The sequence below is a fragment of the Emydura macquarii genome, unplaced genomic scaffold (genome assembly GCF_026122565.2).
Source record: "Emydura macquarii macquarii isolate MOO-44397 ecotype Brisbane River unplaced genomic scaffold, CSIRO-AGI_Emac_v2 contig_2205, whole genome shotgun sequence".
In the NCBI taxonomy this organism is placed as follows: domain Eukaryota; kingdom Metazoa; phylum Chordata; order Testudines; family Chelidae; genus Emydura; species Emydura macquarii.
Window position 1 is genome coordinate 26,614,664 of NW_027132342.1, and position 120,711 is coordinate 26,735,374.

At 40.0% G+C, this 120,711-nt stretch overlaps 2 protein-coding genes across 9 annotated transcripts; both read left to right on the forward strand.

Moving 5' to 3' along the window:
- Positions 1 to 10,922: 10,922 nt before the first annotated feature.
- Positions 10,923 to 77,523, forward strand: TMCC3 (transmembrane and coiled-coil domain family 3). Of its 3 annotated transcripts, none has more exons than XM_067559806.1 (4): positions 10,923 to 11,084; positions 66,931 to 67,847; positions 69,597 to 69,732; positions 71,558 to 77,523. In XM_067559806.1, the coding sequence occupies exons 1-4, from the start codon at positions 11,007 to 11,009 to the stop codon at positions 71,858 to 71,860; spliced, it is 1,434 nt and encodes a 477-aa protein (XP_067415907.1). In that variant the 5' UTR covers positions 10,923 to 11,006; the 3' UTR covers positions 71,861 to 77,523. The 3 variants fall into 3 exon arrangements, with proteins under 3 accessions (XP_067415907.1, XP_067415908.1, XP_067415909.1); XM_067559807.1 differs by lacking the exon at positions 10,923 to 11,084 and adding an exon at positions 57,574 to 57,593 and having other exon boundaries at positions 71,558 to 77,522; XM_067559808.1 differs by lacking the exon at positions 10,923 to 11,084 and adding an exon at positions 59,018 to 59,040 and having other exon boundaries at positions 71,558 to 77,522.
- Positions 77,524 to 83,077: 5,554 nt separating this feature from the next.
- Positions 83,078 to 114,678, forward strand: CEP83 (centrosomal protein 83). 6 transcript variants are annotated; one of them, XM_067559812.1, is made up of 18 exons: positions 83,084 to 83,689; positions 85,934 to 86,032; positions 87,063 to 87,111; positions 88,315 to 88,581; positions 89,157 to 89,307; positions 92,129 to 92,221; positions 92,420 to 92,551; positions 94,130 to 94,381; positions 95,916 to 96,047; positions 102,293 to 102,407; positions 104,405 to 104,549; positions 104,699 to 104,848; positions 105,630 to 105,705; positions 107,761 to 107,918; positions 108,836 to 108,965; positions 110,061 to 110,164; positions 112,188 to 112,365; positions 113,741 to 114,678. In XM_067559812.1, exons 4-18 carry the CDS (start codon positions 88,430 to 88,432, stop codon positions 113,927 to 113,929), a joined length of 2,157 nt encoding a protein of 718 aa, XP_067415913.1. In that variant the 5' UTR covers positions 83,084 to 83,689; positions 85,934 to 86,032; positions 87,063 to 87,111; positions 88,315 to 88,429; the 3' UTR covers positions 113,930 to 114,678. The 6 variants fall into 6 exon arrangements, 5 of the variants coding, with proteins under 5 accessions (XP_067415916.1, XP_067415913.1, XP_067415911.1 ...); XM_067559810.1 differs by lacking the exon at positions 85,934 to 86,032; XM_067559813.1 differs by lacking the exon at positions 88,315 to 88,581 and having other exon boundaries at positions 83,086 to 83,689.
- The last annotated feature ends 6,033 nt before the right edge of the window (positions 114,679 to 120,711 follow it).

Sequence of the window (120,711 nt, forward strand, 5' to 3'; positions counted from 1 at the left end):
TTGTGCACCTCTGCTGTAAAGGTGGTAACCGTACCCACACTAGATCTGACATCTGTCATATCACGGCTTTATATACTCAGCCCTTCTTCCAACATATGGCTCACATTAGTCAGTAAATATGGAATCCTGTGGAAAATTGAGTGTTGGGGTACTTATTAAAATTCAGAAGTTAGGGGGTACTTGCTACTTAAAAGGTTGAGAAACACTGAGATAGACAATGGGCACTAAGGGCTCAGACACTTGTGTACACAGAAATAGCTGGAAAACACAGAAAGGGATTCTTAATCCAAAAAAAGTATCAATTTCTCTGAGTGAACATTCCAAAGCAGCAAAGCAATCAGTAAACTTCAGTCTGGTTTCATGGCAGCCGGACTGTGCACTAGTAATCAGAGTATCTTATTTCCAGTGGGTGTAAAAAGCTTGCACATTGGCAGACACAAACTGGGAATGCCGCTAAAACAGCATGCGCATGGATAACTTGATTTATGGCTTATTACAACAATCAGAAACTCTTCCCCCCACCCCCCTTTTTGTCCTATGACTATAAGGATGTTAACGGGCCACTTCACTATGAATGGTCCCTTAGACTATATGTTAACTACTTATGCTAAACTATCTGTTCAATTTTGTATTTAGCTGTGACACTCTGAATACCTTTCCCAAACTCGAGGAAGAACTCTGGGTAGCTCAAAAGTTTCTCACCAAGAGAAGTTGGTCGAATAAAAAATATTACTTCACCCTCTTTGTCTCTGTGAGTCCTCTGTCATTCTGCTGAGCCCCATTTCCTGTCTGACTAGAAGTGGCACTGATAGGCTCTTTCACATAAACTTTTTGCTGGAGATGGTTGCTATCAGGGGTGACCTTTTGGGAAAAGGCTTCTGAGTGCATGTTAAAACTCATATGAATACTCAGTACACTGTGTAGGGAACAAAAGTTTCCATTGTGGGAGGAAAGGAGCCTTTTGCCTTTCCAGTGATGCTTTCTGCTTCTGCCAATACTATATATTGGCTGGATACTGTGCGTAATATTTCTTCTGCCAATAACGAAGTATTGCATATAATAGCACTTTCATCCATTGGTCTCAAAGTAGGTGCCACTGTCCCCACTTTACAGGCAGGATAATGGAAACAGAGAGACATTAAGTGATTTGCCCAAGGTCAAACGGTAGGTCAGCTGAAGAGGTGGGAACAGAACCAATCTGATTCCCAGTCCACTCCCTATTCACTGGATCACCATGCCTTCCATTTATATAAAGTAAGGATTCCTTTTGTCAGGGAGAATCTTCTGCTGCCCTTCCAGCTTTTTTGTGCTCCAGAGGCAAGGCAAAGCAGACAGAGAGGGGGCTAAAAATCTGCCCTTTTGTGTATAGAGATATAGAATATGGGTTCCCATCTATATGCCTTAATATCCTTTTAATTTCTACAAACATCCTGCATGTCATTTGTAAATCCTGCCCCTATTCCCAATTCACTTATTTTTCAAAGTTCACTTCTTGAATAGGGAAGAAAAGCAATGGAAGTGTTCGGAGTTATGAATTGTGGATAGTGCCAGTACTGTATTGACATGGGAGAAAACTCTGGAAAATGATGGATTGATAGGGTACCTTTGAAAACAATAAGTCAGTCATTGAATGCTTATGAGAAATTTGACCTTTAAAAATGACATGATGGATGGCTAAGATCATTTCAGATTGTTTTCTAATAAACATAAACCATACAACTGAATTTTATAAAGGAGTTGGTAAAAACTATAGGAAGATAAGAGAATTTATCTACTAGTCACCAGTGGTATATAAGCCACTTCTAATCTAACTTCATATTCTTTAAGTGATGTTGCCAATATCAGGACAAAAATGGACACATAGATTTAAACTGTATATGAATATATATACTGAGAAATCAAGTGTGGTTTTTTGAGAATAATGCAGAGATAACATTTCATGGGACTGTGGGAAGTTCTGTGTTGTTCATTTAACTGCTGCATTAGAGAGTTGTGTCTCTACTTTAGAGATAGGGACAAGGCATTGGAGGGGCAGGGGGTTGGAGGGTTGGTTTTGGATTTTTCGTCTGTACTTAGCCAAGAAAAAGTAAATGTGTTAAGTGAGTATACTGTAGGATAATGGAGTCTATGTGTTTATGCTACAGCCCGTGGAGGATGTGGTAGTACATGTGTGAGAGTAAATCAGGGAGACAGAAGAAAGAGCAGCAATAGATTGGCTAGAACCTTAAATGGAACTATAATAAGCAACCTCTAGACTTGCTTACATTATGAAAGTATAATCTGGAACTCTCCTCCTCCTTCCGTCTTCTTTGAAATGGAGGTGATGAAAAGACCTATTTAGTACAGCTGATTGGTAATCATGCCTTTAATACAGTTTCTAGGTCCTGTGGAGCTAAACATATTATTCTGTCTCCTCATAATCCCCTTTACCAGAAACACTGCTTGCTTTGTGCATGCATCATTCCACCAGTGAACACTGCCTTCAGCAGGGGTTGTCAATAGGAGGACCGCAGGCCAAATCCAGGCCACCAGACGCTTTTGAACAGATCCCAAAATCTTTGTACTTACTTATTATTCTCATTATTGTTGTTATTTTCTCTGGAGTCTGGACCTTGACTATATCTTGACCAAGAAATTTGGACCTTGACAAGAAATAATTGACTAACCCTGGCAGCATGCACGTATTATTTATTATTTGTATGGTGTTGCTCTGTGGACTCCCTCTTTTGTGTAGGGTGTTGTAGGATCCATCATTTTGTGGCCTCTTAAAACTTTTGCATGAACTAGGAAAATAACAAATAGTTGTTAAATAGTCTGACACTTGAAGCTTTCTTCATGTCTCTTCTCCAACTACTTATCTCCCAAACACTTACTTAGCTGTATTTGGGAAGGGTATAAGGTACTGCACACTTCTGAGGAAATGAAGGGGACCAGAGAATGTGGAAGCTCCTTCCTTGATTCTGTAAATTCTATAGTCTGCTTCAGAATTGCATGGTTGTGGACTTTGCTATGAAAATCTGGGAACTAACGCTTCTTCCATTCTTTACTGTCCCATTATTATTTTATTTATTTGTATTATCATAGTGCTTTGGAGTCCCAGATATGGACCAGGACCCCATTGTGTGAAGCACTGTGCAAACAAAGAACAAAAAGACAGTCCCTGACCCAAAGATCTTTGTCCTCAGACCCTAAACCAACCCCTTCAAAATGCTTTGGATAAATGAACCTTACTTCTATATCTATGCCGAGGAGCTGAAGAAAGCCAGCCCTCATTTTAGAGCATCTATCCAACAGCCTTCCTACTTCAACTACTGCCTTTGTCTTACAGCTACATAAAAGCTGTTGGGTAGAATGACAGATAAGTTCTTATGTACAGGTATACCTCATTATTTTGCTTATATGAATAAATCTCTGTGGCAAATTGTGCTCCCCTTACACTAGTAGACCCATTGACTACTGGATTTAGCTCTATATTTGGAGATAACTGAAAAAATGGAGTTGTTAGAGTAACAGAAGTAAAACCTACTAAAGGAGTGAGTTCTAGTTCTCTTTTCTTTTTATTTGAGACTCAAAATATATCCTAATACTTTACTACATGAAAACTAACTAGTCTCTTGTATCATGTAATTAACCCTCAACAGTTAATGCTATTTCATTCACAGTGCTACTTACTGAATGTAAAATTTAGCAAACAAAATATAAATTATGATGGGAATCTTTTTAAATGGGCAATAAATAAATCACTCAAGGGTGTGCAGTGTAATGAGATATATATGTACACAGACCTCAGGAGTGCTATTCCCTGAAGCTTAAGAACAAAAGTGGTGTAATTCCAACACCATGAAGTGCATTCACATGTTTCTCATGAGAACTGAACATGATAAGTGAAATCCTGCTCTTATTCCTACAGTGTGAATCTGAAACAACTCCAGATTTACACTAGTGTAACTTGGAGCAGAATTTGGTCCCTGGGCTGTTTCATTATTGCACTTGAGGGGAGAGGGGAGCAGGGCGGAATTGTAAATGTCTCCTGTAACATAAATGAGTAACTCTAAAAATGCTTTTATTTCTACTTTGCTCTTTTTGTTAAAAGTTATTAGTTTAAATGTATTCATCTAACAGGGTATTCAGAACACTTCTGGACTAGACATGCTAAACTGAAACGTCACGGTAAAGCACATTTTCCCTGAATGCTCGCATAATGCTCGCAGATTTAATCTGACTTCCATTTTCTATGATATTTAGAGATTTACCTCCATACTGGTAATGTACAGCACTGTTAAACAAGAAAAATATCAATGCAAGTTGGGTGCCTAACTCTCTTAGTCTCCTTTGAAAATCTATGCCATGTTTATTTTGTAGATTTGTGAGAATCTCTCAAGCAGGTGTTATGTTAAAAGGTATGGCTCCTGAGTGTTCATTCCCTCAGAAGCACCTAGCATTGGCCACTGTTGGAAGACAGGATTCTGGGTTAGATGGATCATTGGTCTGACCCAGTATGGCCGTTCTTATGTTCTTGTGTAAAATCATGAATCAGGCCCTCAAAATCATGAGATCGTAAAAAAAAAAAAAAAATGTCAGTTCTTTTTATTGTCTTTAGCGTTCATGGCTTTAGGTTTTTTCCGCAACTGTGAGGGCTGAAAACTTACTATTTTTTTAAAAATTATTTTAGTGGAAGTTGAAATTGTCACATAATCACTTGCCTTGAGGAGTTGGAGCTCTCAGAAAATATACAAATATATACAAATATAGTGAGAGTTGACAACATGGGGAATGTGTTGTTCTTACCTTAGCCCAGTGTGCCCACTGCAGAAATTACCACACAGTACTCTTTTTGAGGGAGACACAGAGGACAAAACAGTAGCTGAGCAAGAGTTAGGGTATCTCTACACTGTGGAGACTACACCAGCATAGCTATGGCACCAGAGCTATTCTGGCATAACCCCATAGTGTAGAAGCAGCCTACACTGATGGAAAGGGTTTTTCCGATGTAGTGGGGACTACATCTCCCCAAGCGACAGTAGCTATGGGCTGCTGTACACTAGAAAATTACATTGATTTAGCTACATTGCTCAAGTGTGAAAAAAACACACCGCTGAGCTACATAGTTAAACCGACCTAATGCCTGGGGTAGACATTGCCAGTTTGACGGAAGAGTTCTACTGTCAACCTAGCTACCACCTCTTGGGGAGGTGGATTAACTACATTGATGAGGTGTCACTGTAGTGAGTGTATACACTGAAGTGCTACAGTAGCACAGCTGTTTTAGAACATAAGAACACCCATAAGGGGTCAGACCAATGGTCCATCTAGCCCAATATCCTGCCTTCCATCTGTCTAATGCAGTGGTGGGCAACCTGCAGCCCATCAGTCTTCTGAGTGCAGCCCATGAGATATTTTGTTAAAAGTTGCTCACACACATGAAAGAATCATACAAGAAGTGCACTGATTTGACAATTTGTCGAATTTTTGGCAATTATTATTTTTTTAATTTGAATGTTATATTATTGTAATTTTGTAATTAATATTAATTACATAATCTACTGATAATTTTGATTAATTTAACTAAATTCCTTAATTTAATTTAATTCACACATACAGTATTTATTTTTTAATATGGCAACACTGCATGAGCCAGGCTTCCGGCTTGTCTACTAAGCACGGCAGTGTGCTACTGCCAGTGGTCGTGAGAGGTTGTGCTTACCTATATTACTTTTGCCAGTAATCTGCCCTTAATTTTATCACGGATCGCTTTGTGTTTAAGTGGCGTGATAGAGACAGAGGAGAATCAAGTGCAAGATCGAAAGGTATAGAGGAAGATGTAGCCGTAGCAGCTGTAGCCAAAAAGAGGAAAATAGGCGACGAAGGCAGAACAGTAAAAGAGAGCTGGGAGCTTGTTTATTTTGTTATTGAACAGAAAGGGAAGCCATTTTGCTTAATTTGCAACAAGGTGATATCAGTTCCCAAAAAATACAATGTTCAGAGACGTTATGAAATATGCCATTACTCTCATGGAGCGAATTTTCAGGTAGGTTCTCCCTAACGTGCTTGACATCTTTCAAATCTGAAGGAACCTATGAAAACACAGAAACAAGTAGTTAGGCGAGCATTAAATGAGAGTGATGCAGTGACTTTGGCTAGTTTTCATACTGCTTGGTTACTTGCAAAAAATGGAAAGCCATTCTCAGATTGCGAATTAGTGAAACAATGCTTTATCGAATCCTCAGATGTTTTATCTGATGGATTTAAAAACCAAGAGGAATTATCATGTGTTAAATGTCTGCAACTCAGCAGGCATACTGTGAGTCGCAGAGTGAACGACATAGCTGTTGATCTGGAAAAGCAGCTTTTCAGAATTATACGTTCAAGCAAGGCCATCACTATAGCGTTGGATGAATGCAAAGATATTAATGACATTGCTCAGCTCTGCATCTGGGTTCGCTGTGTTGACAGTTATCTAAACGTGATAGAAGAATTTTTAAATCTCTTGGGAGTACACGGGTGAGCACAGGGCTGTTTTTTTCAAGGCATTTACTGATTTTTTCAAAGAACATGGGTTACCTTTGGAAAAAATTGTGTCAGTTACAACAGATGGGTGCCCCCCTATGACAGGAACATACAATGGATTTGTAGCTTTGTTGAAAGCTTGTGTACCTGACATATTTGGTGGGCCTTGCATAATACACCAAGAAGTGCTCTATGCTAAACTTGGCAAGGGAGACCAGACTGAAAGCTGTAATGGACAAAGTGATACAGATTGTTGATTTCATACACGCTCACCCCCTGCATCACTGTTAGTTTATGGAACTTTTGGACCAAATTGAAACAGAATTTGGAGATCTTGTCATGCACACTGAAGTGCGCTGGCTAAGCCATGGTAAAGTACTGGACTGCTTCCTGGCACTTCTACCGACTATCAAGTAGTTTCTTGCTCAGAAATCTCAAATGTACCCAGAGTCAGAAGATGAAAACTGGATTTTGGATGTCTTTTCTCACCGACATCACTGGTTACCTGAACACGTCGAACGAGTCATTGCAGGGGAAAAATCGCCTCTTGCCCACACTAATTGTTAGTGTCAGAAAATTCATGCTACAGCTGCAGTTGATGTCCACTCAGTTACCGTCATGTGACTTCACTCACTTCCCAAATTTGAAAAAAATGCTGGACAAATGCTCTGATCAAGGAAATGAAGAATATGATCCATCAGTTCATATGGAAGTGCTGTCTACACTGGCAGAGCGTTTTAAGAACCGCTTCTCTTCTCTCCGTGAACTGAAGCCCTTCCTCTCGTTGCTCTCAAATCCATTTGAATTTGATTTGAGCCAATCTGTCATGATATGTCAAAGGCTTGGAATTGATAAAAAGGAAGTTTGAGGAGGAATTACTTCACGTTCGTGCCCTGGATGAAGATGAAATTAACCAGCTGAAGAGAGAAGGTATACGAGAACTTTGGAAGAATATCCGTGGGCAAGTTCTAAGGCATTGCATTGCAAAGCTGATGTCAATCTTTGGCTCAATATATACATGTGAGCAGACATTTTCTGCTATGGGACATATCAAATGCAAGAAGCACAACAGACTAACGGATGGAAACCTCAGTGATGAATTGTGATGCGCCTGCACATCCCTGACTCCTAATCTAAGAAAGCTTGTGGAGGACAGATCCAACCAGACGTCGCATGGAGTATGATGTATTGTAAGGAAAGTGTAAATAAGTATTTCTTTTGTCTTTACTATTTGAAGTTGATGACAATTCTATTAATATATGAATGAATAAACATTTTCTATAACTCGTTATGAAATATTCAGCCTATATTAAATGTATTTAAACTTATTCCTGGGGTCATGGTTAATGCACATGCCTGATTTCAATCTGGCGGCCCACTGAGATAAAGGAGGGCTACTCATGCGGCCCACTCACAAGCCTAGGTTGCCTATCACTGGTCTAATGACACCTCAGTCTGGGACAGTTCCTCAAATTTGTCACCTACAAAGAATGGCTCAGGTGTAGGAATCTCCCTCACATTCTCTGCAGTGAAGACCAATAAAAATAATTAATTTAGCTTATCTACAATGGCCTTGTCTTTCTTGAAGGATGGTCTTATAATTAAGGCACTGGAGTGGAAGGCAGGAGAATGGAGTTCTATTCCTGGATTTGATGAGAACTCCCTGTGTGACCTTGGGCTGCCATACTTTATCTTCCCCATCTATAAAATGGGCATGAACATACTTCTCATCCTCACAAAGGCATTGTGAGGGTAAATGCACTAATTGTTTGTGGGACAATCAAATAGTAAAGGTGATGAGCATCACAGAAAGACCTCTAGATAATTAAATCAATCAATAAAGGTCATTCTTTCAATTTATCTTTCTCTATTTTCGAAGTCATGTACTCCAACATGACACTGTTATGGTGCGTTACAAGGAAGAGTTCTTTATAATTAACCAATTTCACATATGCTTCCATAGTAATTACAAATTTATGCAAGTACAGAGGAACTCTCCCATATCTTAATTATTTATAGCTATAAACATAGGGGTTAGACAGGAAATCAAAATAGTTTTTAATGAAATTGTTTAAAATACTGAAGAGCACTGGTAACAATCAGATATTTTTCTCACTCATTTGCTTAATTCTGTTTCATGCTAGCTATTAAATTATATTTTTGTCAATACAAAAGTGAAAAAGCCAACACCCTTTAATTAATAGCTCTAGGGAGAGAATTTTAGCTGGGAATATAAGCATATAACATAACTTAAAAGGAAAAGTGGAATAAGCTGCACAACTGCATATACTCACTTTAAGGCATAATTAAATAAGGGCTTTGTTCAGGTTAACTTTATCACAGTACTTTGCATGTTTACAACATGGGGCTAAATTTTGCTCTCACTGTGCAACCTCAATATAATCAAATGGGTTTCATGTGTGAATTCCGGGCCCCGCTGAAGTCACTGGGAGTTTTGCTATTGACTTCAGTGGGACCAGGATTTCACCCCACATATGTAGCAGAAAGCAGAACTTGGCCCACAGGAATTTGGACCTAGTTGATTCCCTTGATCCTAATAGTTCTCTTTCCTGTGTTGGTACGTATAAAGAGAGCAAATCTGGCATGAAATTTGTTGCAAGACAAGAATCATAGAACCCCATTACCCCCTTTTTACAGTCACTTCTCAGCATATAACTGCTCTTTAAAGAGGTCTCGGGAGCTTTTAACAGATTGTTCTGCTACATTGAAGGGCTGAAATGTTCAGAAACAATAGCAACACAATAGTGGGATTTACTGAAGAGATAGAAAATAAACATCCTAATCTTTTTTGTGCGGGAAATTATGTTGGATAAAAATAATTCATGACCTTCCTTTAAATGGAGACAGATTTTTGGGCATATCCTGCTATCAATCCACACACACAACTGCCCACTGAAACTGTCTCCTGTAAGTATGAGCAGAGTCATATCTGGCAGTATAAGAAATCTGATTTATGGGAAGTGAATGTCATAGGGCACAGTTCTCTCTCATTTCATATTTTGTAGCTCAAAGAAACACATGACCATAACATCAGCTTACATAACGTCAGCAAACTCATCACATTAGCTATCTGTCAGTCATCTTGTACCGAGACTACGTAAAGCGATAGATATATACCACTGCAATTTCATATTTGACTTCCTTCAAAACTCATAGGTGAGTATTATCTGGTCCTTGTGACTTATTACTTTATCAATTTGTTCCAAAACCTCTTCTATTGATACTTCAATCTGGGACACTTCCTCAGATTTGTCATCTAAAAAAAGAATGGCTTAGGTATGGGAATCTCCCTCACATTCTCTGCAGCGAAGACTGTTGCAAAGACTTCATTTAGCATCTCCAGAACGGCCTTGTCTTCAAGTATCCCTTTAGCACCGTGGTCATTCAATGGCCCCACTGATTATTTGGCAGGCTTCCCTGCTTCTGATGTAATTTTTAAAAATGTACTTTTAGGTTTTGATTCTTTTACTACTTGCTCTTTGAATTCTTTTTTGGCCTGCCTAATTATTCTGCAGTGATAACGTTTCTAGTGTGGATATATCCATATTGATGGAAGCATTGGACATAGGTGGATATTTAGGCCTTGTCTACACTAGAAAATTAGGTTGGTATAACTATCTTACTCTGGGGTGTGAAAAATCCACACCTCTGAGTGACACAGTTAAGCTGACCTAACCCCTGCTGTAGACAGCGCTAGGTCAACAGGAGAATTAATTGTCCCATTAACCTAGCTATGCCTCTTGGGGAGGTGGAGTACCTACTGGATGGGAGAACCCCACCCATTGGTGTAGGTAGTGTCTACATTGAAGCAGGCTGTGTTCAGTGTAGACAAGCCCTTAGCAGTGGGAGGGCGGAAAAGCTAGCACAACAAGTCCTGCCTAGCCAGTGCTTCTCCCCCAGAAGCACTAAATGGACCCACAGAGTTAAAATGTTTTACAGGCAAAACAAGGCAGTTTTGGGATCTCCTTCCAGGCTGGTTGGAAAGACTCAAATGAAACTGGGGGAGCAGGGAAAGGGCCCTTGCCCCTGCCCGACAAGGCTACACTAGCCTTCCAGAAACGGGATTTGGGGCCTCTTTTGTTTTCTCCTTTGTCCAAACTACTCTCTTTCCCCTCAGCAGCGCCCTGCCCCCGGCCTGCAGCCTCCATCGCACCGGCGCTGGGAATCCCTGGGCTGGGCTGCGGGACAGGTTTGCCCAGGGCGCGGCCCCAGCTCCCTCGGCAGCTCCAGGCGGGGGCGCCGCGCGGCTGCCAAAGGGTTAAAGGTGTCATGGGCGGGCGGCGGGGGGGAAGCAGGCGCTGCCGGGGGCGTGTCCGCCTTTCGCGCACCGGGCTGCAGCCGAGGGAGGCGCGCGCGGGGAGCGCAGCAAAGCCGGGCAGGCTCCGCTCGGCTCCGCTCCCCTCCTCGGGCGCGGGTGCAGCTGCTCCCGGGGGATTGGCTGCTAGGGCGGCGCGGCCGCACGCGGGCTCGGGGGCACCATGCCTGGCAGCGACACCGGCCTGGCTGTGGACAGGACTTACTCGGACCCGGAGAGGCACCAGCGCGCCAAGACCCGGGTAATAATTGTCCCCCTCGCCGCGCAGCCCGTCGGTCTCAGGTGCCCACCTGCGGCGCGGGGCTCTCCCGTAGCTGGGGCTGCACAAGTTCCTGAGCCCCCGTCGCCTGCCCGAGGCGCTGGGTTGGATCCCCCCGAGCGCAGAGCGGTGTTTAAAAGGCGCCTGTCACGCCACCCTGGGGGATCCAAACCCAAATGTTTCGTCCTTGCCCATGTTATCTCAGAGGTTCGCCCTTCCTGCCCTGCAGCAGCCGCTAGCTGCCTGGCCAGAGACCGCACCTGCCCCGCCGCTCCGTGCGCTGAGCGGTGGGACTGGCTCGTCGTGGAGATGCTGTTGCTAAAAGTTCATGGCAGCGTTTGAGGCTATGGCCGAGGGAATTCCTCGGCGGGGCTTGACCCGCTTCCAGTCCAAAGGTAACCCAACGGCTTGTTTTGTTCCCGCTGGTGATTACAAGCCGCCGCAGTTGTGAGAATTACAGCTGGATTTGCCTTCAGTGAGGGCAACAAGTTGAGGCAATGTGTCCAGCTGTCATGTGACAGCAGCCCCATTCCCACTGCATGTCTGCCTAGAGTGTAAGCGGTGTCGGTATGATCTGTACTTCTCCAAAAAAATTTCAAAATCTGACTTCAAAGAGAAACTGCTGAGTTAGAAATGATCTGCAAACTTGACACATTCAAACTGGGTTTAAACAGGGATTTGGAATGGCTCTCTCAGTACAAGAAGTAATTTGCTCTGATCACCTATTCTCACCTCCTACTCAATGGTTGTCATTAAGCCTCAAGGACAGGGCTTTTATCCACCTACCCCATTGTTATGTATGTCTTGGATATTCATATGTTGCCTCCTATATATGTTACCTATTTGCTGTATCATTTCTACCTACTGCATCTGAGAAAGTGAGCTTCAGCTCACGAAAGCTTATGCCTGCTGAAATTAAATTTGTTAGTCTTTAAAGTGCTACAGAACGCTCGTTGTTTTTGCTGTATGCAGATTAACACGGCTACCCCCCTGGAACTCTTCGATATGATCCTTGAATTCAGATGTGCTTTTCGAAGCATGCTCTCAGGTGAAACTAGGACCAAAACTTAGGGTCTCTCTTTTTAAAATAAATCTCACAAAATACATATTTCTATTTTTTTTGTTAACCTAAAGGAAAACTTTTAATAAACTTTCCCATTGTGTTCATAACTCAAACATTATATCGTTGCTGTGTTGTGTAAGAAACTGAAAATGAATGACTATTGACAGACTTTAGAAGCTGAAGATCAAGATAAATTCATTAAAGAAACTAGCACAAGCTGAGTGTAATGGAAAACAAATACAGAAAGTTAACAGAAAACTAGCTGTTTAATTCTTTGAATATTATTAACTGTTCACGCTTAGACACCCTTGGCGTGTCTCTGTCAGAAACTTCTTAGGGTAATACAAGCAAAGGCTCTTTTCATTTTATTTTATTTTAAATCTCCCTTAAAGATCTGTAGAGCAAATAATTTTTTTTTCAGTAGGATGCAATTATTATGCCATACACTAAAATTACTTCTCAGAGGTTTGGAACATGTTATGTATATACTATAGATTCCATGATGTACAACTTCATTGAGGCAATTTTTCTCATGGTGCAGTGGCAGGTTAGATTTGTTTTCTTTAATTATTTTGCATCTTTTTAATAGACTGTATGATACCTGTATGTACATCCACCTGTTATGTTATGTTTATAATATGTGTGTCATTATTTGTATAAATACGGTATGGATGGGGCAAATGGATTGGCTAGTTTGTGACAAATTTCAAATCACCAGCTACGTGTTTGGTTTAAGCAGCTGAAGTCTTCTCTGTATCTATGACTCTGGTTAAGCAAAAGAAAGCAAAACTGCTCTTCATTGCAGTGTAATTTGCTCTTGCTGGCTCTGGCTGTCGGCAAAAATAGCTGTTCTGCTTTCTCTCTTCTAGTGAGACAAGATATTTAGTGCTTTAAAATAAATGAGCTTCACAGCTTGAAGCACTTGGATTATTTATCTGTGAAGGAAGACTGGCTTCCTTTCCCTACATAGAATTCTAGTCTTTCTTTCCACCCCTCCCATCCCATTAAATAGAACTGCTAGACAAGAGATGGTGTGCTTCAGATTGTTTCTGCATAATGAAATGTTTTAAATTAAGTAACCTCATTCACTGTGGCTTTTACTGTTGGCATGCTATCAGCATAGCATGACCTTTACACTATAAGTTTGACACACATTATAGATAAAGCAGCAGTATTTGTCTACTTCTTTGTATAGAGTTGAGCAAATTACTTTTATACCCCCTAATTCTTCTCTTCTTTCTGAAAGATAAACATGCTATATAGTTTAGTGTGATGCCAGAAGAAAACTTATGTATTATTTTTGATGATTCTTGGTTTATTTATTTGAGAATTAAACTGAAGATCCAGTAGATTGACTTAAGAGCTGTAACAAAGCAGCATGACTAATTTTCAGTACTGCTAACTCCAGATATTCTAAAATAATGAGATTTCTTTTTTAAAGAAAATACTGGTTCCTTTTTATTTTTGTTCTGATGGGTCAAACACCAGGGTTCATGTTGTAAAGCTTTTCTCTGCAACCATGAGGACTAGAAACTGCATTTTTTTTAAAATGCAAGCTGAGGTACTTATTTAATCACATGACTCCAGGAGCTGAGGCTTTAAGAAAAATGCCCAATATAAACAGAATTGTGATAAAATCGCAAGAGTTGGAAAAATGGAGTCTTTTCAAGGTGTCTTCCCTTTCCTTATTAGTCAAAGACATGCAACGCTTTAGGGTCCTGCAGAACGTATTTGATTGACCAGGTAGCATCAGCATCAAGAAATTCTGTTTACTAAGAGACTTCTCCCCATCCTCCACAGTGAGGAAGTGGTCAAACGAATCCATGCATTCATCACTTCAGTGGTGGATTGCTTTAATTCTGGGGGTGAAGTGATGTTGGCACTTCAAATTGCACAGAATTCAGCAGCTCATCTTCCCAACAGGAAGAGCTACTATGAGGAAGTCATCCCTGACTTTGAACTCCACACCCTCCTGTGGCTGCTTTCTACTACACTTCTGTAGCTAATTCAAGGCCTTGGTTAAGACCAAGGCACCTCAACAACTGCATTTCCATCAGTAATCCACCAAACTAACTGTAGTCTTTTGGAACAATGGAGTTAACAAAAGATAGGCAATGAAGTACCAAGGAAGTTTATGCTAACTAAGAGTTTCATTGCTTCCACAATGTGCTTCAAGATCACCCCCCGCCTCTTTTTGGGGAGGGGGAAGGGATATTTAAAGCATAACCAAATAGGACTTGCCCTACTCAATCTCATCAATGGTCCCTATAATCACGTGTCCTGTCTGACTGAACAGTAGTAGATGCTTCAGAAGAAGGTTCAGGAAACCCTAATTATATTTCCTGCCCATAAGAAAAGTGGGGGGTTTTTCTTAATCCCCATCAGTTAGTGGCTGGTTTATAACCTGAAGGATGAGTTTATCCCTTTATAAAAAATAACTAATATAACTGTGAATGTTCTCGTTACTTGTATAAATGTCATGTGATTACAACAATTCCTTTTCTTGGTTCAGTCTAGTCAGAAAGTCTCCTTTTTGCATGATTAGAAGAGGTAAACCACCTTCGCTGCAACCATTCATAATTTTTGTATTCCTCTCTCCTGATCCACATCTCCTCTATAAACAGAACCCTCTCAGTCTTTTTATCTCTCCTCATATGGAGTCTTTTCTGGCCTCTAATCACTTTCGTCACCTGTCTCTAGATCACCTGTCTCTCTGTTATATCTTTCCTTTTAATCTCTAGGGGGATTGGAGGAAAAAACATGGAGACCTAAAAAGATTGGAAACATGGGGAAAATGCAACAATATAAGATTCAGCTCAGAAAAATGCAAGCTAATGCTGCGGGGACTAATAAACTAAGTTTCTGTACTAGGCTTGGAGATAGGACTAGTAATACAATGTCTGATGTGAAGGTAGAGGGAGAAAACTGTTTTACAGCTCAGTATTTATTTTAAAATGTTTGCTGTGCCTCAGTAGATTTCTAGCTTTTGCCCCGATCCTGCAAAGTGATCTTTGCAAATAGATTCTTGTGCCCACACAGATTTTGGGGATGGGTTACAGGCCACTGTTTCTCCCCTTCCATTACACCTAGGAAAATGACAGCAAAATGTAAATGGAGATGGGGACCAGAGTTCTTTTCAAAATTTGAATGGATTTTTGACTGAGAATCTTTTGAACCTGGGTAAACATTTATGGGAACTTCACTTTGGGACTGTGCCAGAAAATTTTTCACCGCTCTAGTCAAAACTGTAATGTCTCATTCCTGCTGCTGTGCCCCTGTTGGATCCTTGTGGCTGTGCCCATTGTTTGCATGATCAAGGTTTAAGTTAACAATATTTTAAACATAGTAAAAAGATGTATGCGTGCATGCGCACACACGCACATTTTAAGTTATTTGGTTTGATCCTCTTGGTTTAGTTGGTTTGGGTAACTTTTAGAAGAATACTTAATTGGCAGCCTTGCAAAAGGACAATTACTCTGGCAGTATGCAGACAGTGAAGGCTCACTACCTCACTTATTCGTTATTGTTGTCTTCATGCAGAAGATTTAGACCAAGTGCCAGCTGATGCACGGCCTTGTATGCTAGGGGGTGAGGCTATACAGTTAAGTTCTTTCAGGAGACGTTGATTTGATTTCTAATACTGCTGGTCAGGTTATAAATCAAATGGACACTGCCAGATAGCAAGTTTTAGCATCTTGACACAATAGGCAAATGTGCTGCAATCCAGACCTGACCTCAGTGTGGGGAGATGAAGGGGGATTGTAATTGGAGGGAGATCTTAGATTCATTCTACCATACGATTCCGAAGTACTGATGCTTTTGGACTGGAAATGTAGGGGTATGTTCAGATAAAGTAATTTGTAACTTCCATTAGTGTTGTTAATGGGAGTTGTGTGACCATTAAGAGACTATGTCCCCTAGTGTTACTATTATGATAACTAATATTAAAATTCTCTGTTCTTCCCTTAGTACAGGAAAGCTAGGAAGTTAATACTCAAACCAAAAGTTAATACTCAAACCAAGGCACTGACATAGTGGACCTAGGGTGCTGGCTCATGGCTAAGTGACTGATTTTAGGACTGGATTTACAGTCTTGTAGGATATACCATGTTTCCAAGTTCCCATTTTTCATGCTTGCTCCGTGAGCCAGGACTCTTCCCTGGTGGCTCTATTTTATGCTTCAGAATCTTTGTTTTCAATTGGAAGGAAAAAAGGTCTCTAGCCACTATGGCTATGAAGAATCCCTGCAATTGTGAATCATGATGCAGTGATATCTGACAGTCTGCAGGAAGCTGGAGCAGTACCTCTGGGGTGAATTGCCCCATCCATAGCACTGGGGTACTAGTTTTGAAGCCACCCTAATCGTGGTACTTTAAATTGTAACATTAACTATTTCACTACTTTTCAGAGCATGCAAGAGAGAGGTGCATGAGATGGAGATCTATCCAATCTGAGTGGGATCTTATTTTGGTATTGCAAATGGGTGAAGTTTAGTTTGTGGATAGAACTTGGGCGAGTACCCCACTTTTATCTTCCTCTGTGACTCCTTAATGGGGTACATGCATCTTGGTGGATTGAGTATAGGATTTTGAGTAGGCTTGGCAGAATTCAGTTATTTTATAATTCTGGCTGGTAACATCGATGTTTATTTGTAAGCATTTTTTTTCAGTTTTATCTAATCATAGTTGTTCAAAATTATGGGTTTTTAAGCATTTTTAATTTTTTTATCAATTTGAATTTTCATAGTTGAGGGAAACTATGGCAGGGCAGATAATGAGGGATGTCAGACAATAATTATTGAATGACAGTAGATGTTGAGATTAAAAAAGTTAAAGCTTTATAACCATTAAAATACAAATTGTAATCCTCACATGTCAAAATATACGAAGTAAATATCCTTACATCAAACCCTAATACATTCCCAAGTACCATTTTTTTACTTTGTGTATCGGTAAAATTTTTATGATCATCAATGGAAATATTTTTTTCATTGTTGTATGTATGAAGAAATTGATGTAAGTACAAAGTATTATTTATATTATTATGTAAGTGACTAAAAATAACTAAGGACCTGATCCAATACACAATTAAATCAATGGCAGTCTCTTCATTTACTTTTTTGGTCTCTGGAGCAGATGCTAAATGAATTAGAACAGAATTATGGAAAACATATATATTTATTTTTAAAGTAGACTATAGTTGTTGTATAATAGATGTCTCAGATCTATTCTTGTAAAGTTTTATCTAGTTAAGTGCAAGGGTCGATGTTAAACTTTTTTAAAGGAATGATCTTGTGTCAGACTTAGTCCAAAATGCATGTGGTGTTTTTTAAAAAATGATTTCAATTTCGTTATCAATCAAAGATGGTGTTAATAATGCAGACAAAGAAATGTGTGGGTCTGTTTGTTTTTAATTGACATACTCCTATGAAAGTGTAGACCCTTTTAATTGCTGACTAAGGACTGGGTCTACCAAACACTATGTAAATGTTTGTCTTTACTCATGTCATGTAGTCCCATTGAAATTAATTACTGTGCATTTCATTAAAATTACATACATAAGGATTTGCAGGACTGGACCCTAAAACAGTAAGTAAGGGAAGCTTTCAGGTGATTAGCAAGTCTCTCTCATTCAAGAGGACAATTCACATAGACTGAAAGTGAATTATAGCCTGTAGATGACATTTTAAAGACGAGTATGTTGACTTCCGTGTGTTAAACTTAGACTCAGAAGTCATTGCATTTTTTTGTAAGCACTACAGTTTATTTAGGTTTGGGATTCAAACAAACCTTCAGGGAAGAATTGACACACCTGAGATTAATCTTACTTCCTTTTTTAAAAAAAAAAATACAGATTTATTTAAACACCTAACAAGAGATTACAGGGGAAATGAGGTAGTAATTTTTCAGTATCTCTGATTGTTTTTTTTAAATTTATAGTGAATTTGTAAGTGTGCATCTAATATCTAAGTATCAGAAATTGATCTGAGGGAAAAAGTCATAGGGGTTGGCCAAGATGACTAATATTTCTGGATTTGCAGCATTAACTTCTCTATTTCTATTCTAAATTGTGTGACATTTCATACAAAAGCTAGGAGGTAGTGCTTAATGTAAAATATACTGTCATATAGCAGTGTCTGGTCATGTGAGTGCCACAAAGTTCAAACACTTTAAAGTCAGAACTGGCACTAACATTTTCTATTTCAGTTCTGTCTATCTTGGTAGCCTGCAGTACCTAAAAATATACCTAGGACAACTAAAGATTCATTATTTTTCTCACTTGGTGGGAGATGGGGCTTATTTCTCTTTTGACTTAAATCAATGGGAGGTCAGGCTATGCTAAGTAAGAATTCCAGGGTCCATTAAACATGTGCCAGATTACCGCAGTTACAATAGACAAGAAGTTTTGGTTTAAAATTGCGGATGGCCAAGAGGAAAGAATTGAAGATCTGGAGCTGCTTAGTAATGAACTTGACCCCATTCTAAAAGGGCTCAAAAATTGAATGAACTAGGGTTTTAAAGAGGTATAGATGGTAGCAGTCCTTAAAGTAGCGTATGCTATGAAGAAATCATAAAACTTTATTTGCAATGAATTATGAAGGTTCTGGAGAGGGGTAACTTGAGTCCCACATGCAGTGTTTTAGCTCTATGTATCATCTGAGACCTCAAGCCTCTTTGTGACTCCTGGATAACAATGAACAAAATAATAAAATTGCCAAATTAACCATGGGGTGGGAAAGTACACATTGATGTAAGACTCTTTAGCTGCTCTTTGTTTTTGGAGTTGGACTAGCCTGCAGTACAAACAGAAGAAACAAATTATTGTATATCTGTTTGAGCAAGACTAATCAAATCCATTGAAATGTTAAGCAGTAAGATATACGTCACATAAATCTAATAACTGTAGTAGCAGTTTAATTTTTTCAGGTGAGTTTTTAGAACAGCTCTATTTGCCAAACTCTTTCTTCCTCCACTTGGGGTTTTTCTACCCCGTTGACTAGAAATTTGCAGTATCTTGTAATGGAAGAGGAAAGACACTTATATGGCTGGCCTTTCAATTCTACTGTCAGCCTGCTAGAAAAGGCCCAACTGGATTTCCAGGTCCATATATTTTACTCTTTCTTAACCCACTTCTTAACAAGAGTTGTTGCAGTCAGTAGTGCTTCAAAGCAAGTGTGGAAAATGGGGACCTGGATACAGTTAGGCTTATTGTGTCAGGCTGAAAGTTCAGTCTTAAGGCCAGACATAGAAGTGTCTCTTTGTTTCACTTTCTGACCACACACACAGGCTTTGCAAATAGAAGAATAAAATTGTAATACCTGCTACCTCTACAGTTACTGAGGTTTATATGATGTAAATGTTATTGCTTAATATGTTAACTAGCTCGTTATTGTGACTTGTACAGTCATACTAGGAGTTTCAGTTTTGATCTTAGTGGAGGCTGCATTAGATTTCTTGTTGGTTCATGTCAGGATTGTCCTTAGCTTTCTCTGCCACACCTGCAAAATATTTTGTCACTTGCTTCCTGAATGCACCAAAGCTCACTTTCTGTGCAACATTTTCCTCTTAAAAAAAATGACTGACTCTTGTCCACCATGACCCCACACCTCACTGTGCATTAATGTGAACAATTTCCATTTTTTCATAAATGATAGGAGTAACCATGTGCCCCTAATCACCCCCTCCATAGGAGCTGCCAGCCTCCTGTTGTGGTGAAGTGGATAGCAGACTGTGTGAGGCCAAGTGCACTTTAGATTGCCATCAGGTCTATCATACAGTATTGCAGGGGCACGCACAGGGAGTGGGGTGGGGGGAAGCAGGGGTATGGACACCCCCCCCACACACAGTAATTGTCAAGGGCACAGAACTCCTTGGCCGTGGGGCCAGGGCAGGGAGAGCGAGCTCCGGCCATGGGGCCAGGGCACAGAACATGCCCCTCCAAAAGGGGTCAAATTTAAATTACCGCGCACCACCCTGCAATAATGTTGTTGCCATACCCTCCATGAAGGCCAGCAGGCAGTACCCCTCTCAAACCAGTCCTTTCCTCTCATGTAGTCAGATACACGTGGAGTAGCACTTCTGTGAGTGGTGGTCATGCAAGCAGCACCACAAGCAGATATCTGCATGTGTTATTGGCAGTGTTGCTTGTCCACACTAGAATAGTAAGTACTTTGCTAATGTGATTTCAAGTAGCATTTCCTGCAGAATATTTAAACTGTATTCACCTGTCTTCTTTTCCTCCCCATTCCTTTCTTTACATTTAGACTCATGGGGCAGAGCAATGATATGGGTAAAGCAGAGAGGAGAAGGGCTTTCATTCTGGCCTTATGGGGCTGGCTGCAAAACAAAACTGACTCTTGTGCAAAGTTGTGGAACCCTCTATTGCTCATCACAAAGAGGCAGCCAGTTAGGAGCTCTGCCTAGCTCAGAGTCAGGAAGAGCCCACTCAGCCACCCAACACTTTGTTGTACTATCTGACTTAAGTAGGGGGCATTACTCTGCTGATAGATACTCAGCTCCTCTTACCTTGTCTGGCAGGTTTTTCTAGTACAGAACTTCAGTTAAATATTAGGTAGAGTTGCATGAAATACATGAGTTTGTCACTAAATCTGATGCTTCAAAAATTTCAAGAGGAGGCCCTGGTCCACTCATTTTACTATTTTTCTGCCTCAAAATTTTTTCTGCTGCTGAAATCTGAATGTCGTCATCTTCTACACCTAATTTTCCAGACAGACCTGGGTTTAAACAGAAGTGTATGCTGGAGAAGGAGAGGGCCCATTGTGATGTGGAGAGTGACCAAGGGGTTGCAGTGCTTGTATAACAACCTTGCTGAGGTTTGACTCACTGCCTTAATTGTTTATTGACCAAAGTTCCAGTATCTTGAGACCAGTCAGTTTCACTTTGACGCTGGTATCTGGTTATTTCAGTCAGTTTCTGTAGCTGACTTGTCCAGAGGCGACAACAAATTCTGTGCGTCATTGAGACACACCATTCAGTTTTTGCTCATTTTGTGTTCTGGGATTAAATAATCCTTCTGGGAGGCTGAAAGAGTGCAGTGAGTCTTCACCATTCAAGCACAAAAGCTTTGTGTTGAAAGAAAGCTTGGAAAGTGTTTATTATTTATGCAGCACTGTTAGTGTCCATGCATTAACAGATTTTAAAAGACAGGTCACTGACTAAAGGAGCTATGCTCTCAACTAGACACAACACAGCAGCACAACTATAGCATGGTGCAGGGGACAAAGTTTACAATGCTGACAGATCATGATGCATGTTCCTTGTTTACATATCTTGGTAGTTCCATTTTGTTTTATATGTAAAAGTGTGTAGACAGTGTCCAGAATTGACAGCAAGGGTGGAAGTCAATTTTTTTTTTGAGTGTCTTTCCACCTTTTTTAATATACAAGAAAGTCATACACCTTGCATGTACACCGTATTAAGAGATTAAACTTCAGCACATTGAACCAGCAGTGGGCACATGGTTTATGGATTCCTGATCTTCATTAAAGAGATTGCATTGGTTTTCAATACACAGAGCATTAGAGAGGGTTTCAGAAGTCCCAACACACAGTTCTAGACCTTCACAGTGGTGTCAGGAAGGCTGCTTGAGAGAACTCATCACTTTAGTCATGCAAATTCTGATCTTCCAATCGAAAGATGCTGTTGCATGCTCATTTTTGGGTAATTTTATATAGTCTTTATGTTGTACTCTTGGTCTCATCCAGACCAATCCTTATACAGTAAGAATAGATAAGTGTTGCTGAAAGCCTCTCTTCAGCTCAGATTTGTCAGTGCACTCAAATTTTTAATATCTTCCTTTCAAAATATGCTCTGTAATCTGCAGGGAGTAATTGCTGCAACTACTCCTGAACAGGCACATTCACATTAAATATAGATTTGGGATGAGGGAAGGAGACTCATTCTGCCCTTCACCTTCAATGTTTGGCTCAATTAAAGGTTCATGATTTGTTAAAATCTGGAAGTTAGTTCTCAAATTTTATGAGATAGCTAATATTTTTGTGTCCGCTTTCTACATGGTGGCTTGTAACTTTCTATGGCAATACTTAATGAACTTTAGCACACATTCCTACTGCTAGAGAGAGATGCATGTTCTTCCTCTCCCCCTACGCATGTTACTCTTGCAGTGGGAGAACACAAAGGTCAATTGATGTTATACTATTTCCAAACGCTCCAGTCATATCAACGTATTTTTAAAATGCTAAAATAAGAACCATAAAAGTTTAACTAAGAAATTTGGTCAGATCATGAAGTTAAATATAATGGTAAGAATGAAGAAAAAAGTGGGGTTGTGTGTAAATAAGTACAGTATGTTCCATTTTTGTACCTCGTCTTTTGACACACTCTGTATCAAATCTTTTAAATAGCTTTTTGTATCTATAGACTGCCCACTACAAGCACGCAACTCAATTTGTTACACAGTACTGGACTAAATTCTGCTATTGCTAACGTCCCATGCAAACTCATTAACTTTTGGAGTAACAGTTACACAATATTTATTGTTAAAAGAAATTCTGTCTCTTGTTACATCCCATGTGCTCAGTTAACTTTGGGAATTGTGGTGTCCGCACAAAAAGATCAGGCAGAATTTCTTCCACAACAGTAGAAAGAGTGTTAATAACTGCTTCCAAATGTCTGACTATGTTGCTGTATGCTATTATGTAGTGACAAATACTCTGTTTGGGATGTTAATATACTGGTGACTAAGAGACTGGCTAGACAGACAAAGATATACTCTGTTCTAAAGGATATTTGGTATGAAATGTAAACAGCAAGAATTGAGATTCCAAGTAGCTTAGTCATATCTTAATACACAAATCATCATATCAGGTGCGTTTCGATGTTGCAGATGGCATATGATTATTAAATCTGACAATATTTGTATTTGAGAGAGGTTTTTAAAATTCATCTTATTCAAGTGTATCTTTGTTACTTTATGAAAATATATATAAGTATACCAGCAAAAAATGAAAGTAATTTAATTTCATGTATTAATTACTCCCTACTAATTTGACAGATTTTACTTTTATATCCGTAGTTCCTGGTATTGTCCATGGCTCTGTTTAATATACTATGGATTCAGTACCCAATGCTCTGGAATTTTTTCTCTGCTGATTAAAAAGGAGGGGCTTCAGTCTCTGCTATGATTCTGTCTCTTGGGGCAGGTCTATTTGCGGTTCTTATCTTGGCAGTAATAAAAGGATTATTTAGGGGTCATTTATATTCATAACTGTTCAAAGTGTTTGCAGTCTAATATCTCTTTCCAAACAAAGAAATTAGCAGTATCATGGCAGGGGCTTTTGTATTTTTTTTTCCTGTTTTTTTGAAGATTGAAAGTATGCATCATACTATTACTAACACCTACTCCATCTCTCCCTGAAAACCTGAGTAATCTTTTTACTTTGAACTCCACCTTTTTATCCTTTTAAAAAGAGAGAATATGGCTTGCGATGATAGCTTTGTAGACCCCTCATGGGTTATGTGGAATTTTAAATATTGGATAAAGTCTGTAAAAACTCTTTTGTAGTGTTTTTATCTAAAAAGCAAATCATAATTAGTGAGGTGGAAATATTGCATTGTTCCGGTATTTAAGGAGATTTGAATAGAATTCTGACTGCCAATTTATTCTCCTTATCGTGGACTTTCTTTTTTTCTTTTTGGAAGTCAATTTCTTTGTGCATATTTATGCATAATTCTGGCAGAATCGTAATGATCTGTTTGTAGGTAATATAAAGATCTGTTTACTGTGGTCCATTCTTTATGCAGTATAACTTTAGATGGGATAAACTTTATATTAGGTTTAAAGCTTGGCATACATGGAAGCCAAGTATTGCAATTAGCATCATGGCTCAAAAACTGTGCTACACAAAAGGTGATCCAATCAATATGCGTCATGTAAAAAGTTAGCTTGAGTTTAAGGCTATTGCTGCTAATAGTAGCAAGTATTGATTTGGATGAGTCTATGAAGGGAGTAGGAGGAAAAGATAAGGACACCATTTCAGTGTCAGATGTGTGGCGAGGGTGGCCTGTTCTGCCCCTCCGTGGGTCCTGCGCTCTTTTCGGCTACGCTGATGGTATGGCTGGGTGGGAGCGGGGGGGCGGCGGCAGTCCCACCCTCTACCCTGGGCTCTGACCCAGGGACCCTGTGAGGAGTAGCCTCAAACCGCTTAGTCCATGAGAGCTACTACCTTCCGTGGGTTGCCTGTCCTTGGCCCCACTGCTTGTGGTCCACTGCCTGGAACCGGCATGAGGGTTTCCCCCCCCCCTCATGGCGGGATTCTCTGTCCCTGTGATCCTCCCCTGTTTGGGTGAGGTCACCCCACCTTAACTCTGTTGTCTGAGCTGCCAGTTCTCCTTCAGGCTTCTGTGCCTATAACCCTTGGCCCTGCCCAGACAGGCTTCTACTTAACTCCTGTATCTTCCGTATTGTAATGGCAATCGCTCTAAGCTCTGTAGCAGAGCTGTTCTGCTCCTCCTCTCAACCCCCTTTCAGCTGCCCCTATCTGCCTGACAGGGAGGCTTTTAACTGCTGGGGTGAGCTCCTTAATTGGCCTCAGCTGGCCTAATTGGCCTGGAGTAACCCCAGCTGAATCACACAGGGAACAAGGATTTGTTGATCCTGAGACTAATATATATACCCTCCAATACTCTCCTATAGCCATCAGGTCTGGCCCTGTCACAGGTGACTTACTCTATTCTTGTATTTTTTAAATTTGATTTTTATTATAAAGGAAATGTATTATGTTCTCCAATCACATTTAATTTGATATTCTTTTTCAGTACTGCGTACAACTCTCTTTCCCATTCCCATCTCCCTTTCCTGTCCTCTTGGGAAAAGGAGCATGTGCAGAACAGACACATGACTAGTGGTGGGTGTGTTGTGTTGTAGGAAGTTATACTGACCTTTAGGTCAAAATTTTCCCCTTTCTCTTTCTTTCTTTTGTAGCTGTGTTGTATCAAACAGCTGGAGCGATTTAAAGTTAATTTAATCTTGATAAAAGATCTGCTTCCAAACCCTGATGAAATAAAAAGTCTGTATGTTTGTAGCAATTTCTACAATTTTTTTTTCCATTTCTGAGAGCTTGCACAGAAATTTTTGCTGAGTAACTTCACTTTTTTTCCCTAGGGAGAGAAGAAGTTGGAAAATAAGGTTTGAGGGGCATGGAGATCAGGAAGATAACATTAATTGTCATTAATGGTGGTAGTTTGCAGCCAAACAAGGAATTTCATTGCAGTGTTAGTTCAGAGCAGTTGCCTCTAACTACCAAATTAATATGACTAATAAAAGGCAACTACTGCAAAATCAAAACTTCATTAATAGGGCTTTTCTTCTTTTGAAAACTGTATTGCAATGGCTGGATGTGCATATTGCTGTGTGTGACCCAATATGTTCAGTCAGAAGGTTCTTGTGCTGCAACTTCAAAATTGCCTACAAAAATTATAGTTCTGGCAATGCTGTTTATATGGTAACAAAAGACTCATGGTATCATTCCATTATAAATTGTTCATGGCTTACTAAACTGCAGTGTAAAAGGTTGTATATAACTCATAAACTCCTCTAACTTGCACTGTAGAAATGTGACTTGGAGGGCAATTCCTTCCAATCCTGTGTAAGGTTTCATGAAAGCATGATATGTTTCAGACTCTTCAGGCAGTTTTATACAACCTTCAGCCCCACAGATGCCCCAACAGCTCCCCAGATGGGTGTTTTCTCATCCACCTGAAGTGGTGCTAATGCACCCCAAAGGCTTTGCTCCTGTCAGTTACTATGGGAGCTAAACTCACAAAAGCCTTCCAGGTTGCATTCGCACTGGCAAGCTACAGAAAATAAATAGAAGATCCAAACAGGAAATTGACCGCAGTTCTGTTTGGAGGAGGAGTTGGAACAGGACTTCTGGATGGGAAAATAGGAGCAAAACTTTGGAAGGAGAGTAAGAAGTATCAGTGTCTTGAGTATAATTTAATTATCCCAGATGCTGGCTTGCTCTCACAGGCTGTATTCAGTTGATGGGTTGATCCCTCATGATGTCCTCTGTTCTTCTTCAGAACTAAGTTCAGAATACACCATACAACATCCCTCAGACTTTTTAGATTGTTTCTCTCCTGGAGCTCTATAACCATTCACTTAGAACTCAAGTACATGTTAAAAGCTCATTTTGGACTGTGGGAGTTCACACATCTCTCTTTTTCTCTTTTATTGTTAAAGATATTTGGAAACAGCTCAATTATCTTAATATTTGATAGAATGTTCAACTATTGACATTCTCAAAATTTGCAATGGGGAATGCTAGGATACGAGTACACTGGGTAAGATCCTTCTAGTATGACTGTCTCCAGTAAAATGGCTAACAATATTGGCATTTTAAATGGCCAAAATTGTTTTACAAAATGATACAACTGTAGGAAAATCACACGTCTCCATGCTGTTGTTAAACTGACCGCAAATTCCAAGGCAATAGTGAATGAGTTCATATTGTGGAATTATCAATTTACTATTTTTTCAATTGAAGTCTAGATTCTACGGAACACATGACATACTTATGTGCCTAACCTCCATATTCTTGCAACTCACATATTCTTCACTCAAATAGATTGTTTCCAGCTCATAGTGCAGAATAGTAATCTCTGTTTGAGTTGTTAATTACATAGCTGTACATTTAGCAGTGTGTAAACCTCAATTTTATTTAATGGTATCACAGATAGAAATACATCAGCTGAGGTGCCTCCTGTTAGATGGATACTGATGATATCGTCAAGATTTATTGAGAATGCCCTATGATGGGAGGATGTTGCTTGAGTTTATAGCTTGTAGGCTCAGATAATTAACCACAGATTATAGTGGGGCGTTTAATTTTTAGCAAATTCATACTTAGGTGTTCTTGGCCATAGTGCATACTACTTTGAGTGTTAGATCACAATGCTACAGAAGATTTTTCACAAAAAAGTTCCAGGAGCATCCAGTCTGAAAAATGTACTTGGTTTACCATCTAGAGTTTGTGGTTTCTGGCAAAGATCTGGAGATATTTATGGAAAACATGCACAATAACACAAGTTCCTTGTATAGTAGTAGTAATCACTGATAATTCAGTAATAAATAATAATTACATAACATGTGATGTCTGACTATTTTGATGTGTGCATACTGTATCACTAAAATGATAGGATGGGGGCCAAGTTAGACTATTAGCTTCATTTTAACCTTTTCGGTGACAAATTTAAAAGAAGAAAAGAATTAAAAATAATGTTTTTATAGAACTATTCTCTTTTTTCCTAATCTGTGGATGAATTAGGACTCACGAAACTGACCAGAGTTGCAAATATATATTTTACATTATTTTTTTTTAAGGAAACTCCGACATTTTGTATCTGCTTTCTGAATTCCATTCCCCAGAATATTTTATACTTATTTTGTTTTTTCTCTAATATTTTCTTCATTCAACAGAGGCATTTCATTTTGTTTCTGACAGCATTTTAAAAAAATATTCTGGTATTTGATTAGATAGCATGGTAGGTTCATGCTTCTGTATATGGACATGCTTGAGGATACAAATGAAAGGTAATTTATGAACTCAGTCAAGTATTTGGAAATTTTTCCATACCACTTAATTGCCACTCAGTTGAGTAGAACTATTTTTGCTGAGGCGACTCAGGACGCTACTGCTGAAGCTCTGGATTGGGGTGTCTGTGAAGAGCTAAGTGAGTTTTTTAGAATGGTTGGTTCTAGTTCTAGTGCATGCCATTGATATTTCACCCTCAAGACCACTGAAGGAAGAAAATCATAACATTCATAAAAAATTAAATGAATGTTGCCTTTTTGAAGTGGACTGTTACATACTATATTATCAAGTGTTAAGTGCCTGTATTAGGAGAATTTTACAAAAAAAATTCTCCATCTTTAATAACAGTATAGGTGTTAGCAAAATTGGCTCCAAAGCCTTTTTTCAGCACCAAAATAAAACTGGACGCATCAAACCTTAGGCCTAAAAGCTATGACTGTGTATATAAATCGTAAGTTCTGATATAGCAATCCCAACTCAGATCTTTACTGTTATCCTCTGTAACATCTCAAGTAATGGACATATGATGGATGTTAAGCAGGAATATTCAGTAGAATAAATCAGCAAAGTGTCTAAACTGGTTCAAAGAAGTATTTTTACTGTTCCTTGTTTAGATGATGAAGTGCTTTCATTGGTAAGCTAATACTTCTGGTATAATTTTAAATATCAAATGTTTAGTCATAACCCCCAGTGATGTCACAAATGACAGGTTAATGTTTTTAAGTTAGGGAATGCATACAAAACCAGCCTGACGTTGGCAGCCTATCGTTACTTATTTCTGAACTAGCACAAATAAAATTGTGCTCTTTACAGAACTGAAAATATTTCTCTTCAGCTTTGTGGAGTTTGTTTATATATCTGTTTAGGAGTAGCTGAAAGATACTGCTTGAGTTGCAGTTCAGGCTGAGCCACACGTTAAAAAAGGTGAAAACGATAAGGTTTTTTAAAAACAAGATTCTGTGCACCTACGCACTTCCAGTGCTATTATGTGCTATTATGAATAGGAGTTATGCCTGTCAGTTTTAATGTGGTGATGGAAATGTCCTGAAATACGATGGCAATGGGTTTGCTATTTCCCCCTCTAGTCACTGGTCTACGTAAAGCATAAGTCTACATATTCTAGCATTTGTTCCTTTAGCTCAAGTGGAAGAGGTCTGTTCTGTGGGTGTGAAGGGTCCTAAGGTTCAATCCTCAATGACTACCCATGTTGTGAAAATTGGGCCGTACTTGCATGATCACATGCTATATCATGCATATGCAGTAGAAGCATGGTTCTGGTTGCATAGGGAAACTTAATTCTGGCATTTCTTGACTTTATAGACTCAATGTTCTTTTTATAGTTTTTTAAATGTTTATGTATAAGAATGAGAAACTCCTCTGAACACTCTCTTTGTCCACATGTTTCCTAAAATATGGCACCCAAAAATGGACATAGTACTCCAGCTGATGCATTAACAGTGCCGAGTAGAACCGGACAAATACTTCTCATGTCTTACAGACAACACTCCAATTGATACATCCCAGACTATTAGCCTTTTTTTCAGCTGTTTGACATTGTTGGCTCACCTTTCAGTTTATGATCCACTATAACTTCCAGATCCTTTTCAGCAGAACTAAACATAAGAATGGCCAGTGGTCCATGTAGCCCAGTATCCTGTCTTCCGACAGGGGCCAGTGCTAGATGGTTTCAAGGGAATGAATGAAACAGGGCAATCAAGTGATCATCTCCTGTTGTCCAGTCCCAGCATCTAGGTGTCCCTAAGCCTTTGACTGCCAGACCATGGGGTTGCATCCCTGACCATCTTGGCTAATAGCCATTGAATTTGCCTAATTGAAATCCTTGAATTTACTTAATTCTTTTTTTAATCCAGTTACATTTTTGACCTTCACGACATCCATTGGCAATGAGATCCACACACAGTTGACTGTGCATTGTGTGAAGAAGGACTTCCTTTTGTTTGTTTTTAAACCTGCTGCTTATTAATTTCATTGGTTGACCTCTTCTTGTTATGTGAAGGCATAAATAACTCTTACTTATTCATTTTCTCCCCACCATTCATGATTTTATACACCACTATCATGTCCTCCTTAGTCATCTCTTTTTCCAAGATGAACAGTCCGTCTTTTTAATCTCTCCTTATATGGAATCTGTTCCATGCTCCTGATCATTTTTTGTTGCCCTTCTCTATATGTTTTCCAATTCTAATGTATCTTTTTTTGAGTTGGGGTGACCAGAACTGCATATAGTATTCAAGGCATGGGTGTACCATGGATTTATATAGTGGAATTATATTTGCTGTCTTATTATCTATCCCTTTCCTAGTGGTTCCTAACATTCTGTTAGCTTTTTTGACTGTTATTGCACATTTGAATGGATGTTTTCAGAGAACTATCCACAGTAACTCCAAGATCTTTCATGAGTGGCAGGGGCATACACAGGAATAAAAATTTGGCTGCTTTTGGAGGGGTACTCTCTGTGCCCTCCCCCTCCTTCCCCCAGGTGGCCAGAGGAGGAGCTGGCTCTCCTCCCTGCCTCGGCTGGAGGAGTTCTGTGCCTGCTCCAATTGGGGGGGCCTATACCCCTGCTTCATGCCCCTTGCACACGCCCCTGGTGAGTGGTAACAACTAATTTAGACCCCATCATTTTGTATGTGTAGTTGGGATTATATTGTCCAATGTGCATAATTTTGCATTTATCAACACTGAATTTCATCTGTCAATTTGTTGCCCAGTCACTCAGTTTTGTGAGATGCCTTTGTAACTCTTTGCAGTCAGCTTTGCACTTTACTGTTGAGTAATTTTGTATTGTCTGCAAATTTGCCCACCTTACTATTTACCCTTTTTCCAGATCGTTTATGAATATGTTGGAAAGCACTGTTCTCAGTTCAGACCTTTGAAGTTTTCATAATCCCTTTTCCATAATCATTTAATCCCACCCTTTGTTCCTGTCTTTTAGCCAGTTACTGATCCATGAGAGAACCTTCCGTGTTATCCCATGACAGCCTACATTTCTTAAAAGCCTTTGGTGAGGGTCCATGTCAAAGGCTTTCTAGAAGGCCAGGTGAACTAGATCCACTGGATCACCCATGTTCACATGTTTGTTGATCCCTTCAAAGAATTCTGATAGATTGCCATGTTGACTATTCCCAACCAAATCTTGTTCATCTGTGTGTCTGATAATTCTGTTCTTTATTATAGTTTTAACCAATTTGCCTGGTACTGAAGTTACGCTTACTGCTCTGTAATTGCCAGGATCACCTGGTGCCTTTTTAAAAAAATTGGCGTTACATTAGCTATCCACCAGTCGTCTGGTACAGAGGCTGATTTAAGCAATAGGTTGCATGTTACGGTTAGTAGTTTTGCAATTTCATATTTGGCTTCCCCTTCAGAACATTTGGGTGAATACCATCTGGCTTGGTGACGTCTTATTGTTTAATTTATCAATTTGTTCCAAAACCATCTCTATTGACACCTCAATCTGGGAAAGTTTCCCACACCTGAGCCATTCTATTTAGGTGACAAATCTGGGGATCTCCCTCGCATCCTTTGCAGTAAGATTGATGCAAGGACTTCATTTAGCTTCTCCGCAATGACTTTGTCTTCCTTGAGTGTTCATTTAGAAAGTTGATCATGCAGTGGCCCCTCACTGATTGGTTGTCAGGCTTTCTGCTTCTGATGTACTTTAAAAATTTTGCTGTTAGTTTTTGTGTCTTTTGGTAGTTGCTCTTCAAATTCTTTTTTTTTTTTTTTTTGATCTGCCTAATTGTACTTTTACAGAGTTTATGCTCCTTTCTATTTTCCTGAGCAGGATTTTACTTTCAATTTTTAAGGATGCCTTTTTGCCTCTGACTGCCTCTTTTACTCTGTTTAGCCGGTTTTTTGGTTGTCGTACTATTTTGGAGTGAGTAGGTATACATTTACCTTTAGCCTCTCTTGTATTTTTTAAAAGTTTCCATGTAGCTTTCGGGCATTCTATTCTTTTCTGGTCAGTCAGATTACCCTGTTGGTAGTCTACCTCCCAGGAAACCAGAGCATGCTAGTGGACTCTCTCAAGAGATGCTTTGCTATCAGTCATGAGTGGGAGGCACACAATGTGGTGAACAATACTTTTGCTCTATGGGGGACTTCCACCATTAGTGACCTATTCACCTCCCAGACAAGCAGGACATATGCTGTTTTAGGGGAGCCCTAAATTACCACCTTCAGGATGATGCTGTATTTCAGGCGGATCGCAGGCCAAATCTGGACTGCCAGATGCTTTTGAATGGACAGTGAAATCTTTTTATTTACTTATCGTTGTTTTTGTATGATTTTCTCTGGAGGCTGGACCTTGACAAAAAATAATTGATTACTCCTGCTCTACTTCTTCCATGGTTAGACCATCTGAACTGTGCTTCTCCTCTGCTATTACTCCTGCCTCGAGTTTTGTGCAAGATTTGGCAGGACAGGGCAGGGCATGGTATGAGTCATTCTCATTGCCCCCAGCTGCCCCAGATATTTTGTGTTTCTGAACCTTCTACACGTTATCTTAGGCACGGATCATTTTTCCAACATTTCCTGATCTCCTGATCCAGGAGAACAGCAAGATCAAATATCTCAACCCTCATTCGCTTCATCTCAGAGCCTGGTTTTTTGGATGGGTCTCGTCCTTACAGCGATCATGTTCTGGAACTGTACAGAACATCCTTTTTAGTAGTAGGAAGGATTCCACTAGAAAATGTTACCTAGCCAAGTGGAAGGTTTTTCTGTCTGGGTGCATCAGACACGTACCCTCAGAAGCTGCAGATATTACTTTCAGTCTGGACTATATACTTTTTGTAAAGACAGCAGGTTTGTCCATCAGCTTCTTATGGGGCCACTTAGCAGAAATCAGTGCGTAACATTCACCCTCACCAGGCTACTGAGTCTTTGTGCACCCTCTGACTAGCAGATTCTGGAAAGGTCTACTCAGAATCTCTTCATCTGTAAATAATCCTACTCCTCAATGGGACTTGAACCTTGTTTTTTCAGTACTCACTAAGCCTCCTTTGAACCATTAGCTTCTTTTTCTCTGTCTTTTCTATCAGTGAAGGTCACATTCCTGGTAGCCATCAACTCAATCAGGAGGGTTGGTGAGCTTGGAGTACTGATAGTAGATCCTCCTTACACTATATTTCATAAGGACAAAATTTCATTAGTTTACACCCTATATTCACCCCCAAATAGTCTGAGTTTCACCTGAACCAGTCCTTCACTTACCAGTGTTTTTCCCAAAGCCTCACGCATCCTTCGAAGAAAGGAGGCTCCAGTTCCCTCGATGTTTGGTGAGCTGACCTGTAGAGAACAAAACCAGTCAGGAAATCTTCTATACTATTTGTTGCCATCATGAAAAGGGTCAGGGGTCAGGCTATATCCTCACAAAGAATCTCAAAATGGATCTCTAGCTGTATTTTGCTCTGCTATCAATTATCTAATCTTCCCCCTCTTGGGGTAAGAGCTCGTTCCACAAGAGGGCAAGCAACATCTTTGGCATTGCTTCAAGAGGTGCCTTTAGTTGACATTTGCAATTAGCTACATGGATCTCCAGCTGCATGTTTGTGAGACACTGTCTGCCTTCATACAGGACACCTCTGCTGATGCATATTTTAGAATGGTAGTCCTTCATTAGGCTCCGCCATCTACTACTGTGCGCCCTCCTATTATTTGAGAACTGTCAGTCATCCACAGTAGAATGCACATAGGGACCAGCACTTGAAGAAGAAGAGTTGTTTACTTTAGTGACAGGAGGTTCTTTGAGATGTGTGGCCCATTTTTGTATTCCACTACCCACCCTCTTTCCTCTCTGCTTCAGATCTTCTCTGATATGCAGTAAGAAGGAACTGGAGAGTTGGTCAGTCTGCCCCCCGCCTTTTATCTCAGTTGGAGACATGATGTAAGCCAGGATTCATATGCGGCCCAGTGGAGGCTGCTTTCAAAATTATCCAGTTCTGCGTGCGTGGAGTGCATGCGCACCCACAATGGAATACTGATAGGGACCACACATCTCAAAGAATCTCCAATTACTATAAGGTAATTAACTTACTCTTATTATATTACTTTAATAATTCCACTTCATATCACATTCCACTTCACATTAGATAAAGGTTAGATTGTCACAAGAAGCATAGCAAATATTTCCAATAATTCTGTGATTTGAACTTTACAAAATGAACTTGGTGTAATGGTTAATTTTTCTTAGGCAAACATTTGGCAACCTTTAATGTGGAGTAATTGTTTAACAAACGTTTGACATTCACAGGTAGTCAAATTGAAGAGCATATTTCAACCTATATTTTGATCCGTTAGAAGCTTATTTTCATGCCACTGTCTTAATTGTATAATCTATGAAGTTTTTTTCATGAATGAAAAAATATTTACTCCTGAAACAATTGCTTAAATGGTTAAATAAGCACTGATAGGAGTGTGAAGATTGTGAGACACATTTTATATGTAATACAATATGAATTGTAAAGTCTTTGGAACTAGTGCATCTAAATGTATGTAAAAAGAGCTTTGAGCAATCATTAAAATGTCTTAAGAAATCTCTCTTCATTTAAATCAATAGACCTTGTGTGTTTGTATTTTTGAGCTTGTAATCACATTTGCACCATAATTTATACTTCAGTAATAGGCAAGTGTGGAAAGAAATAATAGATTGAGACATTTGTGACTAAACAAATGATTCATCCTTCTCAGACCTATTTTTTTCCTGCTGATTCCTACCGTGAAGTCATAATACTGAGTTTCTCATCTTATTTGATTTTCCTGGCAACAGACTGTGATGTCAATGTCACAAACTCAAAATTGTGACTTGCAAGAAGAATCTCTGGACTGTGAGGGGAATAAGCTCTCACTTAAATAAACACAAACATCTGAAATAATACCAAATGGAATTCAGGAAATGATTGGCCAAGTAAATTACATTAGGAGTAGTTGCCTTTGATCCAGTATAAAAAGCTCCAGTTTGCTTCAGGCCTGGTCTACGCTAGGAAATCAGGTTGATATAACTACGTGCTCAGGGATGTGAAAACTCCACACTCTGAATGAGGCAGTTAAACCAACCTAACCCTTGGTATAGATAGCACTAGGTCAACAGGAGAATTATCCTGTTAACATAGCTACTCCCTCTTGGGGAGGTGGAGTGCGTAGGTAGTGTCTTCACTGAAGCACTATAGTGGCACAGTTGCAACAGTGCAATTACACTGCTGCAGCGTTTTAAGTGTAGGCAGGTCCTGAATATAAAGTCCTCAAAGTACTCTAGTCCTTTCTTTCCTGTATAGATCATATATATGATCAGAAATAAGTGTTGGTTTCATAAAGCTAGAGTTGCTTGTGAATGACCAGTCATCTTATTGCTAATGTTGATTGTGTACCAAATAGCAAGCTATTTTCATTATACACGTTTCATTAATTATTGCATGTACTGATTGATTTTTAAATTACTGCAAGCTTTTCAAACTACTTAAATGGGAACAAAGTAAGTTTTAATTTGCAGTTTAATTTATGCTGTTGATATTCTAGGAAAAGGCGCCTGTGTCTTGTCTGAAATGGACTTTCTCTTCAAGACTAAAATTTCTTTGAACTTCTAATGTTTCTGCATTAAATACAATGCAATGCATCTGTTGGTTGCCTTAGGTTACACTTTTTGAGAACTGAGTGAAACATATTGATTTTAGGCAGAAACTGTTCCTACTTGCGAACAGATAGGTGATGTACACCATAAGCTACTAGTGTAGCTATTCAGTCTAATACGTATTAGCACTTTTAAGATACAAAGCAAACTAATGCTGAAGGTGTAGGAAATTATATCATTTAAGTCTTTCTGTAAGATAGCAAAAGCAAAATAACTTTGTGCCCTGTAATGAAATACGGCCTTTGATTTTCATCTACCAGAGAAAATGAGTTGCCATTTCCAAATGTTTTGACCTTCAGAAGCCAAGACCTGAAGGGGCAGACAATACAGAGACAAAAGATGTAAGACTTGTTTGTTCCAGGCGTTCAAGGCGAAATAGGGAAAGATTGAGTTGTCAAAGCCTGGCACACAGTATACTGCACTCGCTTTACACAATGGTTCATGTTTCTGCAACTGCATCTTGCTACTACTGGAAGCTTACTGCAGAAGTGTTTTCAATATAGTTGCTGCTGCTTTTATTGTAAAGCACAGAGGCAAAAGAGTGGCGCACAGTGCTTGATTAAGCATCCTGTGAGAGAGACTGACACTAAACTTAGGAACACTTGTATGCTTTAATAAAGAGAAGACTTTCTCTCAACTCCGCCATACTAGGATGGAAAGTATGACTTTCCCTATTGGCCAGAGGCTTGATTTACAGGGGACTATTAGAGGGTAGCTGGTCGTTTTTGAGGAGATGGCCACAGCACCACCTGTGATTAATCAGCTGCCTCCCAGCTGAGGCTGTGGAGGCAGGGATCAGGGGATAACATAGTTTGAAGAGCACCTGGTCCTTACAAAGGCCAGGAAGAGCTCAGATGAGCTGCAGGGAACAAGTTGGTTCTTGTGAGAGTCCCGGTCAAGGGAAGGAACACAGCTGTTAGGCGATTTCCAGGCAGATGGTCTGGGGTCTGAGAATTACAGGGAGTAGAAAGGCTCCATGAGGCAGGGTGCACTGGCTAAGAGAGGTGAGGGAAAAGCCTCTGGGAACTGTAACCTATGTTGGGCAGAGGAAATATTTTTTGGTGTTTACCAAAGTTTTGTGTTTAACCAATAAATTTGTGCCCTAAGGGAAGGGCCTGAAACACTCTGGCCTGGCATAGATCTTTCCTATGCTGGGGAATTAGTGCATTGGTTTTAGGGGAATAAACAGGTATTTCTTATTACATGCGAAGAGCGTTTAATAGAATTTCTCCTCTTCTTTCTTCATCCAGCATAGTGATTTCTTCAGTCTCTCTCTGGTAAAGAGAGCTCTGTTCCTGGGTGCCATTTGCAAATGAGTATGATAAGGGGGAATCTCAAAGAAGCAGAGAAGATGAGGAAATATTAGTCTAGCTTTTTATCTAAAATAATAGAATCAGTATGTATGGTGTCTGGTGGGGTCTTACCTGAATTAAGCCTAGGAGCTTCAAGTCTAAAACCATCTAATTAAAATGTCAAGAGTCTTCAGTTGTCAGTGGCATCTCATCTTTGCGTATTTTCTCAGTACCACTTTTCTCCTTCTCTTCGCCTGGCAACAGCTCCTTGGATACTCACAACAATGATGGCACTAGTCACACCAGCCAGCCTGTGGGTGGGAGTTTACATAATCTGGCAGTGAAGAGAATATTGATCGTGTTCTGGCACTTGAAACTTGTGACCAGTTTGAAAGAGAGCTCTCTTACCTCCCCCTAACTCACACTGCACACCAGTGACAGGAAAACCAAATCCCTGTTGTACCACAGGAACCCTGATGACTCTATTTGGACTAATGGTGTCCTGTGAGACTCCTGCACCCTGGTCAAAAATTCATCTGAGGCCATTCCAGCAGGTCACTGAGCGGGGCAGGAATCCACAACTGTCACCTGTAAAGATTGCTTTAAAATTCTGTTGTTGTGCAGATGAGAACACCTCAGAAGGTGATCACAAAGGCATCTTGTACAATGACCAGAGCGTAGAGATTAACTGCAAAAATATTTCAACCTTGTTAGACCTGTTCATCACAAGGGAAGTTGGCAGGCTGCCTAGTGTGGTGGTGGTGATTTTGAAGACCAAGTCCTTTTCAGATTCCACGCACCTGGTGTAACAGTTGTTTAGTCACTCGATCTATTTAGATTTCCTTTCCTTGCTATGTGCAAGATTCTGTCTGATATCAAATTGACATCTAGGTAGTTTGGTGTCACAAGCTAATTTGAAACCTCTACTGACTCTGGAGTGCTGTCAAGTTGCACACAATCTGGAATAGTGCTACTATGTGGGACTTATCAGGTCCTGTGGTGAAGGTGAATGCATCTTCTTTTTCTGTGCAGCCATGACTAAAAACTTCAGTACAAATAATCCAGTTTTGGGAAAAGATTTTCAACCTCGGTACTCTAACCAGATAGGCAATCAGATAGTTCAGTAATGTGGGTCAGGTAAGTACCTAGGTAGCCTTTAACAGATGAGATAAAGGAGCAGGTTTATCTGTATAAATAGGTGACCTATAAGAATGGATCCAGGGAGAATGCCCCTATTGGTAGCCAAGAGTGAAAGTTCATTATAAAGTCCAGCCAAGCTACTTTCGCAATTAACTGTTAGTTGAATGTCAGGCTTTCTTAGAACTATTTGGCAATACACTGATTCCATTAGACTCTGAGAATGAACAAATAAGGTCATTCACTCCAAGCAGATAAGGCATGTCCTGATCTTAAATGAGAGTTACTATTGGCTGGTCTACAGCAAAGGTGAAATTCTCAGTCTCAGACCACTCATGAGATCCAAGGAGTGGCCAGTTGTATCACATGAACCCGAAGCCATTTGGGAAAGTCCCAAGGTGGCAATGAGATTATGTAGATTCTGTATTAATCATGGGTATGTTCCATTTATTTAAACTTCATAAGCACCTATCCCAAATCTGTGTTGTACATCAATTAAAGCACAACTATTCAACATAAGTTTTTTTTTTTTTTTTTTTTTTTTTTTAAATCTGTTTGCAAACGTAATAGCTTTCCAATACAGGAAGCTGAAAACTCCTTGGGGGGGGGGGGGGAAACCCTCTTTACCAAATAGCCAAGAATGATTTTATAGAATATGCTTTGTATAAGGGCAAAAATGCTGACTTTAAATGTGCTTAGGTGTAATTTTTGTACATGGATATATTATACTCTGGTGTTCCCAGGACCTGAGACATAGATAAATTTGAAATCATCTGAATATTCACTTCTGCTTATCAAGCCCTTGGATGTCTGCTAAATGGAAAACAGTCTTAATAAGCTTCTTCATGAATTCCTTCAATACCTTTTAAAGGTCTTTTAAGGCTATTGATATTTGTTCAAGATGGATGTTGAAGATTGTTTAAATACTTTTAAATAATTTTTTCTTAGAGCTTAAAATAAATGCACTGGACACTAACCTTTACAGAAACGTGATTTATTATGATACTCCCTTTAAATTAAAAAGATATTAAATAAATAAAAAACCCATATATCAAATGGGGAAATTAACCAGTAAAAACCCAGATATCATCATGTTTTTGGCTGCTAATACTAGAATTATAGAAGGAAATCCTTTTTTAAATGAATGCTTAATAGAGAAAACTCTATTCAGGGAGTATTTACAAGGTTAATTTACAACCTACAGCAATAGTGAATTTGGCTCAACATTATAATTTGTGTCATATATGCTCCTGAATGTCTTTATTAAATGATGAGGCCTTTTTGAGGTGGTTACTTTGGTTTTACCATGCTTTCTGTTATAAACAAATATATTTAGCTGTTACTTGTATCTTAACCTGGCAGAATCAGAATTACAGCAAATCTGCAGGAAAGGAAAGGGGAGTGAGTCTAGATTTATATTCTTGAGATTAAACATTTAAAAATTGTTTCTCTTTTTATACTGTATACCGTTGATAAAAAGTGGTTCCTGTTATGATTTTATAATAAGAGGGGGGGGGAAGCATTTTTCATTCTTGTGGTTCAGAATTCTTTTTGTTCTTGGTGTATGCAGAAATACTTGCTAGAACATTTAAAAACTTTGGAGCAAATACTTAATTCAGATCTTTTTAAAGAGAGTTCCTGTATTACAGTAAGTACGTTGTATTTTGAGTCTACTAAAAAGCATCTATGCGCAAGAGGAAAGTGTAAATTTTTCGATGAAGAATTCTGCTATAATAGATTTAAATGTTGGTAATAATCTCCTTTCTGCTTGCGTGTTGTGTAAATGATGGTGTTAATTTCTTAGTGAGCCATTAAGCAGTTATATTTTGTAACAAAGAAAACTAAAACTGACAAATGGAATTAGTCTGATTTTAGCAATCATATAAAATATAAAAATGGACATAATCTTAAAGTAAAGTCATATAAACTTCTGTCTGTAATTAGGAGTTCTTACAGTGGCTATTGTAACAGTTCAGATAATCACAATCCACTCTATTTTGTTAGCTCTTCAAAGCAGATTCTTCTTATCTTTTGGTTTAATCATAAAATGATTACAAGGGCAGATCAAAGCCAGGCTATTTATTCCCTTTCTGTCTTTTCCTAATTTCCCAGCATGACAATGAGCGTGATTTCCCAGCCCATATAAATCTGATTAACCTCCTTTTTGGCAGTTCAGGTTAAAATAGCAGTGTACAGTTAAATGGAAAATGGTAGCTTTCAAATAGAATTATTGACAAGTGAGGGAAAGTTTTCTTTGATTATTGGGATTATGAAGTACAATGTAAAGTTGATGAACTAAATTATAACTATTAACTGTGCTGCCTTATAAAATGTTACATTGTAGCTACCTTGGGAAACATCACACATCAAAATAATTGCTTTGGCAAACATCTGAAAATTTTCTTGCGGGAGGTGTCACACAAAAATTATTTCTGCTTCTGTTATGAATAAAACACATGGAATTGTATCAGGTTCAAGCCTCTTGCATTCATTGGAAATTATTTGGAAATGACAATTTTCACCTTTTTAGTGAAAAAATCTACTGTTACAATGATATGATTTGTGTAGATTAAAAAAGCCTACACTGGGACTCATGATGATTTCTCAATGTACTTCATAAACATCTTCAAATTCTGTACTTTTCTTTTCTGGCTGATGCAGGATTTAAGCCATTTAGTATTTATTGTGCAGGAAATACAGGAAATGTTTTGATTTGCTAAAACATGATCATCTCTCCTCTCATTTGCAGACCCCTAGCTATTTTTGTTTGTTTTTTGAGCATTCATTATTCATTTGTATGGTGCCACAGGTGTAAATGGTGGTAAACAAACAAAAATGACAGTTCTGTCCCAGAGAGCTTCATGTAAAAAGACCCTGTTGCATTGCATGTGAGCACTGAGGCAGAATTTTGGTGGCTCTGGGATCCTTATATTTGTATTTTCAGACTCTTGGAGAATTTTCAATACCTATGTTTGACTATAATCCTCCATCTATCTAGTTACTTAGATATGGCCTCCATCACCATAGTATCTCAGTGCTTCTGCTCCCCAAAAAGTTAATGGACTGAAGAACAGTCCCATGAAATTTCAGCTCATGTGATACCTTTTGAGAGAGCTTTATAACAAGCTACTGAGAACTGAATTTCACATGCAAGTGTCATTATGGATACAGCATGATTAATGTGATGCTAGAACATTGATATTTTCATAAATATATAAAATGCAGTAAAAATAAATCAGAAATGATGCATAAAAGCATGTATGTTGGACCCCATTATGCTAAATTAGATTTCTTTGAACTAACTTAGACCTACCTCACCCACATTGCCCACATGTTGGTGTACCATACATTGTGAGGATCCAGAAGAAGATGCAAGTCAAAATAGTTCCCATCCTGCTTTAAATTATAACTTCTTATACAGCCTTCCACTTCCTCAACTTCTAAGTTGCATTAACACAGACTCCTTAATATAGGGATAGAGTGGTGTAAGTGTGTCTAAAGGAGTCTGAATATGAAGAGGTTTAACTTCCACCATTTTGTGTGTCACTTCTGAATTTGGCCTTGTTTCATAGCAATAATTGTGAAAGCTGTATGTATATACAACACTTTAGATTTCAATAAAACGTTAGCATCCCAAATATGCTCTTGTAGTAAATTCTATAAATAATGGATTGAAGTTAAGGTTTGGAGTCTTAACCGTAGTGCTAATAGCAGCTGTAGTTATAAGGAAAAGGCAGCCCCTGAGGCAAGGAATTGCTAGCAACACTGACTTGTGAATGAGCAAAGTTTTTTTTCCTAAAATAACTTTATCTAGTGTGTTCATTCTGTTTAACTTATTTTAAGGAGGATATCTGGAGAACGCTTTTTCCCTTAAATAACATTTTGTATAGGCTATTAGCTAATTTTGTGAAAATTGTAAATGGTTTAATTCATCATTTTGATCGTCACCCAGGAGCTGTATTTTTGAAGACTTAATAGGGCATATAAAGTTTTCATCTGTCTGTTAAGAAAGCTAAATGTGAGACCTATTGATGGTTTGTTTGTTAGAGACTCTGAAGATTGACTAAATATTTTCCATCTGACATTTTACAATCTTCAAGTTCCATCTCTGGAAATAGAAATTTTTTTTTCAAAGGTCTCATGGCTTCTGTCTGAATTTAACTTTGTTTGCTACAGGAACCAGCAGCATGTTACTCCATTAATGAATTAGTGATACAAATACTGGTGGGAAGAGAAACACAGACTGTGACTTCTCTCTGTGTCAGGATCCCACAAGGGCAGTCGAGGCCCAAGATTCAAGCAGGGGCAAACCTGAGGCATAGTTCAGGCCAGGATCGATACCCTGGATCAGAGTCATGTTTCAGGGTGCGAGTCAGGAGAAGTTCAAATCAAGCTGAGGTCAAAGCCAGGAATTCAAGAGCAGAAATGGTTGCGACAATTACAGGAGATCTGTGCTGTTTTCTGGGGACTTCCTGGAATACTCCTTGGGGGAGGGTGTGTGTGTGTATATGTATATATAGAGAGAGGGAGGGGGAGCAGGGAGCCAATCAGGAGCCATGAGGCTACTGTCTGTCATTCCTTTGAAGCGGAACCGCCTATGGTCTGTGTTCACAGTGGGTCATGGGAAGTGGAGTGCAAGCTGGTTGCAACTGCCGGTAAGTGGCAGCCTAGAGATGTCACTACCTGGTAGCTCTGGTGGTCTGGGTTCCAGACCTGCAGGGCCTTACATTCTGTTTCCTTTGCTATGTAGTTCTGCTTGTTACTTTCCATCTGTTTAGAGAACAAAATACTCCAAAGGATGTTATTTTGAATGACTCTTTCTAAGTTTTAGCAAAAACATGCTTCTAAATCACACACCAAGGCCAGTTGTGCGATGCACAACATGTCCTTACGGATTGTGTTAGTAAAAATGGATCCAGGGTGAAAAAGCATCTAGTAAGAAGGTTCATAGGAGGTGAAGCCAGGCTGGGAACAATTCAGATGAGATGCTGATTGTGGCTTCATTTGTAATCAAATCATGTTATTGAATAGGGTGCTGACATCCTCACCTTTAAACTAGAGAAATCTGATATGATTTTAATATGAGGATGCCAGAGGAAAGAAAAATGCAAGACTGGTGACTCCTTGTATCCAAAAATACCAAATGCTTGAAAAATGCGCAGTCTTTCACTTGAGTGATTCTTGAACAGATGGCATTTCTCATTTTAAAAACACACCGTAAATTAAGTGTATTGAGCGGCATTAACAAGTGCATCAGGCTTAAGGTAGTATTCAGTAATTTGCTACATGCAGTTTTATTTACCATACATCAAGCTGGAAATTTGATATGTGACTTTGATAATGAAGGTGAAAAATCATTTCCTTACACACACACACACACACACACACAATACATCTGGAAGACTTTACCACTGCAGGAAGCACAAACACCCATTATGTATGTTTCGAAGTATGTTTTTTGATTTTAGAATATATTTACAAATAACCCCATGAGTGTCTTTTATTTTAATAACTTTTCAGTTTCTTTTGCATAAATGTGGATTGCGGAAGATGAGAGAGAAGGATCTGGCTGGTCTTAAACACCCCATTTTAAAATTTTAAATGTTCAGCATGTGGATGCATATGGAGATATTACAATGAGATGTGTGTATCTATTGAATCTGTAAAAGCATTTCCGGAGAGCAGGTGGTGGGGAGGCCTCTCAGTCCTCTACTCTACCTGTTTTCCTTATTTTAATATTCCCTTCCTCCATGGTCTTTCACCATATCCTTTCAGAGGACACTGTAAGATACTTGGATAGGAACTTGGATACTTAACGCTGCTGCTTAATCAGCCATAGAGGTAGCTTTTAGAAATACCCACCCCTTCTTCCAGTAATGAGAATTTCTGAGGTGAGCGTGTTGTTCTTCCTACCCCTAGCTGTGTGTGTGTGTGTGTGTGTGTGTGTGTGTGTGTGTGTGTGTGTGTGTGTGTGTGTGTGTGTGAAAATCTAATAAATCCCACTAATTGTGGAGCTTTCCTCTGATGTTTCATGAATTAGATCATTTAAGTGTGGGATTTTTAATGTTCTCTAATTGGTGTATCTTTTTTTACTACTCTTCAGATGGACAAGTCACCTATATTTTTAGTCTCTAATGTAAATTAATAAATGCTATTGGTTTGTAGTTTGTGAAATGGAATTTTTAGTGGACCGTTTCCTCCCATCCCCAAAGCTCCCCTTGTATATTTTGTAGTATATATTGTACAACTAGTGACAGATGATATTGTATTGGAAATACACTGTGATATTACTGATATACAAATCTTAAAAGGAAAAAAGCAGCATGTAATCCAGCATACTTAGTAACTTGGAAACTATGGAGATAATTTACCTTTTGTACTTAGAGATGTTAATATACCTAGCTCAGGATAGAGGCAATAGGTTGGGAGTTCTGTAGAATTAACAGCAATCTGCATTTAACTCAATTCAGAGGAAGGATTGGTTTGATTTTATTTATTTTTTTTAGCTCCCATAGAAAATGAATTGCATTACAGGGCAAATTGCATTACAGGGTAAACTTGACTGGGGATGTACTTTTTACATACTGTGTAATTTACAAATTAATGTTTAGATTTCTGTTGTTATAATGCAATAGTTTCTTTTCTTGGCTAACAGAAATACAGAATTTACAATGGCCTCTACAAGATTGCTCGTCCATCTCAGCCTCCATACAGTCACTTGGTGTGGCATGTGTACTAGCTGAAATGCTTCTTACAGGCTAAATCTACAATGGAAATGTTTCAGAGACTGATCAGCAGAATGTGGGGTCCATACAAACTGTGTTATCTTTGCCTGAATGTAAGCAGTTTGGGGCACTGATCATGTTGTAAAGCACACTCTTGCCACGCAGTAGACCACTAATGCAATGGTGAAGGTCTTGTTAGTAGATGTGTAGGTATTCAATATTTGTTCTAATATAGAGTAGTGAGAACAGAGTCAAACTGATGGCAAACTACAGACAAAATAAGAGATGGACTGTGTTTTGCAGTGAAAAATGAAGTGGTTGGGGGGAGTTCCAACAGTTTGTCATGCATCATTACAGATGAAATGCAACATTGCAAGGCATAGTATTTTCAGTGATTAACTTTTTGTACTTGGCTTATTTGGATGTTGCCAAAGCATTTGATTTATCAATATTAATTTAAAAACTAGCAAAATGCATTATTAATAAAGTGTATATATATGATCAAATATATTTCACATGGTTGATGATAATGGATTTCTAAAATGGAAATAAGGTTACACACACTGATGAAGAACCAATCAGGTAACTCATTGCCACAGGGTTCCTTTCTTTTGTCAGAAGCTCTCAATTTGATTTCTCGTAAAGTCATTCTAATATCTGTCTTGCATTTTAGAACACCTTATGGGGACAAAAACAGGCATAAAATTAATTTTCCTGTATTTAAAATGCTTTTCTCAGAAATTAGAACCAGCTGGAACAAAAACTCAGAATCCTTTCACTTACCAAAAAAAACCAAAACCCTAAAAACAAAACAAAATCCCAAAACACATTATTTACATAAACTGCAGCAGGGTCAACTTTAAAGTGTGTTGCTTTTTCAGCATAAGGTTTTGTCACTCTCTTTGTGAACTTGTGTTTGGTATATAACTATTTTGAATTGAAAATAAAGCTGATATTTGAAAATATCACAAAGCGCAGATTCACTAGAAAACACACTTGGCCACTTCTTCAGGAAACTGGAATTTTTATTTATGTATTCATTAATTGAGAATCAGGTTTTATTTGATAAAGTGTAAATATTTTATTTATAGAATAAATAAATATTTTATTTTCTCCAATGCAGTCTGCATTACACAGTTACAGCAGTGTTTTTGCATACGTATTAGGGTACTTCCTTCACAATTCAAAGAACTGCCCTCATTGTTATAAAGAAGATATTAGGATTACTAACGCTAAATTATTCTTGTCTGTGACACCAAATCAGTTCAGGCAGTTACTGTAGTGGAAAACCCATTACATTGCTGTACAAAGCTGTCTTTCATTATTTATTTAAATGTTTTCTCTTTTGGTTAGTATTTTTATTTTGTAAATACATCTAATCTATATTAACTTGGGGAGAACAAAGACCTTTGGAGACACTGAAGGAAAATTGATTGTCTTGGGAGGAAAGTCTAGCTTTTATTTTGTTCTTAAATTAGTAAAAGACGCAGATAAGATGTTTCCAGTTAATGAGAAATGTAAACAAAAAATGCTGGTTTTGTTCTGCAGGAAGCAGAGGGACAAATCTTGGTTTCTTTAAAGTCAGTAGGAGTTTGGCCATTTATTTCAATGGAATTAGGATTTGTCCCAGAGAATTTCATTGGAGTAGGGTTAATAAGCAGATTGGAGGTGTCCTGCAGATTGAAAACTTTCTTCATATAAGGGCATTAGCAGGGATCAAAAAACTATCTTAAAACTCAGTAGTTCAAGAACTAAGCCTACTTTGTCTCTGTTTATGGCGTGTGGCCTGCGAGGGAAGAGGAGATAAGAAATGTCATCTTCATTACATACCCAAAGTCGTGTCCTGTGCAATTCAAAAGAATAAACAGTCACTGATTGTTTTTGCATTACTGTATTTAATTGTAACACACAATCAACTTTGGAGGTTTTTTTAAATTGACTTAAAAAAAAACCCAACCTACTAAAACAATGAAATAAGGAAGACCTTTAAATAAGGCAAGCACCACTATTACAGTAGAAGATAACAAATCCGTTGACTTCAGCTAGTTTCTGGTTTGGTGTGCTTTTCTTCCGTTTTTAAATTTGACACTGGAAACTGTGACTGTCAGGTCAGTGTAAATTTAGTTTCAAATGCAATCTTGAAAAACCTTGTTTTAGTAATGACATCATGTAGGATCCATGTAATATACAGCTGCTTTAATGCATCTATGTGACTCCCAATTTTAGTGCATTTTTCCCATTTTATCATAATTATCAAATACAGCTTTGATGGATAAAATATTTTCAACCATTTTGAAGAAAGTGGTACCTTCAATGAAATTTTAAAAAGTAAATTACTGTACCTCTCTTGATTTTGTTATGCACTTTTCCCCTTCCTGGATTTGGTTTGGTCTTATAGCCTGGTGCATCTTTCCTATCCTGTCTTCATGATCAGTTTCCTCTTCTCCTATTCGCTTCCTTCACTTTATTTTATGTGTATAGATACTGCAGTGATTGGCACTAATACAAAACCCTCAGTTGTGTAATGCCTTCTAGTACTGTGTATAAATCTGTGGACGTCAAACAGTCCATGAAATGTTTATGAAAACTGCACTGTAAACCCTATTTTTGCAATATATGCTACAGATCAAATGTAACACTAGTGAAAATTTGCCTATACATACCAGCAACCAAACTTTGCAAGTAATACCTCTGTAGTTGGTTGCCTTATCAGTAAAGATATACTGGACCATTATGACAAACAAAACAGCATAAGGCCCCACAAGTTTTTAGGTGCTCTCCTAAACAGAGATGCTTTCCTCAATTTTCCTAAATAAATAAGAAGGAGAAAAGCCACAAGATGTTAAACATGGATCCAAAATTGTAGGGGGAGAACATTGTTGTTCCCTCACTTTTGAGAGCCTTTACCATTTCTGTCTACCTGACTTCTATTTATGGCCCTCTTACCTCTCATTATGGTTTAAATTAAAGCAAGCTGCTTGCCATTCAGGTCTCTCTCCTCTAGTCTTTAGTCTCTAGTCTTTAGTCTCCTTCAGTCTTTAGAGTGTGTGTGTGTGTGTGTGTGTGTGTGTGTGTGTGTGAATATATAGATGTCTTAATATTTTGAGTATTTTAATGTTATTGTAAAGTTAGGTACTAGCAGCAGACCAGGTGCTATTAACCAGCTGCTGACAATGTTGGGTTCTTGAAAGCATTTCGGCAGAATCCGAGCTGCCTTGTAGCTCTCATTATAATTGTACACAGCTGACTCAGGGCCCAGGCAGTTAGTGCAGCTCCAGTTTGCTGTTCTCAGCAGATTGCCTCTTCTACATGGTAGTGATGATACAGTAGAATGAAAGGACAGGGTATAAAGCTTTACAGAGTGCACATATTTTTGTGACCTGACTTGATCCAGCCTTGAAAAGTAGCAGTTTTCTGTGGATTGTGTTGGGTTTATTGCAACTTTTAGGTACATTGTGCATGGAATTTTAATCTAACAAAGTTATTTAGGACTGCCTACAGTACTAATAAGATAAGTTTGCATACATTTTGTAATAATATGGGATATGCATACTCATGTTTTGGACTTACATATATTTCTTACACTTTTAAGACAAGTGACTATCTTTTTTGCTCAGCTGAAGCTCTTACGTTGCTGCACAGTACGATAACACCTTTAAAACACACCTGCACTCCTTGTTTGCTGTGCCATTTAAATCTATACAAATATAGTCACTGGCAGAGTGTATTGTATTTAAACGTGCAGTACAAGTTTGTGGTGGACATGGAGCAGCTCTATAATAATTTATGAATAGTCTGAGAGCTGGTTATTGAAGTGTTTACTTTGAGTACATGGGGATAAATATTGGGATATTTACTATGATTCCACTGGATTAAACCAACAGGACTGTTGAGGAAACAAACATGAGGGAAATCAATGAGTCCAGATAAGATGCCCCACCAACACTTGGGGTTCTTACAAGACAATGGGAGAGCAGTTGTCACTGACGAGACTGACTCAACCTCCTGTTGGAGTTCGCCAAAGTGGTTTTGGGCAGCAGAGCCAAAAGCTCAGGAAACTGAGAAGACCAGGTCTGCTGGCTGTATGAAAATTGACTCTCACACACCTGTGCTTGTAGAGCAGACATTCCCTCAGAGTGAGAGAATTGCATGATTGTACCTGAGGAAAGGTAAAGGTATGAAGACTGACACCTTTGGAGGTGACAGAGAGATCTGGGAAGGGGGCAAGAGATGCAGCTAACTCTGGAATAATTTACGTTTTGCATAGCACTGAAAATTGACATCTAGCTTCTCTTATTTAATTTTGTTAGTTCACTGATTGTTAGCTGACATAGCTTTTGCAGATTATTATTCTCACTTGGACAGTTCAGTATATTACATAGGATATGAAACTCTTTGCACCTGGTTAATGAACTGTATATATCTGCAATTCTTTTGAGAGCAGACACTTGTATTTTTGTGGCTTCCTTTGTTGATCCCGTGTGAAGAGAAGGGAGTGAAGGAGAGGATAAGCAAATGACTCAGTTCATGTGCGGAACAAGAAGCAGTTGTTTGTGTTCAGAATGTGCTGCTGCAGAATGAGGACAAATCAAAATCTGCTTGATGGAACTATTGTTCTGTTTATAAATGAAGTCTTGCAGCAGCATCAAAGAAATAAATAATCCATGCAAACTAGCCATGGTGGTTCTATCCAGGTTTAAAGTGATTTAAAATCTCTCTAAATGGTAACACTTCTGGAAACTTAGTTAATGAAAACTGAGATCTTGTGTAATTATATAATTCCAAGAGTTGGGATTTAAAGAAAAATAAAATGTCACTAGACTGGCAATAAAATTACAAGAGTTGTCCACAGTGTGGAACACACACATTGCATGATTTTTCAGTAACTTATCAACATGGTATAGGGAAGTCGTCGTTTAAATAAAGGGTGATGGAACAGAGGGGGAGAGAGGCCCTAGAAACCAGAGAATGGAGGCAGTGAGACGGGAGGAAGAAGATAAGCCTATGTTGTCCCCACCATCATAAACAGGCAAAAAACCCAGAATAGCTTTTTGTCAAACTTTCATTCATAGAAAAAGGTTTGAAAATTGCAATTGTATAGCAGTTCACTTGGCTCTTCAGAGTTTTTTTACATTATACAGGAAAATTTCTTTAAAAAAAAATAAAAAGAGAGAGAGAGAGAGAACAATTACTGAATGGAAAAAAAAAATCCATAAAATCTAGTGGGGGAAAAAGTGTTTATCACAAATACTAAGAATTTACTAAGATAATAGTTTTAGAAAAAGAGATACAGAATGTCTTGCATCAATCCTTGGAGCACATCCACGCATTGATTCAGAGCAAATATAGGGTTCTTTGTCAAGGTTAATACTATAAAGACACAGGTGTGTGTCTTGTTTTCTTGCAGAATATTAAAAAAATAAGTATTGCAGGTGTGAGTGTCTGTGTTCTTCTAGGATTGTCTTTGCCAACCAGGACTGTGACTTACACAAATGCTGAAAAGTCGAAAGAAAGGGGTATGGATATTTTTATAAAGACCCTCAGGAAAAGGCAAATCACAGTCTCTGGTCATGTGAGTTAACTGTATTGTAAATGAACTTGCATCAGCTTTATACTGTTATAAAATTGATGATGAAAAGCATGGAACAAGGTAGAACCAGGCTGAAATATAGCATGTAAGTGAGTGGTCCCACAGATATTGTTTTCTTTTGTTTTTGTTTTTAAAAAGGTGGGTGAGAGGAGGGTCTAGTACTAATGATAAAGCACAAGATTGTGCCACCGACCCGCTCCACTTTTTTAGACTGATCAAATAACTTGAAAAATATCACAAGCCTACAGGCTTTTATCTACGTACAAACTGTAGCCCAAATAACGAAATCTGTTTTAATTCAGCTAGCACAAAGTAAAACCCTGTGTGTGAATGTTCTTAATCCAAAGTGAGAGTGGATCCACGTGCAGATTTGCAACAAAGTAATTAGAGATGTGGATGAATTAAAACAGATTTAATTATTTGGTTTATAGTTTGTGTGTAAATAAGCCCTTAGTCTGAAATGATATAGGAAGGATCATCATCCATAACTCCACTAACTCTGGGTCTGTACCAGCTGCTTTCTGGTCTCCTATCGGATAAATTATAACAGGTGTATGCTTCTGGTTAAAACATTCTTCTAAAGGCATCCCTTGTGTTACTCATAGGTAGAAGTACTTTGAAACTCATGCTTTTCATTAAGCATGTCCAGTGAGATCCCTGTACAAGAGTTGTACTATTGTTACATTGGGGAGAGGGGGGAGCAGTTGATGCAATGTTAACAACAGACTTTCGGTATTTACAAGTGTTGGAAAATTCAAAATTGTGGTTCCAATAGCAATAATAATGTAACTTCTGGGTGTGCTGTATTTTATATTTCCCTACATGGAGTAACTTCTAAAAAATTAGATACATTGATTTTACTGATTGTAATGATTTTGGGAATCTATGTACAGCTTATAAATTCTGTTTTATGTTGGGGATTCTGTGTGTGTATCTGGGTCATATTGCAGACTTGATTTTGAATGTAGGGCTTGTTTGCCTTCTCTGTCTTTTTACCTCCATGACAGAGTGAAATTCTAGGGGTTGATGACACAGGCGTGACAATGGAGCGTTGTTAACCTGAATGGCTCCCATTCAAACGGGAGCACCTTAGGACAATGGGATGGCTGAAGCGTAGGGAAAACCAATTTTCTCTAACTTCTCTGTAGGGGCCTTGGAATTTCTCTAGAAGCAGAACAAAGACTGGCTTTTATTGCTAGGACTTACAAACTCAGGAGGACTCTCAGGAAGCTTGAGACTCTGTGAGGGTTGAAGGGGGGGAGGGGAGAGAGAGAGCAGAAGGAAACAGACTGAACAGGAGAGAGAAAGACACTGGTTTGGAGGAGAAAGGGATCCTGAATTCTTTAGGACTCTGCTGTAAGCCCAAAGAATGTTCCAGCATGGTTGGAAAATTGAGGTAGGGAAATACACACAGGAACGAAACCTATGTCCGTTTGCTTCCATTATCACGTCTTTGAAGAAGTGAGCTATAAAACCAGAGTGCCCCATAGGTTGGAGCTCTGCTGGGAAAGGGTATACTCTTAAAGCAACTGGGAGGCCAGCACGGTGGTCCTTCCGGGCCAAGTGCAGCTGGCTTGTAGGGTCCCACTTCTGTGAAAGGATAACAGAGTCAGTGCTCAGGAAGTGTGCCACAGAGGCCAAGGAAAGAGACAGCACTGTAGCCTACTTGAGACCAAGGGAAGCTTAAGAGCACATAGGTCTAACTTGTTGGGACCCAAACACAGCAGCCTAGTAAGTGTCCAGTGGGGGGAGCTCAATTAGACCTGTGTGTGACACTGAGGTTGGAAGCATAACTTCACCTTTCCTGATGTCTGTGCTTACAATCTCAATGGTAATATTGTATGAAAACAATAGAAGGGGGCTTTGACATGCTATCAAGAGGAGCAGCTTCCATATGCCAGGGCCTCGTATGACAAAGGAACTAAATATCATGATAGAATCTGTGGAAATTCTTTAGGTGAGGGAGCATATCTTTCCTCTAAGTTATCTGGCACAATACGAGTGTTGTGGGAAAGATTTTTAAAAGTGCCTAAGGTTTAGTGGGTGCCCAACTCAGATTGACTTAGTCTTTGAGTGAGGGAAGAGTGCTTAGCTCTCTCAAATGCTTTCGAAAACTCCTTCATATAAAAATATCAAAAGGCCGGTAGTGATGGAGTTCAAACACTCTCTTGAAAAAGGCTTGAAAAGATCTCTGAAAAAGCCAAGGACTACAGAAAAGGCTTACACTGAAATCCGCTCTCCTAGTAATGCTTAGTGCCAACAACAAGTGAGCTTGGTGCCGTGCAGTACACAAAAATAGACCGTATCTGCCCTGAAGCTTATTCTCTAAGTATTTATTCCCCTATTACACATTAGGAAATTGAAGCGAGGAGAGATTATGGTATTTGCTGATAATCACACACAATCTTTTGACAGAGTTCTTTGGAATAGATCTGGAACCTCCTGACTCTTTAAACTAAGCTGGCACCGTAAATCTGTCTTGCCCGATTCCCCTAATTTAATTTTTCTTATTGACAGTGTTTAAAGGAAATATTGTCAGTAAAATACCATTTTGTTCTGTTCATTATTTGACTTTGCCCCCCACTTGCTGGGTGGTCTTTGACAAGTCACTTCTATCTCTGACTTTCCTAATGTAATACTTGCTTGACCATCTCATGGGCGCATAGTCCGTTGTCACAGTTTCAGGGTTAACTGCATCTTTGAATCCCATCCCCTGGTTTTCCTCGAGGGTACCCCCTCAAGATTTCAGACTTCCAGCCGTTGTCTTTCCTCAGGCAGAGACCTGCTTCTCCCTGCCTCCAGACCAGGGGTTTAGGCTTGCAGTCTGGCTACACTTCAGTGTGATTTCCCCAGCAGGTCTGACCAGGATCCAGCAGCTGATGTTAACCTTTCTCCAGGGGCTACAGCAGTGTGTGCCATATACCAACCAGCCTTCACAAACCAAAATGAACTTTCTTAGGGTAAAAACATTACAGAGAAAACATCCAAAAATAACAAAAGTTCCCATATGCGTGTTAAAAGCATACTAGAGGTCACCTATCCATCTTATGGGGCCCTAATAAACCAATGTCCTTTGAACCTTTACGCAAGGGTTTGGGGGGTCCCTCTTTGTATAGAGGTCCTGTCTGCTTTTTGGATCAGAAAGAAGACCTGTGTCAGTTTAAACTCAGCCTTTTTATCCCAAAATAACTTTATTTATCTGAGTCTCTGAAAACCCAGTTTGAACCAGTATGTGCAATCCTTCCTAGAGGGACTGGCACCTCTCTGAAGGTGTTTACAACCTGAGTGAGTCACTTTATTCACCACCCCTTGCTTCCACAACACAGAGTTTTTGGTTTCTGGAGGGGCTGTGGTAGCCATCTCCCCCTGGAGCTGCATACAGTTCCTGACCTACAATGATACACAAACCATTCATAAACATAATACAGTATGGTCCCCAACAATGCAATATTTCACATTAATACAATGTTTTGAGTATTTAAAGTGCTAAAATTTACTATTGAATAGTTATAAAATCATATGCAGAAACAGGTTTTCACACTTGCATAGAATAATGACCAATTTAAATTTTTGGTCTTTATAACTTGAACACATTAAAATGTACATTTAAAACCGATGTGATGTGCAATCAGGATATGTCTACACTGCACACTAACCCCAGGCTCTGACATAGGTTTGAGCCCCAGCCCTCCTTCCATCCACACACAAATCAGTCTGACTCCCATCATCAAGTACTCAGGACCTGGGTCCAACAACCCTGCTAGGGGGATGGGTCAGATCTTGGGTCCAACCCCTCTCATTTTAATGTGTGACTGCAGCTCAAGCCACAGACTTGCGTCAGAAGGTCTGCGTAATGCAGTATTGACATGTTAGCACATCTGTGAAACCTGGGTCCAGCCATTTTAAACCTAGGCTTACAATGCAGTGTGGCTGCTTAAACATGGGCTTGGAAACATCAAGTCCACAAGCCTTGACAGATCTGGGCTTAGTATATAGTGTAGATATGTGCTGAGTACATCTGCACTGCAAAAAGACACCTGCGGCAGCACATCTCAGACCCAAGTCTACACACTAAGGGTTGGTTCACACTGACCACGCGATTCGGCAGCAGTCAACGGGAGTTACGCAAACTATGCAGAGTAGTTTGCGTAACTGACATCGACTGCTCTGCTTCCCTTCTGCGCGCTGTTCTCACTGAACTGAGCCGACGGGAACAGCGTTCCCGTCGGCTCAGTGCTGTGCTACTTGAGGGGGTGGACTTACTCAGTCGACTTCCTGATCAATTGAGCAGGTCTCACTGACCGCTCAGTCGATCAAGAAAGATCGATCTGGCGGCGGCAATTTTGCTGCCGTCAGTCTGAACATAGCCTTAGACTCACAGGGCTCAGGGATGCTGGAACAATTTTTAGAGTGCTGAGAGCCATTGAACCGAAGTATAAACTCCATATGTGATGGAAACCACTTCAAGCCAGGGGATCCAGCAGCAACCCTCACTGCCTTAGTTCCAGCACCAATGGTGAGGCTTGCACTATGACACAAAAAATAGCTGGTTAGATTTGCTGCCCAGGCACTGAAACAAACATCCTCTTCCTGGGCTTCAGAGGCCAAGTGGAAACATCTACATGTCTAATTTTAGTGCCATAGTATGAGCCAGAGTGTAGATTTGGGCTCTGAATTGCATTGCTGCAGGTGTTTTTTTGCAGTGTAGATATAGCCTTAAGGGCTAGCTTCAGTCTTCTGCATCAGAGACTCGAGGCTCTAGTAGACTTTAGGAAGAATAAAGGACCTGAAAGACACAGTAAAACCTTTTAAGAGTGCATTTTTTCTATGAAAATAAACTGTAAAAATGGCATGTTCTTACTCAACAGATCTGTTCCTTTGGTATATTCAGAGTCCTATCCATTCCCTTTTGTAACAAAAATAAGGCCTGGTCAGTACTTAAAATTTAGGTTGACATAGCTGCAGCGCTCATGGGTGTGAAAAATCCACACATTGACCACTGTAGCTATGCTGATTTAGCTCCCTGTGTAGACGCAGGTGAGTCAACGGAAGAATGCCTCTATTGACCTAGCTATCATTGCTGAGGGAGGTGAATTGCCTACAGCAATGGAAAAACTCTCATCACTATATGCTGTATCTACACTATAGGGTTATGCCGGCATAGCTACAGTGCCATAGCTATGCCACTGTAGTACCTGTAGTGTAGACAAGGCCTAATTCTTCACTAATTTTTTTTCTGCCCAAGTTAGCCCTGCAGAAACCCAACACAGCTGAGAGAATGGAGATGGTTTTCTTCAATCTTTGCATCCTTGATGGGATTATTTACTAAACTCTGCTTACATCTCCAAAAGCCTGTTAAAGACTGTAGAACTACAAAAGTGTCATTATGGGCATAACTGAAAGACAGTGGGTTTGCAGAGGCATAATGAGGTTCTAATTTGGTCTGCAGAACCTTTTCTGTTGGTGGTGATGGGCAGCACAGCTGTTGGGAGAGGAGGAGGGAATTGTAAACTGAGCATATTTGATAAAAACAGATCTCTCCTGAACGTTTTGGCTTTGTTTCCACTAGTAAGGCAAACCCCCCACAAACTACTATATGGAAAGTATATGAACACATCTCTGTTCCCGTTCTCTTCATGTGTTTTGTTTCACGCACTTCTTAAAATATCATTTTAAGAGAAGACATATGCTATTTGAGGCATGAACTGTTTTTTGCCAAGTCCCTAGTACAATGGGACTATGACATGATTGGAGGACATATAAGCACTACTTTAATACAGATAATTCCCCATTGCCATTGTTGTGGAGCCACTTTGCAAAGTACAAGCAGATGTCTAAAAACAACGGGCTGTTACCCAACCCCACTACTCCAAAATGTATTTACACTAGACAGAGGATATGCATGTTAATTGCTGGGCCAGTATTCAAGTCCTTAGACCTGTCCCTGGTTCAGTGTTTTGAACAGCTGGTCTGGTGTCCTCTCTGGACCACTGTACTTCAGTCTAGGAAGGGCTTACATGTGTAGTCTAGGAAAGGTCTTCTAGTGCATGAAGGCTGTCATCTGGCCAACTTGAAGGCCTGCTGGGCTGTTTGCTTGCTTTTTATTTATTCTATGTATTTTTAAAAGGTATCTGTAGACCCATCCAGTGCTCTGTTGAACTCTGGCTTCCCCTGCAGGAAAGGCCCTGGCTGCTCAGCTTCTGGCTTATAAATCTTTATAGCTGTCTTAAGCAGTGTAAATGGTACAAATAGCTCTCATATAGGCTTTTTGAAGGTGGTGTGTGACCTTCCCCTCCATAAAATAGCACTGTTCTTCCCTCTCCCCTCCACCTCTCTCTCTCCAAAAAAAAAAAAAAAAAGGCATAACATTTCCCTTAACAGCCCTTGCATGAGTCTTGAATCTCCTCTTTACTCCAGAGAGTTTGTTCCAGTGGGATGTGTGTCTAACACTACATAAGCACAGTAGATTCCTTCAGGCTCTTAGCTAATGCTTTGCCTTCCTCATCTTGGCCTCCTGTCACTTCTTTTCTCAGGACTGCTTCCTTGGCTGCTCAGCAGCTCCTATCCCAGTTTCCCATTTACTATTGTTCTTCTAGTCAAGATAGGATATTTCCATTCTTTTCAGACCTCTTCAGCAGGTAGGGTTGGGTTTTTTGTTTTTGTTTGTTTGTTTGTTTGTTTGTTTGTTTTAAGGGCTCTCCTTCACTGCTGCAAGACAGATGGTCCCAATATGCTCCTTGCATCCTTAGCATGAAGGTAACTCTTTCTACCACTGCCTGCAAAAGCTGATTTGCTAGACATCTTTTTGGCTGATGTGAACCCTCACTTTGTATTTGCCTGATTTGTCTTTATACCATCCCAACTACGTAGGGAGGGGAAGGCACATAGCACGGGTAAGGACTGAACTTTGTGACCATTAGCTGTTCCAGCACTTTGCAGTAAGCGATGGGACATGAGGGAGAAAAGACTTGATCAGGCTTCATTCCAATTGTTGCAAAATGTTTTTAAAACACTTCTGTACTAAAGGAAGTAAACACTAAGTACTTTATAAATATTGTAGTCAGAACCAATCATTTTTGGAAGCATGTACAGTTTGTCCTGGATAACATCAGTGACAACTCTGACTTGCGTGTGTTTGTGTGACTTACTTTAAGATAACTTTGTGTCAAGGTTTATTCAAAAGTGACTTGCATTGTTTCAGGAAGCTAATGTTTTTACCAGGCTTCTCCCCCATCCCCTTAGCTGGTTTAGCCAGACACAGTAAATGCTTTTGATTGCACATCCACTATGTGGCTAGTGGACTGACTATATAAACTTCTAAGTTATAATCCTAGTTTTGACACTGACTACACTGGGCAAGTCGTCTGTCATTGTGCCTCAGTTTCCACCATTGTAATATAGAGATGCTTATCTATCACAGGAGTATTGTGAAGATTTATTAGCTGTTGTTCGAAAAATGGTATGTAAATGCTAAATAATTATTTTTGCTATTAGTTATAATGTCTAAGACCATTCTGGATTTAAAAAAAAGTATTTCTGGAAATAAGATCTTGCAAATCAGTGACCCACCTTAACAGTGTAGTATTTTGATCACAATTTTTGGATGAAACATTGAAGTGCTGTATGTGTGGAATCTAAATTAATACTGAAATGGGATTGGCTTAATATAGGCTGATTCCCCCTCGATGCACATATATCATAATTGTTAGTGTTCTATGCGTGCTTCAAGGGCGTAGAAATATTCCTGTTTGAGTCATTAAGCATATTGCTCAATATTTTTTCATGCAAGCAAATTGGTGAGGTGCTCAGATACCACAGTGATTGGACTAGTGAAAGAACCTGAATAGCACTGCTGGCACTGAATCTCTCCTATCGGAGTGCAGCCTGTCCTGGTGCACCCACTTGTGTCAGCCATGGCGCTGTGGATTAGCCCCCTTGACTTCCCTGCACGTGGGATATACCGTATTTCCCCATGTATAAGATGCTCCCATGTATAAGACGCACCTTAATTTTATGGCCCGAAATTTGAAAAAAATGTATTACGGTAAAAAAATCTAAAACCACTGTATAAGACGCACCCAGTTTTTAGACCCCAAATTTTTCGAAAAAAGGTGCATCTTATACATGGGGAAATACGGTAAACAGTTCAGGCAGCCCTTCAGGTACTAAAGAGCATCCTCTTTTTGGAGGGTCTTCTTTATTAACAGAAAAAGCCAACAGAAAGTATAAGCAAAACCTTTTACCCAAAGCCTTAGCTGGGAGACTGAGTCAGTTTCAGTTTCTGTCCCACCTGAGTCCACTGTTCATCTCTTTCCAGGCCCTTTAACAGCAGGGTTCTCTTGACTCAGGTCCTATTGTCAGATCTCTTGCCTCTGCCTGGATAAGATCCTCCTCCGGGTCTACCCCAGGGAGATCAGTCAGCTGCAGCTCTTCTCCAAGGCAGCACATTGTTCCTGGCAGGCTGGGCTTCCTGCAGCTGTTTGGGAGATCCCTTTGCTAAGATCAGGCCTTGGATGCCTGTCAACTGCTGCTCTCATTTTAGGAATCTCCTGTCTCCAGGAAGAGTACATCTTGTAGGCTTTCTGATCTAGTGAGCTCTCCTGGTAGCTTCTTTCCTCAGCAGCTTCCCATTTCCTTGGAAGTATTTACCCTAACTAAACTCAGATAATCTTTTTATTAGGTCCAGCTGTCCTACATCAATTAACCTTTAAGTAGTCATCTGGGGTAGTCATTTACCCCCAAGTGGTCCTTCAGAAGGCAATCACAGACAGACTGGACCCTGATTCCACTTAAAGGAGCCAATCACCCCATGATATCAATGGTAACCAATATTCTTAACAAGAAATCATCAACATTAGAACTGTGCTTTCTGCAGTCTTATTTCTGACTGCTTGACCCAAAACATTGTAAGTATCAGTCTTATGCTAGCTGATTTTTATACTCATCAGTATAAATGGACAATGCTTGCAAGTCAAAAAAGGCATAGTTGGAAAAGAACATAACTTCATGTAGTGTGAAAAGAATCTAAGTAGCCAAACCCTTTCTGTGCTAAGTCCTAAACTAATTTTATTTTTTATTAATAGGCATTTGTATTGCATGTTTCTTACACTGAACCTTGAATAACTGATTCTTGTATCATCCATTCGTATTCCCATAGTGGCAAAAATGCAAGGAAGGTATAAGTAAAAAGCCCATGCAGGAGAAGAGATTTATCTAAACAGTTTTGCCATTGAATATTCAACAAAATGCCCTTCTGTATAGATGAAATAAATCTCATATATGAGGACAATTGACTATGCAAGACTTGGTATTCTTTCATCAGTTCTGTTGTCATGGGGGAACTTGTGTAATAGGACAGTGGGTACTAGGATGAAACTACTACATTTGATTTCACTGATGGTTTAAACTGCCAAGTTTAAAACCCAGTTCTTCGGAGATGAAAAGGTCAATGTACTGCAAGTAATCATTGCATCATTCTAGCTCTTCCTAGTTATTAAAATGCATCTTTTTTTTAACTATTAAACTTCTTTAAAGCTGAATGCTCATTTAACATAGTGGTGATTTAATTAAATGCTTGCCAAATTGTGTGGGGTTTATGGTGCTATGTAGAAAAATACCCAAAGCATGACATTTAGAATAAAATAAAATGTAAGGATTTGGGGGGTGGGGGGAGTGAAAAGATTGTCCAAGATTTATTGCCTATCCTGGGACAGTTTTAAGTCCGTAGTAATGCCTTTAATTTATTTGGACTGGAGTTTTTTCTCTCCAAAGCTAGCTGAAGACAGGCTGTATTTTCTGGCACAACTTTTTATGAAGACTTCGTGATGCATAGGAAATCTATTAGGCCAGTATATTTGGGGAGAAAAAGCCTCTATAATTTGATGCAGTGGCTCATTCAACAAAGTGCCCCTTTTTACATCACAGGGAATATTTTGGTGTGATCATTTTCATATATCTGATCACTTTCTCATTCGATAAATCCTACTTCAGCACTTCACAATAATTTTATATGAAAATATTTAGTACTTTTGGAAACTGAGGCTGTTCTGGTGTGTTTTCTAAGACTATATTAATCTAGCTTTAGTGCTCTGGACTAATATGGTCAAGTGGTTTGATCACTCACTATTCGTCTACTTTATTACACTGCAGAAAAATGCTTATCAAGCTCAATGTGCAAAACATCTATGATTGTGTGCAGTTTTAATTGCTTAGAAGTCCAATAGGTCAGACACTCTCCTTTTCTTGAGAGTTGTGGGGAATTTAAATCACACATTGCCAGGCTGATATTATAATCCACTTGGTGGCAGCAAACCAGTCATTGGACACCGTCAGCATACTTGAAAAGTCAAATGGTGGCCTGTTCTCTCTGTGATATGTGCACTGGAAGCTAATGAATGCTATTGGATCTGACTGTAAATTGGGGCTCATGCTGTCACTTAAGCTTACAGTAAAAATTGCAGGACACCTTCGTTTGGGCAAGTGTCCATAACTGGGCTTGAGCACAGTAAAGCATATTGGATTGTAGAGTGAGAGATGTGGAAAGAGAATTTGACCATTAATAAGCATCCATCCAGCTAAAATGGGATGCTTATCACTCATGAACTATATAAATCTTTTGATAATAGAAAATCTATAGGGAACGTTTCTTCTTCAAGTGTTTGCTCATGTCGTTTACAAGTAGGTGTGTCTGCGCTGCGTGCACAGCCACCAGAAGGTTTTTCCTCTACTAATATCTGTAGGGTCGGCTCTGGAGTTACACCTTGATGGCATCCCTCCGCCAACCCCCCACCTCCTCAGTTCTTTCTTACTGCCTGTGATGGTTGCTGGAACATCGGTCTACTCTTGCTCTACAAGCATCCCCTTCTTCAGTGGTCATCCAAGCTTCATCTGTAAATAATTATAATCTTAGTTAACTGTTAGTAGTTTAGTAGATAGGACCCCTTGTGAGGTCATCTCCCCTCTTTTTTTCCCCCGGGGCCAGGGCATGCCTCATTCCACTGGGTTTAAACTGTTCGGGACTTGTAAGAAGCCCATGCCCAGGAGCGATTCACATACCACCTGTCTCAAGTGCCTCAGAGAGACCCACCAGAGGGATCACTGCAAGGATTTCCACCTGAGAACTAAAAAGGAGAGGAGCTAGAGGCTAAAGTTCATCCTCATGGAGGCTGCCCTCCGATCAATACTGGGCTCGTCTGATCAGTGCCCAGCACGTCGACCTCGGTGCTGAATGCACTGGTATCTGTATGAGACACAGTGATGAGGAAGGACTCTGGAACAGGAGACCCTCGACACCGCCATAGGTCATGGCACTGAGGGGGAAATTCACGTGGCACCACTCTCACTCCCCTGTCCCGTGCAAGAAACAAAAGAAGACGGACAGGGGACACTCACCAACGCCCAGATCAAGTGGGCATAAGGGCTTGAATGGAGTGCAACCCGCATTGGGCCACTCAGGCACCGCTCTTTTGCCCATGGTACCGTTGACTCCAGCCTTGGGAAGGTGTCCTTCAAGTACCTCTGGACTCCGCCCAGGGAGTTCAGGAAGGAGGACTTGCAACTTCCCTCCAGAGACCTCACTGAGAGCATAGCATCACCGCCTCTGGCAAGGGGGAGCATGCTAGAGGCAGAGCTGTTGGCACTGAGAAAGCAACCAGTGCCTTCCAAGGGGAGGCCTTTGGTGATTCTCCAGCCAACATCTTCCCGGCACCGATCACCGGCACCGATGGAGGACTGTGCTGCCCTGGTCCCCGAGGAGGGAACAATCAGGCTCCAACGCAGAGGCGGAGTCCTACACTTCCGGGTGAAGTTGGCACCATGAGGTAAGGAGATATCAGGGGTTGGAAGCAGCTCACCCCTTCTCCATGCCATGGCCACCACAGTGGCAGGTCCCGGCACAGTGACCCTTTTGGACCCCTTGGGCATTCCACCAAGCCCAGGGGCCTCAATCGGGATGCTCCTTTTTGATAGCCTCAGGGAGCAGTTAACCAGCCACTCCAATCAGAGTTCGTACCACTGCTCAACACAGAGACCAGTACCAACTACAGCACCGCTTCCAGTACCCAGCCCAATGTTGACCCCCGTCACTGAACCTGAACACCAAAACTGCAGGACCCGTGGGAGCAGAGGGTCAAGAGACTGCCCCGGTTAGTCTTCTTCATCCCTTGATAAGGCAGTTGCGGGATCCTCATTGGCACTGGTTGCAGAGGACAGCAGGGCCCACCAGGATCTCCTATGGAGAGTGGCTCAAAACCTGGGGCTCCAGGTTGAGGAGGTCTCTTGAGAATTGCAGACCCTATGGTAGACATCTTAGCCCTGACAGGTCCAGCCAGAATAGCCCTGCCTCTCATAAAAACCATTCATGACATGATGAGGACACTATGGAAGACACCAGCCTCCCTCTCCCCAAGTGCAAAAAAGATGGAGAGAAAATACTTTGTTGCTGCCACGGATCATGAATACCTATATACACACACCCCCTTCCCAGGTCGTTGGTAGTTGCAGCGGCCAACAAGTATGAGAGGCAAGGATCCATGCCTAGGGCAAAGAACACCCAAAGGATGGACCTCTTTGGCAGGAAAGTGTACTCCACAGGGGGGCTCCAACGCCACATTGCAAACCAATCAACGGTGTTGAGCAGGTACAACTTCTTCAACTCCTGGAGTCCATGCTGAAGTTTGCTGAGTCCATCACACCAGACTCAAAGGCAGAGTTCACAGCCCTAGTTGAGGAGCGTAAGGCAGTTTTAAGGGCATCTCTCCAAGGGGCTCTGGATGTGGCAGATACAGCGGCCGGCATGATGGCCTCAGGGCTGGCAATGCGTCGCAGTTCTTGGCTGCAAGCTTCCGGCCTTCCCCATGAGGTCCAACAAATGATCCAGGACCTCCCCTTTGAAGGGCCAGCCTTGTTCTTGGAACAAACGGACTTGAAACTGCATAGTCTCAAGGACTCTCGGGCCACCATCAAGTCCTGAGGCCTTCACAATCCGGTGCCACAAAGAAGGCACTTTAAACCCCAAGCCCTACCTCAATTCTACCAACCTCAACAGAGACAGGACTTCAGCCTCAAGAGAGGCAGAAATTGTAGGAGAAAACATACTCAGCCCTCCACCAGCCACACGGTAAGCCTGGCAAGACAATCCTCCGGGCCCAAACAAAACTTTTGAGGATGCGCTCTAGGATGGTTTACCAACCCAATTCTCAAACCAATGTCCACCTCATTTTTATTCTTAACCCAGTTATCCCACTTCTATCAGGTGTGGGCTCACATTACATCAGACCAGTGGGTGCTACTCATGTTAGAACTGGGATACTCCATCCATTTCAGTTCCCTGCCCCCCTCAGGAAGCCCTGTCATGAGCAACTTCTGGTTCAAGAGGTGCAAGCGCTCCTGGAGATAGGAGCAGTGGAAGAGCTTCCTTGGAAGCTAAGGGGCAAGGAGTTCTATTCCCGATACCTCCTAATCACGAAAGCCAAAGGCGATCTCAGACCCACTTTGGACTGACGAAACCTCAACAAATTCATGAAGAAGTTGTGGTTCTGCATGGTCTCTTTGGCCTTAATTATTCCCTCCCTGAATCCGGGAGATTGGTATGCCACCCTCGACTTGAAGGACACATACTTCCATTTGTCAATCATCCCAAGACAGAGAAATTTCATTCATTTCGTAGTCAGCTGGTCTCATTATCAATTCACAGTACTCCCGTTTGGCTTCTCAGCATGTCCCAGGGTATTCACAAAATGCATGGGGTGGTTGTGGCCGCGTTCCTCAGAAGGCAGAAAGTACAAGTTTATCCGTACCTGGACGATTGGCTAATAAAGGGCTGCTCCAGGGAACAGGTGGAAGTGGATGTAAAGTTCATAAGATCAACCTTCACCAGGTTAGGCCTCCTGATCAATGCGCAAAAATAAACTCTGATTCCTACCCAGAGAATAGAGTTCATAGGAGCAATGCTGAATTCAAACCTGGCCAGGGCTTACCTTCTGGACTCTCGATTCCAAGCCATATGTTCCATCATAGAGGAATGGAAACAGTACCCCATCAACATGGTCCGGAACTGCAAGAAACTATGGGACACCTAGCGGCATGCACTTACATTCTCCAGCATGCCAGGCTGCATCTCAGACCTTTACACGTGTGGCTGGCCTCAGTCTACCATCTATCCAGAGACCACATAGACAGAGTAGTCTCAATCCCCCCATTGGTGTTGGAAACACTCCACTGGTGGCTCGACCTGCAGTCAGCCTGTGCAACAGGCTGGGGGGCTTTTCTAGGGGGACTCAGGACGCAAGGCCTTTGGTCCCAGGAAAAGCTATCAACCCATATCAACATGAGAAAGCTGAGGGTGGTACGCCTATCCTGTCAAGCTTTCAGTACTCACCTGGCAGGAAAATGTGTATTGGTAAGAACAGATAATACAATAGTGATGTTCTATATAAATAGACAGGGTGGCACACGCGCCTCTCTCCTGTACCAGGAAGCCATCCAACTGTGGCACTTCTTTGCATAGCCCATGTAATTCACCTAAAGGTGTCTTACCTGCCAGGGTTGCAGAACGTGTTGGTGGACTACCTCAGCAGGTCTATCTCCACCCATGAATGGTCTCTTCGTCCGGACATGGTGAACGACGTCTTCCAGAGGTGGGGAATTCCCCACATAGACGTATTTGTGACAAAGTTCAACAGCAAGTGCACACATTTCTGCTCCTTCCAGAATCATAGACCAGGATCAATCGCAGACGCATTCCTCATCCTTTGGACAGGCCACCTGTTCTATGTGTTTCTGCCAATCCCGATAATCCACAAGGTCCTTCTGAAGATCAGGAGAGAAGGGTCCTCCATAATCCTAGTATCTCTGGCTTGGCCACACCAATACTCATACACCACGCTTCTCAACCTCTCAGTGGAAACTCCTATCAGTCTACCGCTGGTGCTAGACTTAATCACTCAGGATCATGGCCACCTTCGTCACCCCGACCTAAAATCTCTCCATCTCATAGCCTGGAAGCTCCATGACTGAACGCTCTGGAGCTGGAATGTTCGGAAAAGGTCAGAGAGGTCCTCCTTGGCTGCAGGAAACCTTCCACAAGGACCACCTACCTGGTCAAATGGAAGAGATTTTCCATCTAGTCCATGCAAAAAGGTACTCCACCTGAACTATCATCCATACCTCTTATTTTGGACTACCTGTTCCATCTCAAGCATCAGGAGCTTTTGGTATTGTCAATTAAGGTCCACTTGGCCGCAGTCTTGGCCTTTTATCCTTGGGTGGCAGGCCGCTCAGTCTTTGCCAATCACATGGTGGGGCACTTCCTCAAGGGGAATAGGTTATACCCTCAGACAAGTCAGCCGATTTCCCCAATGGGATCTTAATCCTAGTGCTATCAGTACTGACGAAACCACCGTTCGAACTATTAGTGACATGTTCACTCCTCTACCTACCGTGGAAGGCATCCTTTCTGGTGGCCATCATTTCGGCTAGAAGAGTTTCAGAACTTAAGTCCTTCACATCTGAGCCTCCTTACATGGTCTTCTTCAAAGACAAGGTTTGCCTATGCCCGCACACAGCCTTCCTTCCGAAGGTAGTGTTACTGTTTCACTTGAACCAGGACACATTTCTCCTGGTCTTCTACCCAAAACCACACACCAACAGCCGAGAGCAGAGGCTTCATTCACTGGACGTTAGACGGGCTTTGGCCTTCTATACTGAAAGGACTAAACCATTTAGGAAGACGACTCAACGCTTCGTAGCAGTGGGAGACAAGATGAAGGGTCTTCTGGTTTCATCTCAAATAATCTCTTAATGGATCACGTTGTGCATCAGGGCCTGTTATAATTTGGCAAAGATACCAACCCCAGCACTGACAGCTCACTGTATACAAGGGCACACGCGTCTTCAGTAGCATTCCTCATTCAAGTCCCAATCCGCAACATGGTCGTCTGTCCACACCTTCGCGGCACACTACACCATTACTCAGCAAGCCAGAGATGACACAGCTGTTGGTAGAGAGCTGTTACAATCTGCAGTGCATTGAACTCCCACCCCTCCTCCTATGGGGCTGCTTGGGAGTCACCTACTTGGAATCAACATGAGCAAGCATTTGAAGAAAGAAAGACGGTTATTAAGCTTCTGTAACTGTTGTTCTTCGAGATGTGTTGCTCATGTCCATTCCAAGACCCACCCGCCTACCCCTCTGTCGGAGTCTGCTGGCAAGAAGGAACTGAGGAGGCGGGGCGTCAGCAGGGCCTTATTTAGGGCGCCATGAAGGCACAACTCCTGGGGGCTTCAGAGCCGACCTTGCGGATACCACTAGGGGAAAAACCTTCCAGCAAGGGTGCACACGGTGTGCACACACCTACTTGGCATGGATATGAGCAATACATCTCGAACAACAGTTCTAGAAGGTTAGTAACAGTCTTTTCCTGATACTGGCAAAGCATTTTTGTAAAACAAACTAAGTGGATTTACCTATAACATTCTAGTCTTGATTCTTCATATTATTTTTACTTTTTTTTTATTAAAGCAAAAGACAAACTACTTGGGTGTCATTGGTCAACCCAAGTGTGTATTTTTATACCCATATTGTACATGGCTGAACAAGTAGCATATCTTCACTTTCTACATTATTTAACATAACTTGTGAAAAATACTTTAAAATATGTTCAACACATATTGTACTCATAAGTTACTTTCTGCTGAGTATTTGATATAAAAATTTTGATGGGAAAACCAATTTTGGATGGAGCTGAAACCTAAAACAGAAACAGCTGTCTTTAATTTGAATTTTAATCTCTTTTCAGGTGGAAAGACATGACATGAATACCCTGAGCTTGCCACTTAACATTCGCCGTGGGGGTTCAGATACCAACCTGAACTTTGATGTACCTGATGGGGTCTTAGAATTTCACAAAGTCAAACTTAGTGCAGATAGCCTGAAACAAAAAATTTTGAAAGTTACAGAACAGATCAAAATTGAACAAACAGCCCGTGATGGAAATGTGGCTGAATACTTAAAACTGGTGAACAGTGCAGACAAGCAGCAGGCTGGACGTATTAAACAAGTCTTTGAGAAGAAGAACCAGAAGTCTGCCCATTCCATTGCCCAGCTACAGAAGAAATTGGAACAGTATCACCGAAAGCTCAAAGACATTGAACAAAATGGATCCTCCAAAAGTTCCAAAGATATTTCGAAAGATAACAGTAAAGATATCCAGCCCTCTTTAAAAGATGTCCATGGCAAATCTCGTACCAGTGGTCAAGGTGCTGAGAGCAGCAAATCCGGTGTGCCAGGTGTCTCCTTGACACCACCGGTGTTTGTGTTCAGCAAGTCTAGAGAGTTTGCAAACTTGATCCGAAATAAATTTGGTAGTGCTGACAACATTGCTCACCTGAAAAATACCCTAGATGAATTTCGACCAGAAACTAGTTCCAGGGCCTATGGTGGTAGTGCTACTATTGTGGCTAAACCAAAATATGTTAGTGATGATGAATGCTCAAGTGGGACATCTGGCTCTGCAGATAGTAATGGGAACCATTCCTTTGGGCCTGGTGGGACAAACACTCTTGACAGCCAAGCAAAGTTTTCCATGATCTTGGAGGAACTGAGAGAAATAAAAGAGACACAGTCCCAATTAGCTGATGACATAGAGGATTTAAAAGCACAGTTTAAAAGAGACTATGGTTTCATTTCTCAGACCTTACAGGAGGAAAGATACAGGTATTTTCTTTTTCTATTCTTTTGAAATGACTTTTGCACAGCTATGTGAACTGATTCAAAATTATGTGAATGCAAGTATTTTTTTAAATGTGATCTTGTGTTCAGTAATCAATGTCAGCTACCAAATGTCTTGGTTTCTTCTGTTAACCTAAATTACATTTGTAACAATAATACTTTATACGCTGATAGTATTGACCAGTTCTGTGCAGTTGTCTAAGGCTTTTCTGGAAAGCTTTGTTATCTGACAATTCACTGACATTACATTATGTGAATATTACATGCAATTGGTGCCAGTGCTGTCATAGCCAAATGAACTGCTTCTGATTTCTTGTAACTTGGAACCTGATAAGCAGTCTCTGATGTAATAGAACTTTACAGTTGACAGTTCTTCCTTATTAATGAGCCATTTCCTGCAGTTCGGTATGGTGAATGTTCTCAAGCACATTGTGAAGTCTGGAGACACAGTGTAACGAACTATAGTAGGATTTGGTTTTAAATACTTTAACACAGCTTCCTTGCTGACTCATTAGCTGGTTGATAATTAACCCCTGTAACATCCATTGTGGAGAGAAAGATATGTTCTGCAGAGTATCAGCACTTGGTGCCAGAGACTAAAAGCAGACAAGCCAAAATTTTTGAAGGTGACTGTTGAGTTTAAATGCCTGTATTTTGGGCTTCCCATCTTAAGACACCTTAAAGGGGTGTGCTTTTCAGAAATTGCTGAGCCCCTGTCCTCTGAAAATCAAGTCTCTCTAAGGTGTCAAGTTTAGGCATCCAAAGGAACTAGTCACTGTTGAAAATTGTGGCCCCTTGAAACATTCACAAAACATCCTGTTTGTCATATTAGTCGTGACAATAAGTGCATTGGTTAATGAGATCAATATGGGTTGTACTGTGCTAACAGACAAAACATTCATATAAATAGAGCCCTGTGCGGATACAAATATGTGGATCTGTATCGGATCCACATTCGCAGGAATAAACTTTTACCCGACCTGCAATCTGCCCTCCCTCTTTTAGATTTACCTGCATCCACATATCAGCTGTTTTAGAGCCAGCAGCCCTCCATCAGCTGTTGAGCCCCTGCCACCCCAAACAGTTGATGAGCCTCTCCCACCTAACAGCTGGTCAACTGCACCCCTGACTGGCAGCTGCTCCAGCCCTGCCCGGCAGCTGCTCCAGCCCTGCCCCAGAAGTCACAGAGGTCCCGACCTCCGTGACCATCTGACCGCAACCCGCAAGAAGTGGTCTGCAGATGCGGATATAAAACGGATATAAAGCAAATATAAAGCGGATTTGCAGGACTCTACATAAAAACACAATACTAATTAAAATTTCCTTGTACAGTTCTTGAAGTGTAAGGAAGACCATTTATTTCAGTTTATTTATATGGTGGGAAAAACATGTAGAAACCCTCATTACAAGATTTGAATTGTAGTCTGAAAAGAGAAAGAGAATGAATTAGATACACTTAGCCACTGAGTTGATTTTATATTGCAGTATTAAAATGCCTTGGTGTTTCAAATATAGTTTTATTATACCACCAACCAGGAGCATTTGCAAAGAGCTTTCAGCCTGCTGAGTAAGTCCTGGGGAAATTCCCCCTACCCCTTTCATTGCAAACAAAAGTGGTGGTGTCTTGAGATAAAAGAAAAGATTACTTATAGTACAGATGTGTTTTAACATGGTGTAACTTCATTTGTGTAGCTAGGAGAAGCTAAATTCAGATTTCTTTTTTTCCTGAAAAAGGTATGAACGATTGGAAGATCAGCTAAATGATCTGACAGATCTTCATCAGCATGAGACTGCAAACTTGAAACAAGAGCTAGCCAGCATAGAGGAGAGAGTGGCATATCAAGCCTATGAACGGTCACGTGATGTTCAGGTATTTTTATAATCAGCTTGTTACATAGCCTAGACATTTTGCATAATTTAGAATAATATTTGCATTTAAGGAATACTAAGGATTTAGGCCCACATTTTGACCCGACTAGAGTGAAATCTCAGCTCCATTTAAGTCAGTGGCAGAATTCCCATTGAAGTCAATGGGCCAGGATTTCACCCCCTAAAGTTTTATAACCTGTTGAATAAAGTCCTGTGGATTCTAAACGGTATTTTACATCTACTGCTCTATCACTAGAGGATTAAGGAATCTATTGGTCTAATGTAAAATGCTCTGAAATGGAATAATTTTGCTTTCCCTATTGATTCTGTAATAGCAGTAAAATAACACTATTCCCAGCTGTATGCTAACATAAATTTCTGTCCAAACCTCTTCCTAGATGAATTCTGACATAACATGGCAAAACCCTATATACATTTTGAATTTATTGTAGAAGAACTGCATAGTTGTTAAAAATGGACTGAGATCCTAAATCATTAATAAAACACCCATGTAGAATTGGGAGTTATAAATACAGTTTAAAGATGAACTGAGAAGTTTTTTTCCCCTGTGTTTCTCCTGAAAGAGTTGTTTACTTTACTAACTCCTAAAGTAGCGAAAATAAACTGCATTCCTTATATTGCTGTATGCATTTGGTGATGTGAACTTTATCACAATCAACTAAACACAATAAGTGAAGTAGAAGATTTTAAACAGATTTGTTTTGGAAGCTTTGTATTTATTTTCTTGTCACTTATGTCTGCACGATGTTGGGTTAATAATTGGGGGATTATTTTTATTTAAAGAGCATTTTTTGTTCACCTTTAAACAAAAGAGCCAGGTTTATACATTGAGATTCAGAACAAAAGAAACCATCAAATGAGAAAAGACTTAAGTCAGTAAGGGATGGGGAACTTAATTTCAAAATATAGACTAGAGTTCCATCTATAGAAAGTGTAAAATGATTAAAGAAAAGAGTAAGTGTGGGTAGTTATGTTTTAGTGCAGAACATTTCCTAAAGATTAATGACAAGCCTGGGATCTTGGTTATCCACTTTTCCCAGATGATCGGAAATTGTATAAAAGAACCAGTTGGAAAGTGAACTGTAATTACAGTAATGTTCAGACAATGTTCAGATTTGTTACAAGAAAATATTCATAAGACTGTATCTCCTTTAAAGCTGACAGGTTGATATATAAAGTGATGTAACTGTAAGCAATGTTAGGCTGGAAAGTGTTCAGCATGACTCTGTTTTATGTTCTCCACAGACATGCATGCTCACAATGCATTGAAGACGTGGATTAATTGCCCTTCACAGTGATAAAGGGACAGAGCAGTCTCTTATTGAGATCACAGTTCCAGCACCATACAATGGGTGGCATTCAAGAGAATGAAAGTGAATTTAGACCCGAATGGAGGTGTAAACCTAATAGGTCCACATAGCACAATTGATTTAATTGGTGTCACAGCAAGCCAGCAGTGTCCTAGCATTTTCTATGGTGTATACAAAGAAACTAACTTTGGTGCTGGTTTAATACAGTGAAGTTACCATAGTAACAGCTTACCCATTCTTTAGCTCATCAGTATGTTCAGAAAACATGAGACATCATAAACACTATTTTTCTCAATCAGGAAAAAATGTAAATGTTACACTTTTGATAGTGTTGTCAAGTTTCATTATACTTTTAAGCAAGACAACTATCTACTTTTTTTAAACAGTTGATTGTCTGCACAACATATTTGTTTAAGTAGTTTATAAATTATACTCAGCAGCTAAATGTTTTGTGTGTAGAAATGTAGCTGACTCTTATTTTCCTTTTGTCTATAGGAAGCCTTGGAATCTTGCCAGACTCGGGTTTCTAAGCTGGAGTTCCATCAGCAAGAACAGCAAGCGCTGCAGTCAGAAACTGTTAATGCCAAAGTACTCCTAGGGAAATGTATAAATGTAATCTTGGCCTTCATGACTGTCATCTTAGTGTGCGTCTCTACCATTGCAAAGTTTATAGCTCCTATGATGAAGAGCCGTTTCCATATCATCTGCACTTTTTTTGCAGTGACTCTACTTGCAATATTTTGTAAAAACTGGGATCACATTATCTGTGCCATAGAAAGGATGGTCATACCAAGATGAATCCACTAGCCCGGATGTTCTATTTTTTTTAAAGAAATGTTGTGTGTATACAAACTACCAAATTTTTAATTTTGCAATTTAAACATGCAGACTGGATGAAAGCTATAAAAACTCTTGAATGCTAAAGTGTACATACTTCAATTTATACTCTGTGGCAGTCATTTGCCTATTCAATTATACTGTATGTTAATTGGCTAAATCTATTATAAACTGCTCACTCACGTAAATCTTTTGCCTTAATCTTACCAGCTTTCCACTTTACAAATCAGCACAGCTACCAGAGGTCGTGCTATTTGGTGGTGTAAGAAACCTGAAGTATCTTGTGTCATTAACTGGAGTGAGGAGGAGTGGTGGTGGAAGTGTACTATAATAAGCATGCACTTGCAGCATCCCTATTGTATTAATTCCGTTGTCTAGCATCCCATATGAATCAGGCTAGAATGGCTAGCTATATTTTACAATGTTAGGAAATACCAGCCATATTTATAGTATTTCCTAATACTAGATGATTTCACATCTGTGAATTAGAAACTGGGAGGGTGCTTAATTACAATCCAGCACCAAGATATGATGCTTTTGCAAGTGGGCCCTAACTCAGATTATTCTTTAAATGTTTTACTTTCCCAACAATTTCATATGACTAGAGTCTCTTATGATACAGATTAGTAAATATTATATCTTGGAGCTATTTTTTATCATGTTTAGAAAAAATGTAAATGTAATATCGGGCCTCCAAATATGATGAACTGAACGAATTATAAGGACATCTTAGAAGAATAAAGAAACAAATAACTGATGTTGATGCCGCCATGTTGACTTCAATACTTCTTCTGATCATATTTCAAGCTTTGCAGGCTATAAAGGGAGAGCACATAGACAGCTGTTTAAATTTTTAACACTCACTTGATGAGCTCTCCGGTGAATGTGAAATAGATAACACTAGGCCCCAAGTTGGAGTAGGAGTAGTAACGTTGAAAGAAATTGGATGTTGTGGGTTTTTTTCTTCAGGGTTCCACAGGGGATGTGGAGAAACCCTTAGGTCAGGAAGGTTGTAAAGAATGAAATTTTATATATTAGAATTAACTGTGCAATCTGTTTTGAGAAACATTCCTGAGAACAGTGTGTTAGACGTCAGACAGTAACACCACTATGAAAAGGTGGGGGCGGTTAAATATAATTTATTTTGTCTGATCTAGAAACTACAAAATGTTTTTCTTGAAATCCTGTGTGCCTGGATAACCAGATATGATGTAAAATAAGATATGAAATAAAAAATCAGGATTCTCCTCCTCTCAAATGTATCCAAAAAAAGACAAGTGTGTCTGGTTATTTAATTTAATATTTAATATTACTATTTGCTTTTAAGATACGTTGTCATGACAGCATTATTGTTACTTTGATTGCAGAGTTAATTATGCCTGAATTTAGAAGCCCGGAAGGATTGTGATACTTGACTTGCTGCAGCCAGAGGAGACTGATAAATTGGATACACCTGTAATAGGATCTTAATTGGACCTTGCTCAATCTTCCCAGAAGAAGGTGGAGGAAAATAAAACAATAACTTACTGATAGTGGCATGACGTTTCATACCTCAAACTTAGCAGTCAGTTTAGCCCTGTATATGTGAGCAAGAATTGCCATATATTCATCCAAATCTATTTATTCTCAAGCCACTATTGTTATCCAAGTAGTTATTCCTCTTTTCCTTGATTTCTAATAAATTGGGTACTGCCTGTGAAAGCAAAGAATTCCAAACACTGAAGACCCTTCTGAGGGAAAAACAGTCATTATTATACCTAAACTTTACCTTTTTCAATTTTCAGGCAGGTCCTTGTGCGTTCCTGTTCAATGAGATCCTTATTCTCAAATTGTTTTGATCCCCATTTAGATGTGTCTATACATTGCATTAGAATTTCATCCTCTGACCAGTCCACCCACTCATAGCTACCTCATCTATTCAGTTGATAGGCTGAGGGCATTACAAATTGTATCAGTTGAAAAGATTAAACATATCTTCATAGTGAAGTCCACTCCATAACTTGGAAATTACTTAGCTGCTCTTTTCTGGATTTACTCCAGCATTTGTATGTCCTAACAGAGGATTTCCCTTGTTTTGTTTATATACCCTTTTGATGCAGCTTGAGAACCTTTTGGCCGTTACTAAAGTTAAACAATAAATTCCCATCTTCATTACAGCTAACATGAATATTAAGTCTTTTCATTGTCAGTACTTTCCAGTGCTTTAGCCAGCAATTGTATTTTAAATTAATAATCCTTTGATTTACATAAAAATCCATCAGCCATTTTTTACACCATTACCCTAATGTATTTAAGTTTTTCTTACCAATTTGTAACTTGGTGCCTAAAGGTGAATTTGGGGGGGTCAGACCTAAAAGAAAGAGGCTCAGTACTGACTCTTGAGATACTAGTGACTTCTTTTCATTGTAATCCCTTGCCACTTTTTCTGTATCTTCCTTTTAATCATTTTGATATCCAGTTTGTATCCCTGCATTCCAGGCTGGTCAATAGCAAAAACAAGCATTGATACAATAATTTTGTTAAATGGCTTACAAATGTCTACATATACATGATATGCATGCTACTGGTCAGTAGCTTTACTCAACTCAGGAAAACAATTGTTAGTCTAGCATAATTCTTTTCTCTGGCTGATTCTTCATTATATTGTGATCACCCTTGCCAAGTATATCTTCAATCTCAAGATCCTTAATAAATTAATCATAATTAGTTGGAACTGAAACTAGTAGCCCTAGTCTTTGTAGTTAGCATCCTAACTGCTTGAGAGACAATTGCACCTTTGAAAGCCTCAAAGTGTTTGATGGTAGAATCCATATCTGTCAATTCCCGGAGACTTAGGGTATGTCTACACTGATGGCAACAAATTTGCTGCCGTCAGATTGATTTATCCGGATCAATTGAGCGGAAGTGAAGACCTGCTCAATCGATCTGGAAGTCGATTTGATAAAACCACCTCCCCAAAAAGTGTAGAAGTGCATCGATGCAGCAATTCCTGTTGGTGCAGCACAGTGGAAACAGTGTGCTAAATGGAAGTTACGAAGTCAACAGGAGTTATGTAAGCTACACAGAGTAGCTTGCATAACTCCTGCCGAATTTCACCAGCAGTGTAGACCAGGCCTTAATTTCCCATCACAGTTAACTTCACCATTAGCTACCTTTCTAATTTCAGCCCATAGATCCCAGTCAAGGGGTTTCTCTAGGGCTTGCAACACAAAACTATTGAAAGATGCCTATATAAATTTAGTTCCACTCCTGTCCAAAGTCACTGATATTAATATGACTGGATACTATCCAATTCAATTCAAGGCTGTTCTTCCTGCCTTATACTATAACTTCAGTCCTTCCATTCATGTAACCCAGTGGTACTTCTTGTCTTATTAAGCTCCAGTAATACTAGTTCTGGCTTTTCATAAAGAGCTATTGAATCTGGCCACTGCTTTGTTTAGTATCAAAATGCCTAACATTAAGTAGTGCAACCACTACTGGAATACCATGTCCAATTCTGGTGTCAACACTTCTATACGGATATTGATAAACTGGAGAGGGTTTGCAGAAGAACATTGAGAATGATTTAAGGGTTGGAAAACATGCTTCAAGGAACTCATTCTGTTTAGCTCATCAAAGAGAAAATTAGGGGGTGACTTGATCAGTCTCTAAGATCCAAATCCTTAAAGTATTTAGGTTCGTATTCTATTCTATATAGGTTTTCATACCACACACCTCACCAGTAGTGCATTAAGGAACATTACAGATCTGTCTCACATTGTTTGTTTGTGTTCTCATACTCTCTTTACAGGGAGAAGCATGTGGAGTGGAGTGTCTTGTTTTGGTAGGGTGGGGTTTTGGTTTTGATTTGTTTTGTTTAACATGCCTGTTGCATTTGTATTTGAGAAGAAAAGATCAAAGAAATGTACCTTGCACTTGATGTAGAAATTTACGAGATTTGTGATAGTTGTTAGTTCCTGGGGGAGTTCATTCCAGTTTCAGACTATCCCTGGAAAAGGTTCTGTCTCCTGCACAGACAAGCTTTACTCTTATTGTTGAGAGTTGCATTGTGCTAGAGGAGTGAAGTTGTTGACCATGGTCTTCGTTCTGGAGCTTTAAATGGTCTTTTAGACATCCTGGGCCCAGGACATGGAACACTTCGAAGATAAGGACTGAGACCTTGAACTTGATTTGAAATTCTATAGGAAGCCAGTGTAGGGAGCAGAGTACAGATGTGATATGCTCATGGCAGCCTATGTTGCTGAGGGGAGACACTATAGTGTTTTGTACTAGTTGGAGTTTCCTAAGTTTCCATTGATTTCAGTGGAAGTTAGGAGCCTAAATACCTTTCAGTATCTTTGCGTAAGTAAAGATGGAGAACAAAATGTAATAATAGAGGTCTCTTCAACCTGGCAAACAAAGATATAACATGAATCAGTGGCTGGAAGTTGAAGCTAGACAAACTCAGACTAGAAATAAGGTGAAAATTTGTAACAGTGAGGGTAATTAACCATTGGAACAATTTACCAAGGGTTGTGGTAGACTCTCGATCACTGAAAAGTTTTAAATCAAGATTTGAATGTTTTTCTAAAAGTTTGCTCTAGTTCAAACAGGAATTAATTCAGGGAAGTTCTATGGTCTGCGTCAGGAGGATAGACTAGAAAATCACAATGATCCCTTCTGGCCTTACAATCTATGAAAAATACAACAATTTGCAAAACAAGTTCAAAATAGAGAGGATTCAAAATCACTTAGGCGCTTTTGAAAAATTTTACAGTAAGTCCCATTTTCAGGAGTCACTTATGCTCTGAGACTTAGGTGCCAAAATTTTATAATGATTTTTTTTTTAACAAGGCAAGTTTAGAGCTACTTCTAGAAAAACAAATGTATTAATAGTCAAAACTAGAAATACAGTAGTGTAGAGACAGTCAGGTTTTTAAATGAAGAATGCCAACAGAATGAGGTTATCTGGTACTGAAGCATAGTTCAGTTTAAAAAATGAAAATTTTACATTAAAAGTGTAAGGGATTAAAGAAAATATTGCAATTAACTGAATTGCTTAATCTCCTGTGAAGAACAAAAAGTGATATAAAATCCAGTTTTGAGGCCAGTAAAATCCTGTTGTCCATTTTCTAAGAAGTTAGAAGACAATGTACATAAGATTGCATAGGGGACTGATTGAATTGTCTTGTAAATTTGATTTATTGCATGTGTGGTGTATTAAGTTATAATGTTGGTAGAAATCTTTCTTCCCATAAATCTATCTCCCTTCCATTTTTTGTAAGATAATGCTGACCAGGCAGTACTAAAGTGTGTTGAAAGCTGTTTATTTTTATTGACTGAAAATATTTGTCAGCATGTAACCTGTGTATCTCATACTACTTTCATTTTGTGTAGCACTATGTAAAGATACATCTATTAATGTATGTAGTGTTTATATATTTCTTGGTGTGGTCATGACTGCTCAAAGGTGCCATTAACATTTTTTTAAAATAAAAGTATTTAAATTTAATTTGCTGTTAAAAGTTCCATTTCTTAAAATGATCATCTGATTAGTCAAATCCACCTCACTCCAGTGTTTCCTCTGTCCATAACGACATTTCATAATGGAGAGCATTCTCCAGTTTCAAAATAAAGGTGAAAAACATTCAGACGTTGATTTTGAGTGCTATACCCTGTTTGGGATATTGTCAAAAATTGAGATCTTGGGTTTTATTTAAAGCTATGCCTTGGCAATAGTGTAAAGGTCAGAGGAGCAACCATCATTAAGCTTTTCCAAATTCAGTGTGAACATGATATATGGTGAGTAGGTTTAATTTTATCAAGTGCTTGGAATCATTTAGGACTTTTTCTTTGAGTAATGGAAATAGAAGCTTGAGGTTTTTTATATTCTAGTGTCAGAAAACAGTTTTAGACACATCACCAAATATTTCTACTGTTGAGCATATATTCTTAGAATGTACATATTAATCATAACGATTCTTAATTCCAAAAACCAAATACTCATGAAAAGTGTCAGATTGACAGCCTTTGGGACTAAAGTCATTTATTCCCAGACCAGCAAAGGCGCAGTACCAGCAGGCCATTTTTCCCTACTGCTATGCATCAATCCTGATGTTGGGGAAAAGTTTTCATGTCCAGTCAGTTGCTGACTCTGCCTAATAGTGCCAGTTTTAGTGCTGGGTTTGATGTGGATGCTAGAAGTCTTGATCTCTTTACTAAACACTAAAGCTAACTCATTTCACAAACTGTAGGTTGTCCTCAGACTGTAACAATTTTTGGTTCCTGCTAATGGTGGTCAAGATATAAAAAGTCCTGCTCTCCATTACTAACTCTGACTGTGTCCTCATAAACCTCAGTTTTGATAATGGGCTTAAGTGAGTGTAGTGGATGCTACTGAAACAAGTTACTACATCTTGAAAAAACAAATACTTGATATGTGAATAATTATTTGTATTCCTATCTTGGACCAGGACCCCATTGCACTAGTACAAACACAGAACAAAACAACTTGTCTTTGGGATAAAATAGGCTAGGGCACTTTCAATTCACAAATGTTTTACAGAAGTGTCTCCTGCTTCATTTCCCTTTCCTGGTTGTCTCCTGCAAGAACCCCAATGTGGACCCAATTTAAGCCACTAGAACCATTTTATTTTTAAATCATTAAAAGGAAGAGGCAGGCTCCCAGTGTTGCCTTCTGCAGATATGCTGCTCAGAACAGATCTAGTTGAGGATGGGAAGTGGACATGCAGTTCTGCTCCTTGCTTTTAGGTCTTCAGACAATTAGATTTGGTAGGTCTGGGTAGCTCTGAAGTTACACAGGAACAGGTGACTTGCCAAAATGCACCCCCTTTCCCAAATCAGTAGACCCAGAAACCAAGCAGGATCCTTTGCTGCCTGGGGGAGAAAATGTTGGGGCAGATGTAAGGCTGTATGACTCCTCTCTCCTCCTCCACAAATCCTGCAGTCATTGTCTAATGTGGTTCTACCTTGAAAATACCCGTGTAAAAATTGCGTGAACTTATTCAACAGCTCACTTGCCCATTCAGTCATATTTGCTGACTTTAATGATTAAAATAAGATTTTACTGCTTTTTACTTCTATCAGCCCTGCAGAGCCAATATGGTATGAGGCAGGGTCTTTTTCCTTGCATATCAACAAAACAGGTTACTAAATTCCATCCAGTTACAGCTGTACAATCTTTTTGAAGGGTTGCAGAGATGTCACTGAGGGCAGAATATGATATTACTGATGATGATGCACAAGGCAGAAAGAACCCTGCTTGATCCTTAGAGTTTGGGTAGCGTTAGCAGGGCTGACGCAAAAAAATCTTTTCCTTTTAAACTGAACATGTTTGATATGAAAATTGAGAGTAACAATAAATATGGAACCCCCTGAGGCCTTTTTTTTAACAGTCGTTTTTCTAAGAGCTACACTTTGCAGTCCTGTAAAACTACCATGCTTTGCACCCAAAACAAACCTTAACTTTTTAAAACAAAATCTTTGTTGACTTTGGAGAAAAAACTCAATTTGTATTCATGTTGTTTATTTCAGTATTACAAAGTATTGCTACAGATTTAATGCTTTTCCTCCTGAAAGCTCATTATCATTTTGCTAGTAAAATTGTCAAGATATTTATAACGTCATGATTATAAAATTCTATATAAAATCATCAATCTGTACATGATTTAATCTACAAGAGAAACAAATATTAAAGCATTTTACCTACATTTATTATTCTTGATCTTTGGGAGATAATTTTAACGTTATTTAACATGAAAAAGCCTTTCCTTATCTACGGTTACAGCAACCTCTAGAGGAACTAAGTGTAATTGTAATTCCTTATCCAGATCTATTTTTTAAAAATCTGATGATATTTGTTTTTTTCATGGGTTGGCAACATAAGTGAATCACAGCTTGTAGTGCCTTTTATTTATTCTTCCTCTATTGAAAGGAAGGACACTGCTGGAATGGGATGATCAGTGTCTCTTCTAATCAAAATAAATCTTTCAAAATATGTTAATGATTTCATCAAAAGCTCCTGGTAACTATGTTTTTGACTGCTCTTATTGATTCATTAAAAATAGCATAAATCCATTAAAAATTTAAAGGAATTGGGACTATCAAGAATACTGTGAATGTGTTTGTTCTTGTTAAACAGTTGTGTAATGGGGTATTGGCATTAGTAACATCCACCTGACTTTATGATCTGGACTTAGCATTGTTGTGTACAAAATATGATATACAGCTAGCGCCTTATTTATCTGAAGTACATTATTTAAAAGAGTTAGACACTGACATTGTCAGAAACTATTTCAAATTGTATAAAATGTATTTTAATTTCAACCAATTTTGTATGTGCTATGATTCCCTTCTCTTCCCCCAGAAGCACGTTAGCAATTGAGAAGGGGTTCTAGATCTGAAATTTGGTATAGTAGCTTGAATTTCTTTTTCAGTGTTGACTCTACAATGTATCTTGAACATAAAGTTTCGTTATTCTGCAATTTAGCACCATGGCAACAGAGGAAAGTGCTCAGTTGCTTTATGCCTGTTTTCTTTCATTGTCAAATACCTTTGCCCTATAACCAGGTCAAGAAGAGCAAACATACCTTACTGCGTGTACTGTATTTAATGCAATAATAACTAACTAAAGGTAAATACTAATACAAAAAGCACAGGCAACCTTAACTCTGGCATTTCCTAATTTTTGAATTCTTGACTTTGCAACCTTAACATTCTTTTTGCAAGCAGAGTCTGATTGAGCTCTCCCCTGACATCTAGTGATGAGCTGGGAAAGAGCACTTCAGGAGCCCACCTTGTTTGCATGGGCATACCTACCGTGCCTAGGTACTTGGATGCCAGACCCCTGTTAAAGGGAGAGGGGATGGGGACAGTGTTCCTGCCATTGAGTATGAGCTCTGAGAGCCCTAGACATGGTTTAACCTGCTTCTTCCCACTGTTAAAAGATAGAGCTAATTAAGATTCTATTAGGAGTCATTTGTTAAGTGATCACTAGAGCTGATATCACTTGTTGTGGGATAGTGTTCCTGCCCAGCTTGCTTCAGCAATGAAGTTCCCCCATTAAGAGCTGACAATCACTAAGAGCTGGGTGGAATGTCAAGAGACCAAACAACCCATGGAGCTCATAGTAGAAAAGCAGGTGGCAGGCAGCAGAAGGTGACATTGTGCAGCAGAATGGCTGGCAGCAGACTGACTGGCAGGGTGGCAAGCGGCTGGCAGAGCGAGCGAGCAAAGGGCCTTCTCTGTCCCCCTCTGCCCCAACCAGGGTGGGAGGTAAACTCTGCAGATGCACCTCTGAACTCTGGATCTTCACTGACCAAGAACAAGTGTGAGTGGGGTAGGGTGAAGGGAGGGGCACATTAAAGGAACTTTGGGTTGCTGGATTTAAGAGCCTGAGGTAAAGGACGCTGCCCAATGAACTCTGGGGTGTGTGTTTTGCTCATGGTTCTGTGTGAATCCTCCTTGTGGCATTTTCCCAAGTTAATGTGGGTTACTTTTCCCTTTTTATTAAAAGTTGCTTTTCTACACTCAGACTCCGTGCTTGCAAGAGGGGAAGTATTGCCTCTAGAGGTGCCTAATGGGTGGTGTGCAATTGTCCCAGATTAGTGGGTGAGGGCTCAAGCTGGTTTTGTGACCTATTGGTGAAAAGGAACCCCTATATATTGAACCTGACCCTTGTTGCTAATGACTTCAACTGGCAGAAAGGTTACATTTTAATGTTTTGTGTGCAACTTCTTTATAGTGTGGTAGTTGATACGGGTCTCAACTAATTTGACATGCCACTATGCAAGGCAATGTACAATATAACAAAGGACAAAACCTGTTGTAAAGACCTTACGTGACAACTGAATGAAACAAATTAGAGCAAGGAGAGGGAGAACTGGGTAACAAAACTGAAATTTATTTTTAATCTTTTTTAACAGAATGGCTGTGTTCAAAAGTCATAGTCAGTCAACAGCAATAATCACACAAGGCCACCTAGCTACTCATGATTAGGATGCATTTTTTTGTGTGCCTTAGGGCAGCAGCGATGTTTAAGAAGGTGTTGGAAAAAGAATAAGGTATGCAGCTGTACTTCCATAGCACTGATGCTTCCTATGCTAGCAGAAAAGGTGTTTCTGTTGCTGCAGTGAATCCATCTCCTCCAACGCAGTAGCTAGGTTGATGAATTCTTCCCTTGCCCTTGCCAAGAATGCAGGTGGTACCATAGCAGCTTATGGGGCACTGTAGCACTTGTGGGCGTGACCCTGCTCTGTTGGCCTGACCTCACATGGGGCATGTGAAGCAATACTGCATGGGGATGCTGTTTTATAAGAGCATGCACCCCCTCCTCCCCGGATCCCCATTGCATGCAGTGATAGGGAGGGAGCACTGCTTTCTTCACAATAGCATCCCGCACCTGATACTAGGCACAATCCCATCGGGCTTCATCCCACTACTGGGCACAGACCAAAGCAGCCAGGCGGCTCCTTGGCTGTAAAACCAGGCCTGGGCCGCCCTCCCCTACAGCAGGTAAAGTGACCACAGGTGCTGATTTTGATATTTGGTGCTTTTTCTTATATAGGCGCCTAATCCTATTTACACCCCACCCGCCCCTCCCCCCACTTTCTCACACGGGCTGGCTGGTCACCCGGACAGCCAGGGGCAGTGGGCGACCTTCCTCCAGCCAGTTTCTCACCCCCCCCCCAAGAGCCCCGCGCAGTTGGGTTGATCCAATTCCCAGCTGCGGCTACAGCCCAGCGAGCTGGGGCTGCCCGGGACTTTTCCCTCGTGGCGGAAGACGCGGCGCCGGCAAAAGGCTGCCGCGGAGCCTCCCTTTGGCTGCCGGGGGACAGACGGGGCGGCCGCGGGGGCTTTCCAGGGGCGCGGAAGGAGACAGAAGCCGGAAGCGCGCGCACCGGTGGTCGGGGCGGGCAGCGGGAGGGACCCAGCAGCCGAGTCAGCCATGAACGCTCCAGCGCCCCTGCCCCTAAGGGCGGGGCCCAGAGTGCGTGCGCCCCATCGCGCCGCTGTCGGGAGCCGGTTTCCACAGTAACCTGGGAGTCGCCTCGCGCCTATCTCCCCGCTTCAAGGGCTCCGCTTCCGCCTTCCCGTGAGGCTTAGCGCGGTAGCCAGCCGGGCTGGGAGGCGACGGATCCCGAGCGGGGTCACACAGGGGGTAAGGGGAGGGGCGGACGGCCGAAGCGGGAGGCGAGGCGCCATTTTTAAACTCTCTCGGCGGCTCGGCTGTGGTAATCCCCGGGTGAGTGAGTGAGGGAGCGATTCGGATCTATGCGTGGGGGCCCGCTGGTCCCCTCACTCTCCCCGTCGATCGGTCCCGCAGAGCGGGGCGGTTTCTGTCGCGGACGGGGCTCGACGACTGGTTCGTGGCTCGGTCCCGGCCCGGTGCTGTGCCTGGCTGCGGCTGCTTCACCCCTCTCCTTCCCCCTCCCCCTCAGTTGGCACCCTTGTGTCCGGCGCTGCACAGGCCCCGGCCGCAGGGCTTCTAGCCAGCTCGGGCAGGGACTTGCCCGCAGTGAGGTCAGTGGCGGGGCGGGGGACAGAAGCCGGCTCTGCTCGTCAGGAAGGACGTGGGGGGCCGGGGAGTCTCCTTCCATTGCAGCAGGAGCTCTTCTTCCCCCCCCCCCCCCCCGAGGGTGACCGCTCACCGCTGCTGGCACCTCGTCCGCCCTGGGCTCCTGCTTACACCGGTCGCTTCGGGGACGCGCTCCGCACCCGCCAGTCGTGATCGCCGGACGGGAAAGGTCCCTGCCTCTGCTGCATCACCCAGAGCGAGGGAGCGTGAAGGTGACAATGATCGATGGCTTGGCCGCAAAGCGTGAGAAAGTCCTGCCAGTTGTGACATGCGGAAGTGTGCGTGGCGGGGAGCGACTCGCGGGGTCGTCACTGGGCAGCTCATCTGCGTGTGTGTGTCGGGGGGGAGATAAAAATCTCGTGCACATTTGTAAAAATGGCTTAGCCCCTGAAATGAGACAGACACGTTTCACAGACAGCTTTGTGGGTCGCAGTTGCTGTAACAGGGATACTCCGTTTTCTAAGTAGCCGAAACCAGCAAGTTGTCTAGCGTATGTCACTTTATCAGCACTGCGCATTGTGAAATAATACTAACTTTCTCTGTTGCTTCTGTGGTGGCTTTAAATAGCTCATTACCATCTGAGACCCAGACTTCACACAATGTTATGAAAGAAGTGGTGACAGCTGAATTGAGCTCACTTGCAATATATTTAAGAGCTTTTTGAATATTTTCCAGAATTTCTGTATTGATTTGTGAGCGATGAGGTGGGTGAGATAATATCTACCTTGTTTTGCTAATATCCTGGGACTGACCTGGCTACAATTACACTGCATACAACAATGTGTTGATCTGTGTTGAGTTCCTGTGCTGCCCCACCAACCCCCTTATGGTCTCCAATACTCTCCTTTTTCTGGGTGGAATTCTACAATTCTCTTCCTCCGGTCTGGGGCCTTAGGCTGCAGACCTCTGCTATTTTCTGCTATCTCATTAGGTCTGATTTAAATTTAGCACCTGCAGGTCTGTTCCCTCAGGCCAATGACAAGGTTATCCAGTGACCAGTCAGCTTTCATAAAGCAAAGTACTATTTATTCAGAGCAAAAGCTTTTTACAGAAAACATCCTAAAGCAATAAACAGCTTACATGAATGTCTGATTTACTAGGCGGTGCTCCATCTTCCACATGGAGCCCCTCATAGGTTTAAAATACTGAAGGTCCTCCTACAGGGCTTGTTTCTGTTGGTCGCGGTTTCATGTCTGTGTTGGTTCTTGGATGGTGTCTCTGCTCCTTCTCAGTCAAGTCAAAGGATTTCTGCTAAGGTCTTTTAACTAGGTCAAACCAGTCTGGGTGCTTTTCCTCTAGGAGGGTGAAACTTCAAGACTTGTTACCTGCATTATTTTAGTATTGGGGAATTTGCATTAGTTGCTCCCCATTGTTTTTAGTTCTTGCAGGAAGCATTCTTTATCATACCCATTAGCCAGGAATACAATCACTAAGAGGCCCATACAGATACATATTACGTCTGGAAAGCTAATACAATAATATTTGAATATTCCACAGTTCCACCTTCCAAGCATTATATCTGTCCCATTTCAATATAATAGGTGTTAAATGCTATGGAATATTTGAATATCTAGGTATTTCTACTGCACTCCTCACTGTGGCATCTAATTTAGAAGTAAATATAGTATACCAAATAATCTACACTCGCTGTTCCTCTTTGGGGGGGGGGGGGGGAATGTGTGTGTGTGTGTGTGTGTATGTGTGTTGTTTTTGTTTTTGTTTTTTATGGAAAGGGGAAGTCAAATCAGCGACTTTCATGGTGGTTCTGATTTCTTCCAGTAGTGAGTTCCCCATTTGCATGTTGCCAAGAGAGCTGTTTCCTGCAGGAGAGAATCTTATTTTGTTAGGCTGATGATCATGTTAATTCACAGTAACAGAGATGTCCTGAGAAACCTGGTGAATAGGGAGTTGGTACTGGCTTTGCATTCTAGAACACTGAAATAAGTAGGTAAACAACTTATTCTATACATTATATGAAACTACTATTAAACTTTACAGTAATAGCTGAAGGAGAGAGTTGGGTTTTTTTAAAGTCTGACACAAGGCTGAACACTACTTGTCTTGTTCTGCTCTGGCCACAAAAATCACATTCCACATGGTTATCTAACTTCATTGATCATAAGAGTGTTCAAATACAGTAATATTTTGTAGATTAGACAAGGCTATGCTGATGAAAGCAGAGCCATGAATGAGTTATGCAGGTAATCCCAAACAAATGCTAGTGAACACTGAAATCACCATTATGTAACTTGGTTATGTGCATAACTCCAAAGTGCATCTTTCTCATTTTTTAAAATTTAAATTAGTATGATTACATATTACATATTTTTCTCTAAACCTAGGTTGTCTTAGTTACCATTTACAAATGTAAGTAACAGCAATTCTATTAGTATGTTTTTTAAAAAAGTTTTTAAATAAGATTTTTTTCAAATGAATTGTAATATCATGACTTACAGGACTGATACCTCTGAATTTGCCGGGCTGTGAAGCAAAAGTTGTAATCCATTTAAAAAAAACCAAACCCAAAAGCTGACGCATTCCAACTCTCCATTTAAGTGAGTGGGACTTTGAGGGATAGAATTATGCTGGTTGGAAGTTTAACAGAAAACTAATTGCTTTAGCATTTTATTCTCCTCTCTAACATTATTTTAAAGTTAGATATTTAGCTTTGAAAAGAGAAACGTTTTATACATATACATACACACACCCTTGATCTGTCTTACAGGTTGCAAGAATTGACACCCATTCCTGTGTGTGCACATGCCTGGGTGTAGATATGCAGGATGATACTGTAAAAGATTTTACAGACATGAATTTGAGATGGCATGTTTTGATTGACCATGTGCTAGATATTTTACAGAAAATCTATTTTTAGAAATGTTTGAGAGGTTTAATTGTTGTCTTTGAACTATATAAATATTTCACATTCCTCTTTTTCTAAAGCTAGATTAATTTAGTTATAATAAATTAAACTGTACAAGCCTCAGAGGGAGAGAGAAATTATAACTAATTTTATAACTCTTAAAAAAACAAAACCCGAAACTGTGTGTGTATGATCTAATGTTGTTGTGGATTTAATATATGATACATGGCTATAAACAAGTGTCTTATTCCCTTAGCCAGAATGGATGCATAATGCTCCTGTATGTAGCCCTAATAAGGCTACAAAATGCTTTCTGCTTATCCAAGAGTGAATATTGCCTGTCTTAGAGCATGGACTAATGTAATTTGGTGGGAGAAATTCCATACTGGGAGGCAAAGGAAAGAAACAGAATGTTAGAAGTCACTAACCATAGATTAATGAGCAGAGATTAAAATGGTTGAAGGTGCATGTTCTATGCAATTTAGCACATGGATGGTAATGCATAATTGTGTGTATGTACTTAGGCAAATCAGAAACTTTAATGGGACAATATAAAGTATTTTTAATAACTGATAGCTTCAGAATTTTATGCAGATTTTAAAATTTACCACAAGATGTCACTGTAATAAAAAATAGGGCTATTTTGTTTTATAGGTACCACTCACTGTTTTGACATTTTAAAAACCTCCTTCGTAAACTACTGTTCTCTTTCCTGTTCTCAGAATTGTATCATCTTAATTTCCAGTTCTTCCTCGTGAAATGTCACTGCAGGTGAGCACTGTGAGCACTTCAGGTGCTGTGTGCCTTGTTTCTCAAGCCATTGAGCAAGAACAGCAAGAGCCATTAGGAGGGCATATGGGCTTTCCCATCTGTGTTATTCTGGAACTGAGGATATAAAAGGTTCCATTTCTTAATTGTCCCTCAGATTCTCTCTTTCTGATGGCTGGTGTGTTCACAGAACCTCCACCTTGCGATATTTGCTTCAGTTTCAGGCTTGTTCTCCTTGTTTGAATGTATTTTTTCTGCTCAAGTAAGATATTCATCTTGCTTAAATCTTTTAGGAGACTTAGATCCATTTTTGGAACACACTCAGAATCTCCTTAATTAGGGGTGCTTTGCCTAGAGGCTGTTCCTTATCTCCAAAACTTGCTTTCAGAATTCTGAAGACTTTACAGCTTGGGACTTGGAATTTAGTTTAAAGATCTGAGCCACAGTAAAGTTAAGTTTTAGGGATGGCCACCATAGTTCTTTTCAGATGGCAACTCCTGGCTTGGAAATTCGTGTGGGTGGGTGTGGGTGTGTGTGGGTGGCCTTAGTGTTCTTCATTTGGAAGGTCTGCCTAAACATTGTCTATAGCCCTTGGAATTTTAATCTATTTTTGACCACTTTTCCTTACACAGATTGAAAAATACACCCATTGAAAAATTCCTTACACCCATTGAAAAATATTGTGCCATTGTGCTTGGAATCGCTGTCTGGTTCTTGCTTTCGCTCTTGAAAAGCCTGGTTTGAAAAGTAGATTGCTTGTTCAGAGGGTTCTTCAGAATTTGTTTTACTGAGTGATTAGTGCTCAGAAATGGAAAAACAGGTGCAGGCAGGAAAATCGGAAGAATAGTTGTCGTCTTTTTCTTCACTGAATGCCTCAATTTTAATTTCTTTCTCCTCTGGGCAAGTTTGGACAAGACCAGTCAGAAGAAATACCAATCATTTCTGGCACTCTGCCTGCACTAGCACTTCAACTGTTACCTATGCTGGTAGAACTGCCCTCAGAAATAGCAAATAGAATTGCTTTAAGACTTATGCCTTGTCAACACTGAGATTTTAGTTACCAGTATAGCTGCCAGTGACTAAAATCAGAGTAGCCAAGGTTAAGGAAGTTATGAAGCTTTGTAATATGAAAGCATAAAATAGTTTGTGAAGCCTTTTGAACCATGAATGAGTATTACTAATTAGTTGCACTTGTGTTTGCAACAGGTAATTTGGCCTCCTGGGAAGCCTTCAAGAGAAAAGGTGGATGGAATCCTTGTGAAGGGGTAGATTTAGGCTGAATTCATTTACTTGGTTGTCAACTCAATAATATTTAGCCAGAATGGATACTTTCACCAGCATACTTCCTCCAATAAGTGGAAATAGTGATCTTGTTGGTTCACAAGCAGAAATACAAAAACTTTTAATCGATGAAAGAATGCGGTGTGAAAATCATAAAACAAATTATCAAACTCTAAAGGCAGAGCATACAAGGTACAGTACTATAAATGTCTGTTTTTCTTATTTTGTTTGTACTGTTAAAAGGTAAAGTTAAATATTGGTAGGAAAGGTTTTAGTTTTAGCTAGTTACTTGTCTGACTTTAATTTGTAGTAGTACAGTTGTTTACTGGAGTCAATCATGAGTTTGGCAAATTGCTCCACTGAGGAAGGGCTTTGATTGTTAAAATACTCAGTGTTCAATAGAAATGTACCCTGCTACTCTCATTTATGCTTAAGGATAAATTTGAATGTTACTTTTCTAAAATAATACTTTGAGTTAGTTACACAATAACAATTTAAAGGTCTCTTAACATATGTGAGGTGAGAGAATATTTCAGAACCATCTGTAAATATGCAATAATTTCAAGAATTTAGGATTGTAACCATGTCAAATGTATTTTGGGGGAGGAATGATATCTAGTAGATGGTTTTTGTCAGAATTGATGTCTTTACTTTTGCTTCTGCACTTCTGTTACTGTGACTTCAGATATTTCATCAGAAGAAAGATCTGTTTTTAGAGGCTAAATGGGTATTGTTAGTATAAAATAAAAATAGTTTATATTTTGCAGATTACAGGATGAGTATACGAAATCACAACATGAGCTCAAACGACTGTTAGTTGAAAAGCAAACCGTCCACGACAAATTTCAGTTTCTTCTTGCTGAACTCCGAGGGGAATTATTAGATAAAACTAGGGAACTAGAGGAACTAAAGATGCAGGTGAGACAATAGTTACCAGAACTTAATACGAATTTCAGTCCTTCTGTAGAAGCATTTCTATAATATATCTTTATCAATATATTGTTTGTTTTAGCCTTACTTTTTCTTTCTACTTGTTAAATTGGGTCTATTACAGCCATCTCCTCAAATCCACAAATATTGACTGAGTTGCACTCAATATAATTTGACTGCTGAGGCACAAATGAAGTGACCGTTAAAACTTCTGGCACCATTTAGATCTTCTAAACTCTATCATGCATTCCATTAATAGTAATCTCTATCAGTATTTGAAAAAGTGCCATTAGTGGTCCACCTCTTCATTACTGTGTTCTAGTATTACTAATGTCAGGGTCTCTTCTTCTGAAGGGGTCAAAGTTAGTTATACTGGCTATGGAGAAGGCTGAAGAAAATTAGGGAGAAGCATATCTCTTCCTTCTGTCAACAGTGCAGCTGGGATTCTGCTATTCTCACTGGGATTTCAATCAGCTTATGCAATGCATTAGTCCCTCTTGCTAAATTCCTCTGTGAGATGGTGACACAGAAAGAAAAGAATCTTACACCATGTGCATTAAGACCTACTGAAGAAAGAAAATAAAGCTTCCATTTTCCTTCAGCCTCTTTTCTTCCTCTGCCTTCTGTCATTTTATGAGCTTACATCAGCAGTGCTTGTTTTCAGCCAAAGATCCCACTTCTGCAATTTGACTTTTGACTGACTGACAGAACATATTCGTCCCCATTTCTAACCTCTCTAGTCAGAGAGCTGCCTTATAAAGAGGGCTTTCACCTGTGGCACTCAAGGTCTGAACATGTTCTGGGAAGAAGCTTATGAAGATGCCGCTATTCAGCATTTGTTTTTCAACTGTTCCAACCTGCGATGTGCTTGCTACAGCACATACATTGCACCTGGTATCGTGGGGTTAGCCAAAATTAAAGTTGTGCAAATTGAATGTTGATTGTCAGGATAGTCTTTTCTACTTTGGATGTCGATGAAATTTTCAGGAATCCATTTACATTAATTATTTAACATTTCCCCACAGTTTGGAAAGACTAGAGTTGATTTTCCAGTGACTAGTCCATTTGGTGATCAGTGTTGATCTGCAGGTATTTTGGCAGTCAGCTTCAGAAGGCAGGGTTTCATGCTGGCTATTCAGCAGTCAGTGACATAACTTCCTAGCATTCTTTCTGAACAAACCTTCATCTCCTCTATTAATGATCCATCTTCTATATGTCAGCATTTGCCTCAGGTTCGTCACATTTTGGTTGTAGTATCAGTCTTCCTGAAGTGGAATGGGTTTGTAGTAATCCTTTTCCTGTCCCACCTACTCAAATGAGTTCTTCCCTCATTTATTTTGCATCTGCAATCTGCTTGACAGACTTCAAGGGTTTGTGTGATCCAGCATGACACATGAATTGCAAGAGCTTTCTAGTTAAAATAAAAACATAGATTCCTAGAAATCTAATAGAATTTGTTCAGGGAAAGGCAATCCTGTCTGAAAATTCTAAAGATCTTCTGTCTACCCACAGTTCTGAATGAAGGAGAGAAGTCTCTTTCTTGATGCTGTTTCCAAAGCTGGTCTTCACTTCACTTCACAAAGCTGGTCTTCACTTCACTTCTGAGGCCCAGAAAAGCAGAAGGAAAGTGGGACTTGTCAGAGGCTTTGTTCTTATGGGAGGCAATTGAGAGTTGGTACAGGGAGCTCTTTGGCCATTCAGCATCTTGCCATGTTGGATTTAAGCCATTATGATCTGCTCTTCTATAAGACTTTTAGGAACATTTGTTCTTTTGTTTTTAGGAGTCACTTTTTTTGTCAAGGTGGAGAGAGTTCTTAAGGCAGGCAACGTAGTAAAAAAACAAATCTTTTAGTGAACTGGCATTTATTTATTTGGGACATTCTTTCTACCAAAATCAAAAGGGAAATATTCTAAACACTCTTCCTGCCTCTCTTTCCAAAATTCTGTTTTTCAAGTAGTAATGCCACATTTCTCTGGTTCTGCAGCTACCACAGAAATCCAATCAATTTAATAAAGGGTGCAATCTATTGCCAATCTGATTTGATATACGTGAACACTAACTGAAGTTAAAAAAAAAAATTGCTCTATTTTAAGAAATACTGCATCTCAGAGCAGGATGATCTTATTCTTTAAAAACAAACAGCCCCCCCCCCCCTTTTTTTTTTTTTGGCTCTAGTGATAGAGAAGTGTAACCAGAAATCTTTCACTCTTCATCAGGAAAATAAGAATGCAGTAAGACAATGCCAACAGCACTTTTCTGTGGGATTTTTCTTTTCTGCTCTGCTCTGTGCCTATCGAAGGTATCTACTTTGTTTTTCTGAATCCATTCATAATTGTTAATCTAGTAATAAAGAAAAGAGAACAAATCATTGAAAAAGCAGAATGGGAGTGGGAATAAAGCAAGTACTTCAAGTCTAATGATCAGGCAGTGAACTACGGTAATTAGGGAAGAAGGCAGAAAAAGGCAGTGAGTATACTGTAAGGATCCTGAGTGTACCTTATTTGAAGAACTTCAGAGATGATGCAATGGCTGGATTTATTTCATATATATTTAATATTACTAACCTTTGCAATGTTAAATTTTTTCCCCTCAGAAAACATGTAAATTATTGCTTGATTGATTAGCTTTTTATGAAAGCAGGAAAAAAATTAAAAACAAATTTTGTAAGTGGCATATGTTCATAAGGAGTTCTTTTGAAATTGTATGTGGAATGTTTCATTGCCCAACATTTGTTTTCCAATATAAATTGCTTTAATATGACTGTTTGGTTAGTTATCCTACAGTACATTTGTTTTCTGTACATGTCAGGTACTAACGCCTCAAAAGCTGGAGTTATTAAAAGCACAAATACAGCATGAACTGGAAACCCCTATGAGAGAACGCTTTCGGAAGCTAGATGAAGTAAGTAATAAGTATTTAACTTTGGTTTGTATAGACTCTGAGAGAGGATTTGTTCTGATATTTTGCATGGCATAAAAATGATTTATAGATTAGGAAATTCAATGGCTATTTCATGAAATAAAACAGACATATTATAAGAATAAATACTTATACTTTTATCTCCTTTTGAGTGAATCTGTGTTCTACTTTCTAATTTAGGAAGTAGAAAAATACAGAACAGAGTATAACAAACTTCGTTATGAACATACCTTCCTCAAATCAGAATTTGACCACCAGAAGGAAGAACATGCACGTATTTTAGAAGAGAAAAAAATAAAGTATGACTCTGAGGTAGGTAGAAAATATGTAATGTAAGTTAAACCGCTATAAAAGTGAAGGTCTTTATAAAAATATTTTTAATGAGACTTTTGCTATCGTAGTGTAACTTTAACTATTTTGTCATCTTTAATATTCTAATATTCTATGATATCACAAGAATAAAAGAGTTGGAAGGGATCACAGTACTGTCAGCTCTCTTAAATGTTTGTTTTGGCCTGGTCCATAACAATTTATATCAGTTTGTTCAGGATATCTTCCAAAAATATCAGTTGTCCTATTGCAAATAGGCTTGTATTTCATGAATGACAGCCAATAACTTTGCTTGCAAACCTTTATTTATTGGATTTGAGAGAGATTTAGATAGATCAATACATCTTCTTTAGTCCTAAATTAGTAGCTCAAATAGCCTAAATAAATTTAAATATAGAATTTAGGTGATATGTGATTACTAACCATCTCAGTATTTTCTGCTGCCTTTTTCTTTGAACAGGAAAACCTGTCCCTCTTTAAGTTTCTCAACATCCTTTTGTTAGCCATTTCTGAAAAATTTTCATTATATCTCTATTACTGACCCTTTAATCTGTTTCAAAATTTGTCCTCACCTATGATTAGCTCTTGGGTAAATGATCTATTTTGTTTGGAGCCAAATTTTCAAGAGTCTAAACGGCAAATGCACATTTGTGCACAAGTAAATATATAATTACCAATTGCACCCCTGCACATATCTCTAGCATATTATATTTAGGTGCTTACCTGAAAATTTAGCCAAAACTGATATTTATTCTGAGACCTGTAATATGCAAATCAGTTATGGTATCCACAGTCAAGTCTTGAGACTCAAAATAATTCAGGTCTTCCGTTTTATCAATTTTTTAAGATCCAAGATTTGCTGTTCAGCTTTGGATGCTTTCCAGTTCAAAACCTACATTACTGTTAAAATTATAGGTAAAATTATTCCCATACGCTCTTATTGCAGAGATGGCTTTGCTTTGTTTTCCATCTTATAACTAAAACAGGATAACTTCACCCAACTTTCCAAAATCAGAAACTGACTGTGGAAGTTGTCACACCTAGCAGGCTCTTGCGGGAGGGGAAATCCTTTCTTCCAGGGATGGAGGATATGTCCACATTGTAATTAGACACCTGCAGCTGGCCTGTACCAGCTGACTTAGGCTTGCGGGCCTTGGGCGAAGGGGCTGTTCAACTGTAGTGTAGATGTTCGGGCTGCAGCCTGAGCTCTGGGATCCTCCCACCTTGCAGGGTCCTGGAGCCCTGGCTCCAGCCCAATCCCAAACATCTACACTACAGTTGAACAGCTCCTTAGCCCAAGCCCTGCGAGACAGTCATCCGGCCAGGTCCAGCCATGGGTTTTTAATTGCAGTGTAAGCATACCCTGACAGGCCTAAATCCTATTGTAGTTGTTCCATGGATCTTATTACTCAAAGAAAATAAATTAGCATTTAAATGCAGATAGACTTCCTTATTTAATGCAAATGGCTGCTCTTTTTTCCTTAATTCTGAACTTGTGTATTATTTTGACTGTCGGCTAAATAATGTAAAGGTTGTATTTTTTTTTTGTATAACTGTTAGATAGCAAGACTGGATAGAGATAAAGAAGAACTGCATAATCAGCTGCTTAGTGTTGATCCCACAAGAGACAATAAGCGAGTGGAGGTACTCCTAAGAGAAAAGGCTCAACTACATCAAAAATTAAAAGGTTTAGAAGCTGAGGTAGCAGAACTAAGAGCACAGAGAGAAAATAGTGGTATGCAAGCAGAAAATGTCCAAAGAATACAGATACGGCAGTTGGCTGAGATGCAGGCTACAATGAGATCTCTGGAGGTAAGATGTTTAATTGTCTCCCCGTGGAACATAGCAAATAAACTTAGACATTTTTGACCAGTAGACTCTGGCTCCATATTCATGCTAAAGAATTATAAATCTTTGCATTTTCCAAGCTTACTGTATACTTATGATTTTATTTTTAAGTCATCACGTCTTAAATTCTGTCACTGAATGGGCTACATCTTGAGAGATTCTCACAGATCATGTCCTTTCTCAACCACAGTCCTATTTGCAGTCACTTAAGATGCATGTGTGAACTGCAGTTTCTTGACTGGACTTTAATAATGAGCAAGTGTGTGTTTTAATTGTCTTTAATACAAAAAAAAAAGTGTCCTTTTGAAAAATGTTAATTATATGATCTACTTCTGCTCTTCATTTAATCATTCCTACTCATTGTGTTCGTGTTTTTCTTCCTGCTTGCCTACAACATCGTACTCCTCTCTCCTGCACATGTTGTCACAACTTCCTAGTTCCCTTCTCTTGTCCTCTTGCACATACTTCCCTACCACAAGGTCCCATCTATCCTGCTGCTCTTCTGTACATGCTTTTGAGGTTTCCCTTCACAACATTCCTCACTGGTTTGAGGGCTTCAGTCCCATTGATGGTTTCTGGCTATTCTCCTGTTGGCAGCTCCAGTCTGTGATGACTTTTCCTCCTTCTGTATAGCTGCAGCCCATAGTTAGGCTGGCTTCCTTTTCTTTCTACTTTTACAGATGCCCAGGCTCTTTACTGCAACGAGCTGTAATTCTGTAAAAGCAGCTGGAAACAAGGAAGAGCTAGCACTATATGCCTGCCATATTGTTGTTGCTCACCATCAAGTGGCCTGAGGACCACAACTTGACAAACACTGCTGTAGATTTATTTATTTTTTTTTAAATAGGGGAAGGCATCTTAAAGACCTATCAAAATGCACTTCAGTGTGCTTAGTTCTACTTTTAATCTTAATTTAGTAATTTTGAAAAATCTTATTGGCGAAAAATGACTTGATTGAAGTCAATGCCCCGGGTTAAGCATCTACTTAGTAAAATTTCAAAGTGCCGTCTCCCAACACCACAAAATGCAGAGTAATGAAGCTGTTTATCCTTCGTGGTGTTGACTTTACCAAGGTATACTGTAGGAGTTTTGTGCTGGGCTGTGAGTCTACAGTTAGTTTTTTTTGGAGCACTGCTCACAGGCACACACGTCCTTGCAGCCTAGCAGTTTACTGGCCGAGGGTATAAATACCTGACTCCCCAACCAAGCCTCAGTTCCTTTTGCCTCCAGGAGGCTTAGAGGATGTGAAAGGGTGTATGAGAGTCTGGAGGGGAGGGGGGGATGCAATGTAGTTGGAGAAGAAGAGTTATTTTGAGTAAATTAGAGACTGAACATATTGTATAACACATGTCTTTTAAAAATAAATAATTAATATGGAAGCCAGTAGTGCCCCAAAGCCCTAATCAAGATTGGGATCCTGTTGTGCTATGCAATATATAAGTGCATATCAAGAGATACTTGCTGCTCGAAAGAGCTTATAAATACTTTTTTGTTCAAGGCAGAAAAGCAGTCAGCTATGCTACAGATTGATCGCATTGAAAAAGAATTACAGATGAGTAATGAGCAGAATACTCTCTTAACCAGCAAACTGCACAAAGCTGAGCGAGAAATAGGTGCCTTGGCCACTAAAGTAAGTGCATGTGTGGTATCAGCAATATATTTTCACATCTGGTTTCAAGCTGAAGAAAAAGGCAATTTCATTTGACTTTAAAACTATATTTCTCTTTATTTTTAATATAAAACTATTTTCTGCCCTTTCAAAGTTTATGGTAACTGTAATAAATTGTTCTTTCATTACAGCTAGCAGGATAGATACAGTCTGTGATGCTACAGAAAAACATGATCATTAATAGTGTCTCTAGAGACAGATTGTATCCTTATCTCATTCTGTGGATTTTTGTTTGGTTGGTTTTCCTTTTCTACAGTGTGGTACTTGAAGAGACATGTTTATTACCGTATAAGGTTTTTTCAACAGTTAATAAAACATGCCTGGTGCTATCAAGTAAGGATTGTGGTTTTTTACTTTAGTAAAAAATCAATGGGTATAGTGACAAACCTAAACAAATAGTGCTAGAGCTTTCAACTAAAAAGAAAATTGGATTACAAGATTTGTGTTTTTTAAAAATAATTCTAGCTAAGAAGAATCCTATTTGTCTATATGAATCATTCATTTTGTAGACTGAAGTAATGAAAACAGGGTTACTTATCAGTAACTGTTGTTCTTCGAGATGTGTTGCTTATGTCCACTCCAATATAGGTGAGTGCACGCCACCATGCACGAGTTCCTGGAACTTTTTTCCCCTCAGCAGACCCCGTAGGGTCGGCTCTGGTGCCCCCTGGAGTGCCACGCGCATGCCGTGGTATATGAGGCACCACCGACCCCATGGTCCCTCAGTCCCTTCTTTCTGCCAATTCCGACAGCGGGAACGGAGGGTGGGTGTGGAATGGACATGAGCAACACATCTTGAAGAACAACAGTTACTGGTCAGTAACCCTGTTTTCTCCTTTGAGTGCTTGCTCATGTCCATTCCAATATAGGTGATTTAAAAAGCAATACCTTGGAGGTGGGTAGGAGTTACTGGTGAGCAGTCCTCAGCACGGCTCTGCCAAATCCCGCATCCTCTCTCGCCTGCTGAACGATGGCATAGTGGGACATGAAGGTGTGCACCGACGACCAGGTGGTGGCTTTGCAGATGTCCTAGAGGGGCACCCGTTCCAGGAAGGCTACAGATGAGGCCTGAGCTCTGGTTGAGTGCGCTGTGATGACACCTGGAAGTGGCACCTTTGCCTGCTCATAGCAGTACTTGATGCAGGCGGTGATCCACGCGGAGATGCGCTGGGAGGAGACAGGTGTTCCTTTCATCCGGACCGCCACTGCGACGAAGAGCTGTGTCATTTTCCAGAAGGGCCTCGTCCTGTCGATGTAGTAGGCCAGGGCTCGTCTCACGTCCAGCGAGTGCAATCTCCGCTCTTCCACTGAACCACTTGGTTTCAGAAAAAACATGGGGAGGAAAATATCTTGGTTATAATGAAACTGGGAGACCACCTTGGGCAGGGAGGCTGGATGGAGGTCTCAGCTGCACCTTATCCTTATAGAATACGGTGTGTGGGGGCTCCAAGGTCAAAGCTCTAATCTCGGAAACCCTTCTAGCCGAGGTAATGGCCACCAGTAAGGCTACCTTCCGTGAAAGGATGAGAAGAGAGCATGAAGCCATGGGCCCAAAAGGGGACCCTGTAAGTCTGGAGATGACCAGGTTGAGATCCCAGGGAGGCACTGGGTCACAGAACTGTGCATAAAGCCTCTCCACCCCCTTAAGGAACTTGACTGACATGGGGTGGGAAACAGGGATCTCCCCTCTAGCGGCTGATGGAAAGCCGAGATGGCCGCCAGGTGAACCTTCAGGGAGGCCAGTGCCAGACCCTGGAGTTTTAATTGGAGCAGGTACTCCAGGATCGCCTGGATAGGTCAGATGCCTGGCAGAATACCACGGGACTCCGCCCAGCAGGTAAACTGCCTCCACTTAGCCCGATACACAACCTGTGTTTTCTGCTGCCCAGCAGAACTTGTTGGACCTGCGCCAAGCAGGCTCTCTCCCCCTCCGTCAGCCACAGAGCCTCCAGGCCGTGAGGGATTCCAGGTCCTGGTGAGGCAGGCGACCATGGTCCTGGGAAAGCAGATCGTGCCGCCTTGAGAGCTCCACTGGCGGGGTGCTTGACAGGTCCATCAGTATACTAAACCAATTCTGTCTCGGCCAGGCTGGGGTGATGAGTATCATGTCCGCCCTGTCCCTCTTGATTTTCAAGAGGACCTTGGGCAGGAGCGGAATCGGGGGGGGGAATGCATACATGAGGGTCCCCTTCCATTCAATGAGGAATGCGTCGGATATAGAGCCAGGCTCGCGACCCTGGAGTGAGCAAAACCTCAGGCACTTCTTGTTCCAGGACGACGCGAACAGGTCCAGTTGGGGAACACCGTACTTGCGGAAGATGGAAGTCACTACCTCCGGGTACAACGACTAGTCGTGGTGGGTTGAGGCAGCGATCGTGAGAGTCACTAGGTGGAAAAGCCTTGCCTGGCCCAGCCACTCTAAGCCCTTGAGAGCTTCTTTTCTATCACTAAACTACTCTACTTAACAGTACTTAATACCTAACTAGCTATACAACACCAACAACAACCGTTCAACAAGGGGAATGGTACTTGCGAAAAGCAAGAGACATTCCAGCAACCATCACGGGCGGAAAGAAGGAACTGAGGGACCATGGGGTCAGCGATGCCTCATATACCGCAGCATGCGCGCAGCACTCCAGGGGGCACCAGAGCTCACCTACGGGGTCTGCTGAGGGGGGGGAAAAGTTCCGGGAACCTGTGCACAGTGGCACACACTCACCTATATTGGAATGGACATGAGCAAGCACTTGAAGGAGAACTGTGTTTGTATTTTCCTTTCCTTATGGAGCTGCTCTGAAAAGTGCTTATCTGGTGACTTTCTTCTAATAGTTAAAACAGAACTTAATTTTCCTCAATTATTCTTTGACTTAATGTTAGCTTTACTTCTCTTTTGTATACCAGAAAATATACTGCACAATCATATGTAAAAGACAAGCTTCTCAGTTTCCTTCAGAACAAGAAATCATTATCCATGTCCTTTAATCAGAGCAAAAGCAACGCTAGAACACAGTGACAGTTTGATTTTTTTTTTTTTTTTAATCTATAAAATTCACTGAACATGTGTAGGTATTAGTTTAAAGTTTATTCTTTTCAAGGCTTTGCTATTAAAGAAAGCAATATTTGGGTTAACCAGTGTGTAGTGCATTATTGGACAACAGTTGTGGCTTTCTACAGATTGATTGAGTAGGAATAAGTTCTGTTTGTTCCTTTACTTGGAAGAGTTGCCTTCATGTGGGGCTCGATGGAAGGAATGAAACAGAGAAGCCTTCTTGGATGACTGATATTCTTTCCTACATAAGATGAAGATAGAGAGAGAATTAAAGTGAATGAAATATGTGGCAAATTGGGATTTAAAATAGTTAAAACTTGTGAAAGTGTCCTTTAAACTGACACTAAAATGATCAAAATGCTTTTGGAGTAATTTATGGGAGAAAACAACTTAAGTATCTGGACATGCTTAAAGAAATTAGGCATCACAATTTGTTTCAACTAATATACATCTCTTTTCTGCAGTAGTTGCCCTCTTCCCTAAATAGATGGGAACAGGCCCTAAAATAATCAGTTCTGACCCAATACCAACTGGAAACTCTGATTTATTTTTTTGTCCAACTGCAGCACCAGTTTCCTACCACACCACATCTGACGTGAAACTGAATCTAGAAGATTTGGATAAATAGGTTTTATGTGCCACCAAATGATACAGACATAGGCTAATTGCTTTATGTAAAAAAGAAATATGACTCAGAATTATAGTTCCATAGAAGAGGATGCTTGGACAGACGTTATTTTAACAATCCTCACTACTTCTCCTGAATACATCTTGGAGAGCATTCCAGTGGAAATAATCATACACTTATTTCTATGTACAAGCTATTGCTGGTACATAGAATAAATATACAAAGTAAACCCTACTGCCTTCAGTATGTAATGGAGAGATTGTGGTTAGATTGCCCACACCATTTCCGAGACTGCCTACAGATTCACAACTTCTGGTGACATGAATACAATAGCATGTGGAATTACCTTCAATACAGTTTGATTTAAAATCAAGCAAAAAACCGATGCACTTACCTTGTGCCTTTTGGACTGTGCTCTCCAAAACAATAGTGCTACCCGTTCAAAATATTACGTTATTTAGCAGCTATTATCATCATAATACGGCTCAAAAAAAGACATCTAATACAAGAAATGTAAAAGATGGAACAAATCACAGTCCAATTTAACAATACCAGGACTGGTTCAAGATGTGCTTTAGCACATCCAGTACTCGCAGTACAAATCAACAAAAAAGACAACTTTAGCCCAAAGCTACATTTCCCTATACAATAAAATTCTAACCTGCTGTAAGAAGGGGACAAAACTGCACCAAACATCCCACATGCCTGCTCATGTGACATGCCACACCTAATTCTTATTTATCTAATTATTTGATATATCTAATTATTTATATTATAATAGCACCTGGGGATCAGGGCTTCATCAAGCTAGGCATTGTATGCACAAATAAGAAGAAAGTCCCTGCGCTGGAAAGTGAGTCTCAGGTAACTTTTAAAAAAAAGAAAGAAAGTGAGCCATAACACCAGCCTGGCCCTTCTGTCCCTTGTTTCTCCCTGGCAGAAGCTGTACAAGGGGTATAGCCTTTAACTGCTGTTTTCTGTAAGACCCCAGGACTGCTGAGGAATTTGACTAAGTATTAGTGTTACTTGGAGGGTAGAAACTCATTTACGTATGTTCCTCTTCCCCCTAAGCAGGTCTGCTCCAAGAATGTGAGTAGTATGTCCCTCCATCGCTGCCCCCTTCCCCCTCCACATCCAGCCAAGCTTATTTCAAAACACAAGTGCTTTGAGTGCACATATGATTGATGTATCCTGGATTTTGCGCCTCACAAAGCTCCTTATGTCTTTGCTGAATAATGCCCTAAGACGCCCTCAACTTCATATGTAAGCATCCAGATCTGCAATGTAGTTATTTAATAAGCTACTGTGTCATTCTTAACCTTTTACAACTTGTAAGTGTTAGCAGGTTGTAATTACGTTTGTCACTGCAAATGGATTTTCATTATAAGTGCTTTCCTCTAGATATTTAATTCTCACTGACCATGTAATTACTGTGCAGTAAAAGCCTAAACTGTAGAAAGTTTCATGTAGGCAGTAATTGCCTTTAGTGATTTGATGTCCTATTTAAAACTATTGTTTTTATGAGGCAGTTTGGTGTATGCATCGCAGTTTCAGAAAAGATGCATCTGATTTCAAATTATTTTAAAAGTATGAACAATTGGATTTTAAGAAAATCGTGTCGCAATCTGTGTTTTTTAGGTGCTGTAAGTAGTTGTCAAACTGAACTGAATATGGACTGCAGTGGAATTATTTTTTTTTTCCCTATCTTTGTATCACTTTGTTAGATACTCTGTAGCTTCATTTTGATTAAAAGTTGAGGGGGCTGAAGCTGGGAGGGAAAAACATGGACACTAGAGTGCTAGCAGATTGATGTAAAATGGAGGAAGCATCAAGTTCCATAATACTCTGAATGAGGCACATCAAATGAACAGCCTTCTAAGCATAAGCTGCACAATTTTGGGACATCTGCTTGTAGGAAGTGTGTGTGTTAAAAATGTCAAGACACCACATTTTGTTTAGAGATCCAATCTGTATCATTGGGTATGCAAAAGCACTGTAAATGAAGAGCACAAACTTTTCAAAAAAAGAAAGCTTTCCAGTCTGGTGCTTGTACATCACGTTGAACCAGCCAGCTACTACAACTTAGTAGTAGTCTGACGCCCTGGTTAACTCGTTGAGTGTCTGCTCTGAGTACATCTTTCCTATGGAGACGTATAGTGCAGAATTAAGCATGTACAATAACTCATATTAACAGTGACTTGCAATTAATCCAAGAATTTCCATTGTCTTCAATTTGAAGGATTTATGTAAAGAAAATGGCAATGGAGTATAATTTGGGGAGTCTCAGTATATTAATAGCCTTATTGCTATGGGGATATGAAATGTATAGCATCCTTAACCTGGACACTTGCTTACTCTGAAGTGGCCTTATAAAAACACTTAGAATTTATTTAACAATCTTCTAGAATAAGCATGGATTGCCATTGTTTAAAGTATTTTCTTGTGAGCAAGGTGCTACATGAAAAGCTTGGATCAAAAAAATTGCTAGGGTATAATATTAGTGATTTGGTTTTATTTTCTAATTCACAGGTAGATGAACTTAAGCATTCACACAAATTAGAAGTAACTAACATCAGACTGGAAGCAGCAAGAGCCAAAAGTGAGGTAGAAAGAGAAAGAAACAAGATTCAAAGTGAAATGGATGGTAACGTACAATTCGTTTCTAATGGTTTGTGTTGTAACCTGCAACTACTACCACACTACACTAAAAATCAACCCTGAAAAAAAACACATCATCTATTCTAGAAGAGAGAGTTGATCTGAAAATGAATTTGCTGTCTGAAAACATTGCCGTGTCCCCTGATCCACCAGGTCCAGAATCTGTGTATGAATAACTCCAATTTATGTAAATTAATGAACCTGGGACACATTTTAGCATAATCTGTGTTAATTCACATATTTAGATTATCTTCAATTTCATTGAATATTGCCAGATTGAATAGTCAATGTCTTTCTCTGTTAAATTTTAGTTCAAGCATTAATTATGTCTACAGCAGATTGTTTCAATTGAAGAAAAATATTGTTTCTAGCCTTCATGGTTTTGAAGACAATCTTCTTAAAATGGTTGGAGTGTAATCAATGTATTGTCTGCCTGAATCAGTAGACAGTCTGAAATAAGAGTTTATTGGGGTTGAATGCCAAAGCTTTCTGGGGGCAATTTAAATAACACAGTTAAAATGTTCAGCTGTGGAACAGTTAGCAGAACATTCACTTTATGCAACAATCCCAAAATACATCCCCCATTTTTCTGGATAAAAAAGCCAGCAGTCCAAACCTCTAATTCCCCCCAGCTCCCCAACTTCTAAAAATATAATTCTATGCTGTCAATACAAAAATGTGTAGTATACTGAAAATTGAAAAAGTCAGAGCAGAGTAAAAAACTTAAGTACAGTGTGTTGTTTGTTTTAATATTTCATTATTTATTTTGATACAGTAGAACCTCAGTTATGATCAGCTCAAGAATGGAGATTGTTTTTAACTCTGAACAAAACATTATGGTTCTTTCAAAAGTTTGCAACTGAACATTTACTTAATACAACTTTGAAATTTTACTATGTGCAAGAAAAATGTTGCTTTTAACCATCTGAATTTAAATGAACTAAGCACACAAACAGTTTCCTTACCATGTCAAATCTTTTTTTTTAAACTTTTCCTTTATTGTTTTTGGTAGTTTATGTTTAACACAGTACTTCTTTGTTTTGTTTTGGGGTTTTTGTTTTTGTTTTTTTGGTCAGGCAGTTGCCTGATTCTATACTTCCTTTCCAAATGGTTGACAGGTCAGTTTGTAACTCTGGTGTGTTTAATTTTGAGGTTCTCCTATATTTCATTCTACAAACCCCTTCACTTTTAAACTTACCTGAAGCTGTTGTAGAATTTATAGTGTCTTACTAGATTGCCTAAGAAACCAAGAGTCATTGCTACAAAATGTAGGTCCATCTTGTCATTTAGTACCTGGGCCCGGAATATCACATTAGTTTTCTCATTTCACTCTGCTTCCTATAGCCACAGTATTTAATCATTCACAATCACATGGGTAGGTAACTTTCCCACTACTGTTGATATTTCCACAAATCTCTGTTCTTCATAATTACCAGTATCTGATACATTGGAGTTTTAGGTTTTCAATATCGTCAGTGTTCTTCCCACTTCCACTCCATCTTATTTTAGTGAATTAAAAGAGGGGACATGCTCTAACTAAATCATTAAAGTTCCATTAGTGATTTATTATTTTCCCATCAACGTCAGTTTGTATAATGCATTTGCTCACTTAACCATTCCATATACAAAATGGAATGTTTTTCCACGGGCATTTGTTTAGCTAATGTTGCTGTTTACTAAATTTAAATTGCAAACTCTGTTCTTAATCTAAGCCTGTGCTTTTTATTTTAGTATTTTTTAAAAAAAAATGTTTAGGCACATAAGAATGTGTTACATAAGAATTGCTCTCCAAATATGTTTTCTATTTTAAAGTATTGTTGTTTAATAGTAGTAAAAGTCTTGCACATTTTAAATGCTTGAATATTATGTGAGTGAACAGTAGATTCACAGTTCCATTTAATCAGTGTTTGTAAAATGATTTTAATTTAAATATTTCATGCTGACGTGTATGTTGCTAGCTAACATTTTTAATATATAAAACAGGATTGCGTTCAGACAGTGAAATTCTCAAGGCAGCAGTTGAACGCCACAAGGTGCTTTTAGTAGAAAAGGATCGTGAGCTTATTCGTAAAGTACAAGCTGTCAAAGAAGAAGGCTTTCAAAAACTTGCAGCATTACAGGGAGAAAAGTATGTTCCCTCATTTACTGCTCAACTTTTAAAAAGGGTGGGGGAGAGCATGATTTAAACAACTTGTTTAATATTATATTTAACTGAACATTTTTGCTGTCACTTTGTCCTTGTAATAGTTCTTGTGTAAATAATGAACATTGTTTCAGGTTAGAACTTGAGAACAGATTAGCTGAGTTAGAGAAAATGAAAGTGGAACAAGATGCTTGGAGGCAATCTGAAAAGGAAGGGTATGAAGATAAATTGCGGGTTATACAGTTGGCAGAAGAATCCAGCAGAAGAGAGCTTCAGAATGTTAGGTAATGTATGGTTTTTTAAAACCTTGTTTAAAAAAATACAAAAAGTGTCTTTAAAAATATATATTTTTTTAAATTGCCACTTCATGTTGTTCAATAAAAATGATTACGCCTAAAGGTAGAGTGCTTGCCATGGTGAATTATACCAACAGTCTGGTCACTGTGGCATAAAAAAAGCAAACCATAAAGAATTTATAGTTTAACAATTTTTTTAAGTCATGAGTTGCAGAATTTTAAGCAGAATACTGTATCTTTTTCTTTTTTCCCCAATAAATGCCGTTTAAAGGAATTTTTAAATTAGTTAAATGTTAAAAACCGATCTCTCGGTGGCTGTGGGTTCAGCCCCAGAGCATCAGAAACCACCTTTTTTCCGTAGAATTGAGCTTCTGTGAACATGTGGCAAATCAAGAGGCCTAGCTTGAATGCTCCTACTCTGCAAGCCCTCTGTTCAGTACAAGTTTTAACTTCACAGAGAACTTTGACAACTGCTAAGTTCTTCAACTGTTTATCACACCCATGTGCGTAAATCCCAGTGTCAAGGATATCTAAAGTCAGGCAAATCCACTGGAATTCATGACTCCCATGACATTAGTGCAGTCCTAATCATACAGAAGAAACAGGACTTCTTATTTTATAATTGACACGAGTATATTATTCAGAGTCATCAGCCTTTCAAAGAGCTAAACAGATTGATTTGTTTAACTACTAACAAGCTAAGTAGGTATATTTTAGAATGGTTACATTTTAATTAGACAAAAATAACAATACTTGTATTAAATTTTAGGTTAAAACTTCAACAGCAAATTATTCAGTCTGAGGAGCTAGAAAAAGAGAAAAGTGAAAATGCGGATCTTAAACAGGCAAGTGTTTGTATTGTATTGTGATATCTTACAGTGAATAGTTTTCATCCCTTTATTTATTTAAATAAAAGCCTCTTATGTTTATAGTGAAACTTCATTTTTTCAATGCTCTTTAAAACTCATGGGGCAAAAAAAGCATATGGTAGAGGGCAGGTATTTTCTGAGCCATTATAAACTGATTTATCACAGCTTTCTGCTTCAGCTACTTATTTCTCCTTTTGTATTCGAAGGATTTCAGAACTCAGAATGTTGCTGGTCCTTTGGCATAATAAATACTGTTATGCACTGTTAAACTGGAGATCCAGATTCTATACACTTACAAACTGTTTCTAGGTAATACTTCATATTTACATTGCACCTTTCATACAAGGGTCTTCAGATGCTTTACAAACATTTCATGGATGAATAATAAGCTCAGGTGAAGTGGCTTGCCCAAATTGCACCATGAATAGTAGCAGTGTTGAAAATAGAGTGATGACCAGATGGCAAGTGTGAAAAATTGGGACGGAGGGTCGGGGGGTATAGGTGCCTGTACAAAACAAAGCCCCGAATATCAGGACTGCCCCTATAAAATTGGAACATCTGGTCACCTCAGCTGAAAATGCAATCTTAAGTCTCCCAATTCCCGATAGGACATGCTGTTTTCTGTGTAACTAATGAACCTGGCAGACCTTTAAAGAGAGGGAGACTGCAGTACTCCCTTTCATGCTTCCCTAGAATCCAGTTATGGAGCTATGTCTCTGAAAAACCTGGTTACTTATTTCGCTAGAGTGAATTGACCAATTGCAGTTTCAGCTGAGAGGGAAAGTAGATGTCTACAGTGGAAAAAAGGCAGTTACTAATGTCTTGACTCTTAAGTGTCTTTTTCAAAAACAAAACAAAAAAATCCCCACCTCTCGTAACAGACAGTTTGGGTGGAATTATCAAAAATGTTCAAGTGTTGGCCAAACTCTGCTCCTGCTGAAGTCTGGTAAAATTCTTATTTACTTTAATGGGAGCAGAATCAGACCAACAATTAACACTTCTGAAAATCCACCCATTACTTACATGCTCACTTATGAAGTTAAGGAAGAGTGTTCCCTGTTGGCAAATGATTTCTTCCATGTAAGCGTGGAGGAAAAATAAAGCTCAAGCTTGGTTATCCAGGGATGCTCTAACACACAGACAGTACATAATAATTTTCACTGTTGCCACTGTGAAACAGAGTTAAATTTAGAATTCCGGCACTTAACTGAGCTCCAATTAATTACCAGATGTAAGTGTTGTCTAATACTTCAAAGCTTCTGCAGCTTACTCTGCTTTTCTAAAACTCTGCTATTCTAAAGTTTCATAACAACAACATTGTAGTTATGGGTGAAGAGGCACATCTATTATGAGCCGCTGTCTTCAGGCACAAATAACTTTCCCCCACAAAAAAATTCTCTTTGGGCTGAAATTTCTGACTTGTTTAGTCAAAAGATGAATCTCCTTTTTGTTTGTTTTTGAAGTTTGAGGAAAATACATTGTGACTTTTTTCAGTTGTGTGTGTGGCAAAAATGTGTGTTCACGTTTAGGAAAATGGTTCATTATGTTCTTTTGTACTTGAAGCTGACATGCAAGGGAGTGCAGAGGTCATACTACCCTTAAGCCCCTTCACAGTCATGTAAGGTTGGGTCACAATCCTGGCCCTTTGTATTTATTTTGGATAACTAACTTACTTATTCTGTTAAAATATTGAAGCATCACAGACCAATTTATGATAGTCAGTGTCTCACTTCTGGGCTCTGTACTTCCTGCAAGAGTCCTAGGCTTTAACAAGGGGTACTAAAGAGTAATGACTTTTGCCTTTTGCTATCTCTCCCTCCTTGTAACCTCAGAGGAAACCTCCTGCCTTATCCACAGAAAACTTATTGTAAAAGTTCCAGAGAGGACAAAAAAGACCGTTTACAAAGACGTAGTGGGACAAATAGCCAGACATCATGGCAACTGCCTCCCTTCCCCTTCCCATTGTCCCAAAGTACTTGTGAGGAGTTCATATTTTTCCCTCAAATAAAAACTTATATATTTCTTTGATAGCAAATTCATGATTTGCAACTCCAAGTGGCCTCACTTTCTCAGTCTGAAAATGACATGCTGGATTCCAATCAAAAGCTGAAAGAAATAGTGGAGAGATTAAAACAAGAATGTCGAAATGCAAGAACTCAGGCAGAAAAGGCTCAGCTAGAAGCAGAGAAGTATGATTTGCTTTTTTGCTTTTTGACTCAATTTTTTTTCTCCACACTTGCATGTAATTCTTTAATAGTATTTCTCACTATCACCATGACTCACAGATAATGTAATGAAGCCCCTCTTTGTCCAGATCTTGACTGTGTCATGAGAAAAAAGAATTCCTAGAGTGTACTTTTAATTTCAGCTTCCTGGTGTAAAAATAGATTTCTGTCTTGTGGTTACATTAACAATATGGGTACACTTCCATTTTCTTTTCACTTATCAGTTACAATTGATCCTTGTTGAAATAAGTTTATATACATGGGATGAAATTCTGGTTTCATTGAAGTCCATGGCAAAATTCCCAGTATTGTCAATGGGGCCCGAATTTCCCGTATGGCTTCTGTTGTAGCAATGTTTGCAGTGGATAAAGGCAAAAATGACTTGTTTCTAGATCTCTGAAAAGGGTTTCAAGAATCATGCCAATCGTTGCATCAGAGTGTTCTGCTTTCTTTGTGGTAGATATATTTATTTCAGGTAACTCCTATCAGATTATCTCTGTGAACTGAAAATCTAGTCAACGATTTGGACCTACTCAAAACTGTGAATGATTTTTCTGTTTTCCTGCACCTTCTAGTGGTATGGATATGTACAATAAGAACTTGGTAACAAACACTGAAGGGAACGGAGATTGTTTTCCAGGACAAGAGTGCTGACAAACCTTCTTTCCTGGTACTTAAAGATTGTTACTTGAGCAAAACATTCGGAAAGTCTTTTCAGTAAAATACCAAATTATTGTAAACATGTTATTTTCTCTTGGTCAAGTGAGTGAAATAAAGTGTGTATGTCAGGAATCCTAGATGTTGATATTTATTAAAAAGAATGATTCCAGAACACCACCCTTTTGTTTACAACACCACTCTTTTTAATATTCATCTCCTAGGATGTTAGAAGACAGACATGTAGTGTGGCTGGAAGAAAAGCATAAACTTATACAGCGCCTCACAGAGAGAGAAGAGAAGTATGATCAGGTGAAAGAGAAACTACACCGGGCTGCTGTTGCTCAAAAAAAGGCATGTTGACTCTTCTTTACTTCAGAGCTTATGAAGAGGGAGAAAGTTCAGCTTTCAATTTGGGTGTGCAGAATTATTTTTTATATTGACACTTTAATTGCAGCATCCATGTAATCATTTATATAATAGCAAAATATATCAGGAGGGTTAAGATAGGCATAAATTCATTATCTGAGGCTACAGTGGTTGTAACATGCTATATAGGAGCCAACTGTCGTGTTCAATTACATACTTTTTTGTTATTGGTCAGCTTGGAGATGTACCAAGAATTAACCAATAGGCTGCTGTGTTAGATACCAATAGGAATGATGTTTCCCTTTTTGGTAACATCTATATGGTACATTGTTCCTACCCAACCAACTATTGGTTACACGCAGGTGTTGGAAATGCTGTTAATGGAAATATTGAATTTTATATTTTTGTTTTCCCTAAAAGTGCATGTTATGGAACTGCCAGAACAAAAGGAGAATTGGTTATTAACAGTTCCAAGTCCACATGTTTTAGACCATAACAAAGCTCAGGATTTGTGCATCATAAATACGCATACAGGATGCCTGGAACTTTTTTATAAAAGAAAAAGCTGATGTTAGTTCTTTAACATTGATGTCACTGTCACCAAGTGATGTCAGACGGGAAATAAAATCTACAGTTTCTAAGGTATTGCTAAGGTATTCTGAACAGTCAGTAAATGACGAGCTTATCTATTTTGTTTTATCAGCTTGTCATTACCTAATACTTAGTAGCTGTTTCAGTTTCCGAACAGGTGGTTTAGAATGGTCTATAACCCACTCATACCACTTGTGTGGGTCAGTGCGGTGCTGAACCTTTACCTTCCTTTACAGCATGTTCCCTTCAACATCTGGCATTTGCTGATTCCAAGCCTCTTTTTTTTTGTACATTACTTTTCTGAATCAGACAGAATGGAAATCAAATGTATGCTTGGGCATCTGTCCACCATTTTAAATAAAATTACATCTTTTCATAAGGAAATGCTAAAAATGATAGAATCTTGTAACTGAAATGTAAGTGCAAAGTGCAGGTAACTTGATCAAAACAGTTGACAACTTGTAAGTTTTCAAAATGTGTGTTTGACAGAGAAAGGCTCTCAATGACAATAAACAAAAGAAGCTGCAGGAGAAAATAGAACTCTTGGAAGCAAAGAGAGAAGAACTAGAAACAGAAAACCAGGTGTTAAATAGGTAACTATCTGTTATAGCCAAGTTTATTGGTGGTTTTTGTTATATTTTGTTTGAATTGATCTTTACCTTGGAACAACTAGTTGATAATTCTATTTTGTTTCTAGATTGATTAGTGTAATAACTTTTTACATGAATAGACTATATCCTAAATGATTTGATTCACCATTACAAAATATTTGAGAAGATGTGTGTAAGGTACAGATTAGTCACAGGGGCCCAATCCAACTGCATCCTTGTGGGCAGCTCTCTGCCCCTGCATGGAGACCCATTCAACTCAGTGTGGTGTTGCAGGATGAGGGCTGTAGATCAATTTCTGTACTATGAGGCTGCCATACTCTTCAGAATTAACATACAAAATCTTGTTAAACATCCCCAATCAAAAAAAAAAGTTATTTCCTTGTTGTGGCCTTAGCAGTTTAATACTTTTAATTGACATTCTTAACAATCTATTACAGCAAAGTTGAATTAATATTTCAAGACAACTGCATTTTCCAGTATTCCAAGCATATTTAAAGTACAGTGGTTTAAATGTGCTATATTTTCTTTTTGAGTGGATTTAGTGCACATGGAAGTGAAGAAGCTTAAGCTCAGCCTAAAATGGCAGGTGCACTGCACAACAGGCTAGAGAGAAGTTTTTTCTAAAGTGACTTGCAATTTAGTTTGTCCTCAAAGTAACTATGTAGTCCAAGAGGAAATATGATTGCCTTAATTGTCTTTTAAAAGTGTAATGAATGAATTATAATTAAGGTTTGTTGTAGATTCTTCTCACAAGGACAAACAGCTGATCTGGCTTTCACTTACACAAATTCTTGGTGTATCAACTGCCTGACATGTCCATCCAACCAAGGATGGAAATGGAAACACTGATCTCCAGCCTCACTTTCCGTCAGTGCTAAACTGGTAAAGAAAGAGGTGCTGGGACTCAAGCAATACTGATGGTGTTCCCTGGACACCATGACCTCATGCACCACTGACAGAAGAGGTGCTGGGACTGCCTTCAGCATGAAAAGAAGTGCTGCGGTTGAGCACCAGCAGAAATTAAATTGTGCTTTCCTTGTAAATTTCCTTGAGTGGCAGCTATGCCCTGTACTACATTTTGCAGAGAGTAGGTACACCATTAGCTATGTACGCTGGATGTGTTGAATAGGGAGCAACTGCCTGAGTGGAACAAGAAGATGATTATATCAAGTGAGTGGGCCACGAAGGCAAAATATCCCTTGTCCTGCTCAGTGACATTTACAAATAAGCTGAGGGGAGAGACTTTCATCCTGTGGTTGAATGCGCTGGTCAGTTCAGAGACAATAGGGTACACACACAGTGAGGTTTTTCTTATGCTGTTTAGACAGTGAGCAGAAAGTGGCAGGAGGCTTGCATCAGAAGGTTTCATTGCAATCACATTTTGAACAGTTGGGGAGTGGGGGAAAAAGAGTGTTGTGACTTCACCAGGAACCTCTTGAGGAGGAGGGTTGTTGGACTGGGAAGAACAGTGCTGAAGGAAGGTTAAATAGATAGCAGGGTACAGTTTGTGAGAACAGCAGTATCACAAGCATGAAGGTAAGTGTAAGAAAAGAAAAGGGAAAGAAATACCCAGAATGTAAGAACAGAGAACCAGACTAAAATCTACTGGGAAATATACAGGAGTTCCTGGTTCTTCCAATGTCTTTAGAACACCTGGAGGGTCTAACTCACCTTTGATTTAGTTATTTTAAAAACCAGTCTTAACTGTAGTGCTGCTCACTATTGCGAACATTACATTAAAATCTCAATTTATTTCCCTGCTGTTGAGTAAATTTTAGTCTGTAAGACTGTAGTTTAGATTGTTTGAGCTGTAAAAGGGACTTCCCAAAGGTTTAAACACAAATATCCCACTTAAAGTGCTTATGCTTGTTTTATATGCACTGTACATGTCCATCCTGAAGCAGCACTTTCTTGGGAGTGTGTCTAGCAACGTGTTAGAGAGAGAGATGTTTCTGTGATACAGTACTCTAAGCATTTTGAGCAATATGAACATCTTATTTCATAGACAGAATGTTCCCTATGAAGAATACACTCGCCTTCAGAAAAGACTAAAGGATTTACAGCGCAGACATAATGAATTCCGGAGTTTAATTCTGGTTCCTAACATACCAGCGCTCAATCCAGTCAGTGTGATGTCATCTACCTTGGTTCCTGGGCCTGAAATATCTTTTCCCCATCTGCAGGTGGTGATGTATTAAATATTACTCAAATCCACATTTATTATTTCATATATTTTAGCAAAGGATGGAATTGGTTGAATAAATTGGGACATAAATAGCGGTTACAAAAGTAAAATTTCTGCATTAATAGTTTAGGCCATTTAATCTAGACACCAGACATAGTTTAAAAGCATAAAGGGAGGAGTAATGAATACTGTTATATTGTGGCCTAATAAGGCTCAATATATAGAGAGATGATCATATAAAATACATCTCATTAGACACACTTCAAATGGGAATCGCTTTACTTCATTATGTAATTGCAGTGTGGTGGTGGTGGTTTTCTATCTGGGCAGTCTGTTGTGTTGTATTGAGAACTGTTGTTAAAGAGCTCCTAGTTCTAGAGCAGTTATAATGGCACACCAAATTTTGATTTTGTAAGCAGGAAATGAAAACACTAGATAGAGCCTGTTTCCAGTAGCACAGTTTTCATTCTGCTGCACCCTCCTAGCAACTGCTTCTCCTCTGATTCCTCAAATTTACAAAACATCTGCTACTTCCCTTCCCCAGGCTCTAGTCCATTGTCCCTTCTCTTATGTTTACACCCCCAGCTGTGAATCCAGTGTAGAGCAATTCAGTAGCTTCATTATTTGGAAGAGTGGCATAGAAGGGAGAGTCTCATCTGTGCACAGGAGCAAACATAGCGTATGTCTACACACTGAAAAGAAAACCCCGCAGCACCAAGTCTCAGAGCCTGGGTCAATTGACTTGGGCTCAGGGTGCGAGGCTAAAAACAGTAGTGTAGACATTCGGGTTAGGCTGAAACCTGGGTTCAGAGAAACATTCCTGCTGCTGCCGCCGCGCCGCGCGCCGGCCCCCCCCCTCCAGGTTTTAGAGCCTGGGTTCTAGGCTGAGGCCTGAATGTCTACACTGCTATTTTTAGCTCTGCAACCCAAGTCAGATGACTGAGACTCTGCCACAGGTTACTCTTTGCAGTGTAATTGTACCCACAGAGGGAAGATTCCAGTGGCATTTCCCTGCTCCAAAGAGGTGTTTGCAGAAAGTCGATACTCACTAACAGGTAGAAGGGACAGCTCCCTCTGCCTCCCCTTGACCAAGCAGTTTGTTCTTCCCCTGAGAGGTTGCCCTATTGTTGACTCCTGCCTCCCCAGCTGCATCCGTGTGTGTTCCCCACTGCTGTTTGTGTAATGAATGCCCGGGGAATGCTTGAAAGCAAATAGATTAAAGAATTTAAAAAAAATTCATTTCACATAAGAACTTTTAAAAGCACTTTACTTTAAAATAAGTAAAGGAGACGGGGTAAGGGACAACATCTCTGCAAGTGTTACAAAATGTAATGCGTCCTTTTTTTTTTTTGGGTCTTGTCCCCAACTCCAAGGAGGAACAGCATCAAAGGGAGCTCTCCCTGCTTCGCAAGCGGCTGGAAGATCTAGAAACCACACAGAGAAAACAGCTGCAAGAGCTTGGGCCGCCTGGAGAGCGAGTTAGGCTTGGGGGAGTGCACAGTGACGCTGGTAGAAGCAAGATGGTTGAAGAGGACAATATACAAATCGAGGACTCCAAATAAAGCCTGCAAGTCTTAACTACCCCTTGACGTCACTACTCTTTTCCTTGTGTATGTTTTTATTGAGTGCTTTGCCAAAAACATGTTTGTATGTGCCTCAGATTAGAAGAAAGGATGAAATATCTGCAGAGTTTTGTAAGAACAGAATGATTTTAATCAAACAAAATTTGTCTTCCAGATTACTTATATATATATATAACTAAGCACCTGTAATAGCTGTGTGGCACAAAAATTGATGCTTTTTAAAAAAAAAAAGGGGGGGGGAGGGTGTCAAGTTTTGGGTTGTATTAAACCATTTAGAAAAAAGCTTGTTTGGAAAAATCCCTTGGAATAACTCTTTCTTCAGGGCTCTCCCCTGCCCCTCCGCCCACACCCACTCAGAGCTCTTCTATCACTGTGAAATTGTGCTGTGATGCTAGCACATTTTAAAAAAAAAATCCTAAAGCACATGATACAGGATCTGCAAAGAGATGATGGGGAAAATAGGTCACATTTTGAACCAAGACAATGTACTTCTTGTATTTTTTATATTGCAGTGGCTTAAAAACCAAGGTTTATGGAAGGACATGGGCTAAGTACCAATCAAGCTTTTTAACAAATGCTGCATTATCAATGAAGTATGAATATTTGCCTTTGATATCATGTACAGAAGTTTCAGTATATATTTGTAATGTATTGTGTGGCTTTACTTAAACCCGATCAAATCTATTTATTCAAGGTTTAATATATATATATATATATTTTTAACTCCACTTTTTTGTATTTGTTTTTCATTTAACTAGAGCTTTGGTTTGATATCAGGGAACTTACAAGGACTGAGATTTTTTTTCTGTGACCTTGGCCAGCTGAATGCATGTCTTAAATTGTGATGCTAACCCCTAGCATTTAAATAGCCTCTCTAGGCCTTGACCTCAATCCTTAGAACACTGAAACATGGTGGTGGTGCTGCTCAATCTACTGGTCCGAATTCTTCACAACAGCTGATCGCTCTCTTGCAATGGGAACACACTCAAGAGGTTCCCCCCACACCTCCTATACATCTGCAGAAAGGCAGTAATACTCCACCCCACTCTCAGGTGGCACTGTTGGCAAGTGCCTTTTTTGTGTTTCCTAGCCCTTTTTTTGTTGTTTGTTGTTGCTTCAAAAATGGAAGCAAGACTTGTCATTCAGGGTGTTGATGATTGAGGGGACTCACTGTAAAATCACACCAGACCAAGAAGTCTAAAGTTCTTTCATGCTAGCCACTGCACCAAGCAGCTTCTCCAACAACTCTGGAAACTAGAGTTCCTTGGGTTACATCCACTTCGATGGGCTAATTTCTTAAGTGCTGAATGTAGATGAAGGGGGAGAGGTTGATTTAGAGCCGTGTTTCTCAATTAAATTTCCCTTTAGGCTCCGCAGGGCAATTATACTCAATACCTTCCGCCAAAAAATCCGGGACATCTTCCCTTTTTCGGCGGCGCACAGAACAGCTGCTCGCGGCGGCACGATGTCACTTGTAGGGTTCCGCGGAACCCCAATTGAGAAACACTGGTTTAGAGAGACTTTTGCAAAGCTGGAATAGCGTGGTGGCCCTGTTGGAATGACTAGCACTTGGTTCTACACCTTTACTTACCTAGGTATCACTAGACACTAAAAGGTTGTTCTGAGATGCCTTCCCCTTAAACACTAAGATGTTTTTTAAAAAAAATCTCATTCTGAAGGACAAAATAAGTCAAATTTCAAATGTATTTTTATTATTCTGAATAACCTATATACACATCAAGGCGAATCTCTGCTGTGCACTTACTTGAAACATTCATTTTAAACAGCTTTAAATCTGTACAATAAGAATTACGTTACATGTTAGTAGCATTTAACATATTAACTGCAAAATAATGCTTCGTAAGCTAGTGTTAGAAAAACTGTTACCTTGCCTGTAAACATCTGAAAATAAGTTATACAGGTTGGTTGTTTCCATTAGACAATACTGTTTTGGACAGTCAGTATCTGATTTGACTGTTGATGTTCTCTGGGTAATGCCATTGTCAGTGGAGTGCAAATATTAAGTGCATTCCACATGATAATGGTTTGCAACCTCACCCAATGTTCTCAAAGAATCTACAACCATTTAACTGTGCTTGTACTACTGCATGGGAGACCCACTTTACAGGTTGCTAAGGCCTGGTCTGTGTTTAAATGATTTACCAAAGATTGGAGTGAAGGTACTGCATGGTCTTGAATAAAATGCAGGAATTGTGTTCCTGTATCAATATGTTACACCTATTTTACCTACTCACTTGTAAAGCTAAAACTAGCAGAGCAAACAAGCAGTGGCCCAAAAACAAATACAAAACAGCATGTGTGTGTGTAGAGGTATGGTGAAATTAAAGTCAGTCCTGTTTATAACGGTCACAGGACCTGCCCAAAGACAGCTGCTTCCATTCTCTCATATACCAGCAGGAGGGAGCCTTAAGCACCACTGTTTCTAACTGGCTCTTTTAGAAGTCGGCCTCCACCACTTTGATCTACGCAAGAGGTTCCAGTTGTGCAAAACTATTAGCAGGCAATGACTAGAACAGTCAACAGAAGCCTGAACTTTACTCTTGCCTGCTAAGATTTATTTTGTTTAAAAACAAACAACCCTGAAGAGCAGAACATCTCTAAAATCACTAACCGGAGCAGCTAAGGTGAAATGCTGCTGTGAGTGGTGGCTGTAGCCATGGGGGGAAAAGGCCACCCTGCCACTATTTTTTTAATACGAGGCCACAGTGACCTTCAAACAACGTGATTTGTGCTCTAACGTTCACATTGAACTAGAACTAGCCAACAGCAAATAATCCTTTTCTAAGCACAAAATAGTTCAGGGTAAAGTGCTGCTGAAACTGGTGTTGCCTCTTCTGCAAAAGAGGCTAAGATACAGCACGGCTCGTAATACAAAGCTGCCACAGTAAATGTTGCTGTAGACAAAGAAAAAAACCTAACCTTACCCACTATTTTACCTGGGCTAATCTTTTTACAGAGCAAAAGGATACATTCCATGAAATAAAGTTTATTTACATTAAAATATAGGCTTACTGTCATCAATGTGTGATTTACTGGCTCCCCTTTTGGGTAAAAAGGAGTGAAATGTGCCTCTAGGCCAGATAAAGTTTGAGGGTGAGCAAGGGAAGCAAGTGGCACTGCAGCAGCCAGCCTGCCTCTTTCCCTAAGTTAACAGCTGGGCCTTGCTGCGCTCGGGAGATAGTTAGCACGTGTTGGCAGGCACATTCTTTGAGGCACTGTGCCTGACCAACCCACAGCATTTCCTGCAGAGATAACAGCTAGTGTTTGTGTGCCTGCTACCTGCTCAGTGAGACAGCCATGTGCAGCATGACTCCTACCTGAGCTGGCCTGCCTGGGGTGCAACGTAGGGGGCTGTTCAGGGCCCCAGGAGGTCCAAGCAAAACAGGGAATTTGGGCAGGTCGAGGACCATGCTTCCATCTCTTTCAGGAAGCTGCTGCACCATTCTTCTCCCCTTAGCAACTCCTCCTCCTGCACGTGGCTGACCTAGAAACTCCGTGCAGGACTTCCTACGTAACTGTTTCCCCAGTTGTAATGTGGTTTGCTGTAGAAGATGATATATATCTTTAGCCTCAACTGAAACGTAGAAGGCAGCTTTCCACTGAGAGAGCCCATCTGCAGCGCAAGTGCGACTGAGTCAGAGGCTGTAGCTAACACAACAGTGCCAATGTGCAGGATCGACTTTACTCGTGTGCCACAGGCTAAAGCCATGCATGTGCCAAAATGGGCCTGCACTGGGATTCATGCCTCACTTATTATTGTAATATACGTGAGCCCTGCGCTAAGGCTGGGGGCCTATAGGAGGTTAAGGTAGTCAGACAAGGAGCTCTCGCTAGGCAAGCCCAGGTGTATGGTATGTAGCAAAAGTTGCACCATATAAACAGCAGTAAAAATATCAGAAACTACGACAAACTGGTGCTTTTTTTACAATGTCTTTAACAACAGAACACGCCCCTTGTGCTCTCAGGCAAACTACTCGCTTTAGACATCTAAGGTGATTGTGGCTACTAGTTCAAGGAGCCCCCCCCCCCCCCAGTCCAGTGGTTCCCAAGCTGCAGCCTGTGGGCCAAAAGTGGCCTGCAGGTTCTTTCAGAGTGGCCCACAGCTCCCCTGTCGCTGGCTGCAGAAGGGAGCCGCAGCTGCTGCCTAAGTATCCAGGCGGAGCACATTGCTGGTGCAGGCTCCTTGCTGCAGCCAAGGGGATGGGTGAGCAGCGCTCTCCTCCTCTTGGCTTTAGCTGGAAGCACGGCTTGGGTCCATAGGTGCTGGGGCCTTACTGGAGCCAGAGGGAGGGGTGCAATGATCTGTCCCCTGGGTTGCAGAAGGGAGCCGCAGCTGCTGCCTAGGGACCCAGGGGGATCGCACAGTTTCCCTGCTGCAGCCAGCTGGACAGGAGATCAGCGCTCCCCTCCCCCAGCAGAGAACAAAGCACTCCACCTGGGTCCCTGTTGGACCCAGAGGGAGGGGAGCACGGATCTCCTGTCCCCCTGGTTGCAGAAGGGAACCATTGCCTAGGGACTCAGGCTGAGCGCATGGTTTCCCTGCAGTCAGGGGACTAGGCGATCCTTCTTGCTGAACTCCTTCCCTCTGGCTGCAGTGAGGGAGGCTGCTGGTGGAAACTGGTGACATTTCAGGGTTGTAAAAATTATATTTGTGGTCCTCGAGCCAAAAAGGTTGGGCTAGTCCATGCTAAAGTAATTTACTAATTTAAAGTGCAACAAAGTAAATCTTTAATCACCTGAAAAAAAAAGACAACCTCCATTTGATTTATGGTCCTGGTGAAATAATAGGAGGGGGTTTTTTTTTTTTTGAATGCAGTGTAGTTACATACCATCATCAAACATAAATGTGTTCAAGAGGGTCTTGTAACTCTTAAAAAAATTATAAATAACAAACTATGGAAAATGCCCTTGGAACAGCTGATTTTCACATTGCATGAGCAACTGAGAAGGAGGCACAAGGGAGAGGAAACTGAACTTAAGACAGGATTTAAGGCCACACTCTTCCAGCTCACAGATGAATGAGGCCTCAGGGTGTAGTACTATAAGGTGGCAGTGACCTACCACAACCCTGCTCACGTGGACGTGTCTCAGAGTGACTACCATAGACGCTCATTAGTAGCAACATATTGGTGCCCTTATGCGACGTTATTGCTAAGCAGCTGTTGCTGTTATAGGGAATGGCATCTGACCAAAGCCGCCTGCTTTTTCCTCATAGGTCAACTGCTACAGTACATGCTAACAATTTATAATTGTAACAATGCAAGTTATATATATATTATTATTGCTACAGTATTACATTAGTATATATACTGTACATTTTCAACATGGGCTCTGTTCAGCATTTGTAGCCTACTATTATGTTGTATCAAGAAAGCGGTATTAATTGCGTTAACCTTATGAAAGTATTGGTTTATTTTTGTTTTAAGAACAAACATCATCTATGACAACTAAAACAACCTCTTGCTCATAATTGTAAACATTACTTGTACTCCCCTGTAATACTTTTACCTGCAATACTTTATATGCACTGTAAGTCGCCCTGGATAAGGCGTTTGCTAAGCAAATAAATAGTAGTAATACTGTAATTAATTCCACTTCAAAGTGTATTCTATTTATGCACTATCACCCTTACACATTAATTAAGAATAGATAAACTCACTCATTTTGGCTGAAAGAACTGTTAATTTGCTCTGCTTCTTAGATGGGATTCGATATCCCAAAGAGACTTGCAGACTCTGTCACTAAGTTCTTCTAGCTGCCAAATGTGACAAAGTGCATGCAAAACCTTCAACAGCTTGGAGTTTGTTGGAGGTGGAAGTTCATCAAAATCACCCTTACTCTCGTGATTATGATATGTTTCATCAACATGAGCTTGTTTCTCTGATTCTGCAGCGCTCAGTAATTTCTCATCTGTTAACCCTCTGAACATGAGCACTCCTCATCCACAGCCTCAGCAGCTACTAAGTCCTCTTTTTTTCATGTTGACTGGAAGTGGAACATTGTTCAGGGGGTCATCAAACTCTTCAATATCCCCGTCTTGCACACCTTCCACTGGCACAAATTTGCCTTCCCTGAAACACTTGTTGTCAGCTTTACAGCTTGCCATGCCTCAGCAACAAAATGAACACGATCTAGCAAATTTACAGTTTTCAGGACTGTCTGAATATCGACACTGGGGTCCACCTCAAAAGCAACAATAATCCAGTTTGCAGCTTTTGATCGGTAATTGTTCTTAATCACACCTTGATCCATAGGCTACAACGATGTATTGTTAGATGGTAAGAATTCAAGCTGAATGTTAATGAGAACCACTCATTGGAGGTGTGCGGAGCAGTTAAAGGTCATATTTTTCGACTCTGCAAGCAAAGCTGACAATCCCACTTCTTTAGCCAGTTGATGAAAATCTCACCTGTCATCCAGGCATTCGCTGAACTGACATAATTGAGAGAAAGTTTACTGAAATCCCTTGGAAAGCATCTGGGGTGTTTTGACTTCCATGAACAGCAGGCATTTGTATCTCCCCTGCATGTTGATACAGATGAGCACAGTTACCTTGTCTTTTGAAGCTTTCCCTCCTTCTAGCTTTTCATTTTTTTTCTACATGTCCTCTGTCACAGAGCCCATTCAGATAAAGTCCTGCTTCATCAGCATTGTAGATGTCAGCCGGGGAAAGCTTTTCAAGAACGTGAGGAAGTTTCTCCGCATTGTCACTGCTCAGCTGCTGGTTTGTCCGGTTTGTC

What these genes read in the sequence shown, in the direction of transcription:
- TMCC3 (XM_067559806.1), top strand. Translation starts at nt 11,007, where the DNA reads ATGCCTGGCAGCGACACCGGCCTGGCTGTGGACAGGACTTACTCGGAC. An exon ending in TTACAGGAGGAAAGATACAG is followed by an intron (nt 67,848 to 69,596) that starts GTATTTTCTTTT and finishes TTCCTGAAAAAG; the next exon opens with GTATGAACGATTGGAAGATC. An exon ending in AACGGTCACGTGATGTTCAG is followed by an intron (nt 69,733 to 71,557) that starts GTATTTTTATAA and finishes TTTTGTCTATAG; the next exon opens with GAAGCCTTGGAATCTTGCCA.
- CEP83 (XM_067559812.1), top strand. Translation starts at nt 88,430, where the DNA reads ATGGATACTTTCACCAGCATACTTCCTCCAATAAGTGGAAATAGTGAT. An exon ending in AAATAAAGTATGACTCTGAG is followed by an intron (nt 92,552 to 94,129) that starts GTAGGTAGAAAA and finishes TATAACTGTTAG; the next exon opens with ATAGCAAGACTGGATAGAGA. An exon ending in GCAGCATTACAGGGAGAAAA is followed by an intron (nt 104,550 to 104,698) that starts GTATGTTCCCTC and finishes ACATTGTTTCAG; the next exon opens with GTTAGAACTTGAGAACAGAT.